This window comes from Suncus etruscus, chromosome 2 (genome assembly GCF_024139225.1).
Source record: "Suncus etruscus isolate mSunEtr1 chromosome 2, mSunEtr1.pri.cur, whole genome shotgun sequence".
Taxonomy (NCBI): domain Eukaryota; kingdom Metazoa; phylum Chordata; class Mammalia; order Eulipotyphla; family Soricidae; genus Suncus; species Suncus etruscus.
In genome coordinates this window covers 127,894,088-128,037,426 of record NC_064849.1, presented here as the reverse complement: position 1 = coordinate 128,037,426, position 143,339 = coordinate 127,894,088, and the positions used below count along the sequence as shown (strand labels likewise).

Genomic DNA, 143,339 nt, shown 5'->3' with positions numbered 1-143,339 from the left:
CCAGGAGCAATTTCAGAACACAGAGCCAGAAGTAATTTCTGAGCACCGATGGGTGTGACCCAAAAACAAAAACAAAACAAAAAACCTCAAAATGGTACTTACTGGTCCTAATGATCTTAAATGGCATGCTCAAAGGTAATGTCATACTTTAGCAAATAAAAGAGCTGAAGTCTTTTTTTTTTTTTTTTAAGCGACAGGGGTCTCTCTATGTTGCCCAGGCTGAAGTGCTGTGGCTGGCTATTCACAGGCATGATCCCACTACTGATCAGCATGGGAACTTTGACCTGCTCCGTTTCCAGTCTGGGCCCGTTCGCCCCTCCTTAGGCAATCTGGTGGTCCCCCGCTCCCGGAGGGTCACCATACTGATGCCGAACTTAGTGCAGACACCCAATAGGCATAGCGCACTGCAGCCCAGAACTCCTGGACTCAAGCGATCCTCTGGCCTCAGCCTCCTGAGTAGCTGGGACTACAGGCACGCTACCACGCCCGACTAAAAATTATATTTAACTCGACACATTTTATTTTTTTGGTTTCTGGGTCACACCTGGCAGCGCTCAGGGATTACTCCTGGCTCTATGCTCAGAAATCTCTCCTGGCAGGCTCAGTAAACCATGTGGCAGGGGTGGGGCACAAGCAGCTCTCAAGCTGCATGCGACTCTCGACCAAGACGAATGCGGCTCTTTGCCTCTTATCATCATTTGGTATCCTGTGGCTCTTTGCCAAGTTTGGATTTTGTTCTGCTGCTTCTGAGGAGGGACCTCTGAGGAGAGATCTCCACCGAGCGCGTAGTCCTCTGCCATACCCCAGGCTGCGTCCTCCCATCTCCCGTCCCTCGGAAACAACTGCACGGGCCAGTGCGCGGGGAGGGGGGAGGGGGGACCCGTGAGTCACATGTTGGGTCCCATCTTGCCGTTAGTTCTTCATGTGGAGGACGCAGCACACCCTCACCATCACTGCAGGATTTTGACCCTCACTCAAAATGGCAAAATGATATATGTGTTTAATAGATTAGTTTTAAAATGATATGCTTTTGTGTGAGTGTTTGTCTGTTTGGGCAGGTCACTGCGTGGTGTGGCTCTGACTCTCACAGTTTAAAAATTTGGCTCTTTGTGTCGAACTTGTTTGCCACCCCTGCCATATGAAATGCGGGGTCAAACCACCATCCTTCTGCATGCAAGGCAAATACCTTACCTCCATGCTATCTCTCCGGCCCAGAGCTGAACTCTTAAACCAAAGTTTACTTAATCTCAAAAGTTCAATTCTTTTTTTTTTTTTTTTTTTGGTTTTTGGGTCACACCCAGCAGGACTCAGGTTACTCCTACCTCTACGCTCAGAAATCGCTCCTGGCAGGCTCGGGGGACCATGAGATGCCAGGATTCGAACCACTGTCCTTCTGCATGCAAGGCAAATGCCCTACCTCCATACTATCTCTCCAGCCCCAGATCCAATTCTTTTTACCTTCTAAACATGTTTTTAAATTTAATCTTTAAGCTTTTCTCCTTCCTTTCCCGACTCTCGACATTTTTTTATGGTGACAGTGTCACAGAATTGACATGCTGTGTTCATAGGGGTCACACACTTTAGCTGTGGTGCTCATGCACATTTTATTATGCTGAACCAGATATGGCACACTTGTGCTAAGGCCCATATCAGTACCACCAGGAAATCCATCTCATGCTTGCAAATCAGGTAGTCTGTACCACTGTCTCATCCCCAAGTTCACAAAGCCCAATTCTTTTGTTTTTGGGGGGGGGGTCACATCTGGCAACAGGTGTTACTCTTGGCTCTGTGCTCAGAAATTGCCGCTGGCAGGCTCAGGGGACCATGTGGGATGCTGGGATTCGAACCTCCATTCGTTATGGGTTGGCCACTTGCAAGGCAAATGCCCTACCACTGTGCCACTCTCCAGCCCCCGTAAAGCCCAATTCTTTAACAAAAAACTAATCATATTCCTTCCTTCCCTTCCTCCCTCCTCTCCTTTGCTTCTCTATGTCCTTCCTTCCCCCTCCTTTCTCTCTTCTTACTTTCCTTTTTCCCCCTTTTTTTGGGGGGGACCCCACACCCAGCAGTGTTCAGGGATCACTCCTGGCAGTGCTCAGAGGACTACAAGGGGTGCCGGGGATCAAACTTGTACAAGGCAAGCCCACTGTATTTTCTCTCTGATCACTCAGTTTTCTTGTTCAGTTTGTTCTTAATATTTTGTTAAGCTACTCAGTTTTGTGTTTTCTATTTATATACAATGTCTTGTTGGTTTTTCGAGTCATATTTACTGCTACTCAGAGGCTACTCTTGGCTCAGTGCATGGGGATCACTCCAGGAAGTGCTCAGAGGGGGTCCTGTGCTATCAGGGATGAACCCAGTCCTACATTAAAAACTCCAACTCATTGAGCTATATCTTGAACCAATTTAGTTAATTATAATTTGATCACACAAAAATATTTTTATGCCTAAACTACTTAACCCAGTTAAGTTTATAGATTTACTATGAACATAATAATAAATATAGCCCCCAAAACAAAAAAAAAGACATAAGGTGGTATAGAGAAATAGAATGAAAGCCTGTGATTTTATAACAGATACAAGTACTGTACAATTTTTTTGTTTGGCTTGATTTGTTTAGGGCCACACCAAAGATACCCAGGATTAATCCTGGCTCTGCACTCAAAAATTATACCTGGCAGTGCTCGAAGACCATATGGGATGCCAAGGAGCAACTTGGATTGGCCATATGCAAAGCAAGCACTCTACCCTCTGTACTATTTATTGCTCTGGTCCCACAATCAATATACATTTAATTATATATTAAACATGTTAAGTTCTAATCATGGCTAAGGGAAATACATAGAATATATTAAGTTTAGAGTCTACCTCCAAAGAAAACTCTTCTCATTTAACTATGGAAGTACTTTTTGTCCAACAAAAAACTGTTTTATCTTTAAAACTAAAATTAAAGTTAAATTAAAATTAGAGGGGCCAGAGAGATAGCATGGAGGTAGGGTGTTTGCCTTGCATGCAGAAGAATGGTGGTTCAAATCCCAGCATCCCATATGGTCACCCGAGTCTGCCAGGAGCAATTTCTGAGCATAGAGACAGAAGTAACCCCTGAGCCCTGCCAGGTGTGACCCATAACCCCCCTCACAAAAAAGCACAAAATTAAAATTATAAACCTTTACCGATAAAGCTTTTTAAATTAAAATTATTAAAATGATTATTAATGATATATTGAATATTCAAATATTTATTAAATAACATGTTGAGTATTTAATAATTATTAAAATTAAGTTGGCTCAACAGGTTGGAAGACAGCACATGTATTTGTTTTCTATAGCAGTGTTTTTCAATCTTTTTGTGTAAAGGCACACTTTTTTCATTTAAAAAAAAAATCACAGGCCCGGAGAGATAGCACAGCGGCATTTGCCTTGCAAGCAGCCGAGCCAGGACCAAAGGTGGTTGGTTTGAATCCCGGTGTCCCATATGGTCCCCCATGCCTGCCAGGAGCTATTTCTGAGCAGACAGCCAGGAGTAACCCCTGAGCATCACCGGGTATGGCCCAAAAACCCAAAAAAAAAATCACGAGGCACACCACCATTACAAAATGTTAAAAAGAGGCCAGCAAGATAGCATGGAGGTAAGGCGTTTTTTCCATGCAGGAGGACAGTGGTTCAAATCCCGGCATCCCATATGGTCCTTCTTGCCTGCCAGAGGCAATTTCTGAGTGTAGAGCCAGGAGTAAGCCCTGAGCGCTGCCGGGTGTGACCCAAAAATGAAAAAAAAAAAAAAAAAAAAAAGAAAAAGAAAATGTTAAAAAAAATTAACTGTGCCTATATTGACTATATATATAGTCAATTAGTATAGTCAAGAAATATCTTAAATAGAAATATCTTAAATAGAAATCAAATAAACACAAAGAAATTATTTTATAATTAGTTATGAGATAATCTAACGATTGGTCTATTTGTGAGCCGAAGTTGCATGTTACAGATGAAATTGGAATTTTTCCCATGGCACACCAGACAATATCTCACAACGCACTAGTGTGCCACAGCACAGTGGTTGAAAATGCTGTTTTATAGGAACCCCAGATTAATAGCCCAGCACTGCCCAGTTCCCTGAGTACAGACAATAATTAGTCCTAGCACTACCAGAAGTAACCTCAAAACCAAACTTAATAATCAATTTAATCTATATGGTTTCATTCAGTACCAAGAATATAAAACCAACAAACAGGGGGAAAAAAGCAATGAATAAGTATGCTAAGGATCACTGTCATAAGATAAGCATTGAAGTCACACACATTTACGTCTTGTCAAGTAACAAAGTCTTCTTACAACATGGAAGAAACTTACCATTGTGTTTCTCTCCTTCAGAGGGCTCTGGCTGAACAGTGGCATTTTCTGAAAGATTTGTGGCAGCCTGTTTGCCAATTTCATTTTGATTCTTCTTCCTCTTTTTGTCTTGACTTAGGTCTGATTCTGATGTAACCTGTCCTGAATCCTGCTCTGATGAAGCTGAAGACTGTTCTTCAACTATCTGAGCATCTTTTTGAGATCCTTCTGTGTCTGAAACTTTAGTGCCTACAGATTCATCAAGTTCATCGCTTATCCCTTCAACGGCAACTTTCTTCACTGGAAATACAAAATATATAGTTATAGACTTAGGATAATGACCTACAGAAAAAAAATCTTAGAGGATAAAAGATAAATATTTGGGGCTGGAGAGATAGCATGGAGGTAGGGCATTTGCCTTGAATGCAGAAGGACAGTGGTTCGAATCCCCGCATCCCATATGGTCGGTATCCCCCCCTCACACACACACCAAGCCTGCCAGGAGCAATTTCTAAGCATAGAGCCAGGAGAATCCTTGAGTGTGGCCAGGTGTGACCAAAAAAAAAAAGATAAATATTTTCAGAAATCTGTGCAAAAAATCAACAACCTTAAGTGTATGATACAGAATGACTAAATAAATTATAGAGACTAGACAGTAGAGGAGGTACGGTGAAAAATGAATGTGAGTCACCCTGATGAAATCTCCATCAACATATAAGATCTATATAAGATCCACTTAGGGTAATCCTCAAGCAAAGATGGAGTAAGCCTTTAGCACTGCTGGGTGAAGAGTGAGAAAAGAGGGTGAAAGGGAAGAGAAAAGTTCTATGGCTCAAGGATTACTCCTGGTTATACTCAAGAATCATTCAGAGGGGCCAGAGCAATAGCACAGTAGTAGGCGCTTGCCTTGCACGCAGTGGACCCAGATGGACCTGGGTTCTACCCCCGGTGGCTTCCCATATGGTCTCCCAAACCGGGAGCGATTTCTGAGCGCACAGCCAGGAGTATAACCCATGAAGGTCACCAGGTGTGGCCCAAAAACAAACAAACAAAAGAATCATTCAAGGCTATGCTTGTAAGCGTCCATTTTAGTTTTGTTTTATCTCATTTGAGCATCTTTTTTTTTTTTTTTTTTTTGGTTTTTGGGTCACACCCGGCAGTGCTCAGGGGTTACTCCTGGCTTCATGCTCAGAAATTGCTCCTGAACAGTTGGGCACGGGGGACCATATGGGACGCCGGGATTTGAACCGATGACCTTCTGCATGAAAGGCAAACGCCTTACCTTCATGCTATCTCTCCGGCCCCTCATTTGAGCATCTTTGATGATGATGATCAAGGGTTACTCCTGGCTTTGAACTCAGAAATTACTCCTAGCAGTGCATAGTGAACTACATGGGATGCTGGGCACTGAACCCGAGTCAGTAGCCTGCAAGACAAGCAAGCCTCTTTTACACACTGTACTATTGTTCTGACCTCTCTCTCCATTTCTTAATGGAGTTCTTTGTTGGTATTAAATTTTGTAAATACAATTATAATTATTTCATAACATTATAATCTGATACATACACTAGTCCTGTCAGTTGTGAATTATTTTATAATAGTGGGGTGTCTTTAATTCTATTACCATTTCTTTGGCAGTGCAGAAGTTCCTATTTTGATGTATTCCCATTTTGGTTTTATGGTGTGATTTGCTTGTAGTTTGTAGGCTACACCTGACAATGTGCAGGGATGACTCCCAGTTTACTGCAGTGCACAGGAGACCAGATGTAGTGCTGTGAGATTAATGTAGGCTTTCTTTTTTTGTTTGGGGGCTATACCCAGCAGCACTCAAGGATTACTCCTTGCTCTGCCCTCAGAAATCACTACTGGTGAGCTGGCATGGTAGCACAGTGGTAGGGCATTTGCCTTGTATATGGCTGACCCAGGATGAGCTCAAGTTTGATCCCTAGTATTCTATATGGTCCCCCAAACTAGGAGCAATTTCTGAGCAGAGTCAGGAGTAAACCCTGAGAGCCACCGGGTGTGGCCAAAAAAAAAAAAAAAAAATCACTTCTGGAAAACTGGAGGGGACTATCTGGGAAGCTGGGGATGGAACTCAGGTTGGCCAGGTACTAGTCAAATAGCCTCCCCATTTTACTATTGCTCTGGCTCTCTAATGTGGGCTTTCTGAATACAAAGCATGTGTTCAAGGCTTCTGAAATCTCTCTCCAACTGCCACTGATTTTAGCTTCTTGTTTTTCTTCAACCACTCCAGTTCTGTTCAGGGATACCTCCTGAATACGGACCACTAAGGCCCAAAAACAAACAAAAAGTGAAACATAAAACCAAAAGAAAATGATGAGTTGCAAAATTACAAGTAGTTGTTAGATTCAAGGTTCAGTATAGTGTATAAAGATAATGCTGCTTGGGGCCAGAGCAACAGCACAGTGGTAAGGCACACAGCCAACCCAGCAAGGACCCCGGTTCAAATCCTGGCATCCCATATGGTCCCCGAGCCTGCCAGGAGTAATATTTCTGAGTACAGATTTCTGAGCACAGAGCCAGGAGTAACTTCATGATTCCAATAATGAAAACCAAAGGATTATTGGATGGCAGGAAGCTAATAATCCCTACTACAACAATCCTTGTAAAGATGTGGCTCAAGTGGTAGGGTACCTATCTGGCATCTATACTGCTGGCTGAGGCCGCCAGCACCACCTGGCCCTCACAATACTAGAACCAATGACAACAATGTTACAAAAATATCAAATTAACAAATTAATTACTTAAGATTCATACAATGTTATGCCAAATATGTTTAATTGAAAAAAGAGCCAAAGAGGGGCCAGAGGAATAGTATAGAGGGTAGGAATTTTGCCTTGCATGCAGCCAATCCGGGTTCAAACCCAGCATTCCATAAGATCCCCAGAGCCTGCCAGGAAGGATTTCTTTTTTTCTTTTCTTTTTAGGTTTTTGAGCCATACCCAGTAGTGGTACTCAGGGGTTACTCCTGGCTCTGTGCTCAAAAATGCTCCTGGCAGGTTCAAGGGACAATATGGGATGCTGGGGATTGAACGCAGGTCCATCCCGAGTCAGTAATGTGCAAGGCAATCACCCTACCACTGTGCTACCACTCCGGCCCCAAGGAGTGATTTCTGAATGCAAAGCCAGTAGTAACCCGGAGCGATGCTGGGTATGGTTCGAAAACAAACAAAATAAGAGCCAAATAAAAAGATAGAGTCTCTTGAGCCTCTTGCCCTAAGGATCTCAATTACCTGAATTACAGAGAATGCTTAGGAAATTGGAGGGACAAATTTGAGGTCCCTCTAAGCAAAAGTACAGTTTCTTTTCACATCAGTACCTTTTACATTTTTCTGTGTTTTAGAGGATTTCTTCTCCTTTAAATGTTGACTTTTTACTGCTTTTTGTTTTCTTTTCTCTTCTTCAGCAAGAACTTTCTGAAGCAAATGAGCAAAAAAATCGAAGTCAAAAGGACGCTTTTCCTCTGTTTAAAAAAAAAGAAAACAGACTTTCAAACTTTTAGTTTTTAAAAAAGAGAGTAAATTTAAGTTGTCTTTTGTAAATATCGTAATTACCAAAAGCAAATGAATTTGTTTATCAGCAGGAAAGTGAACTTAGCACCCTTTACAGTAGTACAGCATTCACTAGAACATCAAGAAGCAACCAAACGATGAAGCGTGTTAAGAGGAGAGGGAGGAAAGAAGGAATGAAAACGCAGAGACTAATGAAAGGAGATGAGTGGGAAAGGGAAAAGGGTGGGGTAGGCCAGGATGATAAACAAGCCCTTAAAAGCCTGTCTACTAACAGAAGGCCTCTCTCTATCAAGAACCTTCATTATTAATTGTTATACTCTTCAAAACAACTAAAAAAGAAGTATATGAATTCTGGTTTGGGGCCACTAAATACACACCCACAGTATTGTATCACATATACTAATCCTAAAAAAGAAATAATTCACTAGAGTGGTCAACTCCTTGACTAAGCTCTACAGATAAAAATTTAGTAGGAAAACGGGGCCAGAGAGATAGCATCGAGGTAAGGCGTTTGCCTTTCATGCAGGGGGTCATCGGTTCGAATACTGGTGTCCCATATGGTCCCCTGTGCCTGCCAGGAGCAATTTCTGAGCCTGGAGCAAGGAATAACCCCTGAGCACTGCCGGGTGTGACCCAAAAACAAAAAAGAAAAAAATTTAGTAGGAAATTAATTAAATATAAAGAATTATCAAGAAAATGGTGCTTTGTAAGCCCAAAATTAGTCTGAGGGGCTGGAGCGGTGGCACTAGAGGTAAGGCATCTGTCTTGTAAGCGCGAGACTAGGACAAACTGCAGATCAATCCCCTGGCGTCCCCACAAGCCAGGAGCGATTTCTGAATACATAGTCAGGAGTAACCCCTGAGCGTCAATAGGTGTGGCCCAAAAACAAAAACAAAAACAAAAATTAGTCCGATTACCAGATGGTTAAACAAAATAAATTGGCCTCTTCTGAGTCAAGCCTAAATTCTCTTTTGGGTTATTTGCTAAGATTAGTATTATAACAAATAAACATTGAATACATTAATTAATCACAAAACACTGATAATTTTCTGGCAAATAAAAATTTAAGGAGCTAATTTAAACTATATATTTAATTAACTTTTTCTGAACTTAAAAGAATAGGGGGGCCAGGAAGTCAGCTGGGAGAGCTGGAGTATATACTTTGTAAGTAGAAGTATAAGATTCAAGTTTAGCGCCCGGAGAGATTGCACAGCGGCGTTTGCCTTGCAAGCAGCTGATCCAGGACCAAAGGTGGTTGGTTCGAATCCCGGTGTCCCATATGGTCCCCCATAAAAAAAAAAGATTCAAGTTTAATTCCTGGAACCACCTGGTCTCTTAACATAACCAAGACTATTCTTTAATAGTCTTTTTTTTTTAATTTTTTAAAAAAATCATTAATTTTACCAAAGCTAATAAAAATTAGAAGGTGAAAGAAACAACATTCCTCTAATTAAGTCTAAATTAAAATGTAAACACTTCACAGAGAACTTACTGGACTAAAAATCTTTTTTTTTTTTTTTTTTTTTTTTGGTTTTTGGGCCACACCCCGCGGTGCTCAGGGGTTACTCCTGGCTCCCTGCTCAGAAATAGCTCCTGACAGGCACGGGGGACCATATGGGACACCGAGATTTGAACCAACCACCTTAGGTCCTGGATCGGCTGCTTGCAAGGCAAACACCGCTGTGCTATCTCTCCGGGCCCTGGACTAAAAATCTTAAGAAAACATCTATCCACTAACTCTTTGCTTCTTAGAAATGAATAATTACCTAAAACTAGCATGCTATGTCCCTTCTCCTACTTAGATTGAAAGCTCTGAATGTTGGATTCCCACTTGTTTTTTGATCATTGTATAATGGTAGAACAATGATACACTGCAAGTGGTCAGCACCATTCAATGAATTCCATGAAAGAAATTATCTGAATGCTCTCTTTCAGAAACAACTTAAAATGCAACTTTAGTTCATCTGTAACCTCTTGTTTATTTATCTGATCAATTACCAGCACTGAACTACTAAAATAGAAAAAAATCTAGTTTTATTCTTCTTTTGATAATGTAATGGCAATATAAGTAAAGTAGCAAACATAATAAAATCAAAGACAAAAAAGACTGGCCAGTTTTTCAGGTTGCTAAATACTGTGTAATAAAAGAAACCTTAATACTTACGAAATGCTTTGTCAATCCTCCATCCATTGGTTTTCTCTTCACGCTTAAATTTATTCTATTAACAAAACAAAACAAAACAAAACTGTTATTTTGGGAACCAAGCAACAGCATGGTGTAGAGCCATGCACACAGCTGACCCAGGTCTGATTTCTGGCATCCCATAGGTCCCCCAAGCCTGCCAGGAGTAATTTCTGAGTGTGGACTCAGGGGTAAGTCTTAGCACCACCAGGTGTGGCCCAAAAACCAAAAATAATTTCAATTTAAAAATATAATAATTTCCATGCCTTACCCAAGATTATTGAAAAAGCAAAAAGGACCTGGAGATGACTCAGTGGCAAGAGTACCTGCCTGGGGCCAGTGAGGTGGTGCTAGAGGTAAGGTGTCTGCCTTGCAAGTGCTAGCCAAGGAAGGACCATGGTTTGATCCCCCGGCGTCCCATATGGTCCCCCCAAGCCAGGGGCAATTTCTGAGCGCTTAGCCAGGAGTAACCCCTGAGCATCAAACGGATGTGGCCCGAAAAGCCAAAAAAAAAAAAAAAAAAAGAGTGCCTGCCTTACTACACAAGGCCATGAATTTATGCCCCAATACTTTCCTACATGTGCAAGTGCAGTCAGACAGGTAGCTGTGCTGTCTGCAGCTGCCCATGTCAGCACACCACAGCCAGGTGTGCGAACACCAATGCAAACCCTGTCAGTACAACAACAGACACAATGAAGGAAAGGGGAAAATGGAAAGAAATTAAAAGTTAAATACCAGAGGTCCAGATATATGCAGTGACTTTGTACATCAATACTATAAACTTTAACACTACTTTAACCATTTTACATAAACTATATATATTTTTTGTTTGTTTTGGGGCCACACCCAGTGACACTCAGGAGGTACTACTGGCTATGCACTCAGAAATCGCTCCTGGCTTGGGGGGGGGGGGCCATATGGGATGACAGGGATTGAATCCAGGTTCATCCTGGGTCAGGCGAGTGCAAGGCAAACGCCCTACTGCTGTGCTATAGCTCCAGCCCCTAAACTATATGTATTTTTAAATTTTTAATAAAATAGGGTCTTATGGAACCAGAAAGATAGCACAGCAGTAGGACCATTTGCCTTGAATGCAGCCAACCCAGGACAGATGGTGGTTCAAATCCCAGCATCCCATATGGTTCCCCGAGCCAACCAGGAGTGATTTCTAAGCCAGAGCCAGGAGTAACTACTAAGTGCCATCATTTTTGTGACCCAAAAACCAATAAATAAATAAATAAAATAAATAAATAAAAAAAATAAATAAATAAATAAATAAATAAATAAAAATAGGGGGCTTAACCCATAGAGGTAATATAAAGGTATAGTTCATGCCTTCTATGCAGCTGCTATCAGGTCCCCAGTACCACATGTTCCTCCAGCACTGTTAAGTGAAGCCAGCAGGCCCCAAGCACTGCCAAAAATAGCCAAGTAACCCCAGCACTGCACACATGGGGACACCAAAGCCTCAGGCTCTTGCATTTTATTGCCTGGTCATGGTTAAGAATTCCCTGGCTTCCTGAGTATTGCTTCAGGCCAGGGAGCTAGAACAGGAATTAAGCATCTGCTCTGCAGGTTATCATGGACACAACATAACACCCAGTATCAATGGATGTGGCCTTGATATCCCCAGTACCACAGGACCCAAGCAGTACCATACCCTTTCAGTCTGCACTGAAAGGCCTGGATGGCAAAATATTCCAGGAAGCAGTGGCCCCAAGGACATCTGAGCATCACCTGGATGCCACTTCCCCATAGTCTAAAAACCATAAAGCAAAAAATGAATTTTTTTTTATCTTATATTGCTCTGATAAACAAAATCTTCATCAAATGGAAAGCTTCCATTTCCTTAAAACATTAGAAAGATTCATATAGAACAAGTTCTTTTTATTTGGTCTGCTATCTTCAATGGGAAAAGAAAATATTTCACTCAGTAGCCTCCTGATTCTTTAGATGAAAATAAACTCAATGTGAATACAATAGGTTTACTTTACCTTAATTTCTATCCTTGCTCTGTGAGGAAAAAGCTGTCCAATCATAGAAAAGTCAGTTCCTACCATGCTGATGGCTAAAAAGAACATATCTGTTTCTGTGAAAATAAGAATCAGTGTAACTAAAAGTTTCATCTCGGTATATTAGAGGAAAAGATTTACTTAGGTATTTGGCAAGTTAAAAGTGACTACTTAATATACTTTTTTATTTAAGTCCAATAAATCTTTAATCATAGAACATGTCCATATATATTAAACATATTTATATTTTTATTTATTGAAAAGAATTTCAAGGATCTAAAAATACCATTAAGTTTTTGGGGGGTTTGGGGGGAGTGAGGGTGGGAGCCACACCACTATTGTTCAGGGGCTCAGTGCTCAAGGATAATTTAGGGAACTATATAGTACGAGGGATTCAACTCAGGCCTCCTACATGCACATCTACACCAATACTTCGACCTATTTCCCTAGGGCAAAAACTCTGTGATTTATTTTTTGGGGGGGGATCACTCCCGGCAGTGCTCAGGGGCTACTCCTGGCTCTATGCTCAGAAATCGTCCCTGGCAGGCTTGGGGGACCAATTGGGATGCCGGGATTCGAACCACAACCCTTCAGCATGCAAGGCATGCTATCTCTCCGGCCCCAATTCTGTGATTTTAAAATAAAAAAGTAGTAAGAAGGCCAGGGAGATAACTTCCTAAAGTAAGAGCATAGGTATTACATGCAGAGGTCCTGGGATGAAGCCCTATAACTAAACTGTTCCCAGAGCATATCAGGAGAGGCCTATAGTTCATGGCCACCTCCAGACCAGAGCAGAACATCACAGAGCCCAAGCACTAGATCTTCATGTCCAAACAGCCAGGTAGAGTCAGAAAGGACCCACAAAGGAAAAAAAGCAACAATATGTCTATAAATATCACACACATTCTACCGTATTTTCCAGAGTATAAGACGACTTTTGAAACAAAAAAAAGTCAACCAAAAACCGGGGGTCATCTTATATGCCGAATATATCCCAAAAAATGTTTCCCAAAAACTGTCTGAATATTGCCACAAAACTAATTTTCCAACTCATCCTGCACCAATCACTGCAAAGCTGCTCAGACCGCCTCTCTAACTCAGCCAATCCAAGCAGGCTTTTTATGCATGCAAATTAGACAATGTTCTGGACCCGAATCTACTCTGTCAAAAGCCTGCTCAGATTGGCCAGAGACAGAGAGGAAGTCTATTACAGTATAACCTTTGAACCTTTGCTTGTTGTGATTGGCTCACTGTGGTACATGAGCACAGGAACGTTCTGTCTGATACAGCGAATGTAGGCCTAAACCTATGTTTTAACTGCAAAAATAGGGGGTCGTCTTATACGCTGGAAAATACGTATATTACACACACATTATATAACAGCATGGTTTTTATTATATAATGCTAACTAAGGTAGAACATTATTAAGAGCAACAAAAAACACTTCTTTTTCAGTAAAATAAAATTTACTCTACAAGAAACAACAAAGAGGAAGACTGAATCTAAATGACCACAGCAGGACATAGAGGCAGCTCAAAGGACAGGAAGCCATATTTGCATTGTGTAAAATGGGGCTTTGATCTCCAACATGACATGGCTGCCACTACTTACAGAATATAATTATGTGGTCAAAAGTGAGACAGGGGGCCGGAGAGATAGCATGAAGGTAAGACATTTGCCTTTCATGCAGAAGGTCATTGGTTCAAATCATGGCATCCCAGATGGTCCCCCGTGCCTGCCAGGAGCGATTTCTGAGCATGGAGCCAGGAGTAACCCCTGAGCATTGTCGGGTGTGACCCAAAAACCAATAAAAAAAAAAAAGAGTGAGACAGATGTGCCCAATAAATTAGACAGACACAAAACAATATGCTAATTTGCATTTTATTTACGTAGGGGAAAACAAGTCTTGTTTTGGGGTCACATGTGGCAGTGCTCAAGGGTTACTCTGGAATCTATACTCAGGAATTACTCCTGGTGGTGCTCTAGGGATCATATAAGATGCAAGGAATCAAATCTGGATAGGATGTTTGTCCTATCCACAATACTATCTCCCAGCCCCAACCTACAGAAATTAAAAGTAAAAATCAATTACCTTTATTTGACCACGGTTTAGAGTAATAGTTTTTCCTAAAGCTGGAATACGTAGTTGTAGAACCGCGCTCAAATATGGGATCATTTTCTTCAACAACACAGGGTCCTTTGGTCCGTAAAACTTCTACAGTTAAACTGAAAGCAAACACTATTAAAAGTACATCCACACATAAAAAAATAAGCTAATAATAAATTATATTCAAACAATTTTATTTTGTAACTTACTTAAGCAGTCATATCAAAATTAAAATAAATATTTAATATGCATATTTTCTAAGAATCTGTTAATTTTCACTTAAATTAGAACTACCAAAAATAATAAATTCCAATTTAAAAGATATGAATATGGGGCCAGAGTGATAACACAGCAGTAGGGCATTTGCTATGCAAGCAGCCAACCCGGATGGACCCAAGTTCAATTCCCAGCATCCCATATGGTCCCTCGAGCCCACCAGGAGTAAATTCTGAGTGCAGAGCCAAGAGTAACACTACTGGGTGTGGCCCAAAAACCAATATATATACACACACATATATATGTATATATATATATGTGTGTGTGTATATATAGCAATATAAAATTTATAAAATTTATTTGAGTAATCTACAAATGTTTATTTCTGCCCACCTCCTTTATTCAGTAATTACTGTCCTAGAAATATAATGATTTTATGTTTTACTTTTCTACACACAATGCAGTAAAATAAGCTCTTTTTTTTTTTTTTTTTTTTTTTTTTGGTTTTTGGGCCACACCCGGTAATGCTCAGGGGTTATTCCTGGCTATGCGCTTAGAAGTTGCTCCTGGCTTGGGGGACCATATGGGACACCGGGGGATCAAACCACGGTCCGTCCAAGGCTAGCGCAGGCAATGCAGGCACTTTACCCTCTAGCGCCACCGCCCGGCCCCGTAAAATAAGCTCTTAACAATTTGAGGCATAAGAATGTTTTTGGCAATACACACCATTGTTCAGGGATTACTCATAGCTCTGCACTAAGGAATCACTCCTGGTACTGCTCAGTGGATCATCTGGGATGCCAGGGCTCAAACTCAGATCAGTCATATGCAAATATCCTACCCACTGTACTATAGCTCCAGCCTGCTTTTAACTATTTAGTAAATATAAAGCCATCATTATAAACTAAGGAAAAACACAGGAAAACATAACTTTTATAGAATGATTACTAACTTATTTTCTATTTTGAAAACTTCAGGGCCCGGAGAGATAGCACAGCGGCGTTTGCCTTGCAAGCAGCCGTCAAGGACCAAAGGTGGTTGGTTCAAATCCTGGTGTCCCATATGGTCCCCCGTGCCTGCCAGGAGCTATTTCTGAGCACACAGCCAGGAGTGACCCCTGAGCACTGCCGGGTGTGGCCCAAAAACCAAAAATAATAATAATAATAATAATAATAATAAATTTTAAAAAAAGAAAGAAAAAAGAAAACTTCATTTGAAGGGTCAGTGTCACAGCATTAACGTAACAGGAGTCTTAATATTTTTAGAGAAACTCAGTCAGAAGATCTGCCAGAATGTTCATACCCTTAGCGTGGGTAGTTAATCAAAAATTCTTGAGGAAGTATTACCAGCAGGCCCACTGAAAAGTCTTTTCCCTCAAGTGTAGATGGCTGGAAGATTCCTGAGAGATCTCTCACCAATAGGCCCACTGAGTCTTCTCCCTCAGTATGGATAATTGAATGAGACGTTCTGTTAATGAAACTGACATTCTGCTTTCTTTACTACAAACATTTACTTTATATATAGTATATGTATACATATATATAAACATTTAATTTATATATATAAATATATATATATACACACTTCCTTCTGCTGTGTGTATATAAGTATATAGTAAAACCTTTCTCATCCTAACATAAGGATTTTTACAGGCAATATAGCCCTGATTAAATTTTTCTTTACCTGGAATACTCAGCTTCAAAAGAACAATTTGTTCTCTTCTTGTCTTTGAACACCATAGCAGTTTGTAACAGAAAGTATTGCTTTGTTTCAGGGACTTCCCCTACACACTTTGAATACCTGCTAAACTAATCAACACTCCAAAAAGGTTTGGCCAGAATAGCATTGGGCTATTAAATTTTACTAGGTATAGGGGCCAGAGAGATAGCACAGTGGTAGGGCATTGCCTTGTAAGTGGCTGACCCAGGACCTAGGTTGGTTCGAATCCCAGCATCCCATATGGTCCCCCTTGCATGCAGCCAACCTAGATTTGATACCCAGCATCTCATATGAACCCTAAAGCCTGCCTGAAGTGATTTCTGAACCATAGAGCCAGGAGTAACACCTGAGCACCACCAGGTGTGGCCCAAAAAACAAACGAAAACTTAAATGAAAACTTGAATACTGACTTCAAGAATCTGAACATTCTCTGATCTAATCTCTGAACAAAGCCTCACTAGAGGACAATGCATGATCATGTCAATAACAATTACCTGTCTAACAATGATATTCACAGATAAAGAAAGATGTAGTATCATTTCCTCAAAGAAACCACAGCATTACTCAGGGTCTGATCAACAATACAGCACATAGGGCTATGATTTGCACACAGTCAATCCAGCTCTGTGCAACTCGGCATTCCAGCTGTTCCCCCAAGCACCACCAAAAATAATTCCTGAGTGCAGAATCACGAGTAAGCCCTGAGTACTAATGGGTGTGGCTAAAAAAATTACAAAAACTAAAATAATCTAACTCTACTTTTCTATTTTCTTTTTTTTTTTTTTTTTTTTTTGGTTTTTGGGTCACACCCGCAGTGTTCAGAGGTTACTCCTTGCTCCACGCTCAGAAATCGCCCCTGGCAGGCTCGGGAGACCATATGGGATGCCAGGATTCGAACCAATGACCTTCTGCATGAAAGGCAAACACCTTACCTCCATGCTATCTCGCCAGCCCCTACTTTTCTATTTTCAATATCCACTAGACTAGGCAAATATAACCATAATAACCTAAGTAAGTGATGGTCAGAGAGATCATACAGTAGGTAAAGCATTTTAACCCAGCTAAACCAAATTCCATCCATAAGATTGCATATGATTCCCTGAGCCCAAACAAGAATGATCTCTGAGCAAAGCAAGGAATAACCCCCTGACCACTGACCAGTGTGACACAAAGACCAAAAGTAAACCAAAAACACAGAATTTATAGTATGCACTCAATTTAGGCCAGAGTGGTGGCACAAGTGGTAGGTCATTTGCACTAACCTAGGAGCAATTTCTGAGTGCATAGCCAGGAGTAACCCCTGAGCGTAACCAAAAAGGTTTGAGGTTTGAGGTGTAGTCCAAAAATCCCTCCCCCCAAAAAAGAACTCAATCTCATTAGAAGCATATTTATTCTCATAAAGCACAATCTTTTTTCTTTATAAACTTACCTTTCTTCATCCAAAATAATTGTACCATCTTCTGCCACTTTTACTCGAGGAACAAGCAGTGGTCCATCATCTGTCTCTTCTTCTATGTCATCATTATCTTCAGTATCAGGAGGACTTTTATTTTCTTGCCTACCAATTGCAAAGATATATTATTTCCTACCAGGAGGAATACTTAAAGAAAAAAATACTTAAAAAAAATACTGGCCACATATCCTTAGATTTTATTTACTAATGCAAATACAACATAAAAATTTGTAAAATACAGCCTATTCTAAAACTAGTTTTCTTTTAAATGTGGATTTTTAAAGATAGTATTATACAAAGATACTATACAGGAAAGGCATAAAAAATATGGAATGGGCCCGAAGAGATAGCACAGTGGCGTTTGCCTTGCAAGCAGCCGATCCAGGACCAAAGGTGGTTAGTTCGAATCCCAGTGTCCCATATGGTCCCCCGTGCCTGCCAGGAGCTATTTCTGAGCAAGACAGCCAGGAGTAACCCCTGAGCAATGCCGGGTGTGGCTCAAAAAACCAAAAAACCAAAAAAAAAAAAAGGAATGACACCATACCTTAATTCTTCCACTATAGTCTTTTTTTCTCTCTGAGTTAGACAAAGAAGTTACTTTTAATCCTACTAGATTAAAAATACTTGAAAGCAAATTCTATACAGTGATAACATTAAACTCAAGAGAGTTGAGGAACAAGTATACGTTAGATAATAATATACTTGCTCCTATATTAAATTTTTATCAGTGGAGGACACAGAGGTATCTCAAATGCCAGTGAACACATGTTTTTTCCTGGTGATTATATGGTTACAGTCACTTCCTATGTGATCTTCTATCTCAAAAGGAGTTTCTAAAGATATATTAATATTCACAGTATAAAAAAGAGGCAAATTGTACCCCCCCAAAAAAATATCTCCAGCCAACAAAACTATATTTGTTGCAGGATAGTATATGAAATGCTCAAAGTGAAAGTAAAATAAGAAACAGGCCAGAGGGCCTGGAGAGATAGCACAGCGGCGTTTGCCTTGCAAGCAGCTCGATCCAGGGCCAAAGGTAGTTGGTTTGAATCCCGGTGTCCCATATGGTCCCTCATGCCTGGCCAGGAGCTATTTCTGAGCAGACAGCCAGGAGTAAACCCCTGAGCATGGCCGGGGGTGTGGCCCAAAAACCAAAAAAAAAAAAAAAAAAAACAGGCCAGAGCGATAGCACAGTGGGTGGGCACTTGCCTTGCACTCAGCCAACTGGGTTCAATTCCCGACATTCCATATGGGCCGTCATATGGAGGAAGAACTTGTCCTTACATGGAGTAAACCCCTAGGCTCACTCTCCCATCACTGTATATGGGACCCCAAGCACTGCCAACTGTGATACCTGAGCAGAGCCAGGAGTAATCCCTGGGCAACCCCCAGCTATAGTTAAATGTCCAAATTTTAAAAAGGGGGCAGGGGGCCGGTAGTGACAGCACAGCTGTAAGGCGTTTGCCTTGCACGAAGCCAACACAGGACGGACCCTGGTTCAAATCCCAGCATCCCCATGTCCACCCAAGCCTGCCACAAGCGACTTCTGAGCACAGAGCCAGGGAGTAACTCCTGAGCACAGAATGGGTGTGACCACTCCCAAAAAAAAGAGGTCAAGATTTCCTGACTTTTTGCTCCTTTTAAAATGTGTAGTACTATGCAAATATATCATTGTTTTTAAATAATGGCCCTTTTAAATTCTAAAAGCTTTAATTTAAAATCTAAAATATGGGCCAGGAGCACAGTTAATAGGGCATTTGCCCTTGCAACTCACTGATCTAGGACGGACCGGGTTCGATCCCCCTGCGTCCATATGGTCCCCCCAAACCAGAAGTGATTTCTGAGCACATAGCCAGGAGAAACCCCTGAGCGTCACCCGGCCCAAAAACCAAAAAATAAATAATAAGTAATCAAGTAAATAAAATCTAAAAATATGTAATACAAAAAGGTGTGGGACTCTCATTTTACTTTTTATCTGGAAGTAACTCTTTTCTTGCTAGTGGATCTATTTAAAATCCCTGGCGAGAGCCATAAGTACAGTGGGGTAGACACTTGCCTTTACAATACAATAGCCCCACCCAGGTTTAATCCCTGCATGCCATGTGGTCCCCTGAAATCCTGCAGGAGTGGTCCCTGAGCACAGAGCCAGGCCTATCACCATGAGACACTGCCAGATGTGGCAAATAAAAAATATAAATAAGAAGAATAAAATATTCCTGGCTGGAGTAACTAGTACTTGACTTGAATGCAGTCAAACCAACCTAGGGTCAATACTCTGGAACATCATAAAGAACCCCCAAGCCTACTAAGAGTGAGCCCCGGAGCATAGACTAGGAATAAGTCCCTAAGGTGCAAACCCATATGTAAAAAAATAAATCCAGAATGGGGGTAAGTGGTAGAAATGTCTGCTTTACCGACACATGACTGAAAAGCTAAACCTGGCACTCCCATCCCATCTTGCCAACTGTGATCCCAACCAATAGCACCAAATCAAGTGTGCAATCCCAACACATCACCATGAAATGCAAGAGACCCTGACAGGCACAATACACAGGCAATGACACTGGCAAGGCAAGAGAAGGGAGGCTTTTTTTTTTTTTTTTTTTTTTTTTTGGTTTTTTTTTTGGGCCACACCCGGTGACGCTCAGGGGTTACTCCTGGCTATGCGCTCAGAAGTCGCTCCTGGCTTGGGGGACCATATGGGACGCCGGGGGATCGAACCGCGGTCCGTCCGAGGCTAGCGCAGGCAAGGCAGGCACCTTACCTTTAGCGCCACCGCCCGGCCCCGGGAGGCTTTTTTTAATGCATCTGTATTATTATAATAATTATTACTATTATTATTATTATTATTATTCACACCATCAAATTACATTCAGAATTGAATAAGATGAGAAGCTTACTCTCTTGTCTGAACTGTTGTCACCGACTTTTCAGTTCTCTTTTCTTGCTCCAGTGAAGAACTATTAAACACAAGTAACAGTGTATTTTTTAATAAATACTTAAATTACATATTGTCAATTCTATAAAAAGTCAAAAAGAAAACTTTTATTAGTGATACAAACCATAACTCCATAGTACTCCAGTCCAGCAATGAATTTTTCAGGCAAAAAATTATACATATTGGAGATACATTTTGCCATTTGCATACAGCTAACTTTTGAATCTCAAGCACCCTCAAAAATCACAGGAATGAGCCCTAAACAATGCCATGAATGGTTCCGAAAACAAAAACAAACATAACAAGGGACCACTGAGACATCTCAAAGAACTGGGTATGGAAATCCATATTTGAAGAATATTTGAAATAACTCAAAGTGCTTTGTATATGGAAGCCCCAGGTTTGATCCCAAGCACCAAATGGTCTTGAGGCAACTGCCAGGAGCAACCCTATGCCTATCACACGTGGAAGTAGTAAGGCCTAAACATGGGGTACCTAGGGTATTCCCCACAAAACCACCCAAAACATCATCATCGGTACAAATAATTTGTTAAGGTCCTAGTAAGAGAACACTTTTTACTGTCTCATTCCTCAGTGAAAAGTGTTCCTAGGATCTAGACATAAGTAAAATGGGGCTGTTTCCAACTTCAAGAAGTCAAACAACTCAACCTCAGTTTCTGGAGTCAGGGAGATGGGATCCAAAAGCTGAAAATATGGGGCCGGGGCACGGTGGCGCTGAAGGTAAGGTGCCTGCCCTTGGCCTGCGCTAGCCTTGGACGGACCACAGTTGGATCCCCGGTGTCCCATCTGGTCCCCCAAGCCAGGAGCAACTTCTGAGCACATAGCCAGAAGTAACCCTGAGCGGTTACCAGGTGTGGCCCAAAAAACCCAAAAAAAAAAAAAAAAAAAGCTGATAATATGTTTCAAATGCAAGAGTCCTGGGTATGATCAATGGGCACTTACCATTTTCCACGCCCTGCTGGGAATAAACCAAGTCCAGACATAAAGGATAAACATCCCTCCAAAACACACAAAAAATAAAGTGAAACTAACCTTAAGGGCTGGGGGCCCGAGAGGTGGCTACTAGAGATAAGGTGTCTGCCTTGCAAGCGCTAGCCTAGGATGGACCACGGTTCAATCCCCAAGCATCACATATGGACCCTTCAAACCAGGGGCAATTTCTAAGCACATAGTCAGGAGTAACCCCTGAGCATCATACAGGTGTTGCTCCCCCCCCCCAAAAAAAAAAAAGAAACCTTAAGAGCTGATCCTTCCTTCAATGAGGCCAAAGTCATTTTGGACCTAAAAAAGCTATTCTCACAATATAAGGTTTACCAAAAACCCTGGGCCATCCAGGCTACCTTTGATGAAAGCTTTCTTCTTAACCCATTTACTGAAAAATAGACAATATATTTAATAGAAGGGCCAAAATAAAAATTGTATAAGTCTCTTCAGGTAACATTATGGTATTCAAAAAGAGAAAATGGAATCTTGATTATAGAAAAACTATTTAGTTGGTTTTTCTTAATCCAATTAATATGAAAAATAAAACCTTTATGCTCTTTCTTTTTTGTGGGGGGTCACACCAGAATGCTCCAGGGTTTACTCCTGGCTCTACTGCTCAAAATTGCGCTCCTGGCAGGCTCAGGGGACCATATGGGATGCCAGGATTCGAACCACTGCCCTTTCCACATGCAAAAGCAAACGCCCCACCTCCATGCTATCTCTCGGCCCAACCTTTTTGTTCTTAATACTGGACCACCCCCAGTGGTGCTCAGCGTTCACCAGGTTACACCCAAGGATCCTTGGTGGACCATGCCAGTGCTGAAGACCAAACTCAGGGATTCACACATGGCAAACGTGCCTCACCATTGAGCCCATCTCCTAGACCCCAGGAAACATATGCTATGTCTCAGAAGCAAACTACCATTTATCCTCCCAAGAAAGCAGTTACTTGAAATTCCTACTTTTCCTATAAAATTACATAAGCGCTGGACTAGACAGACAGCTTACAACGGTCTTACTACACGCACTTGATCCAGGGCATTTAAGTGGTCCCCAGAGCACTGAGCAGAAGTAGCCTTGAGACCAGAAAGGAGTAACCAAAAATAAACAAGTTCTACTAAAAAAGAACATCAACATATGTGCTATAAAATTTTGTCATGATGCTTTTAGAAGATAAAAGCCTGGGGCCCAGAGAAATCGCTACAGCGGCGTTTGCCTTGCAAGCGACCGATCCCGGACCTAAGGTGGTTGGTTCGATATCCCGGTGTCCCATATGGTCCCCCGTGCCTGCCAGGAGCTACTTTCTGAGCAGATAGCCTGGAGTAACCCCTGAGCACTGCCTCCGGGTGTGGCCCAAAACCAAAAAAAAAAAAAAGATAAAAGCCTGTACCACGGAGCTGGCTGAGATAGCATGGAGGTAAAGCGGTTTGCCTTTCATGCAAGAGGTCATTGTCGGTTCGAATCCCACCCAGCGTCCCTATGGATCCCACGTGCCTGCCCAGGAGCAATTTCTGGAGCATGGAGCCAAGGTAGTAACCGCCTGAGCACTGCCCGGTGTGGACCCAAAAACCACAAAAAAAAAAAAAAGCCTGTACAGAAGAGTGATACAACTCTCTCTCCTCTCATCTCTATCTCCTATCCTCTCTCCTCTCTCCTCTCTCTCCTCTCTCTCTCCTCTCTCACTCTCTCTCTCTCTCTCTCTCTCTCTCTCTCTCTCCTCTCTCTCCCTCTCTATCTCTCTCTCTCTCCTCTCTCTCCTCTCTCTCTCTCTCTCTCCTCATCTCCCTCTCTCTTCTCTCTCTCTCTCTCTCATTAACACACACACTTTGATTTCTTTGATTTTTGGGATCACACCCGGCAGCGCTTAGGGGTTACTCCTGGCTCTGCACTGAGAAATCGCTCCTGGCAGGAATGGGGGACCACATGGGATGCCGGGATTCGAACCATCATCCATCCTGGATCGGCTGCTTGCAAGGCAAATGCCCTACTGCTGTGCATCTCTCTGGCCCTGGAGAGGCATCTTAATGCCTTGAAGTATCAGATACCCACCCCCCCCCCAAAAAAAAAAAAAAACCGTGAATATTATTTTAACAATGTAATAAAACTAGTATTTAAGAGCCAGAGAGTTAGTACAACAGTAGGGTGTTTGCCTTGCATGTTTCCAATCAAGGACAGACATTAGTTCAAATCCCAGCATCCCATATATGTGGTCCCCTGTGCCTGCCAGGAGGGATTTCTGAGCGCAGAGCCAGGAATAACCCCAGAGAGCCACCAGGTGTGACTCAAAAACGAGAGAGAGAGAGAGAGAGAGAGAGAGAGTGAGAGAGAGAGAGAGGAGAGAGAGAGAGGAGAGAGAGAGAGAGAGAGAGAGAGAGAGAGAGAGAGAGAGAGAGAGGAGAGAGAGAGAGAGAGAGAGAGAGGAGAGAGAGAACTAGTATTTAAATCACATGTGTAAAGAAATCAAAATAAAATAAAATTTACTTACGCCATTGGATTGTTATCTGGCAGATAATATATGAAGTCTCTCATGGTCATTTTTGAACGATCTGGAGGCCCCTGACTTTCACTTATGGCATACTTGTTTTTCCACTGTTTCTAGAAACACAAGAAACACAATAAAAATGTAGGTAACCTAAACTTTAATAATCTAAATTCAAAGGGGCCTGTTACACTGGCAGGCCAGGAGGCAAAGAGTGGTGGGATAGGATGCACTCTAGGTCCACTGATGGAGAGAGGTTGACACTGGTGTTGGAAAGGGCCCTGACTCATTGTATATCTGAAATTCAACTATGAAGGAATCTGTAGATCACAACTGTTTCAATAAAGCAAAAAAAATTTTTTAATGTAGGTACAAAATAAAAATCACTATCACCCCAAAAAATGTTTAGTAAGCTCATAGTTCCTCTTAATTAGTTTGCTTACAAAACAGGATATTCAATAAACATGAGAAATGTCCCTTTAACAGAAATTATGGGGGGGGGGGGGCCATCATGGTAGCACATTGGTAAGATGTTTGCCTTGCACACAGCTGAACCAGGACGAACAAACACAGGTTAGATCCCCGGCATCCCATATATATCCCAAGACTGCTAGGAGCAATTTCTGAGCACAGAACCAGGAATAACCCGAGTGTGCCAGGTATGACCAAAAAAAAAAAAAATTACAAAGAATAAAACCACTTTGTTGGATATATTTTTCTTGTTTGGGGGCCACACCCAGACACAGTCAGGGGTTCAGCAATTGCCCCTAGTAGGCTCAGATGGGATGCCTGGAATCAAACCATGGTTGGCTGCATGTAAGGCAAACACACTACCTGCTATGCTATTGCTCTGGCCCCTGTCTTTTTATTTTATTTAATTTTCACAGTATATGTGAGTATGTAGAAAATTATTTGTGTGGGCTGGAGAGATAGGGCAATAGTCTGGCACGTGGTCAACTTTGTTCAGTCCCTAGAAACCCCATATTGTCCACCAAGTCCCAACAAGAGTAGAGTACAGAGCTAGGGATAAACCTTTAGCTGGGTGTAGCCCAAAAACAACAAAAAACAAAATTAAAAAAGAAAGAAAACTCATTTGTGGGGCCAAAGAGATAGCATGGAGGTACAGCATTTGCCTTGCATGCAGGACAATGGCTCTAATCCCAGCATCCCATATGGTCCCCTGAGCCTGCCAGAAGTGATTTCTGAGCATAGAGCAGGAGTAACCCCTGAGCACTGCCGGGTGTGACCCAAAAACCAAACAAAACAAGAAAACTTATTTGTGGCCTATTATAACATAAAATAAAAATGTAGGTAAGCAAAAAGACATCAACATCATGAGAAAACAGCCTACGAAGTCCACAGTTCTTTTTTTTTTGTTTTGTTTTTTTCTCTTTTTTTTCTTTTTTTTTTTCTGGCCACACCCATTTGATGCTCAGGGGTTACTCCTGGCTAAGCCCCTGGCTTGGGGGGACCATATGGGACGCCGGGGGATCAAACCGCGGTCATTCCTTGGCTAGCGCTTGCAAGGCAGACACCTTACCTCTAGTGCCACCTCACCGGCCCCAACACAGTTCATAATTATTCTGCTTACCAAAAGGGATTTTCAATAATTTCATTTATTTTTAAATAAATTATTAGATTGAATCACCGATATACAATTACAAAGTTGTTCATAATGATATACATTACAAAATTGTTCTTCATAATAAGTTTAAGTCATGCAATGTCCAACACCCTTCACCAGTAGACATTTCCTACCACCTACGTCCCCATTTCCCATATACTTTGGGTTTTTTTGGGTTGTTTTTGGTTTTGGTTTTTTTGGTTTTTTTGGTTTTTGGGTCACACCCGGCAGTGCTCAGGGATTACTCCTGGCTCTGCGCTCAGAAATCACTCCTGGCAGACTTGAGGGACCATATGGGATGCTAGGATTCAAACCACCGTCCTACCTGTGTTGGTCGCATGCAAGGCCAACACCCTACCACTGTGTTATCTATCCAGTCCCAGGCAAGTATATTTTTCTTGTCTCTGTCTCTCTACCTTTTTGACACTATGATCACTATGATTTGCAATACTGTTAATGAAAGGGTATCACGATGTCCTTTCAACACCCAGTTCTTATCCAGAATGATCTTTTTTTTTTTTGGGGGGGGGGGGGCCATACCCGGTATTGCTCAGGAGTTACTCCTGGCTATGTGCTCAGAAATTGCTCCTGGCTTGGGATACCATATGGGATGCCAGGGGATCGAACCGCAGTCCATCCTAGGCTAGCACAGGCAAGGCAAACACCTTACCGCTCCGCACCACCGCTCCGGCCCCTGGATTGATCATTTTTAACCATTGTCATGGTGATTGTTCTCTACCATAACTGCACCCCCTGTTCTTTGTGGTAAGCTTCTTACCAAGACTGGTCCTCCTGGCCCTCATCTCTACTGACGTTGAGAATTATTATCATACTATCTTGCTTTTTTTTATATCCCACAAATGAGTATAATCATTCTATGTCTATCCCTCCCCCGACTCATTTGGCTCAGCATAATACTATACATGTCCATCCACATATAAACAAATAAAAAAAGACACTGTACAAAGATAAAAATGCTACCATATGACTGGGCATAGAAGACGACCCCCTACTTTTCCTGTTAAAATATAGGGTTTGGGCTACATTCGCCATATTAAGACTACCTCTCTCTCTCTCTCTCTCTCTTTTTTTTTTTTTTTTTTTTGGTTTTTAGGTCACACCCCGCGGTGCTCAGGGGTTACTCCTGGCTGTCTGCTCAGAAATTGCTCCTGGCAGGCACGGGGGACCATATGGGACACCGGGATTCGAACCAACCACCTTTGGTCCTGGATCGGCTGCTTGCAAGGCAAACGCTGCTGTGCTATCTCTCCGGGCCCAGACTACCTCTCTTTTAATGCACATCAAATGGAAATTAAAAAACCTAAGAGAAAAAGAGTAAAACCCTCAAAGGTTAATAGTATATGTTTAATAAAGCTAGACTTTTACATTTGTCATTTGTAGTGAGTGACTGTGATTTTTTAATTATGATCTACATTGAGAGCAGGAAGAGGGAGCTCCTCCAAGAACAGCTGGCTGAACTGCTGTCACTACCCGCAAAACGAAGTATGCACCAGACGTGGCTTTTGGCTTTCCTGGTGCAGTGCCTAATTTTCCTCCCAAGAAATATCTGCCAGAAGGCCCGTTTGAAGAAGTCAATCATTGCCCTTTTTTTTTTTTTTTTTTTGGTTTTTGGGTCACACCCATTTGACGCTCAGGGGTTACTCCTGGCTATGCGCTCAGAAATCGCCCCTGGCTTGGGGGGACCATATGGGACGCCGGGGATCGAACCGCAGTCTGTCCTACGCTAGCGCTTGCAAGGCAGACACCTTACCTCTAGCACCACCTTCCCAGCCCCCAATCATTGCCTCTTACATGGATCACTGGCGATATTTCTGTCATACTTCTTACTTTGGTAGCGACTTAACATTTTCCTTTTAATTCATTTCTGCAATACTACAGAAATTCGGCCTTAGCTATCCTGCAGTCATTAAAGGAATTTCAGTACCAAAGCAAGCTGCTAGAAGTTCCTGGCTGGCTTAGTATATCTGCAATTCAAAGTCCAGCCAGCTACCTCTCTTCCTGTCAGCTTTTTTTTTTTATTTCATAAGGCCAAGTCAAAACATAGCATCTTCAAGACAATGGTCTTCTCTCCCTGCCTTTGAGCACAACAGCAGAATGATTTCTGTCTCAGGGACTCTCCCTGTCACTTTGAATTAGGCTATTTTACTAGGTATAATTCTGTACCCCTTTCTTTAGTGTTATTCTCTATTACCAGATGATAGGAAGTGGGTCTTACCCCCTAGCTAGAATACTATTTCCCTCAGGTTAAGAATATTTGTTATCAGGAGTAAACCAGGATTTTCTGCTATCCCTTAATTTACATCAGTAATGACACCTAGGGCCAGGAACTTCTATGATATGTAAGAGTTCAGTCTTCCTTTTATCCTCTAACTCCTAACTGAAACCTATTCTATTCTAAGGTTACAAACCACCTAAAGCTATGTGTATTTGTTCTAAAATCAAACAATGTACATTGCATATTCCTTTCATGTTATGACTGCCTCTTTTTTCCCTTTATATACTCCCTTGCCTGAAGATTAAATTTGTCACACTCCTGCCAGAGATGTGTTGACCCCACACATACTGTGTGTGGTATCATTATTTCATATTTCATATTCGTCCGCTTCGTGTTCCCACTTATTCCCAGTAAGGATTTACGGACCCCACTAAGGTCTTGCCTGTGGATGCAGCACACCCGCAGAAAACTGCAGTGATTAATAGGACAGCTAGCGGGAGACAGCGTGCCTCTTCTGTGTCCCATAAAAGCTGAACAGAGGACTGAGCACCAGAAAGCCTGATGCCTGTGACTGGATGGGATGCAGCGCTCGTTAACTCAGATCCTCTGTGTGCCCTGAAAGATTAATCAGAACAAGCAGTGGACTGAAGCTGCACCTGGAAGCTGCACGGAATGAGCAGTAAGAGGGGGGCAGATCACTTGTCTCTGAAGCTAGCATAAGCTTCAGCATGCTGTATACCAGCATATAAGACAACCCTGACTTTTAAGACGCTTTTCATGGGATATCATCTTATGCGCCAGAAAATACGGTATTTGTTTTTGCATCTACAAATGAAAATATCACAGATATTTACATCTCCTGTAAATATCTTACTCATATATAAACTGAAGTGATAGAACAGTGGATAGGGAGCTTGCCTTTAATACTGCCAAGCCAGGTTCAATTCAAGCATCCAATATGGATCCCTGAGCCTGGCAGGAGTGACCCCTGAGCACCACTAGGTGTGGCCCAAAATCAAAATAAATAAATAAGTGCTCGCTTCAGCAGCACATATACTAAAATTGGAATGATACAGAAAAGATTAACATGGCCCCTATGCAAGGATGGCATGCAAATTTGTGAAGCGTTCCATATTTTTTAACCTTTTAAATGGATGAAAATGTAACAATAAAAAATTAAATAAATAAATAAACAGAAAGATAGCATCTAGGAGTCAAAATTCTGACTTTTCTTCCTTACTTTCTCTTTTCTCAGTTCTTCTTTTAACATTTCTCTCAGTTTCTGGGCTTTATATATCCGGTATCTATCTGAGCATGGTTGTTTCTCTGTTGTAGGAACAGGATTTGGCGCTGGAGCTTCAGGATTAACTGCAGACAAGGGCTGAGGTTCTGAAGGAACACTGACATTAGGCTTAACTGGACTAGAAATACTTGATACTCGTTTTCTTCTCTGTGAAACAATAGAGGAAGATTTACTGGATTCTTCAACATCATTCTCACCATCAGTCTTCTCATCACTGTTGAAACTGAAAAAAAAAAAGGCATATTTATGGATCTACATTTAAATATCCTAGTTTTCTACCTATTCTGTCAAAAAATCTAAACAAGTCTCATTATTTTAATATTTTGTTGTTGTTTTGTTTTGTTTTGTATTTAGGCCACACCCTGTGGCACTCAGGGGCTATTCCTGGCTCTGTGCACAGAAATCGCTCCTGGCAGGCACAGGGGACCATATGGGATGCCAGGATTCAAATCACCATCCATCCTGAATTGGCTGCGTGCAAGTCAAATGCCCTACCGCTGTGCAGATGCCTTACTGCTCCGCGCCACAGCTCCATCCCCCCAATAGAGAAATTTTTATTTACTAAGTTTATCATTCTTGGGGCCAGAGAGATAGCATGGAGGTTAAGGCATTTGCCTTGTATACAGAAACATGGTGGTTCGAATCCCGGTATCCCATATGGTTCCCCGAGACTGCCAGGAGCAATTTCTGAGCGTAGAGCCAGGAGTAGCCCCTGAGCGCTGCCAGGTGTGACCCAAAAACCAAAAAAAAAAAAAAAATTCTCTCCATCATTCCTATTAACATCTTCCTGAATATATCTAAATTATTGGTATTTATAAAAAAATTATGTAAATTATTGGCATTTATAGAGAAGATTTTATTGGACTATCCTGGCATATAGTTACAAAGCTAAAATATTATTAAGTGTCAAGTGTAAAAGTTCTAACACCAAACCTTTCACTAGTGTCTGCAATCCTCCAACAATGTCCTCAGTTTCCCTACTGCCCCCCCAGCCAGCCACTAGGGCAGACACTTTTCCCTTTCCCCATTGTGCTGTTGTGTTCCCTTCCTTAAATTAGCTCCCACTCCCACCCTAGAGGCAAACAATTCTCCTGATCTTCATTTCTATTGCCTTTGAGCCTTTGTTATTCCCCTATGAAGTTTCTATATATTCCACATATTAGGAAGATTATTCTGAATCCTTCTTTGACTAACATCTCTCAACATACTAATGATTTATTTTAAGCATGAAATTCATGAAATCAAACATATAGAACTTCAAAGCTTTGAAGTATTTGCATTGCACTTTTTGAAGATACACATCTAAATACACATCTAGATAAAGTTCTCAAATCTTTTTTATTTGGGGGGGGTCCACACCTGGCAGTGCTCAGGATTTTTTCCTGGCTCTGTGCTCAGAAATTACTCCTGGTAGGCACGGGGGACCATATGGGACGCCAGGATTCGAACCGATGACCTTCTGCATGAAAGGTAAACGCATTACCTCCATGCTATCTCTCCGGCCCAAAGTTCTCAAATCTTAATCTGCATGAAACAGCTATCATTTTTGTTGTCAGCAACTTCAATAGCTATCAAAACTAACTTTTTAGTTAAAAACAAAACTACTCAGACACTACAAATCACATATTTGATATAGTTCAAAGTTAAATATAAATATTATAGAAATTATCTGAAAGTAAATTGTTAAAAGGTTTAAGTTAATAAAAAACAATCTATTTTTCACATATCTTAATTCAGTTATACATAAGTTTCGTGTAATATTAGACAATTCCTAAGCTTTAATAACTTTTACATGAAACTAGAAAGATAGGACAGTGGGTAAGGCACTTGCTAATTTAATGCAGTAGACCTGGGTACCCCATGTGGTCATGAGCCCAACCAAAATTGAACCCTGGGACCAGAGAGATAGCATGGAGGTAAAAGTGTTTGCCTTGCATACAGAAGGATGGTGGTTCAAATCGCAGCATCCCATATCTGAGCATAGAACCAGAAGTAACCCCTAAGCACTGCTGGGTGTGACCCAAAAATCAAAACCAAAAACCAAAAAAAAACAAAGATCCCTAAGCACCAGGTATAAGCCCTGATGCTTTAGATGTGCCCCCCCCCCCAATTAAAGTCTCCCATTTAAATTCTCATGGGTTAGAGCACATGCTTAGTATGCAGAATCCCAGGCATGGGCCCCCAGCAACCCAGATGTAGCCACACAATTATCTAATTTAATAAGTTCTTATCTATGTTATACAATTACCTTAAATGCATACGGACAAAAAATAAAATATTCCAGTTTTATAGCTGCAACTAAGGACTTAACTTAGTAGTAGAGTACTTGCCTTTACTATGTGAAAAGGGTTGAAATCCCTCACAACAAAAGAAAAAAAAATCCAACTGCAAAGGACCCACCAAAAAAAAAGCATGCTTAAGAAAAAAAAAAGGTAGGGGGCTGGTGAGGTGGCGCTAGAGGTAAGGTGTCTGCCTTGCAAGCGCTAGCCAAGGAAGGACCGCAGTTCGATCTCCCAGCGTCCCATATGGTCCCCCCAACCCAGGGGCAATTTCTGAGCGCTTAGCCAGGAGTAACCCCTGAGCATCAAACAGGTGTGGCCCGAAAAACAAAAAAGAACAACAACAACAAAAAAAAAGGTAGGGGGTCAGAAAATTGGATAGGGTTCTTGCTTGTACCTGATTGGCCTGCGTTTGATCCCAAGCTCTGCCAGAAGTGATCCCTTGGCACAGAACCAAGAGTAAGCCCTGAGTACCACTAGGTATAGTCCATGAACCAATAAAAAGTGTCATCTCTAAGAAAACAAGTATTTGGCTAGTTGAAATATCTCTAAATTACAAATTGAATAATTTATTTAAATTATGCAGTGTGCTGGGCAGAGAGATAGCATGTAGATGGGGCGTTTGTCTGGCATGCAGAAGGATGGTGGTTCGAATCCCAGCATCCCACAGGTCCCCCAAGCCTGCCAGGAGCCTTTCTGAGCGTAGAGCCAGGAGTAATCCCTGAGCACTGCCAGGTGTGATCCAAAAACCAAAAATAAATAAATAAATAAATTATGCAGTGTCAGGGGACCTTTCCATTTTGGGAGAAATTTTCAAACAAACTTGGAAAACACTAAGCAACACTAAGCTAACAAAATAAAATAACAAAATATACCAAGTAGCAGTTAGGTTCAGGGCAACAAGCCAACATAAAAGAAACTCAATTTTCTCCATTTAGACATATCACCATATCATTTCACTGTCATTTGACTGGCAGGATTTGTATTGCCACTTCTAGGCGGCAAGTACCATAGAGCCTGGGAGAGCTGCTGAATACAAATTACATACTCCTGGCATATGTAGTATAGAAAGAGGTTATAAACTGTCCAACTTGCCTTGTCTTTCATTACTTGGCTCTGTCACATGTATTTGATTCATCTTGTTTGGGGGTTTTGCTTTATATCTCCAGCCCCATCAGAGTTATTTTAAACAAGAGATATTTTCCCCTAGATAATTATTCTGCCTGTCCTATGCCAGGTCGATTCTAAGTTATCTCTAAACTAACTCTACAATAGTACTCTCAAGCCAGTAACAATATCATCATCATCCCCATTTTACAGATGAGTCAACTCTGCCAGGACAAAGTCTTAAGTTGTCAAAGGCAGCAGAAGAATCCTGATTCCAAACTTATGGACCATGACACATGCTTTTTTCCGCTTAGAAAGCTTGGTCACCATCGTTAATGGGGCACACTTTCGAGTCAAAGCCAGGGACCTGACTTGACATCCGCAGAGCTAAAATCACACGCGCTTTTTTTTAAAAACAGAAAGAAATGCTTTTGAAAACGGTTGAAAAGACTTGTCCCGGCAAAATACTACTTCCCCAAGATCGGAAACTAGGGGAGTCTCTTTAATATACCTGGTGGGGGGGAGCATATTCTTCAGTCTCCTAAGACCCGATTCCACCCGCCCACCCCTGGAATCCGGGGTGTCCTCTCCCCTCCCCGAGAATCTCCCCAACAATCCACACTTGCCACATGTGGATGTGGTGGGAGTAACAAATGCACTTGGGGGGGGGGGGGCTGTAGATAACATGGAGGGAGGGCGTTTGCCTTGCAATGCAGAAGGACGGTGGTTCGAATCCCGGCATCCCATATGGTACCCCGAGCCTGCCAGGAGCGATTTCTGAGCATAGAGCCAGGAGGAACCCCTGAGCGATGCCGGGTGTGACCCAAAAACCAATAAAGTTGAATTAAATTAAGTTTAAAAAAAGATGCACTAGAAATGCTCAGAGCAAATCAAGGTAAAGTTCCCGGGCTCAGCTTCGAGGAGACAAATAAAATGCTCCCCCAAGCACACACCCCCTTACCTGCGACTGGGCGCTTTTTCCTGGGGCTCGGTTCCCCCGACATCCCCCGGCGCCACCTCTTCGGGCTCAGGGGGCTTCGGGGCGGAGGGCGCGGCGGGCTCGGGGGGCTTGGGAGTCTCGGGTGCCCGCGGCGCGCTGGAGGCGGCGGAGCCCCGGGCGCCCACACTAGGCCTGACATTGGGCTTCACGCTCAGGCGTGCCCGGCGGAACATGGCGGAGCCAGGGGGGGCCCGGGAGGCTCAGCCCCCCGAGCCCCGTCCGCGAGCCCCGCGAGAGAGGCTTCTGGCTAGTCAGCCCTCCGAGCCCCGCGGAGCGGCCCCGCCCGCCCGGCCCGCGGCTACCGCAGCTTCACGCCGCCGCCACCGCCTCCGGCCTCCCGCCACCGCCTCTTCTTCATGACCCTGCTTCAGCGCAGCTCAGTTTCCCGGCGCCTCCCTCCCCCGCCCGCACAGGGCGCCCGGGATTTGCGTCATCCGCGAGCGACGCGCCGTGACGTCAGACGCACGGCGCCGGCGCCCTGGGAACTGTCAAACTAAGGGCGCCAGTCGGGCTCGGCTCTTTCGCCTCGGAGAAACCCACAGGGACCCGGAGGCAGCCGCCTTCTTGTTCAGCCTCAGTGTTGGCCGGAACTGTTTAAAAAAAAAAAAATCACTCAGTGGTTTTGTTTTAAACAGGTCTTTAGCGCATTGCCGGGGCGCATAGATTCTACTTGGTGGGTTTTAGAGCCGTAGTACAGCAAGCAGGGCTCTTGGCTTGCACGGGGCCAACTCTTGACTCCGGTTCGACCTCCAGCATCCCACCCAGTCCTCGAGCCCCGCCAGGAGAGAGGCCTTAGAGCAGAGACAGGAGAAAATTTTGAGCACCGCTGGGTGGAGAAAAAACAATCTTAATTCTAAATTGAGTCGGAGAGGGATTAGAAAATCTGGTAAAGAAACTGCTCATGGTCGGGGTCGGAGAGATAGCACAGCGGCGTTTGCCTTGCAAGCAGCCGATCCAGGACCTAAGGTGGTTGGTTCGAATCCCGGCGTCCCATATGGTCCCCCGTGCCTGCCAGGAGTAACCCCTGAGCACCGCCTGGTGCGGCCCAAAAACCAAAAAAAAAAAAGAAAAGAAAAGAAAAGAAAAGAAAAAAACATGGAAGTAGGGTGTTAGCCTTGCATGCAGAAGGTTGGTGGTTCGAATCTCGGCATGCCATATGGTCCCCCGAGCCTGCCAGGAACGATTTCTCAGCGTAGAGCCAGGAATAACCCCTGAGTGCGGCCTGGTGTGATCCAAAAAACAAACAAACAAAAAAAAAAACTGCTCATGGTTCTTTATAGGAAATGAACTGGGAATATAGATAGTATGGGGGTGCAAGGTACTTACTTTGCATGCAGCCTACCTAGGTTCTATCCCTGGAACCACATATGTTCCCGGACCCCACTATGTTCCCGGACCCCACTAGGGATAAGCCCTGAGTATCTCTGGGTGTGACCCCCCAAAAAATAAAATAATAAACTAAAATATAAGGGTTGGGTGTGTGTGTGTGTGTGGTGTGTGTGTGTAGCTAGTGAGCACTTGATTTAATCATATTCTTTTAAAAGCTTAAATACTTTCGTGCAATGAGATACATTGCACGAAGACCATCCTTCTTCATTTTATTTTATTTTTGATTTTTGGGTCACACCCGGTGACGCTCTGGGATTACTCGTGGCTCTACTCTCTGAAATCGATCCTGACTCGGGAGACAGACCATATGGGACGCCCGGGGATCGAACCCAGATTCGTCCTGGGTCAGCCGCGTGCAAGGCAGACGCCCTACTGCTCCGCCATCTCACGGCCCCTTCTTCAAAGCTTTACTGAAGCTGTATCAGATATTCAAGGGGCTGGAGAGGTAAATCCAGCAGGCACAGAGCTTGCCTCCTTGCACGCGACCCTCCCACGGTCGATCTCCGGCATCACGCCTGCCAGGAGTGATACCCGAGTGCAGAGCAAGGACGGACTATGAGCACGCCAAGTCAAGCCCCAAAGTCAAAAGCGAAAACTTGCAAGGTATTAGGGTCCCGGCGCTGCCCCAAGCTCCCGAGCCGCGTCCCCGCCCACCGCCGGGACCGCCCCTCCCGCCGCGCACGCGCAGTCCCCCTCCGGCGGCCGTTGTCGGGGCTCAGTAGGCGGGGCAGTGGGCGCAGCTCTGGCTCTGCGGGTTGGAGGGCCCGCTCGGGCCCAGCCATCCATCCTTCGCCGGCGGGTGTACACGGCTGCAGAGCTTGCCTAGGAGCCGTTTCTTTGCCGAGCCGCACTCTCCACACTCGGCAGACTGATCAGCATGGCCCGTGAGTAATCGGATCTTGGAGGGGAGCACCAGTGGGTCAACAGGGATAGACCTGGAAATTCCTTTAGATTGAGCGAGAGTCCGGTCTTCATTCGGCAGGGAGATGGTTGTCTTCACTCCGGTCCAGGCCAGCCGGGTGCCAACCTGTCAAGTGTGAGTTTAGACCATAAAGAGCACCTGCCATGGTGTAGCTAGGGTAGTCTCTCTGGATCCTGTTGTGCAGGTGAATTTCTGCTGGTACCCAAAGTCCTAAGGCCTGATGAGGACTGAGCAGCTGAGTCTCCTCCCAGTTTCTTTTGTTTAGTCCTCACAGGTAATATTTCCCAAGCATCTCTCCTGGGTATTGTGAGGGGCCAACCAAGGCGAGGTGCGAGCTCTGTGAATCTTTTTTTTTTTTTTTGGTTTTTGGGCCATACCCGGTGACGCTCAGGGATTACTCCTGGCTATGCGCTCAGAAGTCGCTCCTGGCTTGGGGGACCATATGGGACGCCTGGGGATCGAATCGCGGTCCGTCCTAGGCTAGCGCAGGCAAGGCAGGCACCTTACCGCTAGCGCCACCGCACCGGCCCCTGTGAGAATTTTTCACACTCTTCAAAAGGTCATACTTTATTTTGAAATGCTGGCTCACGTAGACAATTGGCACGTCAGTTTTAAAAGATGAAGTATATGATGGAGAGATTGTATGGGGGGGCAAGGTACTTGCTTTCCATGCAACCTACCTGGGTTCTATCCCTGGCACCATTTATGTTCCCTGACCCCACTAGGAATAAGCCCTGAGTATCTCTGGGTGTGACCCCAAGACAAACAATAAAAAAATAAACTAAAATATAGAGGTTGGGGGTGTGTGTGTGCGTGTATGCCCGTGCACGTGTATGTGTATATATAGCTAGTGAGCACTTGATTTAATGATATTCTTTTAAGAGCGTAAATGCTTAACATTTAAGCTTCTTCCTTGTCATGTCAGGGAAGAAGCTTAAAAGGCTTTGTCAGATCTCCACTCTGTACTCTGCTGGCATTTCTATTAAAAAGCAAAGGTCTAGATAGTAAAATAAGGTACTCACTTTGCATGCACCCAATCAGGGTTCAGTCTGCATCCTGTATGGTTCCCCGAGCCTGCCAGGAGCAATTCCTGTGTGCTGAGCCAGGAATAACAACCCAAGTATTGTTAGGTATGACTCTACCCCACCAAAAAAAAGAAAAAAGAAAAAAATGTATTTCAATAAGAACTTCATATTATCATATTGGAATTATTAATAACTTTGAAGATGGGAAAGATATTACTGTTTCTTCCTGAGGTGGAAATCAACGAGAACTTGCTCGCCAGAAAAATATGAAGAAATCCCAGGAAATTAGCAAGGGGAAAAGAAAAGAGGATAGCTTGACTGCCTCTCAACGAAAGCAGAGGTGAGTGACAGTAATGGAATCCTCAGCCTAGGGAAGGTTTCATTTTGGAGAATAAAAGCATTTTCCGGGGAATCTATGGTAGACTTGTCCTAACTTGTAGAAAGCTGTCGTGTGCCAAGAATTGTAAAACAACTTAGACAAGTCATTATTCCAATCCTGAATGAAATGCTTAAAAGTTTCAGGCTATCTTTTGTCATATAGGGAATTTCATACAACACCAAAACCTTAATAACTTCAGTTAGTGAAGTAAAAGAACATCTTCCACTTGCAATACCCTGTTAGATGATAGGGTTGCAACTTGTTCAAAGTGAACTATTTACCCAAACTATTCTAGATTACAAGGAACTCAATTATATGGGCTGGAAATAGGCCTTGAGTGCATGCCTGGCCTACAGATTCCCAAAATTGATCCTTGGCATCACCAGCAACTCTGAGCATTGCCAGATTATGGGCCTGGAAATCCAGCACTGCAGTACCCTAGCATCACAACACCAGACAAAACAGTGAACTTCTAGCCCACATAGCCAGACTGAATATCACTAGGAGTGGCTCTCAATTCCCTGAACACTCTGGGGATTACATACACATTCCTCCCCACAATGGCTCAATTATAGTGAAAGCTATTCTGGAAAAGATTCAAAAGTACGGGCCCGGAGAGAGAGCACAGCGGCGTTTGCCTTGCAAGCAGCCGATCCAGGACCAAAGGTGGTTGATTCGAATCCCGGTGTCCCATATGGTCCCCCGTGCCTGCCAGGAGCTATTTCTGAGCAGACAGCCAGGAGTAACCCCTGAGCATCGCTGGGTGTGGCCCAAAAACCAAAAAAAAAAAAAAAAGATTCAAAAGTACATTTGGCAGAGTAAGATGGGGTAGGGGGTTCCCAAGCTGAACTGACTTCTTAAGATCTGTTGCTTAAGAGAGTGGATCAATAGTACAGCGGGTAAGGTATTTACTTTGCATGCAGTTGATATAAGTTAGATATCTAGCCCCCCAAAATGATCCCCTGAGCACCAACAGGTGTAATTCCTGAGTACAGAGCTAGGAATTTACCCCTGAGTATTGCCAGGTGTGGCCCAAAAATAAAAGTCTATTGGATGGAGAAATGAGATTTCCAACCAATAGTGATATATGACTGTGACAATATAAAACTGCTACCAAAATACTTAAGTTCAAAGTTCTTTATGCTAATTAACTTTATGGTTCACATGAAATCTGAAAGATCAGTGAAAGGAACTGCTGACTAATGTGCTTTGGTGTGGCTTCTAAGCAGTTCTCAAACCAGGTTAGAACCACCAGGGAAAACTTGGCATCTGCACACCGTGTCCTACAACCAAGTCAGCTTAATCAGTCTGGGATTGGGAATTAAGAGGTCCTATAGGTACATGTTTAAGATATTTAAGAAAACCTGACTATAAAAATCCCCCCAGATATTTTGATGTGAAGCCAACCTTAATTATTTTAGGGAGATAGCACAGCAGCGTTTGCCTTGCAAGCAGCCGATCCAGGACCAAAGGTGGTTGGTTCGAATCCCGGTGTCCCATATGGTCCCCCATGCCTGCCAGGAGCTATTTCTGAGCAGACAGCCAGGAGTAACCCCTGAGCACCGCCGGGTGTAGCCCAAAAACCAAATAAATAAATAAATAAATAAATAAATAAATAAATAAATAAATAAATAAATAAAATAAAAGATCAAATATGGACTAGCTGTGTGCAATGCAAGTGTCCTACTGGCTATACCATGTTCCAGGCCATGCTTGCGATCTTTTATTTTTTGACTTTTGGGTCACGTCAGGCTGTACTCAGGAGTTACTACTGACTCTGCAAAAAGTGATCAAGAATCACTTTTGGGGCCCGGAGAGATAGCACAGTGGCGTTTGCCTTGCAAGCAGCCGATCCAGGACCAAAGGTGGTTGGTTCGAATCCCGGTGTCCCATATGGTCCCCTGTGCCTGCCAGGAGCTATTTCTGAGCAGACAGCCAGGAGTAACCCCTGAGCAATGCCAGGTGTGGCCCAAAAACCAAAAAAAAAAAAAAAGAATCACTTTTGGCAGTGCATGGAGGACCATGTTGGATGCCAGGGACAGAACCTGGATAGGGGATAGACCCCAACTCAGCCATATACAGGACAACCTGCGGTACTATCTCTTCAGACCAATTTTTTGTGTTTTAAAGTAGCTCCTTTGGAAGCTACTTGGAAGGTGGGAGGAAGTATGGAAGAGGGCAAATGGTTCTCAGTTGAGAAACACTGTATTATCTCCGTGAAATTACAGGAAAGGGACTAGGAAACTGTCTGGCCTACTCTCAGCAGGAGTAATTTTACTAAGTTTTTAGAGCAGCAGAGCCTGTTTCAAACACAAAAGTAAACATCACTGTTCTTTTTCCATTATACATTTTCTTTCTAGCTGTCTTATTTTTCCTTCCTTCCCATTCCTTGGTTTTGCTTTTGGTTTTGCAGTAATGTGTTACATGTCTTTATATATGTGTTATATACAAAAACAGAGCTATTCCTAAATTTATATCTAATACTAATTCTGTATAATAGAGAACAAGTGAGAACTTAATATCAATTTTTCTATAACAACTTACAGCTTTTATCCTTATTATAGGGATTCAGAGATCATGCAACAAAAGCAGAAGGCAGCTAATGAGAAGAAGTCCATGCAGACAAGAGATAAATGATTGGCTTCTTGGAAAACCCAGTGCTACTGACAACAAGGTGGATACTAAATTCTAGAATCAAGATTTGATAGAGTTAACAGTCATAACATATCCTGTAACAAACATATCCTTGCAAAACTCTTTATGAACTTTTCAACTTAGCCTTGGACCTGACTTAATGTGTTTCAGAACCATCTTCAAAAAATAAAACACATGCATGTGACATATTGGTGAACATTATCTTTTATCAGAATTGAACATTTTTATAGAGAAGCAATATAGATAACCTTTTATATAAATTTAGAATCTTTGTCAGAATTTTTTTTTTTTTTTTTTTTTTTTTGGTTTTTGGGTCATACCCGACAGGGCTCAGGGGTTACTCCTGGCTCTATGCTCAGATATATCGCTCCTGGCAAGCTCAGGGAACCATATGGGATGCCGGAATTCAAACCACCATCCTTCTGCATGCAAGGCAAACACCCTACCTCCATGCTGTTTCTACGGCCCTTCTTTGTCAGAATTTTTTGTTTTGTTTTGGGGCCATACCTGTTTGATGCTCAGGGGTTACTCCTGGCTAAGCGCTCAGAAATTGCCCCTGGCTTGGGGGGACCATATGGGACGCGAGGGATCGAACCGCGGTCGCTATCTTTCCTTGGCTAGCGCTTGCAAGGCAGACACCTTACCTCTAACGCGACCTCGCCGGCCCCTCTTTGTCAGAAATTTTAAGTAGCTCTTTAAAGTCCACTTTATTATATAATCAAGTTTAACATCTATTTAAGTTTACTTTGTTGTCCAAATTGTTTGCTTTTAAGAATTTACAAAAAAAAAGAAAGAAAGAAAGAATTTACTACATGGGGCCAGAGATAGCACCTAGGAAGGACTTCAATTCAATCCCCCAATGTCCCATATGGTCCCCCAAGCTAGGAGCGATTTCTGAGTGCATAGCCAGCAGTAACCCCCGAACGTCACCAGGTGTGGCCCAAAAAACCAAAAACAAAACAAAACAGAATTTACTACAAGCCACCTGGACTAACAACTAAATTAACATTTTTTAAAAAATGAAGTTTGAGGGCCGGGAAGGTGGCGCTAGAGATAAGGTGTCTGCCTTGTAAGCGCTACCAAGGAACGGACCGCGGTTCGATCCCCCGGCGTCCCATATGGTCCCCCCAAGCCAGGGGCGATTTCTGAGCACATAGCCAGGAGTAACCCCTGAGCATCAAACGGGTGTGGCCCAAAAACCAAAAAAAAAAAAAAAAAAAAAAAATGAAGTTTGAGAGCTGGAGTGGGTAGGGAATTTGCCCTTGTTCAACCCTGGTTCTATCTCTGGCATCCCATATATATGATCCCCCAAGCCTGCCAGGAGTGATTTCTGAACATAGAGCCAGGAGTAACTCGAATGCTGCTGGGTGTGACACCCCCTCCCAAAAAAAAAAAAAAACCCTAAAAACAAAAAATGAAACCTCAGTTCTACTTACATCTTAAAAAAATATATTGGAATAAGGGGCCAAAGCAATAGTACAATCTGTAGAGCACTGGTCTTGCATACACGACTGATCAGGGTTCAATTCCCAGCACTCTGCTTGATCCCACAAGCCTGCCAGGAGGGCAAAGTTTACATTTCCTGAGTACAAAGTCAGTTGTAACCCCTGTGTGCCACTGGGCTAAAATTAAAAAAAAAAAAAAAAAAAAAAAACTGAAATGAGGGCTGGAGCCATATCACAGTGGGTAGTGCACTTGCTTTGAACAGATTTGACCCAGGTTTAATCCCCAGCACTACTTAGGAGTCTGGCCAAGAATGATTCCTGAGCTCAAAGCCAGGAGTAAATATTGAGGAGCTCCAGGGTAATTCAAGAACATTTTTGAATAAGCCAGAGAAAAGCACAGAAGTTAGATGACTGCGTATGCTTTGCAGATTAGAAAGACAATACAGCCGGCAAGAGTACTTGCCTTGCATGCAAGCTAACCTGTTCGATACTCAATACCGCATATGGTCTCCCCAGTTTGCCTCGAGTGTATCCCAGAATGCAGTAAAGAGTAAGCTCTAGCGGCTGGAGCCATAGCACAGCAGTAGAGCATTTGTCTTGTACGTGGCCGACCCGGGACGGACCGAGGTTCGATTCCAGGTATTCCCATAAGGTTCCTGGAGCCTGCGAGGGGCGATTTCTAAGCAAAGCCAGGGCTAACCTCTACGTGTCGCCGGCCCCAATCTCCCACCCAAAAAAATGAAAAAAAGATTAAGCTCTAGCACCGTCAGTGTGGCTCAAACACACCACACACACACACACACACACACACACACAATGTTAGAGGCGGGGCATATGAGCAAGTACAGTGACTAAGGAATTGGCATTGAAGTGGCTAATCTAGGTTTGATCCTCTGAACCACATAATGTTCCCTGATTCCCACTCGGAGTGATACACTCCTCCAAGAGCAAGCAGTGTCAAGAATAAGACTGAGCACCCCTAAGTGTGGCCTCCCTCCAAAAAGTTCAAAAGTGTACCAGAAATGATGTAATAGAATAGACATTAACCTAAATGTTAGGGTCAGAAACTATCTAAACGGGTAGCAAGTTAAGTCCTGGGCTGGGCACACGCTTTGAATGCAGGAATTGAGGCTTCCATACCCAGCACCGTATGGACACCTAAGCGTAGTATAGGCCCTCTCCTGTACCAAAACGTGGCCATTCCACACATAAGAAATACAAGAACAAGGGCCGTAGAGATAGCACAGCAGTAGGGCATTTGCCTTGCACCCAGAACAAAGAGTGGTTCGATTCCCGGCATCCCATATCGTCCCCTGGGCCCATCAGGGGCGATTTCTGAGCGTAGAGCCAGGAGTAACCCCTGAGCACCACCGAGTCTGATCCAAAAACAAACAAAAATACAAGAACAATTTTTGCAGATGGGTGGTGGTGGGACAAGCGATAATACAGTGGCTAGACAGCTTGATTGACACGTGGCCTACCCGGGTTTGATATCGGGAATCCTATGTGTGTGTCCAGGAGTAATTTATGAGCACAGAACCAGGAGTAAACCTGAGTACCGCTGGCTGACCAACCCCCCTCCCCCGCCCCAAAATAGGCCAGAATATAGGGCTGGAGAGATAGCATGGAGGTAAGGCGTTTGTTTGCCTTGCTTGCAAAAGGACAGTGGTTCGAATTCCAGCATCCCATAGGGTCCCCTGTGCCTGCCAGGGGCGATTTCTGAGCATAGAGCCAGGAGTAATCCCTGAAGGCTGCCCGGTGTGACCAAAAAAATAAATAAATCCCCCCCAAACAACAAAACATTGGCATCTTCCCTCAAAAGTGTGGAGAAGGGGCCGGGCGGTGGCGCTAAAGGTAAGGTGCCTGCCTTGCCTGCGCTAGCCTTGGACGGACCGCGGTTCGATCCCCCGGTGTCCCATATGGTCCCCCAAGCCAGGGGCAACTTCTGAGCGCATAGCCAGGAGTAACCCCTGAGCGTTACCGGGTGTGGCCCAAAAAAGCCAAAAAAAAAAAAAAAAAAAAGTGTGGAGAAATGAAATAATTGTTAAAAGACTCCTATACTCCACAGGTAGTGGTAAAATATTACTTGAAGGCTGATTAGTGCATACTATAAAATCCTCAAGTAGTCACTAATGTAAGTTATAGGCAAAAAGTTAACAAATGTTGATTGAACAAAAAAAATACTATTATTGGGCCTGAGGGATAGCATGGAAGTCGGGTGTTTGCCTTGCACGCAGAAGGATGATGGTTCGAATCCCGACATCCCATATGGTCCCCCGAGCGCTGCCGGATGTGACCCAAAAACCAAAACCAAACAAAACCAAACAGGCCATAATCTAAAGAACGAAGAGATGAGGTACCAGACCAATAGAGAAAGAAGGCGGGTCCGCAGTGCAGGGCGCACTTCCGCCGCCAGGGCGCCGTCGCGCCGGAAGTCGTCACTGGCAAGGGCCGGAAGTCGCGCCCTACCGCCGCAGGAGGCTCGCCATGGCGATGAGCGGAGGCGGTGGTGGCGGTGGCGGCGGTGGCGGTGGCAGCCGAGAGCAGGTGGACTCGGTGCTGTTCCGGCGCGGCACCGGCCAGGTGAGGATGCGCCCTGGGCTGCTTGCGCGGAGAGCGCTTCCCTCCACCTCCTAGCCCCGCTTCCCGCGACCGGGTGGCGCTAGCTGGCCATGCGACAGCCATGCCGTGCACATGGATTCCTTCCTCCAGCTCTGCACCCTCGAGGGGGCCTCGAGTTCAAAGTCTTCCCGCTGGCCGCTCAGGCAGGGCGGGCGCTTGGATGGCTTTTTGAGCGTGCTTGGGTTCTCACACACATACACACCCCTCTTGCAAATGACCCTCTTAGGAGGCTCTTGAGAAAGGCTCACGTTTTAGTTTGCTCTGTTAGCAATATAGATGGAGCACAGTGCCCACATCCTAGAAGCATATTAAAAATCAATGGTCCCAAATCTCCGGAGGGAAATTTGGGACATTGGTGATGGGAATGTTGCACTGGTGATGGGTGGTGTTCTTTACATAACTGAAACCCAAACACAATCATGTATGTAATCAAGATGTTCAAATAAAAAAAAAAATCAATGGTAGGGGCCGGAGAAATAGCATGGAGGTAAGGCGTTTGCTTGAATGCAGAAGGTCAGTGGTTCTAATCCCGGCATCCCATATGGTCCCCGGAGCGCGGCCGGGTGTGATCCAAAAAAAAAAAAAAAAAAATCAATGGTAACAGGTTTTGTACCTTTTGAGGACAATACAGGTATATTGGAATATACAGGAATATCCTATAGAATTTAACATTTTTAAGGCTGGAGCCTGAGAGATAGCACAGCAGTAGAACGTTTGCCTTGCACGGTCCAGGACGGATAGTAGTCAAGTGGGCTGGAGAGATAGCTTGGAGGTAAGGCGTTTGCTTTGCGTGCAGAAGGATGGTGGTTCGAATCCCGGTATCCCGTATGGTCCCCCGTGCCTGCCAGGAGCGATTTCTGAGCGTAGAGCCGGAGTAGCCCCAGATGCCGCCGGTGTGACCCAAAACTTAAAAAATTAAGGTTGCCCCTTTTTTGGGTTTTGGGCCACCCCTGATAATGCACAGAGTTTGCTCCAGGCTCTACTCTCAGGGATCACTCCTGACGAGGCTTGGAAACCATATGGGGTGCCGAGATTGAATCCGGGTCAGCCGTTTACATGGTAAGCACCCTATCCTCTGTAATGTCGCTTCAGTCCCTCCAGGAAAATTCTCTTATTGAATGACCATGGAATTTAAAGAGACTAAGAAAAGAGTTGAGGTCATAAGGACCTCGGGTTTTGTTTGTTTGGTTGGTTTTTGGATCACACCCAGCAGCGCTCAGGGGTTACTCCTGGCTATGTGCTCAGAAATTGCTCCTGGCAGGCACGGGGGACCATATGGAATGCCGGGATTCGAACCACCTCCCTCTGCGTCTATGGCAAATGCCCTACCTATGTGCTATCTCTCCGGCCCCAAGGATCTCAGTTTTTACCAAATGAGGGGAATCTGAGTTTTGCCACTTGGCAAAAAAGGTGGAATGAAGGTCATCAACTTCCGACTGAGGTTGTAAACTGAGTTGCAGAGTCTGGAAAGTGTGTTTGGAAAATTCCTGCTTTCCTCAAAGAATCATGCCAGCCATTTGAAGACTTGAAGGATAGCAATATAGAGTTGTTTTGTTGGTTTTGGTACCAACAGAATTTATACTTTGTTCTGTGCTGGGGGAACGGGTACTCCTGGTCAGACGAGACTGTGTGGTGCCAGGTGCAAGCAAACACTATCTCTCGGTTTCTGTATGAGGTTTATTTTGTTTGTTAACAGTTTTGTTTTTGGGTCATACCCGGTGGCACTCAGGTTATTCCTGACTCTCCATTTAGAAATCGCTTCTGGGGGCCGGGCGGTGGCGCAAGAGGTAAGGTGCCTGCCTTGCCTGCGCTAGCCTTGGATGGACCTCAGTTCGATCCCCTGGCGTCCCATATGGTCCCCCAAGCCAGGAGCAACTTCTGAGCGCATAGCCAGGAGTAACCCCTGAGCGTTACCGGGTGTGGCCCAAAAACCAAAAAAAAAAAAAAAAAAAAAAAAAGAAATCGCTTCTGGCAGGCTCGGGGGACCATATGGGTTGCCAGGATTCGAACCATCCTTCATCCTAGGTCAGCAGCCTGTAAGGCAAACACCCTTCCACTGTGCTATCTCTCGGCCCCATCTATGTTTTAATAACCAAGAAACACGTTTGGAGACATACTGCAGAGAGAACTGGATATAAGTCTTACCGAGTGAGGAGACCATCAATGATTCCACATGGGAAGGCTAAATGGCAGTAGAAAACTTTTAAGAACTGAACATGTAGATGTAAGGAGTAAGGTTATCAGAGGGGTGAGGATAGTTCCTGCCCCATCTCTATTACAGTGATTTGAGGAAAGTAGAAAACTTTTTTTTGGAGGGGTGGGGGGGTTTGGGGCAGCACTCAGGAGTTACTCCTGGCTCTATGCTCAGAAATTGCTCCTGGCAGGCTCAGGGGAACATATGGGATACAGGGATTCGAACCACTGACCTTCTGCATGCAAGGCAAATGCCTTACCTCAATGCCATCTCTCCAGCCCCAGAAAAAGTTTTCTTTCAATAGCAAAATTGCAGTGAGAACAAGAAGGTGAAGTGACTATTTACAGAGATCACAGAGAGAATAGAGATGTCATTTTTGCCAGTTTTGTCTGGAATAAGATGACTACCTAATAAACCTTTAAAATTGAAAAATAAAAAGATGGGGCCGGAGAGATAGCATGGAGGTAAGGCGTTTGCCTTTCATGCAGGAGGTCATCAGTTCGAATCCCGGCGCCCCATATGGTCCTCTGTGCCTGCCAGGAGCAATTTCTGAGCGTGGAGCCAGAAATAACCCCTGAGCACTGCCGGGTGTGACCCAAAAACCACAAAAAAAAAAAAAAAGAAAAAGATCCACCCTAAAATACAGTATTTTTATTTTTCCTTCACAGAGTGATGATTCTGACATTTGGGATGATACAGCATTGATAAAAGCTTATGATAAAGCTGTAGCTTCATTTAAGGTAGGAAATGTTTAATTATTTTCCTTCTTCATCTTACTCATTTGGAAGAAAAACTGATGCCATAACTACAGTATTCACGTATTATTCGTTTTCAGTTTAAATATTAAGAGGTGACACGTGGGCCAGAGAGATAGCACAGCAGCAGTAGGGCATTTGCTTTAAATGAAATCAATTCAGGATGGAATGTGGTTCGATTCCTGGCATACCATATGGTTCCCTGAGCCTTGGGGAGTGACTTCTGACTGCAGAACCAGAAGTAAACCCTGAGAGTCGCCGGGTGTGACCCAAAAACCAAAAAAAAAAAGGAGGTGGCATGAATTAAATTAGATATATTTCTTTTAGCAGAGGTAATTTAAGTATAACTTGAAGTATTTACTGATTTTAAGACTCACATTATATAAAAGTGTACATTGGCAAAAGTCTTAAATTTTTAATAATTGTACCAAGTATCTAACCTAAGACCTCACAATTGCAAGGCTGGAGCTCTGCCGCTGAACTATATTCCCTTGGCCCTTAAACATTTGACAAACCTTTGATAAATTACATCAGTGATAAATAGCAATATTATGGTCATTAATAATGAGAGCATACAGTATTTAAATGTTACTCATGGGGCCGGAGAGATAGCATGGAGGTAAGGTGTTTGCCTTTCATGCAGGAGGTCATCGGTTCGAATCCTGGCGTCCCATATGGTCCCCCGTGCCTGCCAGGAGCAATTTCTGAGCCTGGAGCCAGGAATAACCCCTGAGCACTGCCGGGTGTAACCCAAAAACCACCAAAAAAAAAAAAAAAATGTTACTCATGTTAAATTTACTTAATCTTCCCCAGATTTTCTTTTCTTTTTTTTTTTTTTTTTTCCCCCAGATTTTCTAAGTTGGCTGTTGTCACTTGTTTCTGAACATTGAAATAATAGCATCCTTTTGTGATTTTGGTTTTTGTGCCACACCTGGCAGATTCAGGGGCTACTCCTGGCTATGCACACAGAAGTCACTCCTGGGACCATATAGAATGCCAGGGATGGAACCCAGGTTGGCAGTGTACAGAGCAAACATCCTACCCACTGTACCAGAGGGCCCAAAATATTGCATTCTTTTAGGGCAGGTTGAATGACCCAGATAAAACATTTGCAGAGTGTTCCCCATCACTGTTTCCCCAGTGTCTGAGATAGTCTTATTGAGTACAGTTAGACCAAGAGTGAACATCATGCAAAGCTACAAAGACTCCCTTTTTTCTTAGTCATTCCTGTAATATGATTTAAAGACCAAATCTGTATGACCTCTTTAAAGATGATTTCTTGGGGCTGGGGGATAGCTTAAAAGGTCTGGAGCTTATGCGCTGCGTATAAGGACCCAGGGTCTTACTCCCTGGCACCAAACAGCCCCACTAGATTGAACTTCTACCACCATCAAAAGACAGTTTATAAATGTTTGGTAAAATGCTTACTGATATTCATTTAGACTAGAGGTACATGAGACCAAGCAGGGAAAAGATCTTATATGATGGGATCAGGGATATTGCAGGGATCTACACAGATTGAATCTGATTATTTGTGAAAATACAAAAATGATCTTTGGAAATGTTGGCTTGAACTACAAAGTAATTTCAAAAGTGTATAATGGTTTTTCAAATCTGCAGAGTTTATAACTGAAGAAGTAGTAATAGTCATTAACAGTTTAAGAATAATGATCAGGGGCCAGAAAGATAGCATGAAGGTAGGCCTGAGCCTGCCAGGAGCAATTTCTGAGCATAGAGCCAGGAGTAACCCCTGAGCACTGCTGAGTGTGACCCAGAAACAAACAAACAAAAAAAAAAGAATAATGGCCAGTTCTTGTTCATAATACCCACGTCTAAGACTTATCAATTCGGAAACATAATGAAGGCATTGAGACTCTTCATTGCTATCATCTGAAATATAAAGAATAGCAAGGTGGGACCGGCGTGGTGGCGCTAGAGGTAAGGTGTCTGCCTTGCCAGTGCTAGCCTAGAACGGACCGCAGTTCGATCCCCTGGCATCCCATATGGTCCCCCAAGCCAGGAGCGACTTCTGAGCGCATAGCCAGGAGTAGCCCCTGAGCATCACTGGGTGTGGCCCAAAAAAAAAAACATAAAAAAAAAAAGAATAGCAAGGAAAAGTTGATCTGGGGCTGGAGAGATAGCACAGAGGTAGGGTGTTTGCCTTGCATGCAGCTGACCTGGGAAGGACTGGGTTCAATTCCCGGCATCCATATGGTCCCCCAGTCTGCCACGGTTGATTTTTGAGTGCAGAGCCAGGAGTAACTCCTGAGCGCTGCTGGGTGTGGCCTAGAAACCAATCAATCAACCAAGTTTAAAAAAAAAAAGAAAAAGTTGATTAACAGAATGTAATATAAGGCCAGAGAGATAGTTCAGAGGATGAGACATTGGCAAACCTGGTTTCATTTCCTAGTATCCCATGTCATCCCCAAACACGGCCAGTATTAACCTTTGACCATCAGATTTAGCTGCTGATCAGACTGCTGTGGTACAAGGCAAGCACCCTACCCAATATACTATGGCTCGGACCCTTAAATATCTTTTTAGTTGCTGTATCCACACTATGCCTGGATGCAGTGCAGGCAGAAATCACTTGTAGTGCTGGGGGTCTCAGGTAGAAGAGCTATTAGATTCGATTGCTAAATTTTGATTGTGCTCAGTGCATGTGGCACCAGGAATCAAACTTATAACCACATACTTGCAAGAAAGGCACTTGAGCCACACAGACCATTGCCCAGTCCCCAAATTTTATCCTTGTTTTGGTTTGTTTTGGGGCCACACCCAGTGATGCTCAGAGGTTGCTCCTGGCTATGCGCTTAGAAATCACTCCTGGTTTGAGAGACCATATGGGACACCGGGGATCCAACCCAGGTCCTTCATGGGTCAGCTGTGTGCAAGGCAAACGCCCTACTGCTGTGCTATTGCTCCAACCCATTATTTATTTTTTGGATTATGGATCACACCTGGCAGCGCTCAGGAGTTACTCCTGGCTCTACGCTCAGAGATTGCTTCTCGCAGGCTTGGGGAACCATATGGGATGCCGGGACTCGAACCACTGTTCTTCTGCAAATGCCTTACCCCCATATTATCACTCCAGTCCCATTATTTTTTGTTGTTGTTGTTGTTTGGTTTTGGTTTTGGTTTTTGGGCCACACCCGATGGTGCTTAGGGGTTACTCCTGGCTATCTGCTCAGAAATAGCTCCTGGCAGGCATGGGGGACCATATGGGACACCGGGATTCGAACCAACCACCTTTGGTCCTGGATCGGCTGCTTGCAAGGCAAACGCCGCTTTGCTATCTCTCTGGGCCCTAATTTTTTATTTTTAATTATGAGAAGATGCAAAGAAAGAGGACAAGGTAAAGTTACAGTGGAAGGACAATCACCCATAAACAGAATTCTCAGTAGTCTTCTTGCTGATATCTTTTCTTTTTTTTTTTTTTTTTTTGGGCCACACCCGGCGGTGCTCAAGGGTTACTCCTGGCTGTCTGCTCAGAAATAGCTCCTGGCAGGCACGGGGGACCATATGGGACACCGGGATTCAAACCAACCACCTTTGGTCCTGAATTGGCTACTTGCAAGGCAAAAGCCGCTGTGCTCTCTCTCCGGGCCCTCCTTGATGATATCTTAACTTTGAACTTTCAGCCAAAGAACATTAAGAAAAATAAAACAGAACCCATGTACAATTACTTTGACCCTCAAGTCCCCAGATTGTAGTACATAATATTTCTTAGCAGCACACAAAGCAATCTAAAGACATAAAACTTATGTAACTCCTTAAACATTGAAGGCAAAGTACTTTTTTACATTTCCATGCACATGCATATTAGTTTAAGTTAACCTCAGAAGTTTAAGTGGGTTGTTTTTCTTAAGGATTAGAGTCAAAGGAGCACAGTAAAAAAGGTAGTAGAGTGGCAATTATTGTTTGCATAGGCCCACCAAAATATGAGGGACATGGAAAGGAAAAGCCTTGGCCTAAATACGAGGAGACCCTATCCCTGAAGTTTCCTGGCATAAGAGCAATTCTAGGCTCCAGGCAAACTAGTTTGTTCAATCCAGGTCATTGTCTAGTGCCAATACACTTATTTTTCACACAGTCTCTGTTGCTGGTATCATGATTCTGTATTAAAGATCCTGGAATCTGCATATCCTATATTGCAGTCAGGATGGTGCAGAGCATCCTCTCGTTTCACCTCACAATTAAAGGGTAATACAGAGAACCTTGTCCTGTAAGCAGGTCATTGTTGTTGTCAAGTCTTCTTAGTCCATTATTTATTTTTTAATTTTGTTTTGGAACTACATCCAGCAGTGCCTGCGGTCTCTGCACTCAAGAATCAGTCTTTGAAGGGCTCGGGGGACCATATGGACCTTGATTACAAACATGATTGTGGTTGGGTTTCAGTCATCTTTTATTAATGTTTTGTTTTAGGTCACACCTGGCAGCGCTCAGGGGTTACTCCTGGCTTTATGCTCAGAAATCACCCCGGCAGGCATGGGGGACCATGTGGAATGCCGGATTTGAACCACGGTCCTGCATGAAAGGCAAACGCCCTACCTCCATGCTATCTCTCCGACCCCTTTTATTACTTTTTTTTTTTTTTTTTTTTTGGTTTTTGGGCCACACCCGGCGGTGCTCAGGGGTTACTCCTGGCTCTCTGCTCAGAAATAGATCCTGGCAGGCACAGGGGACCATATGGGACACCGGGATTCGAACCAACCACCTTTGGTCCTGGATCGGCTGCTTGCAAGGCAAACGCCGCTGTGCTATCTCTCCGGGCCCTTATTACTTTTTTAATATGAGTTCACTGGGAGTGTTTTGGTCTTATACAGTGCCATCCCAGGTTGAACTTGGAGCCCTGCACATGTGAGCCATTAAGTAAATTGTCCCCAGTCACTATTGTGACTTTTTCATATAGCACTTTCTTTTCTTTTTTCTTTTTTTCTTTTTTGGTTTTTGAGCCAAACCTGGCAGCACTCAGGGATCATTCCTGGCTCTGCGCTCACTTCTGGCAGGCTCAGGGGACCATATGGGATGCCCTAAATCTAGCCCTGGTCCGCAGGGCAAATGGCCTACCTGCTGTGCTATTGTTCTGGCCCCCACATGTAGCACTTTCTTTTGGGGGGGCATGGTTTGGGTCATTTGGGTTATACCCGGCAGGGGTTACTCCGGGCTCTACTCTCAGAAGTCACTCCTGGCTGGCTTGGGAGACCATATGGAATGCCGGGTTCGAAGCACCGTCGTCCTGCATGCAAGGCAAATGCCCTACCTCCATGCTATCTCTCTGGCCCCATGTAGCACTTTTTTGTTTTTGTTTTTGGTTTTGGTTTTTGGTTTTTGGGCCACACCCGGCAGTGCTCAAGGGTTACTCCTGACTGTCTGCTCAGAAATAGCTCCTGGCAGGCATGGGGGACCATATGGGACACCAGGATTTGAACCAACCACCTTTGGTCCTGGATCGGCTGCTTGCAAGGCAAACGCCGTTGTGCTATCTCTCCGGCCCCCATGTAGCACTTTCTAATACAGTGCTTCTGTTCTTATTTTCTCAGCTTGCTTTAAAGAATGGTGATATTTCTGAAGCTTCAGATAAACCAAAAAGCACACCTAAAAGGAAACCTAAGAAGAATAAAAGCCAAAAGAAGAACACCAAATCTTCTTTGAAGCAGGTTATTTTAAACTTTGAAATTTAACTTCAGAAAATTGTTGCCATTCTTCTTAGATGAAATATCTTTAAATAACTAATACTGTGCCTTTTTTTCCTCTGTCTAATCATAACAGTTTCTAAATTGGCTATCAGTTTCTCCATTGCTTGGGAACAGGATGTTAAAAAAGATGTAAGGGATGTGATGTGAATGATAGACACTAAGTTCAAGACTTTATGGAGAGCACATCGGACAGTGGGGCTGTTGACATTTTTGCTTGGGAGTTCCAGAGGACACAAACAGAACTGACAGTATTTGATTTCCTAAACTGAGAAATGAACATTCAACCTATTAGTACCAGGAACCAGAATTTCAGGGTAGAGTGATTTCTATCTCAGATAATGAGCATGGAAGCTAAATGTGTGACACTAATGAGTCACTTTGGGTTTGTGGTTCTGAAGAGGAAGAGAGCCAATATTTGCCTGGCATTTGCTCTGTGCTATAACAGATTACTGAGTGCTTGACACATTTTTCTTTCTTTTTCACAGTAAGTAGTTTAAATGGATTCTATTATATCTACTTTACAGATGAGGAAAAAATAAGATTCAGAGACTAAGAAATGTTCATATATATATTGATATTGATATTGATATTGATATTGGTGTTTGGACTATCCCCAGTGGTGCACAGGGGTTACTCCTGACTCTGCACTCTGAAATCATTCCTGGCAGGCTCAAGGGACCATATAGGATATATTATATTAGATACTTCATGTTCTGGACCTTTTTGGTGTTGTTGTTCTGGACCATTTAACTGAACATTCTACCCTGCCTTCTTCGAGAACAAAATTGGAGATCAAGCTCTTTGGAAGAATTATATATGTTGAATTTGTCTTTTATTATTTTTAACTAGTGGAAAGTTGGTGACAAATGTTCTGCTATTTGGTCAGAAGACGGCTGCATTTACCCAGCTACTATTGCATCCATTGATTTTAAGAAGGAAACCTGTGTTGTAGTTTACACTGGATATGGAAATAGAGAGGAACAGAATCTGTCTGATCTCCTGACCTCCAACTATGATGCTCCTAATACTACAGAACAGAATGCCACGGAGGTAAGGAGATAGATCCCTAGAAGCCTGAGGTAGAAGTTAGGAAACTGAATTGTTTGTAGACCCTTTGACTCATTAGTTCTTTCTTAATGATGCCTTTATATAAGATGCATGTATCTTTTATTTTTAAAGAATGAAAATGAAAGTCAAATTTCAACAGATGAAAGTGAGCATTCTTCTAGATCTCCTGGAAATAAACTAAATCATATCAAATCAAAAGCTGCTCCATGGAACTCTTTTCTTCCTCCACCACCACCCATGCCAGTACCCGGGCCACGACCAGGACCAGGAAAGGTAACATCTACCCAGAGAAAGCTTCTTAGGAAAAAGTTAATAGTGTTGCAGCATTCATACCCTCCGTTGAGTCACTTGTAACTTTTTCCAAGAAATTTTTGTAGCTTTCTGTAGATGTTATGAATACACATCTGAGAATTCTTTAGGAAGAATATGGTCATGGTGCAGAATTATTTATGACTTTCCCAGTGACTTTTGCAGAGTATTAGGTTTTAGACTAATTAATAAATTTAAGCCTAAGGTATACTTTTTGCTACTAATAAGCTCTGGTTTTACCCATTTATATGAGATACATAAACATTGGAAGAAAGAAATTACTTGCCTTACACAACGACTACTCAGTTTCAGACCTCAGCTTCTTATATGGTCCCCTGAACATAGCCAAGAATAACCCCAGAGCACTACCAGATGTGGCCCCAAAACAAACAGGGGCCAGAGAGATTGCACAGTGGTAGGACATTTGCCTTGCATGTGGCCTACCCGCAATGGACCCAGGTTCAATCCCTGGCATCCCATATGGGCTCCTGAGCACCTCCAGGGTGGCCCAGAAACCAAAAAAAAATTTTTTTTTTCCCTGCTCTGCCTGAGATAAGATCTTTCAGTATACCTTGCTAAATATCTATTCTGTAACTACTAGGTAACAAAAATTCCTGGGTTTTATTCTCTGACTGTCAAGGAAATGAGAAAGATCTGAGTCTTACTTGACTTTTATTATTTAGTACATTAAATTCTGCGTAAACGGGGCCAGAGCAGTGGCACAAGCAGTAGGGCATTTGCCTTGCACGCACTGACCTAGGACAGACCATAATTCGACCATTTGGTCCCCCAAGCCACCAGCGATTTCTGAGCGCGTAGCCAGGAGTAACCCTTGAGAATCACTGGGGGTGGCCCAAAAATAAACAAAAAAATTCTGCTTAAATGGTTTTTTTTTTTGTGTGTGTGTGTGTGTATATATATATATATATATATTGCATGTATTCTGGACTCAGGTATTGCTTTTATTGTCTTGGCATTGATACTTGTTTTTGCTTTCATATTAAAATTGGTTTGTTTACTTTTAAAATGTTTTACAGCCAGGTATGAAGTTCAGTGGCCCTCCACCACCCCCACCACCGCCTCACTTTCTATCCCGCTGGATGCCTCCATTTCCTTCTGGACCACCAGTAAGTACAAAAGAATTTGTTTGTTTTGGGGGGCCACACCCAGTGATGCTCAGGGCTTACTCCTGTCTATGTGCTCAGAAATTGCTCCCGGCTTTGGGGGACCACATGGGATGCCGGGGATTGAACCCAGTACAAAAGGATTCTAATGAAACTTAACTTACACTTATCTTGGGCCTTAATAAAGTGTAGATGATTAGAAAAGGTCGTTTATGGGCCAGAGAGATAGCATGGAGGTAAGGCATTTGCCTTGCATGCAGAAGGACGGTGGTTCAAATCCCGGCATCCCATATGGTCCCACAAGCCTGCCAGGAGCGATTTCTGAGCACAGAGCCAGCAGTAACCCCTGAGTGTTGCTGGGTGCAATCCAAAAACCAGAAGAAAAAAAAGAAAGAAAATCTCATTTATATCAGAGGTTCCTAAACTTATTTGAACTATCATCTTCTTTTCAAGTTAAAAGCAATAACAAATAATTCAACACCCACCCTGCATGGAAACAGAGCTTTTTGTTTATTTGTTTTTTGTTTGCACCATACCAGGTGATGCTAAGTAATTACTCCTAGCTTTGTACTCAGATCATACCTGGCAATTCTCAGGGACTTATGGGACACCAAGAATTGAACCCAGGTCAACCATGAGCAAGGCAGGTGCGTACACCCTAAACTATCGCTTTAGCCTGAAATACAGTTTCTTTAAGTGGACTTAAGAGGACCAGCAGAACCGTTGTGCTTTCTGCCCCCGGTGCTCAGACCCATCGTTGGTGGTACTTGAGACCTTATGCGGTGCTGGAATTCAAGCCAGTGTTGGGTCCACAATCTCATTAGGCAAGCACCTCAATTCCTGTAGTATGTCGCTGGTCCCTCATGCTTGCTTGCTTGCTTGTTTGTTATTGGGCCACACCCAGCAATACTTAGATTACTCTTGACTGTACACTCAAAATCAGTCCAGGCAGGCTTGGGGGACCTTATGCAATGCCAGGGATTGAACCAGGGTCAGCCATGTGTAAGGCAAATGCCCTACCCACGGTGCTATTGCTCTAGTACCTGCTTTTTTTTTTTTTTTTTTTTTTTTTTTTTTGGTTTTTGGGCCACACCCGATGACGCTCAGGGTTTACACCTGGCTATGTGCTCAGAAATTGCACCTGACTTGTGGGACCATATGGGATGCCAGGGAATCGAATCGTGGTCAGTCCTAGGCTAGCACGCCCAAGGCAAACACCTTATGCCCTGCACCACCACTCTGGCCCCTCTTATTCTTCTTCTTCTTTTTTTTTTTTTTTTTTTTTTTTTTTTTACTTCTCCCTAATGCTATTTCCTAAACTCAATCCTTGTATAACCCAAACTCTGGTTGGGACCTCTCACGTACTTGCCAGGGGCAGTGGGCTGCAAGGCAAGTATCTTAACCACCTGTATTATCTTACCATTCCCATGTTTTTTTAAGTTTTACTTAGAAGATAACATGGAATATGGAGAAAGAGAGTATTCTGTATGTAAAATGAGTCTCTAAAATTTATAGTCCTGTCAAGAGTTTCTTCCTTTTCAGTTAATCCCACCACCACCTCCTATATGTCCTGAGTCTTTTGAGGATGCTGAGGTCTTGGGCAGCATGTTGGTCTCTTGGTATATGAGTGGCTATCACACTGGTTACTATGTGGTAAGTGATCACTAAGCATCTTTCTTTTCCCAAACAGCTCTATGCTTCTGTGCTTTTGGTTTTTTGTTCATGAATAACAAGGGTTTTGAAACTATAGATAGACTCAACGAGTTGGAAATCACCTAAAAAATTTAAACATGCAATTTTCTTTATACTTTTAAATCAGTCTTGTATTAAGCATTTTTTAGTATATTAAAAAAAACTCTTATATTCCAGGATCTCTAATGTAGAGTCAAAGCCTGTGAACTTAATTCCTAATGCTTTGGCTGAGAACTAATAAAATGTCTCATGAAACAGCATTTTAGCTACATATTTATAATATTGTGCTATTTATTTTAAATTTTTTTGTTATCCTTATAGGGTTTCAAACAAAATCAAAAAGAAGGAAGATCCTCACATTTCAATTAAGGAGTAAGTATTCTATCACAAAAGTGAGTCAGTCTTTCATACACATTTTAATAGTGTAGAAAGCTAATTGTTAGTGTGAAGTAAAGAAAAAGAAAAAGATAGCTTTCTCTTTTTCTGATGGTGTAGCTAAGGGATTATTCCTGGCTCTAGACTCAGAAGTGCCCCCCTGCAGTGCTCAGGCAATATGCAGTGCCTGGGATTGATCCTGAGTCAAATGCATGCAAGGCAAGTGCCTTAATCTCTTATAGATCCCTAATATCACATTTTTAATGTTTTAGCACTTTTTTTTTTTTTTTGGTTTTTGGGCCACACCCGGTGATACTCAGGGGTTACTCCTGGCTGTCTGCTCAGAAATAGCTCCTGGCAGGCACGGGGGACCATATGGGACACCGGGATTTGAACCAACCACCTTAGGTCCTGGATTGGCTGCTTGCAAGGCAAACACCGCTGTGCTATCTCTCCGAGCCCTTAACACATTTTCTTCCCTTCAGATCATTTGCTGTGTGTTATGCCAGTGAATAATAAGTTCGGTATCCTGGATAACGTTATAGAAAAGACCATTTTTTCATTTTTGGGGTGTTTATATTTAATTTTTTTAATTTTTATTATAAACAACATGAATTATGAGTCTTTCACCGTAATATTTAAGGTACATAGTGGCAATGAATCAGGGGCATTCCCACCACCAGTGTTGTCCTCCCTCTACCCAGCATGCATTCTATATCCCTCTTTTGTCCCCCTGACTGCTAGTGTAACTAACTACTCTATGTGTAGCTTGTAGATTGGGTATCGATTCTGTTGTTGTTGACTTTGGATTTGGTGTTTAAGTCTGATCATTTTTTATTTCTACTCAATGATCAGACAACTTTTGGTCCTGGTACCATCCATTTCCTTTTCCCCCTCAATTTATGAGGCAGATATATTTAATTTTTGACATACATCTAGTTGCATGGGTTTTATTCCCAGCAGTGTTCAGGGGACCATGAAGTGCCAGGAATGAAACCTACATGTGAAGCATACCCTCATCCAGTTGAGCTATTACTCTTGCCCACAAATAACTTTTTACATAAATTAATTTGATTCTGTTCTGTGGTAGGTAAATTTTTGTATTGGGATTGTTTGATTGTGATTTTATGAGATTCTTGATGTGTAAATGTGTCTGTGTTGCCCTGAAAGTATGCATATTTCATTTTCAGAATGTAAGTTTTTTGTTTATTTGTTGGGGGGAGGTCACACCCAGCAATGCTTAGGAGTTACTCCTGGCTTTGTACTTAGGAATCACTCCTGGCAGTGCTCAGGGCAACATGAGATGCTGAGGATCAAGCCTGTGTCAGCCATGGGCAAGACAGACATTGCTATGCTATTGCTCTGACCCAGATTTTATTTTCTATTGTATAAAGCATGTTTAAAGCTATAATTGTTTCATTCTTTAAGTTTATTGTACCTGTGGGGCCATACCACCTTAGGGCCAAGGTAGGATTCTTACCTTTTATGCTCACTTACTGGGTCTAGAACCTGGATTCCCATATGGTCCCCAAAACCCACCAGAAGCTTCCTGGTTCCTGAAGTCAGGACAGGAATAAACCCAGAGAAAAGCTGGGTGGCACAAAGACAAAAAAAAGTCATTTACACCCAATTAAAGGTGGGGGGTTTTTGGGGGGTGGTTAGTTTTGGGACCACACCTGTTGGCATTCAGGGGTTGCTCCTGGCTCTGCACTCAGGAAATCACTCCTGGAAGGCTCAGGGGACTATATGGGATATCAGGGATCTAACTTGGTTGGTCACGTACAAGACAAACACTCTATCCCGCTGTTCTTTTTCACCGATCCCCCAAGTATAATTTTGTTTTTTATTTTGGGGCCATACCCAGCTATGCTCGGAGCTTTTTCCTGACTCTGCAAAGGGATCACCCTCCCAGTGCTCAGGAAACCATGTGTGGACCCATGGATTGAACCTGGGTTAGCTGCATTTAAGGCAAATGCCTAACCCGTGTACTGTCTTTGCCAGCCTGGAGTATGTATTTAAATGAAATGTATTTAAATGAAAGGAAATCAGGGAGCAGACTGCATCAGCTGGCCTTCTATTTCGATCTTAACATGTCTGTTATGTTAATACAGGACAGTGCCTCTAAAGTAAATCTATTAATAAGTACCTGTCATCACTCACTCAAACTATACTTTTTATATTTTTATAGGTAATTCATGCAGTATTCTTTAATAGGTAAGTGGTTTTTCCAGCCCTATATTCTTGCCCATTTAGTTTTCCAGCTAAATTTTATAATTTGCCTCACAAAATTAGAGTAAAATGGAATGAAATTAGTATGTCTTTATATTGACTTGTTTTTCTTCTCGTTTTATTACATGAGAAACATGTTGCTTTACATTTTCTCCAAACTGAATCTAGACTGGCTTTCTTCCAGATTCAGGAAGAGCTCTCCACGGAAAAGGATAGCAGTGTGTGTGCGTGCCAGAGTAGTATGAGCCAGTGTGCCTCATTCTCTGGGTCCACCATCATCTGTATTCCCCTTGTTGTGTGTGACTCGTGCTTGTCGCCAGCCTGGTATTTCTAGGGCATTATGCCTTTGAGTTACCGAACAGTGGAAATGTTAGAATATGAAATATTAATACTCAAGGTCACGGGCAAAGGAAGTCTCCAATTGTCAAAATCGCAGTTAAGCTTATTTGTATATTATAACTTTCTTAGTACATTGAATTTTTTTTAATATCTTTAGAAAATAAAATAAGTAATTTTTTATGTGTGACTTAAATTTTTTTGTTTTGTTGTTTTCTTGGATCACACCAGGCAGTACTCAGGGGTTACTCTTGGCTCTTCACTCAGGAATCACTCCAGGTGGCACTTAAAGGACCATAGGGATGCTGGGGATCAAACCAGCATAGTATAGCTGTATGGCTATACTATCACTTTGGCCCGTTGGTTTTTTGTTTTTGTTTTTGGGGTTACTCCTGGCTCTGCACAAGGAAATCACTCCTGGCAGGCACGGGGGACCATATGGAATCCTGGAATTCAAACTACCATCGGTCCTGGATCAGCTGCGTGCAAGACTAACGCCCTACCACTGTGCTATCTCTCCGGCCCAGCCTCTTGAATTTTTTACTTGAAAATAAATGTTGTGAGCTAGAATCTGTCTTAACCATAAAGGCAAGGTACTCAGCCTAATTTGAATAAAGGGTCATATGTTAAAAATACAACCATTGTGGGGCCAGAGAGATAGCACAGCGGCATTTGCCTTGAAAGCAGCTGACCCAGGACCTAAGGTGGTTGGTTCGAATCCCGGTGTCCCATATGGTCTCCTGTGCCTGCCAGGAGCTATTTCTGAGCAGATAGCCAGGAGTAACCCCTGAGCACTGCTAGGTGTGACCCCCCCCCCCCCAAAATACAACCATTGTAAAACTGTTGCTGGGTGTGGCCCAAAACAAAAACATTTTCTTTTTTTTTTTTTTTTGTTTTTGGGCCACACCCGGCATTGCTCAGGGGTTACTCCTGGCTGTCTGCTCAGAAATAGCTCCTGGTAGGCACAGGGACCATATGGGACACCGGGATTTGAACCAATCACCTTTGGTCCTGGATAGGCTACTTGCAAGGCAAACGCCGCTGTGTTATCTCTCCAGGCCCCAAAAACATTTTCTTAATTAAAAAATTGATATTTGGGGGCCGGAGAGATAGCATGGAGGTAAAGCGTTTGCCTTGCATGCAGAATCCCGACATCCAATATGGTCCCCTGAGCCTGCCAGGAGCGACTTCTGAGCATAGAGCCAGGAGGAACCCCTGAGCGTGGCCTGGTATGACCCAAAAACAAAAAAAAAAAAATTGATATTTGTATTTAGAAAACAATTACTGTGCAGTGAAAAAAATGAACCCTACAATTTTTGCTTATAAAGATCTGTTAAACCCAAACAGTTTTTGGAGTACTGAGGATGCGATTCATATAGTTCATGTTGCTGATGATCCAAGATCAGAGAACAAAGTCTTGCACATCACAGGACCATATCTTTCCCACCTGGAGCAAGAGTCCCATTCTGTTCCTTGGAGTCTTATTTGCCTCTCCTGGCATCCTCCCTATCCTTATTGGATAGACTAGAAGGATCCCCCATCAAAACTCTGGAAGTCAAATGGGTGTTTTGGAGGAATGGTGGTGCTGTCTGCTAATGAGGGTTAGCAAGAATGGGCTGAATTTCATGATGAACATTTTGGGCCTCTCACAAGTCTAGTAAAAAGAGATGGAAAATTTGTGGGAGAGAATGTAAAGATAAGGAAAACACAAATACAATACATACAAGATGTATATTTGTTCATTTTTTCATTTATTTGGAAATTAGTCAAACCATACTCGCTTATAGCTATTTTACAGAGGCGTGTGTTTGAATCTTGTTTCAGTTATAAAAATGTATTGAAATGTGCAGAAGAAAAATTTTACTTAGTAAATGTTTTCAACAAAAGGAACCACACCATACACATTATCCCCAATATATTTGGATTGACTATTTCCATGATAAAAATAAGAAGTAGTATAAGAAATAACTTTCCAATCTATACTGAGTTGGGTGTAGTCATTCTGTAAACTGCTGCATAACTGGTTAGAGTGACATTCTGGGCATAAAATTAAAACACTGAACAATATGAAGTCACTCAAGTGAAAAGATCTATTCTTGGACCCGGAGAGATAGCATAGCGGCGTTTGCCTTGCAAGCAGCCGATCCAGGACCAAAGGTGATTGGTTCGAATCCCGGTGTCCCATATGGTCCCCTGTGCCTGCCAGGAGCTATTTCTGAGCAGACACCCAGGAGTAACCCCTGAGCACCGCTGGGTGTGGCCCAAAAACCAAAAATAAAAAAATATATATAAAGATCTGTTCTTACTCCAGACAAATCGCTTAAAAGACTTGAATATAGTACCACGATGCTGGGTGTAGCCCAAAGCAAAAATATTTTCTTATTAAAAAATTGATATTTGTATTCAGAAAACAATTACTATGCAGTGTAAACAATGAAACACCTGGGGCCAGAGAGATAGCATGGAGGTAGGGCATTTGCCTTGCATGCAGAAGGACGTTGGTTCAAATCCTGGCATCTCATATGGTACCCTGAGTGCTGCCAGGAGTGACTCAAAAACAAAAACAAAAAAAATGAGACACCTACAATTTCTACTTACAATGATTTGTTAAATCCAAAACTTCTGGAGGACTGGGGAAATGATTTATGTGGTAAAACATTTGCCTTGAATTTGTGAAACGATACCTCTTCTGGTACTGCCTGCCTACCAACATCTCTGCTCCGGCCCCAAGCACTAGCAAATGTAGTTCAGGTCATCCCTGAGCCTTTGTAACTTAACTAACATTGGCATTGTTAACATTCAGCTAACATTGAGTAAAAAAGGAATTATGCATAAACTCTACTAAACAGACAATACAGATCCTAAGAGGATTAAGCAATATCCCATGACTCACATTCAAGATTCATTAATACTGTATGTTACAGTCAACTCTTCAGTTTTCTGTGATGCTGGCTCAGTTCTCACATTAGCTATTTCATATTTAATGTGAATATATCCTCCATATTGTTGCCTTAAGATAGATCAATATAACTCTCCAACTCCTCTGAATTCTGTTGTGATTCTTTACTATGGTTGCCTAAACACCAAAGCTGACCCTGAGTAACAGGACATTGGATGAACTACAAAGCTGTTGGGAGTTTGGGAATTTAGAGACTTCAAGGTATTGATGATAATTTATTTGGAAAGATGGGGCCATGCCACACAGTTATGTTCAGGACTTACTCCTGGCTCTGATCAGGTATATTTCTGGTGGAGTTCGGGAACCAGATGGGATAATAGGGATTAAAACAAGTCAACTGTGCAAGGCAAGTGCCCTACACTCTGTACTATTACTCCAGTCCCATTCCACATCTTTTTTAGTAGCAGTACTCATGAGAGTTCACCCCCACCCCCTTTGTGTGCTTGCACGCACCTCCCTGTGATCACTCGTGCTGTAAGGAAATTAGCAGAGTTGCCTGAATCATGTTCAGTGCATGACCAGGAATTCCAACTTGTCACCAGATGTAAATTTCATTGTTATTCCTGTAGGGCCCAAGCAAACACTTGTTCATTCAACAGCTTTTTGCTAAATCTTCCTTAATGATTGGAGAGAATGGCAGTACCCATTTCCAGTGCAGAGTTAAGTGTTTGGATTGTGGGTGTCTTTCCTTCATGGCATTGAGCAGTGCCAGGTCTTCTGTATCCAGCAGCCAACTGAACATGTGAAGATTGGTGAGGCTTTGCAGACGGGACACACATTGACTCAGGGACTTGACTGTTGCAGCCTGAACTTTGATGCATTTGGTGAAATGCCTGGAAATATACAACTCAAGCAAATTTGGCAGGTTATCCAGTGCTTGAAAGAAATTTCTGTATCCTTCCTCTGTAATCTCATCGTTCATGGAAATATCTAAGTTCTCAAGTTTCTGGAAACCTCCATTGATAGCCACCTTAGCTGTAAAAACAAAATATATATGAAAAAAAAAATCATCAAGATTGTTTTGTTTTGGGCCCACACCTGGCAGTGCTCAGTACTCCTGGCTCTCCACGCAGAGATCACTCTTGGTGGGCTTGGGGGACCATATGGGATGCTGGGGATTAAAACCCAGGACAGCTGTATGCAAGGCAAGTGCCCTCCTTGCTATACCATCAGTGACCCCAAGACCTGTGGGAGTTTCCATATAGAGCTGTTCTACAAACGTCAAACTAACTATAGGCTGGAGGAGACACAAAAATGAATAGACTACTGCCGTGAGCATGACACATCCAGCAAAAACTGTAGGCTGCAACTTTACCCTCAGCCTTTGAAATGCCCACCCACACAAGGCCTGGGCAGGATGCTGATCCCTAGACCAGCAGTAGCAGCAGGCTTTGTAACTTCAGCCATCAGCAGGGAAGCAACCTGCCAGCACTCCAGGCAGAGGTGGCAGACAACCAACTAAAGGCAATGCCAGGTCAGGCAAAGACATTTCTCAGTCCCTGAGAATGCAGCCCAGGGCAGTCATCTATCTACTTTCAGAACCTGCTGATTTAAGAAAAAGGACTTATGAGACTGGAGTGATAGTAAAGCGGGTAGGGTGTTTGCCTCACATGCACTAACTGGATTCCATCCCCAACACCTTATATGGTCCCCCTAGCAATGCCAGGAGTGATCCCTGAGCACAAAATTAGGAGCAAGTTTTAAGCACCATTAGTGTCCCCCGATACTTTTTTTTTTGGGGGGGGGCACATTCAGAGGTTGCTCCTGGCTATGTACTCAGAAATTGCCCCCTGGCAGGCTCAGGGACCATATGGGTTGCTGGGAATTGAACCCAGGTCCCCCCAGGTCGGTCACTTGCAAAGCAAATGCTCTACTTCTGTGCTATCTCTCCAGCCCCCAGATACATTTTTTTAATTGAGGGGCTGGTTTAATTGTATAATGGGTAGGGCATTTGCCTTGCACATGGCCAACCCTGATTCAAACCCTCACATAGTCACCCAAGCACTGCCAGAGAGAAATTTTGAGGGAGAAAAATGCTGGGTTTTGTGCTGTCTCAGAAGTGGCTGGATACAACATAAACAAGCATGGAGTTTGTGAGTATAAAGTTGAAATGGCTACATGAGCTACACAAAACCAGACAGTCAGGCCCAGCCCTCACTGCAGAAGACACCAGAAGTAGAATTAGCAGATAATGACAAGAGTCAAAAGGGTCCCCTGAAACCTGCCAGTCCTAAAACCTCCCAGACGAGAACCTCAGAGTGACCATGGTGAGGTAACAAACTGAAAGAAGTGAAATAACAGACCTCATCAAGAAAAAGGATAGGGCCCATAGCGAAGAAAGAAAGAAAAAGAAAGGATAAAAGCAGAAAACGTCAACCATGGGGCTGGAGAGATAGCATAATAGGGGGTTTGACTTGCACCAGCCAACCCAGGACGGATGGTAGTTCGAATCTCGGAACCCTATATGGTCCCCTGAGCCAGCCAGGAACAATTTCTAAGTGCAGAGCCAGGAGTAACCCCTGAGCACCGCCAGGTGTGACCCAAAACTAAATAAATAAATAAAACATTAGCCAGGGGGCCGGAGCAGTGGTGCAAGCAGTAAGGTGTCTGCCTTGCCAGCATTTGCCTAGGAGAGACCACAGTTCCATCCCCTGGCGTCCCATATGGTCCCCCAAGCCAGGAGCGATTTCTGAGCGCATAGCCAGGAGTAACCCCTGAGCATCACCAGGTGTGACCCAAAAACCAAATAAAAAAACATCAGCTAGAAGTCACTGAACTCCAAGACAAAGCAGGGGAGCATAAAACCAAGAACAGGGGGAACACTAGCATGAAAGACTAACATGAGTCAGTCTGCTTGAAGGTAAATGTGGGCAACCAATAAAGAATTGAAGGTAGAAAAAATAAAGAAATGAAGAAAATGTTGGGAAATCCTAAGCTGAGTCTAAGAGGAAGAGTATCAATTATAGGAGATCCCAAGAGGCAAGATTGGAGACAACTATTGACTATTGAAATTATAGCTAAGCAGGGCTGGGAAGGTGGTGCTAGAGGTAAGGTGTCTGCCTTGCAAGCGCTAGCGTAGGACAGACCGCGGTTCGATCCCCCGGGGTCCCATATGGTCCCCCCAAGCCAGGGGCGATTTCTGAGCGCATAGCCAGGAGTAACTCCTGAGCGTCAAATGGGTGTGGCCCAAAAACCAAAAACCAAAACAAAAAAAAAAAAAAAAAAGAAATTACAGCTAAACACTTTCCTAATCTGATGATTTAAGTAACTTGGTAGCAAACTCAAAGAGTTCCTGACAAAGTAAATCTAAGTACAAAACACCAAGACATACTGTAATTAAATTACCAAAAACCAACCTGGAAATATCCCAAAAACACAATACAAAAATGTCCTCTGCACTCCTACATTCACTTCTATATTCATCTTAGCACTATTTTAAATAGCCAGAATCTGGAAACAACCTAGGTGCCCATCAATTGAAACTGTGGTACATCTATACAATGGAATACTATGCAGCCATTAGGAAAAATGGGAGTCATGAAATTTGCTTATACATGGATGGACATGGTGATTATGATGGTGAGTGAAATGAGTCAGAGGGAGAGGGATATATATAACAATCACACTCATTTGTGGGATATAAAAAATAAAAGATAGTATGGTAATAATATCCAGAGACAATAGAGATGAGGATCAGAAGGACCAGTCCATGGTAAGAAGCTTGCCACAAAGAGTGATGAATGTAGTTAGGCTAGTGAATTGTGACAATGTCCACTGTGACAATGATAGTTGAATTGATCACTCTGACAGCACCTTCTGGGTGCTTGAGAGGGGATAAAGTGATATGCATGGTACTTCTTCATTAGCAAAAAATGCAAACTATAGTATCAAAAGAGAAGAGAAGAGAGAGAGAGAGAGAGAGAGAGAGAGAGAGAGAGAGAGAGAGAAGTTAAGTAAAATTCTTGCCCCAGGGGTCGGAGAGGTGGCATGGAGGTGGGGCGTTTGCCTTGCATGCAGAGGACAGTGGTTTGAATTTCGGTGTCCCGTGTGGTCCCCTGAGCCTATAGGGACCAATTTCTGGGTGTGGAGCCAGGAGGAACCCCTGGGCGCCGCCAGGTGTGACCCAAAACCAAAAAAAAAAAAAAAATTCTTGCCCCAGAGGTAGGCAAGGAAAGGTGGGAGAGGGTGGGAGGGAAACTGGGAACATTGGTGAAGGGGAAAGTGCATTGGTGAAGGGTGGTGTACATTCTATGACTGAAATCAATCAATCATGAACAATTCTATAACCACAGTGCTTAAACAAAGTAATTATATATACATATTTTTGTTTTTGTTTTGTTTTGTTTTGGGTGTTTTTAGACATACCAGTGACACTCGGGTTATTTCTTGCTATGTGCTCATAAATCCCTCCAGGCTTGGGGGACCATATGAGAGGCCGGAGATCTAATCACAGTCCATCCTAGGCTAGCGCACACAAGGCAGACATCTTACCACCACTCCTGCCCGTATGTATATATATGTATATGTACTTTAAAAACCAAGATGGAGCAATAGTACAGGGTATAGGGCCTTTGCCTTTCTTTGCACATGAGAGTGATACCTGAGCGCAGAACTAGAAGACCTGAGAATCATGGGGTGATGCATAAAAACAAACTAAAATTCATCTAGCTATACACTTATACTTTGTGTATTTTCAGCAACTCTAACACCTTCATTTTAAACTATTGTTTAAAATTACCTAGATGTGGCCACGTAATCCAAAACACACCAAGAACATAGACTTGAAAGTCTGATAATCTGATCACACACACACACACACACACACACACACACACACACACACACACACGCCATGCAAACACACACACAAATCTGACTAAAGAAACCAAAACCTGCAAGATGTTATAGGGCAAAAATTAGTGAGCTGGTACTTTTAGAGGGGCAGATGTTCTTAGGCAAATGTTACAACAAAAAGCCTGAGCTGCAGCCCAAAGCCACAGTACAGCAGGTAGGTCTCTTGCCTGGCATGTTGCTAACATCTGGCATCTCATATGGTCCCCTAAGCCCTGCCAGGATTCCTGAGTCCAGAGTCAAGCTTAAGTCCTGAACAATGCCAAGTGTGGCCCAAAAGATAAACATACAAAAAAGCCTGAGTTGACTTTTATACAAGCTGAAACAACTTACCAGACAGTAAACTTCCCTGAGGATAAATTACTCACCAATTTCCATCAAGCTGTCATCATTCAAATTACAGGAAAATGAGAAAACTCGAAGATACTGAAGATGCTGACACTGCTGGATGATCAACATGGCTGCCTGACGAATCCCCTCCCCATTTGGAAGGATCAGTTCTTCCAAGTCACAAAGAGAACCTAAAATATGAGCTTAAAGACAATAACAACAGGGATCACTCCTTCAAATTCTCAAAGGATTATATGTGGTGCTTGGGATTGAGCTCAGTTGGCCACATGTAAAGCAAGTGCATTACCCGCTGTACTATATCTCTTTAGCCCCCAAAATACTTTTTTAATTCTTTGTAGTTCTAATTTTATTAAATTTTTTACTCCTCTTCCTCCCTTCCTCCATCTCCCCTCCCTTTCCTCCTTTCTTCCTTCCTTCCTTCCTTCCTTCCTTCCTTCCTTCCTTCCTTCCTTCCTCCTTCCTTCCTTCCTTCCTTCCTTCCTTCCTTCCTTCCTTCCTTCCTTCCTTCCTTCCTTCCTTCCTTCCTTCCTTCCTTCCTTCCTTCCTACCTACCTTCCTTCCTTCCTTTCTTTCTTTCTTCCTTTCCACACCCAGCAGCACTCTGGGGGTATTTTCTGGTTCATTCAGAAATCACTGCTGGCAGGCTCAGGAGATCATATGGGAAGCCAAGAATTGAACCTGACAGGGCAGGAGTGATAGCCCAGAAGTAGGCATTTGCCTTTGCATATGGCCAACCCAGGACAGACCCAAGTTGGGTCCCAGGCATCCCATATGGTCCCCAAGCCTGCCAGGAGCAATTTCTGAGCGCAGAACCAGAAGTAACACTTGAGCATCGCCACATGTGGCCCGAAAGTCAAAAAAATATTTTAACCCAGGTTGTCCACATTCAAGATGAATGCCCTCCACACTGTGCTATCGCACTGGCCCCATAATTCTGAATTTTCTTAATTTTAAAAGAAAGTCAAAGGGGCTAGAGTAATAGTATAACAGATAAAGCGATTGCCATGCATGTGACTGACTCTGATTCAATTCCCCGGCACCCCTTGAGAATCACTAGGAGTGATTCCTGAAGGCAGAGCCAGGAGTAACTTCTGAGCATCACTAAGTGTCACAAAAACAAAAAAAGGGAAAAAAGTTTGTGGCCCAAGTGATAGAGCACATACCTTACACACACAAAGCACTGGGTTTAATTTTCAGAAAAAAATTAATTTTCACCAAAAAATAAATCATTTTACCTATATTCAAGAGCCTTTATTATCTATATTCATAACAGGATTTACCATATTTAGATTGGGTCTCTAAGAATGAAGCTGTATTGTGATATTACCCAAAAGACTAAGAAGCACGTCACTGGACTAGAGCTATAGTGAATAGGGCTCTTTTCTTGCATATAGCTGACCCAGGATCTATCCCCAGAATTATATGGTCCCATGAACCCACTTAGGAGTGATCCCTGAGGGCTGAGCTAGGAGTAAACCGTGAACACTGTCAAGTTTGGGCCTCCCCCACCAAAAAAGAATAAGAAAAAAATGGATCGGAGTGATAGCACAGCACATAGGTGTGGTCAAAATAAAAAAAAAAAAAAAGAAAAGAAAAAAAAAATAAGTCATTCTAGGGACCAGAGAGACAGCTAAAAAGCTGATTGCATGTTTGGCATGCAGGAGGCCCTGGTTTAGTCCCACCAGCACCTAGGGAGTGACTCCCTAGGCAAGAGGCAGATTCAGGTCTGACCACTACCTGGTATAGCCACAATCAACAAAAAACAAGAAGTGGGCCCGGAGAGATAGCACAGCGGCGTTTGCCTTGCAAGCAGCTGATCCAGGACCTAAGGTGGTTGGTTTGAATCCCGGGGTCCCATATGGTCCACCGTGCCTGCCAGGAGCTATTTCTGAGCAGACAGCCAGGAGTAACTCCTGAGCACCGCAGGGTGTGGCCCAAAAACAAAACAAAACAAAAAAGTAAGTCTGATAACATCATGTTGAATGAGATGGAGCACCTAGAAAATCAAATTTACGTCGCACTGGCTATTCCTGATGAACAGGGTCAGTAAATCCAGTCATTGTTGCTATACTTAGAGCAAAGGAGAAGGAAGGATAGAAGATCATTTTTTTGTAAACATACCAAATTTTTCAGATGCTTCAATGTCTGGAAATTGTTGGTACTTAAGATCCAGTATCTTTAAAGAAGTAAAATTCGGCAAAGCATTGACTATAAAAGGGAGAATAAAATTTTTATTTTATTTTGTAAACTATATCTCTTACATCAAAAAAGTAAGGTTTTTACAAGTTACCTTTAAAGTGATAGAAATCAACATATTTATTCATATAAAGTTGATTAGCCTGACTAAGCAGATACATCTTTGTTTCAGAAAATTTCTATTTGTTTCCTGGGGCTACAACCAGCAATGGTCAGGAGTGAACTCAAGTTTTGCATTTGGGGATCATTCTTGTCAGTGTTCTGGGGACATGCAAAGCCAAAGATTGAACCTGTGCTCCTGCATGCAAAGAATGTGCTCCAGCCTAGGAAATAATTATTTTTATTTTATCCCCTCTAGGAAATAATTCAGATATCTAAAAATCTAAAAATATTTAAGAGCCAAAATGATAATACAACATATAGAAAACTTAATTTGCACAAGCTAATCCAGTTTCAATCCCCAGTACCTGATATATATATATATATATATATATATATATATATATATATATATATATATACTCTGAGCCTAACAGGAATAATCTCAGAATGCAAAACCAGGAATAAGCCCTAAGCACCACTAAGTTTGGCCTAGCCAAGATATATAAAATAATATATTGAGTGAAGACTTTTTTAAAATTGATTTAAATTATTCTGTGAATATAAGGCATCTTTTTTTGTGTGGTTTTTGGGTCACACCTGGCAGTGCTCAGGGGTTATTTCTGGCTCCAGGCTCAGAAATTGCTCCTGGCAGGCACGGGGGACCATATGGGACACCAGGATTCGAACCGATGACCTCCTGCATGAAAGGCAAATGCCTTATCTCCATGCTATCTCTCTGGCCCCAATATAAGGCATTTTAAACCAAAATTTTACAAGTATTCTCTTACCAAATGGGATAGCATTAAAGAATGATCCAGATATTTTAATTTCTTTAAGTTTCCTGCAGAAGGCCAGTACAGTCATTAGAGACTCAAAATTCAAAAAAGAATTGCATTGTAGATGGAAAACTTGAAGGTTTGAAGAATGCTGAATTAATTTGACTGCAAAATACAAAAAAGTTCAGAGTTAGAGAACAAAAATTTCTACAGAATCAGTCATATAATTTTGTTCCAACAACAATATAATTTTGTTTCAACAACACTGAATTAGAACAAAGGCCAAGAATTAGGCTATTAGAGCTTTAGCTGCAAATTCTGCAATAAACTAATGATCTAAATGAACTTAGTTAGACACAGTCCCTGACTCTGTCTTGGGCTCAGTTTTATCTTGAATAAGTTAGGGCATTGATTCTTTGACATCGTTTTCAGCTTTTAACAACCCAATATTTCCAAATGTACACATAAAATTGAATATGCAAAAAACCAGAAAAGGGGGGCCGGAGAGATAGCATGGAGGTAAGGTGTTTGCCTTGCATGCAGAAGGATGGTGGTTCAAATCCCGGCGTCCCATATGGTCCCCTGTGCCTGACAGGTGGGATTTCTGAGCATAGAGCCAGGAGGAACCCCTGAGCACTGCCTGGTGCGACTCAAAAACCAAAAAAAAAAAAAAAAAAAAAAAAACCAGAAAAGGAATAATAAATATGAATCAACACCTAAATGTTATAAAAAATTGCTGACAAGATTAGAGAAATAACTGAATGGGTTGATAGAAGACAGAGTGAGAGGGAAGAAAGAAAGAAGAAAAGGAAGAAAGAGAGATAGCACAGTGGCGTTTGCTTTGCAAGCAGCCGATCCAGGACCAAAGGTGGTTGGTTCGAATCCCAGTGTCCCATATGGTCCCCTGTGCCTGCCAGGAGCTATTTCTGAGCAGACAGCCAGGAGTAACCCCTGAGCACCATCGGGTGTCGAAGGAAGGAAGGAAGGGAGGGAGGGAGGGAGGGAGGGAGGGAGGGAGGGAGGGAGGGAGGGAGGAAGGAAGGAAGGAAGGAAGGAAGGAAGGAAGGAAGGAAGGAAGGAAGGAAGGAAGGAAGGAAGGAAGGAAGGAAGGAAGGAAGGAAGGAAGGAAGGAAGGAGGAAGACATGGGCCAAAGAGATAGTACAGCAGAGATAGTACAGCAGTAGGGCATTTGCCTTGCATACAGAAGGACAGTGGTTCAAATCCCAGCATCCCATATGGTCCCCCAAGCCTGCCGGGGGCAATTTCTGAGCATAGAGCCAGGAGTAGCCTCTGAGCGCTGCCGAGTGTGACCCAAAATCCAAAAAAAAAAAAAAAAAAGAAAAGAAAAGAAAAGAAAAAGAAAGACACGCATCAATTACAATCAGTAAGAAATAGAGAACTGCCATACCTTGATCTAGTAATGTGTGAGTTGTAAAGTAAAAACAGTGTGAACAAAAATAAAATAACTCGGGCCAGAGAGATAGCATGGAGGTAAAGTGTTTGCCTTGCATACAGAAGAACAGTGGTTCAAATCCTGGCATCACATATGATCCCCCGAGTCTGCCAGGAGCGATTTCTGAGTAACCCCTGAGCACTGCCAGGTGTGACCCCAAAACTAAAAAATTAATTAAAATAAAATAACTCCACAACTATTTAGGAGGTTAAATATATTGGTTGTTAAAAGTTCACATGCAGGGCCCGGAGAGATAGCACAGCGGCGTTTGCCTTGCAAGCAGCCAATCCAGGACCAAAGGTGATTGGTTCGAATCCCGGTGTCCCATATGGTCCCCCGTGCCTGCCAGGAGCTATTTCTGAGCAGACAGCCAGGAGTAACCCCTGAGCAATGCTGGGTGTGGCCCAAAAACCAAAAAGAAAAAAAAAAAAAAGTTTACATGCAGTAGTTAGAATTCTTTTTTCTTCCACCATTTTTTCTTTTTGGTTGTTTGGGCCACACCCGTTTGATGCTCAGGGGTTACTCCTGGCTAAGTGCTCAGAAATTTCCCCTGGCTTGGGGGGGGCATATGGTATGCCGGGGGATCAAACCCTGGTCCTTCCTTGGCTAGCGCTTGCAAGGCACGCACCTTACCTCTAGCACCACCTCACCAGCCCCTTCCACCATTTCTTTAGTTGGATGACCTTAAGCAAATTACTTAACCTTTTCATGTTTCAGTTTTCCCAATTATAAAATGAGAATTATAATTATCCTTCACTCATTGGATGAGAATAAAGATTAAGTTAAGTAATAATCATAACATTTTTAAAATAATTCTAACATATAGTATGGGCTCAATCATTTCAAACAGTTTACTCTTCTTTTTAATGAAGAATAAATTCCTACAACTTACTATGAATCCAGGCTACCTGCTCAGATCCAGGAAGCTTAACTCAAATCATTTGTTCTAAATGATGCAAAATCAATTAGCTAAAACTGCATGCTTACCTAGTTTGGAAGTATTCTGCTCACATAAAGTTTTGATCAATAGTTTCTCCAAATTATAAAGATTAAAAAAATCTTCAGGTATAACTGAAAAAACATTCTGTTTATCACTCAGATTCACAGAGAGTTCTTTCAGGTGCTGGAACTTGTCCAAATTGGAAAAGAGTTGCTCTAGGAAGGAGCATACAATTGTCATTAAGCTATCATTCTATGTGAAAAGATTTGAACATTTCATTTTCACTCACCAAACTATTTTCTTTGTATCAAGTAAAAGCATTCTGTATTTTATCAAACACTAATTTTTTTAGAGAGTACAGGCATGAGGATATTGCTTTTTATCATATTTACTTGTTACTATAAGGAATGCCATGCATTATACTCTATATTCACAAACCTGAAATATCTCCTCAACAAATGAAACTGGAACAACTATTTTCAGATGGAAAACATCAAAGTTGAATCTTTACATTTCACCACTCTGCACAATAAACTCAAAATGGGCCAACAATTTAAATGTAATTATTTACATTAGGTAGTAGGTTGTCTGGTTTCATATAACTCTTAGATGTGACCTTTATTTTGGCAATGGCTTCTTTGATATGCTCAAAAGCACTAGCAGAAAAGGAAAAAAATCCATATGGGATGCATGGGCATTGAACCCAGGTCGGTCACATAAGGCAAATGCCCTACCTACTCAGCATACTATCATTGCAACTTTCCATAATTTTGGGAGGAGGCACATCCTGCAGTGCTCAGAGATTACTCCTGGCTCTGCACTCAGAAATTATTCCTGGTGGTGGTTGGAGAACCATATGGAATGCCAGAAACAAACCCAGATAGGCCACGTACAAAGCAGACTCACAGACTACTGTGCTATCGCTCTGGCTCCAAAGAAAGAAATGAAAAGAACAAGATAAGCTACATAGGGCCAGAGCGATAGCACAGCGGTAGGGCGTTTGCCTTGTGCGCGGCTGACCCAGGACGGACCTCGGTGTCGCATTTGGTCCCCCAAGCCAGGAGCGATTTCTGAGCACGTAGCCAGGAGTAACCCCTGAGCAACACTGGGTGTGGCCCCAAAACAAAAACAAAACAAAAAGTTCTTGCGTATATAATTAAAAAATGTTATCTTGTTACTTAGGCAAACAGGAATAAAAAGACAAGCTACAGAATACAAGAAATATTTTCAGGGGCTGGAGCAGTTTCACAGCGGTAGAGCATTTGCCTTGCACGTGGCTGACCTAGGACGGGTCAGGGTTCAATCCCCCGGTGTCACAAGCCAAGAGCGATTTCTGAGCATCATTGGGTGTGGCCCAACCCCCCCCAAAGAAAATAAATACTTTCAAATCACATGTCCAAAGTCTAATGGTAATAGTAAAAAAATACAAAGAAGTCTTATAATTCAATATAAAAACAAAGGATAAAGGTCTTAATCGAAAGAATACCCAATAAGTTGGGCTAGATAATACAGCGATTGGGTCCTTGCCTTGTACATAAGCAACTAGGTTCTGTTGGTTCCCAGAATCCAATATGGTTCCTTGAACAAGCCAGAATGATTCCTAAAGGCAGAGGCAGGAGTAAACCCTGACCACCTCTGGGTGTGTCCCCAAAATAAAACAATAAACAAATACAGATGGAACCAGAGAGATAACATGGAGGTAAGTCATTTGCCTTGCATGCAGAAAGTTGGTGGTTCTAATCCCAGCATCCCATATGGCCCCCCGAGCCTGCCAGGAGCGATTTCTGAGCATAGAGCCAGGAGTAACCCCTGAGCGCTGCCAGGTGTGACCCCAAAACCAAAACAAAAAACAAACAAAAAATACACAGAAAAATCATCATTAGTGTTTTGATTCATGCAAATCAAAAGTACAGTGACATACTATTTCACCTGCATTAGGTTGTTTATTATTTATTAAATCACCCTCACCAGGACAGACAAGGACTGGTTAGTGGTAATGTAAAGTGGTGTCACCACTATAAAAAAAAGTCTGAAGGTTTTTTGAGAAGTTACCCAGAATTACTAATATTAATATGGCCCAGAAATTCTTCTTAAGGGTATATATACAAACCAAACAGTCTCACAAATACTTGTACAGCCATGTTCATAACAACAGTACAATATACAGGGGGTGGAAATGATGCAAATTTCCATCAAAAGATGAATGGGTTAACTAAAATACAATAGACATGTACAATGGAATGCTACTTGGTTATAAAGGAATTAAATTCTGATAACTGATAATTCTGACTACAACATGAATACAGCACAAACCTTGAAAACATACTCAGTGAAATAAGTCAGACACAAAGGCACAAGCTATCATATGAGAAAACAAATTCATTGGACAAAATATAAAATGTGTCAGCGGCTAGGCAAAAGGGGTTAATTTAATGTCCCTCATTTCTTTCTTTTTTTTTTTTTTGTGGTTTTTGGGTCACACCCGGCAGTGCTCAGGGGTTACTCCTGGCTCCAGGCTCAGAAATCGCTCCTGGCAGGCACGGGGGACCATATGGGACTCCGGGATTCGAACCGATGACCTCCTGCATGAAAGGCAAACGCCTTACCTCCATGCTATCTCTCCGGCCCCAATGTCCCTCATTTCTGTTTGAGATGGTAAAAGTTCCTTCAATGTACTTAATAATCCTGAATTATATACTTGAAAATGGTTAATTTGGGGCTAGAGAGATAGCATGGGGAGGTAAGGCATTTGCCTTGCATGCAGAAGGACGGTGGTTTGAATCCCAGCATCCCATATGGTCCCCCAAGCCTGCCAGGAGCAATTTCTGAGTGCGGAGCCAGAAGTAACCCCTGAGTGCTGCTGCTTGTGAATAAAAATATTTATTTATAAATATTTATAAATATTGAGTCGGGAAAAAATATTTATAAATATTAAGTGCTGCCGCTTGTGAATAAACACCAAAAAAAAAGAAAATGGTTAATTAACCTTTAAATTATATATATTTTATGATAATAAAAAAGCACTCTCTTTTTTTTTTTTTGTGGTTTTTTTTTTTTTTTGGGTCACACCCGGCAGTGCTCAGGGGTTTTTCCTGGCTCCGTGCTCAGAAATTGCTCCTGGCAGGCACGGGGGACCATATGGGACACCGGGATTCGAACCGATGACCTTCTGCATGAAAGGTAAACGCCTTACCTCCATGCTATCTCTCCGGCCCCAAAAAAGCACTCTCAATAAATAGGCAACATTTCTCCAAAATTTCTAATTATCATCTAACAAATCCAAAAAGTGTTCACTGACTCAAAATATGCACAAATCAAAGAACATTTAGACTTGAGGTTCTGAAAACCAGAACCATTTTATCAATCAACAATTAGAAAATGAGAAAAGTTTGAGGCTGGAGCAATATACAGCAGTTAAGGTATTATTGGCTTTGCATATGGTTGACCTGAGTTCAATCCCTGGAATCCCAGTTGGTTCCCTTAGCAATGCCAGGAGTGATTCCTTTACACAGATTCAGGAAAAAATCCAGAGCACTGGCTAGGTATGGCCTGAAATCCAAAAACTTAAAAATAAGGCATTGAAATACTCAAAGTACAAAAAATTAACTTATAAGTAAATCTTAATGACAACTCAAGTAAAAAGTCTGGACTGGAACCTTCAACACTGCTTAGAGAATTGAAACACATGAATAAATAGGAGATGGTGATTTCCATTTATGTCCCTCCTATAAAGAACAGACATTCTCTTTTTTTTCTCCCTTTTGTCTCTCCCCTTTTCTCATTTCTCTCTTTCCTTCTGTTTATTTTGGCCAAGCCCAGCAGTAATCAGAGATTATTCTTGGTTTAGGAATTACTCCTGGATTTGTACTCGCAGAATCATATAAGGTGTCAAGGATTTAACTTAGTCACTCATGTGCAAAGCAAGACCTATATGCCATACAATCTCTCCATTTGTTTTCTTGAAGCAGGCAGAAGGGTGATTCTCAAGCATCATCTTATTACTTTGTGTTTGTTTGTTTGTTTTTTGTTTTTGAGTCACACCCAGCATCGCTTAGGGGTTACTCTTGGATCTATGCTCAGAAATCGCTCCTGGCAGACTCAGGGGACCATATGGGATGCCGGAATTCGAACCACCGACCTTCTGCACACAAGGCAAATGCCTTACCTCCATGCTATTTCTCTGGCCCCATCTTATTACCTATTGATTGTTCTTTCACTAATAACCATTTGATTATGAGGAGCATTCATTAGTTAATATTGTTATTTGAAACAATCAATCACTGTAAATTTATTTTAAATCTATCAACAAGCATTTATAATCTCATACATCAAGAGGGGCCAATGGAGCACCACTTAGGGGGCCCCCCAAAATAAGAATATACTAAGTCACTGAAACAGTTATCTAAAATACATTCACAAGGGGCTAGCGAGATAGCATGGAGGTAAGGGCGTTTGCCTTGCACACAGAAGAATGGTGATTCGAATCCCGGCATTCCATATGGTCCCCAGAGCCTGCCAGGGATGATTTCAGAGTGTAGAGCCAGAAGAAATCCCTGACCACTGCCGGGTGTGACCCCCCCCAATAAAATACAATCACAAAAATAAATAAATATAAATAAACAAATAAAAATAAATAAATAAAACATATCCACACCTACCTAGTCCCTGGGTTATCTCAGCCACTTCGAGAGATTCCAGGGAAGGCAGAGTAAGCAACAATTCCTGTTCTGCCACACTCAGCTCAGATCTGTCTATGATACACTTGGTGAATGAAACCTTATACGGCTCAAGAGCTGGGCGGATGCTTTCAATAAAGCCTGTGCTGTGACTTAAATGGAGCTCAATGCACTGAGAAACAGAGAAAAATAACATCAGAGCCCTGAGCATCTCCTGGTCCACAGCCTCAATGTTACGCACGTGGACTTCCAGAAGGGGAATCTTGTATGGTTTTGGAGAAAGCAGCCAGTAGCCAGAGTAGATGGCTGGTGGTGTGATGTGTCTCTGATTTAGAAAACTATTAACATTTTCCTCTTTTTCAGCTAAATTCTGCTCGTATTCTTTCATAGGTTCAAAGGCAGACGCATAGTCCTGATCGATAACGGGTGCCTGGGATTTATCCAAACACGTTTCCAGGATGGAAAAGTCTAATCTGCGTGAGTGTTGCTTCCCTTGTAAGGAGAACTGGATACTCCTTAGCAATAACAGGCTTTCAGGGTGGTCATAGAAATACTGTAACTTAAGGAGTTCCAGGGGCAGGGTTCGCCCTTGAAGGAAGTGCAGAAGGAATGGAGAACAGGCAGCCACAGTGCCGCTTTGATAAGCCACTTTGATGGCAAGGGTCAGCAAATGCTTTGAGACCACTGAAAAGTAACCTTGAGGAGACATTTGCCACATCATCCTAATCAACTGCATCTTCTCAGACATTTCTGGGTGGTGCTTGAGGTAGTCATCATTTTCAGAAAGAGTCTCCAGCGACTCTTGATTATCCAACAAGTGAAGCAAGTGAGAGACCACGATTGGTCCGGCCTTGGAGGCACAGAAGTATGAAATATAGTTCAGAAAATTACTATAGGGAGTCAGAATCATCATGGATGAGTTCATTTGTCTCAAATAATGAAGTCCCAGATCCTGGTCTTCCTCTTTCTCTGATTCTAAAAGTTCTACCAACCGTATTGCAGCAAGAAATTCCTGGAATGCAGGATTTAAAAACTCATACACTGGTGTAAGTCTTTGAGCCGTGAATTTGTTCATTAGGCACATAACTAGCTCTTCGTTGTCATTAACCCCAGCTTCTAGAAGGTGCTCAGGATTAAACTTAAAGCAAGAGGCAAAAAACCCTTTTAACGCCAGCTGGCCACAAGCGGATATCACAGTTTTGAGTTCTCCTGTGGCTTTGTGCCTCTGGAAAAGGCTTGCCATATAGGATTTGAAAGTCACCACTTCAAAACTCTCCTCCAGGCGATGATGGGACCAGTGAGCACAGAGTGCTGTGACAAAGAGGGGTGTTTTATTGATTTCCATCAAACTTTCATTCATTAAAAAGAAAATAAAAAATTTTTTCAGGCGAGTCAAATCATCTGAAAAGACCTTTCGTAATATAAAGATGGTGTTATGGAAGGGAAACACCCTGATCTCCAGAATCATATCCAGGTATCGGCGGATGTCCCTGGCTCTATGGGTGCAGACAGCGACTAGCAAGCAAGTCCTTGACACATGGTTTTTTTGGATCAACTTTTTTATGGCGTGGGGGACGACACTCATTTCTTTGTAGTCATCCAGGAGGAAGAGCACCTGATTCTTGAATTGCTGGATAATATGTTCCATACACGTTTCTGTGACAGCTGCTTCTGTCCCGATGAGCTGATCCCTAAGGATGCTGGCCAGCCCCTGGTCCAGCTTGGCATCACTAAGGGAAAGATAGAAGACCAGCTGGAATCTGCTTAACAAGGGACAGCATCCTGATGCCCAGAGCAGAGCTAGTTTTTTCAGGAAGACTGTCTTTCCACTGCCAGCTTCGCCCTCCACACACATGACAGAGTTCAAGTTGGCCAGGACCTCAGATAATACCACAGGCTCTTGGCCTGGGCTGCCAATCTGTTTAGAAGCAAGTGACAAATCACATCCAAGCAGTAGGTCAGTAGGCAGCCCAGCAGAGACTTCCAGCAAGGACAGGTGACGAAAGCTGGCCTTAATGTAGGCCTCCCTCAGCTGCACACTCAAACGCTTTGCCTCCTGAAACCATGGAAATTTGCCCTCTACTGTTTCTGTGGAGACAAGAAGGGAGCCAGCATTACAGTATTCTTTTACTTTCATTTTATTTTATTGGGTTTTGGGGCCATAGCAGAAATGCTCAAGGGTTACTCTTGATTCTGCATTCAGGAATAACTCCTGAGAGTGCTTGGAGAACCCTGTGTGATGCCAGGGACCAAATCTGGGTTGGCCACATGCAAGGCAAGTGCCCTACTTCCCCCAAGTTTCCAGAGATGGAACAATAGTACAGTGACTAAGGCAGTTGCCTTATATACAGACAACTCAAGTTCAATTTCCAGTACAACCTACCGTCCCTAAAAAGTAACCCCCTTAGCATTGCTGGGTGTGGTCCAAAAGCTAAGAAATAAATAAAATATCTACGTCATCAGAGAGATAGCACAGTGGTGTTTGCCTTGCAAGCAGCCGATCCAGGACCAAAGGTGGTTGGTTCGAATCCCGGTGTCCCATATGGTCCCCCGTGCCTGCCAGGAGCTATTTCTGAGCAGACATCCAGGAGTAACCCCTGAGCACCGCGGGGTGTGGCCCAAAAACCAAAAAAAAAAAAAAAATCTACGTCTTTAAAAAATTACTGCTTGGCCAGAGAGATAGCCTGGAGGTAAGGCGTCTGCCTTCTAGGCAGAAGGATAGTGGTTCGAATCCGGCATTCCATATGGTCCCCTGTGCCTGCCAGAGGTGATTTCTGAGCATAGAGCCAGGAGGAACCCCTGAGTGCTGCCGGGTGTGACCCAAAAATAAAAACAAAACAAAATAAAAAATAAATGAAAAATTACTGCTTCTGGGCTGGAGAGACAGCATAGAGGCAAGGTGTTTGCCTTGCATGCAGAAGGATGGTGGTTCGAATCCTGGCATATCATATAGTCCCCCGTGCTTGCCAGGGGCAATTTCTGGATTTCTGAGCACAGAGCCAGGAGTAACCCCTGAGCACTGCCGGGTGTGACCCAAAATCCAAAAAAAAAAAAAAAAATACTGCTTCTGGGGCCGGTGAGGTGGTACTAGAGGTAAGGCGTCTGCCTTGCAAGCACTAGCCTAGGACAAAACACGGTTCGATCCCCTGGCGTCCCATGTGGTCCCCCTAAGCCAGGGGCAATTTCTGAGTGCATAGCCAGGAGTAAGCCCTAAACATCAAATGGGTGTGGCCCAGAAAACCAAAAAATAGTTACTGCTTCTAAAAATAAAATTACTGTTTCTTGGGGCTGGAGCGGTGGCACAGAAGTAGGGCATTTGCCTTTCATGTGGCTGACCCAGGACAGACCTCGGTTCCATCCCCCGGCGTCCCATATGGTTCCCCGAGCCAGGAGCAATTTCTGAGCACATAGCCAGGAGTATTCTCTGAACATCACCAGGTGTGGCCCAAAAACCAAAAAAAAAAAAAAAAAAAAAAAATACTGCTATGGGTTGGAGAGATAGTTCAGGGAGTTAGGTACTTGCCTGTCACACATTTTGATTCCAGGTACTATCCCCAAGAACCACCTAGAATGATCTCTGAATACAGGGCCAGGAGTAAACCCTGAACACTGCAAGGTGTGGCCTCCCAGAAACCCAAATAAATAAATAAATAATAAAATTCAGGGCCAGACCAGTGGTGCAAGTGGTAGGGCATTTGCCTTGCATGCGGCTGACCCAGGACGGACCTCAGTTCGATCCCCTGCGTCCCATATGGTCCCCTGAGCCAGGAGTGATTTCTTTTCTTTTCTTTTTTTTTTTTTGTATTTAACCACTTATTATACATTTTCATAGAATGCTAGTATTTTTTAATTTATATCTTTATTTAAATACCTTGATTACAAATATGATTGTAGTTGGGTTTCAGTCATATAAAGAATACCCCCCCTTCACCAGATTTCTGAGTGCATAGCCAGGAGTAACCCTGACCATCACTGGGTGTGGCCCAAAAACCAAAAATAAATAAATAAATAATAAAATCCCCTGCCTAGAAACTTCCAAATCCTTACCTGGCACAATAGCACTGCCTGATGCTAAGTCTTCCTGAGGGTTTTCACTTCTGCTTGCCTTTGAGAAGAAAATTCTCTATTAAATCAGAATTCATGGAATAGAATAGGCTATCTTGTCACAATTGAATACTGACCATCTACACAAAGCCCACATGCAGTTATTGAAGCTGCTTGGAGAGGAGAATCACAAATCTGAAGCGATAAATGACATGGTCACATCCACATTCACATGGCACCATTTCAAGGGCCAATCAAACTGTGATGACAGGCCAAGACATCAGATCCTTGGTATTTAGGGAAAGCCTCCAAAACCCACTCTGTGCAGTTTCTGATCTTAGTTATTATGCTTTTCATATTACTTACTGTGTGTAGGAAGGTTATGTTTTATCTTTTAAAGATAGGCTATGGTTGGGGCAGAGAAATAGTATAGCAGCTAGAACATTTGTCTTGATTGGTGCTGTGCATTTGATCCCCAGTACTCTATATCCTTTTCTGACCACTGCCAGGAGTGATCCCTAAATACTAATCTAAAAGTAAGCCTAGAGCACCACCAAGAGGCAGCCCAAACTTGCCTCCCCCAACTTTTATAAAAATAAACTAAGGGGGCTCAAGAGATAGCATGGAGGTAAGGCGTTTGCCTTTCATGCAGAAGGTCATCAGTTCAAATCCCGGTGTCCCATATGGTTCTCCGTGCCTGCCAGGAGCGATTTCTGAGAGTGGAGCCAGGAGTAACCCCTGAGCACTGCTGGGTGTGACCCAAAAACCAAAATAAATAAATAAATAAATAAATAAACTATGAATGGGCTGGGATTATGGCTTAAGGCATAAAGCGCATGACTTGCATATATGAGACCCTGTGTTCGTCCCCTGGCACTACTAAGTAGGGCCCCCTCCATAATAACAAGGCTAGTTATGTCCTATTTCCTTCTAAGTTTTCAGTTCACATGTGTATAAGACACATGAAGTGAATAGCAAGTTACTTGATTTTATTTTTGTATAATGTGTCACTTGTCTTTGATTTTTTCCCCCTTGTTTTTGTTATGGGGCCACATCTGGCAATGCACAGGACTTAATCCTAAATCTTTGCTCAGAGATCATTCTTGGCAAAACTTGGGAAACTTTTGGGGATACCAAGTTGGCCATGTGCAAAGCCTTATGCTTTGTACTTTTGCTTTGGATCCTGAATCACTTGCCCACCCTGAGAAAGTCTAGCCTTTGGATCTTACTGTCCTTCCAGTAAACATTATAGATGTAACCCAGCAAGACCTGATTCTAACCAAGTTTAAGTCTACAAGAATCTGAGCCCCCCCAAAAGGATATTAATCATGAATCTATGTATTTTTGTTTTGCTTTGTTTGTTTTGGGATTTACACCTGATTCTGTATCCAGTGATCAATCCTGCCAGCTCTGAAACTATGTATTATGTCTGACTTGTTATAATAGTACCACCAAATGCCCCTTGCACATGATAGGTCTAACAAGTATCTTTAGAAGTCATTTGCTTATTTATTTATGATGAGCAATTACTACTCAAAAATAACTGTATGACCATAAACTATTATAAAAGACAGGGGCCGAAGAGATAGCATGGAGGTAAGGCGTTTGCCTTTCATGCAGAAGGTCATCGGTTCGAATCCCGGCGTCCCATATGATCCCCGTGCTTGCCAGGAGCAATTTCTGAGCATGGAGCCAGGAGTAACCCCTGAGCACTGCCGGGTGAGACCCAAAAACCACAAAAAAATAAATAAATAAATAAATAAATAAATAAATAAATAAATAAATAAAGACAAAGAAGTTTCACCCATTACCGTGAATTCAGAAAGTTCACCACAGCTCTGAACATCTGGAATCACCTCTGCAGATGACTTCATGTTTTGGAGAAACTGACAACTAAACATAAGTTATAAATATAAGTATAAAAATAGTTATAAAAATAGCTATACACTGGGGCTGGCGAGGTGGCACTAGAGGTAAGTCTTGGCCTTGCAAGCGCTAGCCAAAGAAAGACCGCGGTTCGATCCCCCGGTATGCCATATGGTCCTCCCCAAGCCAGGGGCAATTTCTGAGTGCTTAGCCAGGAGTAATCCCTGAGCATCAAACAGGTGTGGCCCAAAAAACCCAAAAAAAAAAAAAGATATCTATATCTATATCTATATCTATATCTATATCTATATATATATAGCTATACACAATTTAGCATAGACACTCTAGATTTTGTTTGTTTGTTTGTTTTGGGGCCACACCTGGCTATGCTCAGGTGATAATCCTGACTTGACACTCAGTAATTATTTCTGGTCAAATTCTGGAACCATAAGGGACTCCAGGAATTGAAACTGGGTTGGCTAGTGTGCAGGAAAGAGTCCTACCTGCTGTCTATCACTCTAGCTCCTGACACTATACATTTTAATCAAATGTTTTTTGTTTTTTTGGGTCACACCCGGCGGTGCTCAGGGGTTACTCCTGACTGTCTGCTCAGAAATAGCTCCTGGCAGGCACGGGGGACCATATGGGACACCGGGATTCGAACCAACCATCTTTGGTCCTGGATCAGCTGCTTGCAAGGCAAACATCGCTGTGCTATCTCTCCAGGCCCAATCAAATGTTTTTTTAATCAAAATTCGTATTCAAATACGTTCATGGGCCCACTGTTACTTGTATTTTAAAACATGACTTGCTGAGCCTGAAAAACTACAAAGAACAATTAGACCTGGATTCTAGATCTTCTTTCCTTCCTTCCTTCCTTCCTTCCTTCCTTCCTTCCTTCCTTCCTTCCTTCCTTCCTTCCTTCCTTCCTTCCTTCGTTCCTTCCTTCCTTCCTTCCTTCCCTCCTTCCCTCCTTCCTTCCTTCCTTCTTTCCTTATTTTTTTTTTTTTTTTTTTTGGTTTTTGGGCCACACCCTGTGACGCTCAGGGGTTACTCCTGGCTATGCGCTCAGAAGTTGCCCCTGGCTTGGGGGACCATATGGGACGCCGGGGGATCGAACCGCGGTCCGTCCAAGGCTAGCGCAGGCAAGGCAGGCACCTTACCTTTAGCGCCACCGCCCGGCCCCCCTTCTTTCCTTCTTTCATTTTTTTCTCTCTTTTGTTTTCTGGTCCACCCTGGTGACATTAAAGAGTTACTCCTAGCTATGTACTCAGAAATCATTCCTGGCTTGGGGGACCATATGGGACACCAGAAGATTGAACTGTGGTCTATCCTAGGTCAGCTGCATGCAAGGCAAATGCCGCTGCACCACCACTCTGCGCCCCCTTCTCTCTTTCTCACTCTCCTTCTTTTTATTTAAGCACCATGGTTACAAACATGTTTGTATTTGGGTTTCATATTTATTTATTTTATTTTATTTTGGTTTTTGGGTCACACCTGGCAGTGCTCAGGAGTTACTCCTGGCTCTATGCTCAGAAATCGCTCCTGGCACGCTGGGGGAACCATATGGGACACTGGGATTCAAACCACCGTCCTTCTGCATGCAAGGCAAAAGACATACCTCCATGCTATCTCTCCAGCCCCAAACAGTTTTAATAGTAACATTTAAGTCTAAACTTGACATTTTCTTTCTTTTTTCTTTTTTGTTGTTATACTGTTTTGGTGCCTTTGGTGTTTTTTGGAACTTGGTAATGTTCAGGATTTATTCCTGTGCTCTGTGCTAGTCAGCCACATGCAAGACAAGCATATAATCCCTGTACTATCTGACTCATAATATTGTCATTTGTCATATATTAAGTTCAGGTCATTGTAAGAGGAGACTTAAAGATCATGCTCTCCTTTAATTTGGTATAGAAGGTATAGCTTGCATGGCTTGCTATGCATAAAACCTACCCTGCTTTCAATCCTGACACTTCATATGGTCCCCAAATACCACTAAGGGTCACTCCAAGCATGGGGCCAAGTAGGATAAGTCCCTGAGCATCACAGCATATGCCCAAAGGATGAAAACAAAAATGTAGAATAACAAATGAGTTTGGTGGCATGAGTTCATATTACATATTTATAAAACAGGGGGGTAGAGTGATAGTACAGCTGGTAGAGCATTTGCCTTATATGTGGCCAAACCAGCTTCCTCCCCACATCCCAAATGCCCCCCCCCCCCAGCCTACCAGGAATAATTACTTAGTACAGAGCCAAGAGTAATCCCTGAGCATCACTGGGTATGGCTCAAAAACTTAAAAAAAAAAAAGCAAAATAAAACATATTTATGAAACAGTGGAAATGATCTAAAATATCAAAATAGGGGGCCTAGAAGATTGCTCAATAATTTTAGAGCATTTCCTGGCAATCACAAGGTTGTAAATTCAAAGCTCAGTGCCATCACATTGACAAGGTGATCAACACAGTTCTGCTGCTTGTAATCCTAATGGAAAGGGTTTGAAGGATGCCTCAGTGACTTAAAGCACAGCCCAACAAGCTCAGGGCTGCAATTTCAAACTCAAGTACAGTCCACAAACACCAAGACAGACCAGGGCCAGATCAATAGCACATAGGGTAAGGCATTTGCCTTGCTCGTGGCCAACCAGAGTTCAATCTCTAGCAGCCCATATGAGTAATCACTCCTGAGCCCCACCAGGAGTGAATCCTAAATATAGAGGCAGAAGTTTTGAGCACTGCTTCTCCCCACATAAAAATCCCATTTAACCCAAATTGTAAGTATAATGAGAATATAACTGCAGTGGGAAGGATGTTAAGAGATGAAAAAAGACTCATCCTTCATCGTGTGACTCAGAGGAGTGTGTAAGAAGACAAAGCGAGAGACCTTCACTTTACTTACCGGGGAAAATCCTTGGTGTGATCTCCTAATAGGTCATCACCTGGCTTCCAAGGGAAACAGGCTCCGCAGAAGTAACACTGGACCGTGTCCTTTATACCTACAAGAAAAGGGACTGGGTCAGTCTTGTATGTGCATGTAGTACCTAACACAATTAAAACTACTCTTTGTTGACCTCCTCCTCTCCCACGCCTCCACCAAGCAAAAGATTTGCAAATCAGAATGTAGAATGAGGAGAATTTTTTTGTTGTTTTTATTTTGTTTGGGGACCATACTCAGCCATGCCCAGGGGTTACTCCTGGCTCTGCATTCTGGTATTGCTCTTGGTGGTGCTCAGGAGACCATAAGAGATGCTGGGATTAAATCTATGTTAACTGCATGGTAGGAAAGTGCCCTATCCAGTGTACTATTGCTCTGGCCCAAAGAAAACTTTACTTTGCTCACAAATCAACCCCTTGTAATGAATCATTTACTATGGCCCCTATAATAAGTTGTTTAAGGAAAAAAATTTAGGGGCCGAAGAGATGGCATGGAAGTAGAACGTTTGCCTTGCATGCAGAAGGACGATGTTCAAATTCTGGCATCCCATATGGTCCCCGAGTCTGCTAGGAGTAATTACTGAGTGCATAGCCAGGAGTAACCCCTGAGCACTGCCGGGTGTGGCCCCAAAACCAGAAAGAAAGAAAGAAAGAAAGAAAGAAAGAAAGAAAGAAAGGAAGGAAGGAAGGAAGGAAGGAAGGAAGGAAGGAAGGAAGGAAGGAAGGAAGGAAGGAAGGAAGGAAGGAAGGAAGGAAGGAAGGAAGGAAGGAAGGAAGGAAGGAAGGAAGAAAGGAAGAAAGAAAAAGAGAGAGAGAAAGAAAGAAAGAAAGAAAGAAAGAAAGAAAGAAAGAAAGAAAGAAAGAAAGAAAGAAAGAAAGAAAGAAAAAAGAAAGAAAGAAAGAAAGAAAGAAAGAAAGAAAGAAAGAAAGAAAGAAAGAAAGAAAGAAAGAAAGAAAGAAAGGAAGGAAGGAAGGAAGGAAGGAAGGAAGGAAGGAAGGAAGAAAGGAAGAAAGAAAAAGAGAGAGAGAAAGAAAGAAAGAAAGAAAGAAAGAAAGAAAGAAAGAAAGAAAGAGAAAGAAAGAAGAAAGAAAGAAAGAAAGAAAGAAAGAAAGAAAGAAAGAAAGAAAGAAAGAAAGAAAGAAAGAAAGAAAGAAAGAAAGAAAGAAAGAAAGGAAGGAAGGAAGGAAGGAAGGATGGAAGGAAGGAAGGAAGGAAGAAAGAAAAAGAGAGAGAAAGAAAGAAAGAAAGAAAGAAAGAAAGAGAAAGAAAGAAAGAAGAAAGAAAGAAAGATAAAGAAATAAGAAAGAAAGAAAGAAAGAGAAAGAAGAAAGAAAGAAAGAAAGAAAGAAAGAAAGAAAGAAAGAAAGAAAGAAAGAAAGAAAGAAAGAAAGAAAGAAAGAAAGAAAGAAAGAAAAATGAAGGAAGGAAGGAAGGAAGGAAGGAAGGAAGGAAGGAAGGAAGGAAGGAAGAAAAAGAGAGAGAAAGAAAGAAAGAAAGAAAGAGAAAGAAAGAAGAAAGAAAGAAAGAAAGAAAGAAAGAAAGAAAGAAAGAAAGAAAGAAAGAAAGAAAGAAAGAAAGAAAGAAAGAAAGGAAGGAAGGAAGGAAGGAAGGAAGAAAGGAAGAAAGAAAAAGAGAGAAAGAAAGAAAGAAAGAAAGAAAGAAAGAATGAAAGAAAGAAAGAGAAAGAAAGAAGAAAGAGAGAAAGAAAGAAAAAGAAAGAAAGAAGAGAAAAAAAGAACGACAGAAAGAAAGTAAGAAGGAAAGAACGAAAGAACAAAAGAAAGAAAGAAGAATGAAAGAAAGAAAGAAAGAAAGAAAGAAAGAAAGAAAGAAAGAAAGAAAGAAAGAAAGAAAGAAAGAAAGAAAGAAAGAAAGAAAGAAAGAAAGAAAGAAAGAAAGAAAGAAAGAAAGAAAGAAAGAAAGAAAGAAAGAAAGAAAGAAAGAAAGAAAAGAAAAATTTTAGGGGCCGGAGAGATAGCATGGGGGTAGAGCATTTGCTTTGCATGCAGAAGAATGGTGGTTCTAATCCTGGCATCCCATATGGTCCCCCAAGCCTGCCAGTAATGATTTCTGAGCATAGAGCCAGGAATAACTCCTGAGCACTGTTAGGTGTGACCCAAAAACAAACAAAAAATAAAAATAAAAATTTTTAAATCTAGTTGGAGTTCAAGAGGGGAAAAGCAGGTAAATACAGCAACCCTTCTGTAAGCTCATGAGAAATCCAATGCATCTTACTTTGTTATTATCAGGCTTAGTTCACAAAGTGTCCACAGATGTTAATATGTATTTTATTTTGTTTTCTGCCCAAACTTGGTGGTACTCAGGGCTTACTACTTACTCTGTTCTCAGGGATGTTCATGGTGTTCTCGATGGTGCTTGAGAGACTGTATGGGGTGTTGGGAATTGAATCCAGGGTAGTTACATGCAATGCAAGGGCCTTAACTACTGTACTATCTCTGTCTGGCCTCAGGAGTTAATATTTCTTTTTGCTTTTTTGTTTGGGGACCACACCCAGTGATGCTCAGGAGTTACTCCTGGCTCTACAGTCAGAATCACTCCTGATGGTGCTCAAGGGACCATATGGGATGCCAGAGATCAAACCCAGGATGACCACATGCAAGGCAAATCCCCTATATGTTATGCTATCACTCTAGCCCCAGGAATTAATATTTCTTTGCAAGAAAATTAGTACTCAAGTCTATCAAAGGATCAACCTAGAAAGAGAGCAACCATTGTTTTTATTTTAATCTTGGAACCCTGTACGCACTTTTAAACTAGAGCAAAATTCCAAAGCACAAAATATAAAAATAGAGAGAAATTCCCTCTTTATGTTTGACAGAAACTATGAATCCATAAAGCCTGCAAAGCTCTAAAATGGTTTTATGGGGAGAGATGGAGGTACACAAGGAAGATGGTGAGGACATGGTGAAAGGGACCTCGAAGAAGGCTGCAAAAAGAAATAGTAAAGAGAAGAGGTGGAACTCTGCCTCTCCAAAAGCTAGACTTCTAGTACCTAAGGAATCCATATGCGTGTGGGAACACAAAGGCCGAAGCAGAGAGGAAGTGAGGTGGAGCAGAGAGGAAATGTGTAGAAAGTAAAAGGTACAATAATGATGCCAGGGCCAGAGCAATAGCACAGTGGTAAGGCTTTTGTCTTGCACGTGGCCAATATAGTATGGACTCCGGTTCGAATCCTAGTGATATGGTCTCCCGAGACTGTCAGGAGCAACTTCTGAGCACAGAGCCAGGAATAACTCCTGAGCATCACTGGGTTTGACCCAAAAAACAAAATAATAATAATGATGATGCCAACAGAACATTTACATTTCTTACTAATCCTTACCTCATGTTCTGAAGATGGGAGCTATAACATCTAAGGAAGGCGAGGAAACAGGATTTAAGATCAATCAAAAAAAAATGGTTAGAGAAGAACGATGAAAGGCACGGAGATTGTTGAATGGAGATGAATATAAGCCCAGGGCCACCAGGTGTATGTGGAGGTGAACTGGGCAGCAAGGTCAGGTCTGAGTGCAAGTGATGGACTCACCTGTATAAAAAAGACCCACTTTGGCCAGAGCTGCAGCTGCCTCAGGGGGAACCTGGTGCCACTCCTTAAATGAATCCTTCCGAAGTTCTTCATTGGCAAAGATGCTGTCATTGCCATAAGCTAGAAGAAAAGGTGTCTAGTGAGACCAGCTAGATAGTATAAATATCCAAGCCCAAGCTATCCCTTTACACCTATTATATAAAGAAAGATGTGTTTGCTTTAAAACAAGTAGGAAGGTCAGTAAAGAATAGAGAATAGAAACCAGAGTGAGCACAGTGAGTAAGGCATTTGCCTTGCACGTAGCCAACCCAGATACCATCATCGACATCCCATATGGCCCTGAGCATGCCAAAAGTAAAGCCTGAGTGGTGCTTGGTGTGACCCCAAAACAAAACAAACAAATAAACAAAAGAACAAAGTATAGAGGAAGCGAGATTGACATGGATTAGGATGGTTGAAACTGAGCAATGGATAGAGTATATACTCACTATATACTATTGTCTTACTTACATATATATTTCTTTATTTGTATTTATGTTTTGAGACAGCTACATCCAATGGTGCTCAGGGATCACTCCTTATGGTACTCAGAAGACAACATAGGGTGCTGAAGATTGACCCAGTTTGGTCACATATAAGGCAAGTGCCTTAACCCTTCTGTATTGTGTTACAGGCTGCTCCTTCAGCCCTTGTATATATTACTTAAAAAAAATAATTTTGTTTTCAGCCGTACCAGTGGCACAAGTAATAAGATGTCTGCCTTGCCAGTGCTAGCCTAGGATGGATGAAGGTTTGATCCCCTGTCATCCCATATGGTCCCCAAGCCAGGAGCAATTTCTGAGTGCATAGCCAGGAGTAACCCCTGAGCGTCACCGGGTGTGGCCCCAAAACAAAAAAAGAATCACTCTTTATAGTGCTCAGGACCAAGAATCAAAACTGGGTTGGCTGCATGCAAGACAATTGAGAGAGACAGAAAGAGAAAGAGAGGAGGGAGGGAGGTATAGAGTGAGAATGAAAGGGTATAAAACAAAAATATGAGGAAAAGCAAAATAAAAAAGCAAAGTTTTGAGGAAGTATGCTTAGGGATTTACCTGATGCCATAGGCAAATCTCTCCTGACCCAGGAATTTACAAAATCATCTCCCTGAAAAAAAAAATGAACATGTATGCTATTAATAGTTTAATTTATGATTTATATATCTATAAATAAATATTAAAGAACCCCTCTTTAACATAAAATGTTTATTTGATGAAGTGGAAAGGTTATTTCTTAAATGTTTTTTGGCAAGGATGGAGAGCAGCACTTGGCAGTGCTCATGGGCCCGGGGGCAGAACCCATGCCCCCCAGGGAAAATGCACTCAGCCTTTCCACAGACCCTCACTCCTTTAGTAATTTTATCTCTCAAAGCTGGAAATTTGTGGGCCAGAGTGAAAATTTGGGCACAAAATTTTGGGGCATTGGGCTCGGAGAGATAGCACAGCAGCGTTTGCCTTGCAAGCAGCCGATCCAGGACCAAAGGTGGTTGGTTCGAATCCCGGTGTCCCATATGGTCTCCCGTGCCTGCCAGGAGCTATTTCTGAGCAGACGGCCAGGAGTAACCCCTGAGCATCGCCGGGTGTGGCCCAAAAACAAAAAAAAAAAAAAATTGGGGGGCATAGCAAGAGGGCATTTGCCTTGCATGAAGCCAACGCAAGATCAATTCCCAGCTTCTTATATGATCTCCCAAGCCTACCAGGTGTAATTTCTGAGCACAGAGTCAGGAAAAAACCCTGAGTGCCATCAGATGTGTCAAAAACAAATAAACAAAAGCCAAAGTTGGAAATTTTGGGTTATTTTTTGAGCGGTGGAATTTTTGTTCTCAGGGCTTACTCCCAGCTCTGCACTCATGGTTTACTTATGGCAGGTCTCAGGGGACAAATGTGGTGCCAGGGATTGAACCCAGGTCAGCTGCTGGCAAGGCAAGTGTCAGTCATATGAACTAACTCACTATTTGGTCCCTGGAATTATTTTCCTGAGAATTATTAATCTCTTTTAAAACCTATGGACTCAGCCAGGCACCTATGGAGTCACTTTTCCAGAAGCAAAACTACATTCAGCCACTGCACAAGTACTTTAGCAAAGGTATGGAAAGGTGGATTTTTAAGAAAGAAGCTGGATCAGAACAGAGTGGATATGGAGCAACTGGCCCCTCCTTGCACCTAGATTTCTTTCTTTGGAAATGGAAACACTCCTCAAAGGCTTTCTCTGCTGGGTTCTTTTCCTTATTGCTATTTTGGGACATAGCTAGCTGTGTTTGGGGCTTATACTGGAGATCAAATCTTCATTGGGCATGTGCAAGGCAAGAGTCCTCTTCCCTGTACTCTCTAGAGCCAGCCCCTCTGCTTATCTTTGGAGTCACTGTGGCCAGTGAACTCTCATATTCAGTCTCTCTGCGCTGCAATTTGTCTCTTTCCACTAGGAAAAGGGAAATAAATCAGGAGCAGGCAGCATATATGAGGCTACTGTTGACCATGGTCAGGTCAGAAAATATTTTCAGGCATTCAGAAGAGCAAGAGAAACCAAGGAGGCCTCACCAGAGGGAAAAGTGGGTGAAAATGTGATTCTAAGTGTTTAGTTTAGCAAGGGAGAGATTTTCCTTACTTGATGCACATGAGCATCAAGAAAATGAAAGATGGGATGGAAAAGCAGAGCCTTCCAAAGAATAACAAATAAAGCACTCCTCCTCCTTAAGTCTCAGATAGTAGCACTCAAAATTTGAGAGAGGTTGGATTTATTGTACACTTGCTTTGCATGAGCCCAACTGACTTAAGTTTAAACCCTGCCATCCCATATGGTTCCCAAGCATTACCAATTCTTGTGTGCAGAGTGAAAAGTAACCTCTAAGCACTGCTGGGTGTAGCCCATATATCGATATAGATAGGTATTGATATAGATATAAAGTCTTTCTTCTTTTCTTTTATAATGTTTTTTGAGAGAATATTTGGTGTGATAAATTACCGTAACACCAACAAATCCTTTGTAGCTTTGAATATATTGGGCAATTTCCTCTGAGGATTTCATACTTCGAAGAAATTCACATCTATAATAAATAAACATAATTATATTTTACCCTGAAACTGTCATAGACACAGAATAAACTTCTATTAAAAGTATTACGCCATGGGCCCGGAGAGATAGCACAGCGGTGTTTGCCTTGCAAGCAGCCGATCCAGGACCAAAGGTGGTTGGTTCGAATCCCGGTGTCCCATATGGTCCCCGTGCCTGCCAGGAGCTATTTCTGAGCAGACAGCCAGGAGTAACCCCTGAGCAATGCCGGGTGTGGCCCAAAAAAGCAAAAAAAAAAAAAAAAAAAAAAAAAATATTACGCCATACCAGAGAGACAGCACAGTGGTAGGGTGTTTGCCTTGCAAGCAGCCAATCCAGGATGGATGGTTGTTTGAATTCCGGCATCCCATATGTCCCCTGTGCCTGTCAGGAGTGATTTCTGAGCACAGAGCTAGGAGTAACCCTGAGTGCTGCTGGGTGTGACCCAAAAACAAACAAACAAAATAAAAAGTATTGCATCATATACTGAAAATTGTAGAACTTTGCTATACTGTTGTTTTTTGTTGTTGTTTTGGTTTCTGTTTGGGAGCCACACCCAGTGGCACTCAGGAGTTACTCCTGGCTCTGCACTCAGAAATCGTTCCTGGCAGGCTTGGGTACCATATAGGATGCCAGGAGTCGAACCCAGGCCTGTCCATCCTGGGTCAGCCGCTTGCAAGGCCCTACAGCTGCGCCATCGCTCAGTCCCATTTTATATGTCCCATATGGTCCCCCAAGCCAGGAGCGATTTCTGAGCGCAGAGTCAGGAGTAACCCCTGAGCGTCACCGTGTATGGCCCAAAAACAAAACAAACAAACAAACAAAAACAAAAAAAATCTGCTTCTTTTGACACCTGGACTAAGAATGCCTGCTGTATAAGCAGTTTCAAGTTCAAACCTCGGTTTCCTAATGCTGAGCAGCTCTGCTGTCAGACTCCAGATACTGCTGTGTGTAAATGGCAGCAAAAAAAAAAAAAAGAGAGGTGTAGCCTCCAGCAAGCACTCAAACCCAAAAGATAAGTGAGCGAGCTCTATGGCCAGAAAGTGCAACTCCTCCTGAGCAAAGGTGAGTGCCAAAGTGACTCGAAGAGCATGATGGGAAGGCCCAGGCTTGGCTGTGAGTAGGAGGAAGCCTGAGTGGGGCAGGGGACCCAGGTCAGGCTGACCCCTACCTTACAGTTCCCTATGTGGGCACTGTCTGCGCTCAGCATGGCCACAAGAGTGTCTGAACTGGCTCACTGAAGAAAGGCTGACATTCAAAATACTCAATGAAAGTACTGAACAATGGCTGCGCGTCCAGGTCCTGCTGTTGACTCATCTGCACAGTCTCCACTTCCCTTTCCCTCTTTTCCTCTTTGAATCTCTCTTCTCACCTTATCCCCCACATTCCTTCAACTATAAAAGACATACACACATTTTCAAAAATGTATAAAGGTAGAAATAAGATAAAGTGAAAATGTAAAAACTTCTTTCTTCCTCATCTCCTGACAGCACCAAACCAGATCTGGTTTGGGGGGATTTTTCTTTTTTTTTTTTTGCGGGGGTGACATGTTAGACTTAGTGGTGTTCAGGTGATCACTCCTGAAAGTGCTCAGGGAACCATATGGGATGTTGGAGTTCGAACTCGTGTCAGCCACATGCAAAGCACCACCCTACCTGCTGTACTATCTCTCAGACCCTGGTAACTTTTTTAAAGTACTTATAACAGATAAAAAGACATTTCTTGACTTACTTGGGAAACCACTTGGCATGTTCCTTCCAAGGATCATCTCCTTCTTCCCAGTTTCCCAAACATCCACCACAGGAAAAGCAGCACACTGTGTCTTGTCTCCCTGTATGGGAGGCCAAATGGGGGTTGCCCCCCAGGATCATCATGGAGACTATAATGGGAGACAAGGTGACTCCCTCTGCAGCCACTCCCACTACCCCAATGGGGCCACTTTTGGGGAGCTCCCCAGTTGGCAGTGGCCATACATCATGTACTGCCTACTTTCAAGAGCCTGTGACTGTTCTCAAGACCGAGAGCAGCAAAGCCCAGCCCAGTACTTCTGGTCTGGCTCTGGACCACATGTACAGCTGGGGAAGTTCAGGCAGGGGTAAGCCTGCTGCTTCCTGAGTTGCTTGGGAAGTGAAACAACTGCAGCAAAATCTGTGTTACAGTTTTGGGGTTTTAGTTTTGGGAGCACTCCCAAAAGTTTTGGTGGCTACTTGCAGCTCAGAAGATCATGCAGTGATGGAGATCTAACCCTGGCCTCCTACATACAAAACATGTGCTCCAAGCTATTCCCCTCTCTCTCTCCCACCTGAAAAGATAATATGTGTGTGTGTGTGGGGGGGGGGATAGCAAATTAACATGCTGTTCTAAACATAAAATAAAGCCAAAGTGGGGCCGGAGAGATAGCATGGAGGTAAGGCATTTGCCTTTCGTGCAGGAGGTCATCGGTTCGAATCCCGGCGTCCCATATGGTCCCCCGTGCCTGCCAGGAACAATTTCTGAGCCTGGATCCAGGAATAATCCCTGAGCACTGCCGGGTGTGACCCAAAAACCACAAAAAAAAAATAAAATAAAATAAAGCCAAAGTAAAATGAATAAAATTGGGGCCCGGAGAGATAGCACAGCGGCGTTTGCCTTGCAAGCAGCTGACCCAGGACCAAAGGTGGTTGGTTCAAATCCCGATGTCCCATATGGTCCCCTGTTACTTCACCCTGGATTTACGTGTAGCGACCTGAGACCCACCCATTTCTGGGAGGGGTCTTGGGAACTGGATATTAGGTGTGACCTTACCTGCAAGACCCGGCCCATTCCTGGGAGGGGTCTTGGAATAGGTAGATAAACCCGGAAGCCAGGGGATTAAGGGTCTTTGCCCCTTTCGGCCCTGCTGAGCTTGCTGGCCTTGGGGTCTCTGTGTTCTGGTCTTGAACCAGCATGGAGCCCAAAGGGAAGATGGCTGAAAGGGTTAAGAGGCAGGGCTAGCCTAGAATGGCTGAATGCTTAAAAGGTTATGAGATATGGGGCCGGGCGGTGGCGCTGGAGGTAAGGTGCCTGCCTTGCCTGCGCTAGCCTAGGACGGACCGCGGTTTGATGCCCCGGCATCCCATATGGTCCCCCAAGAAGCCAGGAGCAACTTCTGAGCGCATAGCCAGGAGTAACCCCTGAGCGTCACAGGGTGTGACCCAAAAACCAAAAAAAAAAAAAAAAAAAAAAAAGAATAAAATTGATTTTCATAAAACAGATCTTGTACCTAATTAGCACATTAGAACATGGGAGGGAAAAAATGCGGTGAACTGTTGGGGAAATGTGGACCTATATAAAAACTGGAAAAATCCTTCAGAAGGACTTCAAGTTACCTGTGAAGACAAAGCCGGCAGCTGATAGCTCCTGCGGGGAGACCATTTGGACATAAAAAGGCCAGTTCTGGAAGGAGGCCAGTCTGGCTTTCTCCTCCTGGCATGCTGCTCGCTGCTCTTCGGGCAGCTGCTCCAGCCTCTTCACCCTCACATCGTACTTGGAGATATTCCCAACGTCTCTGCCCAAAAGGAACGCACAGTTTGGGTGCAACTTCTTGTGTTCTTCAAGGGGAGATCTTCGGAGACTGGCATGAAAGAGGATTAAGCTACAGCAGAAGCACTGCAGCGCCGACTTTTCTACCACGATATGGTAAAAGCCCACAGCTGCCAGCTCCTGGGGTGTCCAGGAGTGGAGGGACAGGTAGGTCTCGAATGACTTCAGCCTCTGCGCTTCGCTGCGCATCTGGGCGTTGTAGCCTTTCTGCATTTGTGCTCGCTTTTTCTCCTCCTCTCCTACTATTTTCTCTGCAAGCGAAGTCATATCTCGGCCTAGAAGCATGGACAGCTCCTGGAGCACAGTGTCATCCAGTTTGGAAATGCCTTGCTCTGGGGCCATCTCCAAGGAGGCCATTCTGTAGAAGGGAAGAAGACGTTGCTGAAAGATCACCACTTGCAGCTTTACTATATCCAGAGCTTTCTCACAACCTGGGAGAAAGCACAGAAGGTAGGGAATCTGCCTTGCACATGTCTGACCGGGGTTGATCCTCAGCATCCTATATGTTCCCCTGAGCTATCCAGGAGTGATTTTGAGCACAAAACCAAAAGTAAACCCTAAGCATGGCAGGGTGGTCCCCACACAGCAAACCTTTTCTAGCCCTTTTATCTGACTCTGTTTTCTGAAGACAGCAACCTTTATGACATTGAATCCCCTGGCCACTTCTGACTCCAGGGAGGACAGATAAGGAAAGAAATAAAGGGGGAAAGAAGATGAGAAAGGAAAGGAAAGGAGGAACAGAGGTCAGGGTTCTAAAATACATCAGTAATGTGAGAAAGTGATATAGCTATGTATCCAAACCACTTAATAACACTGAAAACACGAGATCCAAACTACAAAACAACACCCAAGTTTTATAATATGCCTGTCAAGGTGGCAGACTTGGAGGTGGTAGGAAGCATGTTACAACTGGCTTTGGGAAGTCAACACTGGTGATGGATTGGCACTATAACATTAAATGTCTAAAACTTAACAGCCACTAACTGTAAATTACAGTTCTTTGATAAAAAAAATTGTTTTTTTTTTTTTTTGGGTTTTGGGCCACAGTCCTGCTCTCATAAATTGCTCCTGGTAGGCTCATGGGACCATATGGGATGCCAGGAATCAAACCCTGGTCCATCCTGGGTTGGCCACAAGCAAAGCAAATGCCCTACCACTGTGCTATCTCTCTGGTCCCCTTTTATATAAAATCAAAAATATTTTAAATTGTAATATCTAAGATATACAAGGTACTGACAACTTAACAAGAAAAACAATAATCTAAACCCATCAAAAAGTGGGGAGAATAAATGAAAAGACACTTCCACAAAGAAGAAATACAAATGGCAAATCAAAACAACAATGAGGTACCATTTCACACCACAGAGACTGGCACATATCACAAAGAACAAGAACAGTCAGTACTGGCAGGGATGTGGAAAGAAACTCTCATTCACTGCTGGTGGGAATGCCATTTAGTCCAGCCTTTTTGGAGAACAATATGGAAATTCCTCAAAAAAACTGGAAATTGAGCTGCCATATAATCCAGCTTTACCACTCCTGGGGATATATCCTAGAAACAAACAAACAAACAAAAAATCCCAGTATAAAAAGGCTTTCTGAACACTTATATTCATTGCAGTGCTATTTACAATAGGCAGAATTTCAAAACAACCCAGATGCCTGACAACAGATGAGTGGCTAAAGAAACTGTGGAATGGGGGCCCAGAGAGATAGCACAGTGGTGTTTGCCTTGCAAGTAGCCGATCCAGGACCAAAGGTGATTGGTTCGAATCCCAGTGTCCCATATGGTCCCCCGTGCCTGCCAGGAGCTATTTCTGAGCAGACAGCCAGGAGTGACCCCTGAGCAGTGCCGGGTATGGCCCAAACCCCCCCCCCCCCAAAAAAAAGTAAGAAACTGTGGAATGGAATACTATGCAGGCATCAGAAAATATGAAGCCATGAAATTATCCTATACATGGGTGAACATGGAAAATATTATGGTGAGTAAAATAAATCAGTTGGAGAGAGATAGAAACAGAATAGTCTCACTCATCTATGGTATTTAAGAAAAATAAAGTACAATATTGTAATAATACACAGAGACAATAGAGATGAGGGCTGGAAGACTGACTGGCCCATGATATGAAGCTTATCACAAAGAGTGATGAGTGCAGTTAGAGAAATAACTATACTAACAATTATCATGACAATGGTAGTGAGTGAGAGAAATAGAATGCCTGTCTTAAATACAGGGAGAAGGATGGGGGACATTGTTGGTGGGAAGGTTGCACTGGTAAAGGGGGTGCTCCTTTTTATAACTGAAACCCAACTACAAACATGTTTATAACTATGGTGCTTAAATAAAGATATTATTAAAAAATTAAAAAATAGGGGCCAGAGAGATAGCACAGCTGTAGGGCTTTTGCCTTGCATGCTGCCGACGTAGGACCAACGCTGGTTTGATTCCCGACATCCTGTGTGGTCCCCTGAGCCTGCCAGGGGCAATTCCTGAGCACAGAGCCAGGAGTAACCCCTGAGTGTCACTGGGTGTGACCCCCTAAAATAAAAATAAAAATAAGGGGCCAGAGAGATAGCATGGAGGTAGGTTGCAGAAGGATGGTGGTTCAAATCCTGGCATCCCATATGGTCCCCTGAGCCTACCAGGAGCAATTTCTGAATGTAGAGCCAAAAGTAACCCCTGAACACAGCTGGGTGTGACCCAAAAAACAAAAATAAATAAATAAATAAAAGCTGAACGTTGGAGCCAGAGAGATAGTGTGCCTTGCACACATCCTCAGCATCCCATATAGTCTCACCAAATGAAGAGACAGTGGAGTCAATACAAAAAAATTTTAATTGGAGACCAGAACAATAGCACAATGGGGTAGGGCATTTGCCTTGCATGTGACTGACCTGGGTTCGGTCCCTGGCATCTCATATGGTCCACCAAGCACCAGCAGGAATGACCCTTGAGTGCAAAGCCAGGTGTACCATAAGCACTGCCAGGTGTGGCCAAAAAAATAAAAATAAAATCAGATAGCAACCTTCTGTCAATTCTTCAGCCCATTCAGAGCCAACATAATAGAAGCTCTGCCCCATCAGCCCATTCTCCTGGGTTCAAGGTGCTCATGGAGTCAGTGTAGTAGAGGAGGCTCCCTCTTAGCACAGCATTGAACATGGCTTATGTCAGAGGCATAAACCAGGATACCTGGGGCAAGGGAAGATAGCTCACGGGGCTGGAACACATGATTTGTCAGCAGAAGGCTGTACTTCTTGTCCCCGGAGAAACACTGGGAGTCACTCCCCAAACAGATCCAGAAGTGACTCCCAAAACCCAAGAAACAAAAATAATAAGATACCCCTAAGTATCCCCAAATTCACACAAGTCTAGTGTAGTAAAACAGATTAATTATGGAGTGCTGGATGGAGTTGGATGATGGTGAGATGGATGGAGGATGAGGCCTTTCTCCTCCAGCTTGGACCACACACCTGCAACTCCCTCCAGCTGGCGGGTCTTAGCATGGGGTGAAGAATAGACTCACAACAATCAGGTTTCAGGAGACATCAGCTTTATTCAAGGCCCTAGTCACCTACCAGTCAGTGGTCAGCAACCTTTTTTTTTCAACTGAGCCAAATCTCGTCAAAACCACGATTGAAATTTATTTTGAGAGCCACACTGAACACGCACTGACAAAAGCTAGGAGCAGAGTCCTGACTCCTGGAGCGGCCAACCCGGCACACAGAAGAGCCAAATTAAAAGTGTAAAGAACCGGGCCCGGAGAGATAGCACAGCGGTGTTTGCCTTGCAAGCAGCTGATCCAGGACCAAAGGTGGTTGGTTCAAATCCCGGTGTTCCTTATGGTCCCCCGTGCCTGCCAGGAGCTATTTCTGAGCAGACAGCCAGGAGTAACCCCTGAGCAGTGCCGGGTGTGGCCCAAAAAGCAAAAAAAAAAAAAAAAAAAAAAGTGTAAAGAACCACATGTGGCTTGCGAGCTGCAGGTTGCCGACCACTGACTAGACTAACCATTTAAGCAACCAATTCCAGCTGCCCTATCATCTCCCTCCATCCTGCCAGCTCCCTTCTCTTCTCTTCCTGAATCTCTCTCAATAAATCTTCCAAATCCTCTTCCTGCCCCTGAGGTAATTCTCGTTTGTCTACCTACCAAAGATCCCTTCCAGAAATGGGCAGGTCTTACCATCAGGTAAGGTTACACTGGAAGAATGGGGGATGGGGGGTAATAGTCTAGCTCTCATTTGCTCATACAATAGTAAAGAAATCTCAGGGGGTCAGAGCAATAGCACACTGGTAGGATATTTGCCTTGCATGCAGCCAACTAGGGTTCAATCCCCAGCATCCCATATGGTCCCCAGAGCCTGCCAGGAGCGATTTCTGAGCACAGAGCCAGGAGTAAGCCCTGAGCACCATCGGGTGTGGCCCCAAAACAAAATCTCAGAAATGTTTCATTCACTACCTACAGGTGCATTGTATATGCTCCTGCCTGCTTTCCCAGTTCAGTGGATTTGCCTTTCATCCATCTACCCATAGTTCTACCCATAGCAGTTCATTGAAAATCAGGTAATTCCTAAAGCAGGGAAAAAGAGCTCCTTTGTTGCTTATGTGTTCAACACAGTGAGCAGTGGTTGTTCAGGAAGTTCTCTCCATCCAGTCACAAGATTGCTTGGCTTTTTGATAAGAGTGCTTTGACTTTTTTCTTCTGGTACCCTTGCCCCATAGAATCTCTTTAGTCTATCAGAGAGGAGAGTCACATTTCGATCAAAAACTTAATTGCTCAGATAGAAGGAAGTGTCAAAGCTTAGTGATCTGAAATCTGAAGGATTTCTCCAGTTTTAATATAGGTTCTACATTCTGTGACAATTGTTCACAGCTTTCTTTCCAAAAAGTAATTTCACTTTTTTGCCAAGCAGCCCAACAGCCACAGGATAGCTTCCCCTTTTTGAACTAGGGAGCTAGTATTTAGCTACTCACACTTAGGCTCACCATCTATTTTATATTATATTTAATATTCTATATTTAATATTTATATATTTTGCTGCTTCACCCATCTAAATTTCAAGATGGCACAATGGGTAGGGCACTTGCCTTGCACACACAGACCCTGGTCAATGATCCCTGGAGCCACAAGCAGTCAGTCCCCTGAGTCCCACCAGAAGTCATCACTGAACAGAACCAGCAGTAAGTCTTGAGTGTCACTGGGCATGGCCAACCCCTCCCCAAACCAAACCAAACCAATGTCATGAATCTGAGGTGCTTCCAGTAGCACTTGCTTGTGTTACATTTCTTAGGCTCAAAGGGGTTCTGAGGGGGAAAAGTTTAAGAAGCTCCAATTTAAATGATAAAGTCAAATTATTTCAATTATTCTGTACAGCGTCAGCTTCAGCAATTGTGCAGGTTTGGATAAGGGAAAAATGTCAAGCTCTGCATAATATACTTAGATAAGACTTTTATAAAAGTAAAGGATGGGGGTCAAAACATTAAAATAAAAAAAATAAAGGATAAGAAAGATAGCAAGGGGCTGGATGATAGTATAGTGGGTAGAGGGTTCAAGGAGACCTAGAAAGTGCCTTTGCACTCTTCTGGTCACATGGTTAATATAAGTCATGAGGGGCTAGAAGGATAGTAGTGGAAAGTTTGCTTTGCACACATGGCTGATCTAGGTTCAACCCCTGGCATCCCATACAGTTTCTGGAACCTGCCAGGTGTGATCTCTGAGAACAGAGCCATGAGTAAGCCCTGGGCACTGCCATATGAGACTCAAAACCAAAGCAAAAACAACAACAAAACTAAGAGCCAAGGGGCTGGAGCTGTGGCGTTAGAGGTAAGGCATCTGCCTTACAAGTGCTAACCTAGGACGGACCATGGTTCGATCCCCCAGTGTCCCATGTGGTCCCCCAAGCCAGGAGCGATTTCTGAGTGCATAGCCAGGAGTAACTCCTGAGTGTCACTGGGTGTGGCTCAAAAAACAAAAACCCAAAAAACCAAAACAAACAAAACCAACATAAGAGCCATTAGCTGTTTTGTCTCAGACCTTTGCCTGAAAGAACACCCATCATTATTACATTTCATTTATGAGCAATCAATAGCCAACACCATGGCTCCAGGTCTCTCTGGAGAGAATGAACCAGAAATAAGCCAGAGACAGCTAAATAGCACCAGGAATCCATGCGGTATGCACATAGAAAAGCTGTGTTTATAGAAAGCTGTGTTAGGTTTTGGGACCATACATAGTGGTGCTCTGTGCTGAGGTCACTCTTGATAGTATTTGGGGATTCATGTGTGGGGAAATGAAGGCAGAGTCAGCTTTGCAAGCAAGCTAACACCTTAGCCCCTGTACTATCTCTCCTACTCCAGGGTTGAATTTGCTGTTCCCCAGAAAGAAGTGATGGACTCTCAGGTGCTCATCTTGATATCCTCTGTCAATAAGTGCTGGGTGCTACAAAATGAAGCCAGGATTTAGCCCCAGAATTGTGATCTTGTCCTCTGGCTTCTGAGATAAACAAGAAAGAAGCAGGCTATAAGCAGAGGTATGGCAGAAAAATTATTTTGCCAGGAAGAACATTTACTCACCTTGAGGTTTATACAGAGTCTCAGTTGAAGAGCCACACAGCCTAGACAGGAGAGCAAGGACCCAGGAGAAATGTTCTATCCTTGTTTCTTGTGCCTCAAGCAATGAGAAGCCTTTGAGGAACTGCAACTCATTGTGCAAACATCTCCAGAAGACACTCTGGGTATTGTGCTAATGCTGGTTAGCCAAGACTCAAGAGGAACAAATTCAAGTCCCACAACAGGAAGTTTTTATTTTATTTTATTTTAAGTCAAAGAGGTAAAGTGATTTCCATGATATTCTTTCAGTGACTTTACTGCAAATATCAGTGCTTTAAAGGAAAAAAATGAGGGGCCAGAGAGATAGCATGGAGGTAACGTGTTTCCTTTCATACAGAAAGAAGGTCATTGGTTTGAATCCCGGCGTCCCATATGGTCCCCCGAGCCTGCCAGGAGCGACTTCTGAGCATGAAGCCAGGAGTAACTCCTGAGTGCTGCGTGGTGTGACCCAAAAACAAAAAAGAAAAAAAAAGAAAAATGTCTATAATGGAGGCAGGCTGAATGGAAACTGGGGACATTAATGGAGGAAAGTGGACGCTGATGAAAAGATGAGTGTTCAATAATTGTACAACTGAAATGCAAACACAACTACTTATAGTGATTGAATAAATTTAAAACATTTAACTCTTGAAAAAAATAATTTAACTCTTGGGGCCAGAGCGGTGGTGCAGGTGGTAGGGCATATGCCTTGCCTGCACTAATCTAGGACAGACTGCGGTTCAATCCCCTGGCATCCCATATGGTTGCCCAAGCCAGGAACGATTTCTGAGCGCATAGCCAGGAGTAACCCCTGAGCGTCATCAGGTATGGCCCACTCCCTCTCCCCAAATTTAACTCTAAGGTTTGGTGAGTATAGTGGGTATGGCTTCTTGCATGTTGCTGACCCAGATTTGATCCTCAGCATACTATATAGGTCTCCCATCAGCTCGGGCTGACTTAAATCTATGATTTAAGAAGATAGTATCATCCTCACTTTTTCTCGTATTCCCATTATTCAGGTTAGAATTTTGTTTAGGAGCCAAATCTGGTGATGCTCATGGATAACCCCTAGCCTGTACTCAGGAACTATTTGTAGGCTCAGGGGACCATATGGGATGCCAGGAATCAAATCAAACCTGGATCAGACACGTATAACAAGCACCTTACCCGCTGTAATGTATCTCTAGCTTTAAAGTTCTTTCCTCTCGTAATATATTATCTCTTCACCTGGAGAGATTGTACAGGAATTAAGGCACTTGCCTTGCATGTGATGAATCCTGACTCAGTCCCTGACATTACATTTGGAGCTCTGATTACTGCCAGGGTTCATGCCACATTTTTTTAAATTTTTTTAAAAATAGTATCTTTATTTAAGCACAGGGGTCACTTCTGAGCAGCATATGAAACAGCACTGCTGGTAGTTCCTCAATGTATCTCCAACCAAATTAAATATATTTCTTCCTATTCACCAATGTTAGTATTTTCTTTACTGAAGGGCTACCCCCAAAGGTGCTCAAGGCTTACTCTTTGCTCTGTTCTCAGGAATCACTTGGTAGGTCTTGTGGACCCTTCCCACAGTATGCTTGGTCCCAATGTTAATAATTCTTAATTTCAAAAATACTAATTTTAACTTCTCATAGCTCTTTTTTGTTCTATATTCCTTATTTTCATGATATCTAATTGTTTAAGCCAATGCCATTTGTTTTAATCTCTTATAGGATACACCAAATGATAAAAAAAAAAATAGTTCAGTCCTTTAAAGTGTTGTCCTTTATTCCTTGGAGATTCAGTAAAAGAGTGAGTTTCACAGAGCACCAGAGGAGCAACATAGAAACAGGGTGTGATCAACCAGAGGGGTGGTTGCTTATCAGATCTGTTATCTTCAGGGGAATTAGTTGAAGCTGAGTTGGAGGAATCAAAACAATAGCACAGAGGCTGGTGCGGGTAGCGCATCGGTAAGGTGCTTGCATTGCACATGGCTGATCCAGGACAGACCTTGGTTCGATCCCTGGAGTCTCATATGCGAGCGATTTCTGAACGCATAGCCAGGAGTAACCCCTGAGAGAGTCCCAGATGTGGTCAAAAAAACAAAACAAACAAACAAGCAAAACTATAGCACAGCAGTGGAGTGTTTGCCTTGTACATAGTCAACTTAGGTTCAATCCCTGGCATCCATATGGTTCTCAAGTCAGTCAGGAGTTATTTGTAATTTTGGGGCCATACCTGGTGGTGCACAGAGGTTAACTCTGGCTCTGTGCTAAGGGATTCAAGCCTAGCAGGCTCCAAGAACTATATGGGGTGCCAGGGATCAAACCCATGCAAGATAAATGCCCTTCCCACTGTACTTTTTCTCTGGTCCCAAGAGACCATCTTGGTTCATTTTCTTTTTGTGGTGCTGGGGATCAAACACAGGATCTCAATTAGGCAAAACAATCTCTCTATGTCTGAGGTACATTTTTGCCGTTTATTGTATTTGAAGAGGGAGCAGTGTTACCCCTGCAGTATTCCAAGTCTGGGAGTCATCCTGGCAATACTGTCTGGGCTCTGAGCCTGGTTATTTTCAGCATTAGGCAGGGGAGGCTGAAGGACCACAGGGCCACACGGGAAAGTGCTGAGATGGGCAGGGAGAAGTCAGTTTCTAAGAGATTTTCTTGGCTTAGGAATGACAATGGCAGCACTGACTTCCCTAAGACAGCTAAAATAGTTTGTTACTGCTGTTGTTAGTTTGTTTGGGTCAAACCAGTAGAGCTCAGGGCTTTCTTCGGGCTCTGTTCCCAAGGATCACCTCTAGAAGTGCATGGAATAATCAATGTGATGTTATAGCCTGAACCAGGTCAGGCACATGTAAGGTGCTCTTCTTGTATATTCTGGGAACCCACAGGGGGCCAAGAGGGCTTAGGGTTGAGAAACGTGAATGTAAAATAGCCCCATGGTATTTAATCTATCGATTCTATTTCTAGCTCTTTATCCCAATTAAAAAAATAATAAAAGCACAAACAGTCATAGTTAAAGAAAGACTTAAAGCCAGTTTTATTCAGGAAAACAAACAAACAGAGGCAACCTTAAAGTTAACTGGGACCAGGTAATAAACAAAGTATCCATACAACAGAATTCCTTATATAGTAAAAAGATACAGACTATTATAGACACAACAGGGATAAACTGCAGGGACATTGCTAACAAAGTCATCTTTCTGTCTGTGGGATTAGATTTATAAGGGACCTGAAATGGCAAAGCCAATCTATTCTGGTAGAAAACCAATCAGTGGCTTCTGCTGCTAGGAGTCCTGGGGAGTGCACAACCAAAAGGCTTGCTGGGGTGATGAAAATGTTCTCTCTCTGTTATGATCATCGTAGCCTGAGTATACACTTTTGTCAAAAGGCACTGATCCGGTCACTTAAAATAGAAGCATTTTACAATATGTAAATTATAGCTTAACAAAAGAGAGAGAGAGAGAGAGAGAGAGAGAGAGAGAGAGAGAGAGAGAGAGAGAGAGAGAGAGAGCAAGAGCGTATTGTCAGAGATGAAACCTAAGGCAGCACAAAGTGAGGCATAGTTGCCCTGATTAGTTGCATCCCTGGCCCAATAACTTTCTCTTTTTTTGGGGGGTGGGGGCACACCTAGTGGTGCTCAATGGTTACTCCTGGCTCTGGGCTCAGAACTTGCTCCTGGCAGGCTCAGGGCACTATATGAGATGCTGGGAATCAAACCCAGGTTCATCCTTGACTAGCCATGTGCAAGGTAAACACCCTGTGCCCTTTCTCCAAACTTCCCTTTCCTCCTGAGCCTTTGAACCAATCATGCTCTTTCTGAGGGCTGGCCCTCATGCTCAGGAGATAATGTATGTATTGGGCTGTGAGAAGAGAGAAGCACATTGCTCCTTCTCTGGACAGGATCTGAGCAAGAGGAACTTATGAAATCTTACCAAGTTCTTCTTTTGACCAGAATTCTGGGCAGCAGAGGTTCCTTTCCCACATCATTCTGAGTGTCAGTGTTTTGAATAGGACATGTACTTAGATATATGGAGGGCAGGGAGGTCACATATGGCCTTTAAATACAGAACTTAAATGCTTTCAGCTTATCACTTCTCATTGGTAGGTTAAACACCAATGCTTCAGTTAAAAGGAAGATTATCAGCCAAATAAAAATAGGAGTTAAAAAGAAACTATACATATTGATTTATGATCAATTCATTATGAGTTTAAGTCTGAAAGAATTTTCAAATAAATCAAGCAGCAGGATTCACACATAATAGTCAGAAAGATCTCTAATGTTAGAGTTGCCTTCATGATTGCAGTATATTGTGGATGGAAAATCAAAGGGCAAAACTAGTTTTAGATGACCATGTCTGTTTCTATAACAAACCAGAATTTTCTCTATAACAGTGAGAAAAGAAATTCTTCCTCAGAAGAACAAAAATTACACTGGTGAAGGGCGGTGTTCTGTTTGTGACTGTAACCCAACTATAATCATGTTACTTAAATAAAAAATATTAAAAAAAAGAACAAAAATATTTACTTAAAAATTATAAAGCAAGCAATTGAAACCCAAAAGTTGGGCCGGAGAGGGTTCAGCAGACTAAGTCCACGCTCTACATGTCAAGTCCCTGGCTCCACATGGTCTCCTGAGCACAGCTTGAAGGATTGACCTTTAAGCACAAAACTGGGAGTAATTTTCCCCAGCACCTCTGGTGTGTCTCCTGAACAAAAAAAGACAGCTAAAGAAACCCCAAAGCACAGAGTAGGCCAAAGGGAAAAAGGTATGCTTCTGATATCAATGACTTTTCAAGGGTGATGCTCAGCCTTTTTCTCAGGGCAGTAGGTAACCAACGGTACCTCTGATACTCTATGACAGAGTAGGATGTGGCAAAGCAACAAAAATCTGGTTATCTATAAGCAAATGTTTCCAGAGCCAGTGATGCGGCTCTTGGAAAAACACAAGTTTTGCATGCATGAGACCTGAATTCGATCCCTGGCACTGCAAGGAGGAGAAAATATTTTTCTGAAGAAATATTTGGGTTCTTTAGCACCTAAACTGTGACTAGGACTGCACTTACTGTGGTCTGCACAGGATAGCATAGCTTTGTGCTGTTGTGTGCTGATGTACTGTTATAAGGTTCTTGATTGCTAAGGAGGATGGTCTGATGCTAAACATATGCCCACTGCTCCCATCCAACATCCCTCCCAGGAGACCACAGCCAAGAGTGACCCCAGTCATCTCTGAATTTGAGTATTTAAACTTGGAAAATAATCAGAGACAGATCAAGTGGCCAGAGTACATGCTTTGCATGTGGGACATCTGGGTTCCATCACTTCCATCAGAAGTGACCCTAGCTGGGAGTAGTTCTTGAGTACTGCCAGGCACGCCCCCCCCCCCCAAATCAAACAAATAAAACAAACTTTGAGGGGAAAAAACCCTATTGGTCACAGTTACAAATAATACATTTTATAGTAATAGTGTTTGATCAAACCAAAAAAAGATCACTTGGCTGAAGCTACAGTATGTAATTTCCTATGTGCTACTTTACATTTGACACTAAATTTACATTTACTTGCCCTTCTTTTTGGTGTTGGGAGTGGTCATCCCTGGAGGCCCTCCAAAGTCCTGCCTAGCTGAGCTCAGGAATCATGGATACCTGGCAGTGCTCAGGAAACCATATGTAGTGCTCTGATTTGAATCAGGGTCACAGCCACAGCTGCCTGCTAGATAAGGACCTTAAACCTTTGTATTATCTCTCTGGCCCTAGACTTGATCTTCTTTGTAAACTAAAATAAATCTCGAAGATCTAAAGATCTAAAGTTTTAAATCTTGGGGCCGGAGAGATAGCATGGAGGTAAGGCATTTGCCTTGCATGCAGAAGGACGGTGGTTCGAATCCTGGCATCCCATGTGGTCTCCCGAGCCTGCCAGGAGCAATTTCTGAGCCTAGAGCCAGGAGTGATCCCTGAGGCTGCCAGGTGTGACCCAAAAACCAAAAATAAATAAAGTTTTTAATCTTATTTGTTTTATTGGTTTTTGGACCACCCCCAGAAATATGTAGGCTTTGTGCTTAGGGATCACTCTGGCAGTGCTTGGGGGACCATTGGGGCTGCCAGGGATTGAACCCAGGTTAAGGCAAGTGCCCTATCTGCTTGCTGCACTATCTCTTCTGTGCTGAATGATCTTCCAATCTTTAATTTAAAAAAGCCTTTTTTGCTTTTGGTTGTTTTTTTGAGGGGAACACACCCAGCAGTGCTCAGGGGTTACACCTGGCTCTGCACTTAGACATTGCTCCTGGCAGGCTTAGGGGACCATATGAGATACAGGGAATCGAACCAGGGTCTGTCTTGAGTCAGCTGCATGAGAGGCAAATGCCCTACAGCTGTGTTATCTCTCCAGTCCACATTTTTTTTTTACTTTTGGGCCATACTTAGCAGTGGTCAGGGACCACTTCTGGCAGTGCTAAGGGAACCAAACCAGGTGCGAGGGACTGAACCTGAAGTGGCTACCTGCAAGGTAAGGACCCTCTCTGCTCTACTACTTGGCCCTTATTAGAATTTTAAATCAATGAGCTGATTACATTAATTTAATTACTGTAATTGAACACAAAGCAAATCATGCTTGAAAGTGTTACTGAATTCTCATACCTGGGACAGAACATTTTAAAATGTAATAAAATAGGTTCTTTAATCAGATTCTCCTTTCAAACCATTCTTCATTTTAATTACAGCTTCTTCTAAAGAATCATCTTATTTACAGTTTGCAAATTTCTTTTTAACATACACAATGTGTATGAAATGCTGGAATCAAATACCTGAGGAAGTTGGAACCTTATGAATACATCCAGGGCAGCAATGGAGAGAATCGTGAACAAAAACATCACAGTCCACACAGAAAGCATTCTGACACACAGAGCAAAGGTAAACCTGGAGAGAGAGAGAAGGAAAGAAGTTTCTGAAAGTTAAATACCGCTTAGCTAGATGATATTAATCTGCTTTCTCTCTCGTATCAGTCAATATTTCTCCACTCTGCCATTTACTTTCCTACTTCCAATGTAATATGCACTCTCAAATCTAAGTCGACTGATTTTTTTTTTACCCCCAAGATAAACTATTCCATTGAGCAGGAGATATAGGAGGTAAGGGTCTTGCCTTGGACACACCTGACTCCAGTTTGATCCCTGGCACTATAAACTTCAAACACCATGCAGAATCATCCCTGAACACAGAACTAGGAGTCAGCCTTGAGCACTGCTGGGTGTGGGCCCCTTTATTTCCCCACAAAATAACTACTCCACAAACATGAGTGACGATTTTCTTTTCTTTTTACTTTTTTTTTTTTTTTTGGCCACACCCGGCATTACTCCTGGCTCTGCGCTCAGAAATCACTCCTGGCAGACTTAGGGGGATCATATGGGATGTCGGGGATCAAACCCAGTCACCTGCAAGGAAAACAACTTAACCCACAGTGCTATCACTCCGGCCTGTAATTTTTTTGGCCCTCATAATCTCTTTTATTATAAAACCTCCCTTTACTAAAGTAATTTTTTAGGGAGAAATCACAGGTTTTGAAACTAGGCCATCATAAATGCTTAGAGAGAGATAACATGATCTTTTTTTGGGGGGGTGGGCTCACAGCCAGTGAGTTACTCAGGGGTTACTCCTGGCTATGCACTCAGAAATTGCCCCTGGCATATGATCTTAAATTAAAAAAAAAAAAACAAAAAAAAAAACAAACCAAATGCTCACTCCACTCTCCAGGTGAAATTAATCTCCCAGCTGACATCTCTGTATTCATCAAACTTCATAGTTATACTTTATGCTACTGGGTAAAGGTGGGCGGAAAGGAAAAGAGAAACTCCCAGCCTAATCCCTAATCTCTCAGACTCAGATCTATCAAATGAGACTCTAAGCCTAATGAGAGTCTCTAATGAGACTCTAATGTGGCACTCATTCCTGGTGCTTATGGTTGTACTCTATTAGATTAAGGAATTCAAAAAAAACTTTAGTCACTGTGGATTACAAACTTATTCATGACTGGGTTTCTGGTTTATAATCTTGCAATGCCAGTGCCCACTTCCCTCTACCAGTGCCCTCAATTTCCCTCCCACCAACCTTTCTTTTTTTTTTTTTTTTTTTTGGCCACACCTGGCGATGCTCAGGGGTTACTCCTGGCTGTCTGCTCAGAAATAGCTCCTGGCAGGCACGGGGGACCAAATGGGACACCGGGATTCGAACCAACCACCTTTGGTCCTGGATCGGCTTCTTGCAAGGCAAACGCCGCTGTGCTATCTCTCCGGGCCCCCACCAACCTTTCTGACAGGCACTTTTTGGCACTGCAGTTTGTAGTATGTTACCAATAGGATTTTATGCATAACATTGTATCACCTAAGAAAGGTTTGTTTACTCTTAGCTTGCTAAGAGATTTTATACATTTTTTAAAATGTTTTGGTTTTGTTTTTCTTGGGGGGGGGTCACACCTGATGATGTTCAGGGGTTATTCAGGTTACCCCTGAATATATTCAGGAATCACTCCTAGTGGTGCTCAGGGTGTCCACTATGGGATGCCCCGATTTTGTACATTTTTAATTATAAATTGATGTTTCATTTATATCAAAAGTGTTGAGTTTTTGTTTTTGTTTTTTGGCTTTTGGGTCACACCTGGCGGCACTGAGGAGTTACTGCTGGCTCTGTGCAGGTTCAGGGGACCATATGGGATGCCAGGATTCGAACCACTGTGCTATCTTTGATGGGGGTTATTTTTTTTGGGGGGGGGCCACACCCGGTGATGCTCAGGGGCTATTGCTGGCTATGCACTCAGAAATCACTCCTGGCTTGGGAGACCATATGGGATACCAGGGATCGAACCAAGGTTCATCCTGGTCAGCCGCATGCAAGGCAAATGCCCTACCACTGTGCTGTCTCTCCAGCCCCTCTGAGGTGTTTAACAAAATTTTACATCCAGGGGCCAGAGCAGTGGCACAGTGGAAGGGTGTTTACCTTGCATGCAGCTGACCTAGGACAGACCACGGTTCAATCCCCAGGCGTCCCATATGGTCCCCCAAGCCAGGAGTAACACCTGAGCTGACACGAGGTGTGGCCCAAACCCCCCCCAAAAAGAAGAAATAAAAATTTTAAGTCCTGGGGCCGGGTAGGTGGCGCTGGAGATAAGGTGTCTGCCTTGCAAGCGCTAGCCAAGGAAGGACCGCGGTTCGATCCCCTGGCGTCCCATATGGTCCCCCCAAGCCAGGGGTGATTTCTGAGCACATAGCCAGGAGTAACCCCTGAGCGTCAAACAGGCGTGGCCCAAAAAAAACAAAACAAAACAAAACAAAAATTTTAAGTCCATGAGGGAAAGAGACTAAAAATTTTTTTTACATTCATAGAGATTTTATTAGTCTCTTATTAATGCAGAAATTTAAGTAGTATATCTATAATGCAGTATTTTCTTTCTTTTTTTCCGGGTCACACCCGTTTGATGCTCAGAGATTACTCCTGGCTAAGCGCTCAGAAATCGCCCCTGGCTTGGAGGGACCATATGGGACGCTGGGGTCCTTCCTTGAACCGCAGTCCTTCCTTGGCTACGGCTTGCAAGGCAGACACCTTACCTCTAGCGCCACCTCGCTAGCCCCAATGCAGTATTTTCTGACATAAAGGCAATATTGCCTTTTTTTAGAATAAAATATACTTTTATAATTTTGTAGGTTTAATCAGATTCTACCCTTAAAATTTTCTTAATTCTGGGGCCAAAGAAATAGCACAGTGGTAGGGTGTTTGCTTTGCAACTGGCCGACCTAGGACTAACGGTTTGAATCCCGGCATCCCATATGGTCCCCCGTGCCTGCCAGGAACAACTTCTGAGCAGAGAGCCAGGAGTAACCCCTGAGCGCCCAAAAACCAAAAAAAATTGTTTTCTTAATTCTGGGGCCAGAGCGGTGGCACAGCAGTAGGGCAAGCCAGGAGCGATTTCTGAGTGCATAGCCAGGCTTCATCGGGTATGGCCCAATAAGAAAAAATTTATTTTTCTTAATTCTCTTCATTATTACTAAATTTTACATTTGTATGACTTTCCTACTTCACTTAAATATTGAAATCAGGATAAAAAATATTCATAGCATTCATTAAAAACTTTATGAACACGGGGCCGGAGAGGTAGCATAGAGATAAGGTGTTTGCCTTTCATGCAGAAGATTATTGGTTCGAATCCAGGTGTCCGATATGGTCCCCCGAGCCTGCCAGGAGCCAGGAGTAACCCCTGAGCACTGCCGGGTGTGACCCAAAAACCAAAACAAACAAACAAACAAACAAAAAAACCTTTATGAACACATATAAAAGGAATATACAATTTTTGAGTTTTCTTTTTGTTTTGGGGCCATAATCAGTCATACTCAGGGCTTACTCCTGGCTGTGCATTCAAGATCACTTCTGGTAAGCTCGGGGGTTCATATCAGGTGTAGGGCGTTAAACCTGAGTCAGTTGCATGCAAGGCAAGTGCTCTGACTACTGTATTATATCACTCTAGCTCCCCCCAAAATACAGTTTTTGAAAGAAAAATATTTTTATTGACTTATCATTGATTTACAATTTTGTGGAATCTCAGGAGTTTAGCCTTATTCATCTGTGTCACCACCTCCAAAATAAAAACAAAAAAAGAAAACTTCTCCCCGGCCAAAGAGACAGTATAGCAGGTAAGGCATTTACCATGCATGTGGCTGACTCAGATTCTATCCCTGGCACCTCACAGAGTCCCCCAACTACTGCCAGGAGTGACCTCAGAGTGCAGGAGTAATCCCTAAACACCACAGGGTATGGCCCCAAAAAATAAAATAAAAAGCAAAGGGGGGGCCAGAGAGATAGCACAGGGGTAGGGCCTTGCACGCAGCAGACCCAGGATGGACAGCGGTTCGAATCCCGGCACCCCATCTGGTCCCAAGTCTGACAGGAGCAATTTCTGCGAGCAAAGCCAGGAGTAACCCGAGTGCCACCAGGTGTGACCCAAAAACAACAACAACAAAAAGAAACAAAACTCTCCCAATATGTCAGCTAAAAAGAAACAGAGTAAGAGGAATGACAAATGATCAAAGTTATTTTATTATTATTATTTTTATTTTTTGGTTTTTGGGTCACACCCGGCAGAGCTCAGGGATTACTCCTGGCTCTATGCTCAGATATCGCTCCTGGCAGGCTTGGGGGACCATATGGGATGCTGGGATTCAAACCACCGACCTTTTGCACGCAAGGCAAATGACTTACCTCCATGCTATCTCTCCGGCCCCAGGAATTGGAGATTTTATAGATAGAGCTAAACTTATGGGGTTTGGGAAGTATCCTTGGGACACTGATGGAGGGAACCAGGCACTCTGATGGTCTGGTATTGGAATGATTATCTCCATGGAAAGTATAATTAATAGTATTGTAAATCCTGGGGCCAGAGAGTTAGCATGGAGGTAGGGCATTTGCCTTGCATGCAGAACGGTGGTTCGAATCCCGGCATCCCATATGGTCCCCCGAGCCTGCCAGAAGTGATTTCTGAGTGTAGAGCCAGGAGTAACCCCTGAGCGCTACTGGGTGTGATCCATAAAACCAAAAAATAAAAAATAAATAAAAAATGGTACTGTAAATCCTGGTACCTCAGTAAAATTGGTTTTAAACAAGGGGTGAAAGAAATAGTACAATAAGGCCCTTTCCTTGAACCCAGCTGACCAGGATTTGATCACCAGCACCACATATGGAGCCCTTGGGTCCCACCAGGAGTGATCTCTAAAAGCAGAGTCAGGAGTCAGTAGTCAGTGCTGAGCACAACCAGGTGTGGACCCCAAAGCCAATAATAAATGAATAAAATAACCAAAAAAAAAAAAAAAAGAAAAGAAAAGAAAAGCAGAAAACTGTAACAGAATTAGTTATTAGTTACTCCTAGTTAATAACTTTAATTGTAAAAGTTATAATTAAAATTTAATTAAACCTTAAAGTTAAAAAAGCCTTAAAGTTACATATGCTACAAATGAGATATATGATATGTATATATAAAAGACAGGTTAAAAGCAAAATAGGGAGAAAAACTCCATATTTCTAATCAGTGCTGTTTAGTTTGCAAATCAAAGACAGCTTGAAGGACTTGTTTTTAAAGCAAAATTAAAAGAACTATAAAACAACTACTAAAAATCCCTTTGCTCTCATTTTACTTTTACCAACTTGGCTTCTGAAGAATAACCAGGTAGTGCATACTAAAAGCTTATTACAGTACCTTCTTCTCATGTTTTCTTGCGGAATACTTAAATATTTAGAAAGTACATGCACTTACATGTTGGTCTTTCAGTTCCCCCTGACATCCAAAACAAAATCTGAAAAAGAAAATTCAGGAACAACTTTGTTTACAATGCAAGCTTTAATATATTTTTAGCAATAGTCAATTAATAAAAAAGATCCTTTAATATATTTAAATATAAGTGTGTTGGAGGGAGGTGGTTTGGACCATATAGCCAGTGGTATTCCAAGGCTACAGTGCTCAGGAGTGACCCCTAGAGGTACAGAGGGAAATGACGCATGGTACTGAAGGATGCAAGACAAGAGCCTTAACCAGGGTTCTAGATCTGTGTCCAAGGAGTACTCTTTTCAGATCAAATTCTGCAAAGGAACTTAGCCAAGCAGAAAAATGATATGAGCACTTTCAATTTTTCCCAAAACTCCAGAGCTGATTAAAAGTTTAGATGAACAGCAGAGAAGATTTAACTGTATACCGTAATAGATATTCCAGGGCCTAACTTTACTTATTGGGGTTGGGTAGGATGGACAACACTCCAGTCTGTGTCTGTGTTGGGAATTGAGCCCAGGTTCTTTTATTATTATTATTATTATTATTATTATTATTATTATTATTATTATTATTATTATTTTTGTCGACGCCTGTTCCGGGGCAGCTCCAGGCCCGAGACCTCGGGTGGGTCTGGGCAGGCGGGCCTGCCCAGGCTTTCCTGTGCGCCTCGTTTGACACCACATCCGCCAGTCGCAAGGCAGACGGGCAACACAGAGGCGGCTAGCCCAGGTTCTTACAAACCTGTGTTCTACCTCTTTGAATCATGTCCCCACCACTAAAAATTACTTTCCAAGAAAGGATTTAAAGAGTTACAAGTTCTCAGTATTGGGGTAAGATAGTACAATGGGAAAGGATTTTTCCTTGCACACAGCTGTCCTGTGTTCAATCCCTGCCACCCCATATGGCCCCACTGAGTGATCCCTGAGCAGAATCAAGAATAAGCCCAGAGCATTACTAGGCCAGCTCCAACCCCCAATTCTATTATTTACTATGAAAATGAGCTGTTTCTGCCTATACATCCCTTTTTCATTCAGCTCCTCAAGAACTATTAGAAAACATCATAGTTTTCGGGGCCGGCGAGGTGGCGCTAAAGGTACAGTGTCTGTCTTGCAAGTGCTAGCCAAGGAAAGATCGCGACCGTGGTTTGATCCCCCGGCGTTCCATATGGTCCCCCCAATCCAGGGGCAACTTCTAAGCGCTTAGCCAGGAGTAACCCCTGAGCATCAAACGGGTGTGGCCCAAAAAACAAAAAAACAAAAAAATAAACTTCATAGTTTTCGATTCTTAATGTGCATCTCGGCTTTTTTTGCAGGTATTCATGGTGAATCTCTAGTCTTTGAGATGCTAGGGCCAAAGAAATATCTCAACAGTCTATAGTGCTGCTCAGCACTAAGGAGGCCCCACTTCCATCCTGGCTCTGCATGGACTCTCCAATGGGTTCCCCTCAATGGTACAGCTGGGAGTCACACCCAACCAGGTGTCAACAAAGATGAGGACTTAATTTTCTTTCTGATCTCTGGAATCACAGTTATGTCCATGTTAATTTTCTGTTTTGGTGCCACTAGTTAAATATCAACTTCTCTTGAGCAGTCTAAATCTTTTGATATGGTAGAATACATCATGAATTATGTATTCTTTGTCCTGTAGGTGGCGACTCTTCTAGAGCAGTCTAGTCTGCCAATGGACAAATTTGCTTCCTGGACATACATTATGATGCCATTACAGTCTCATAGAGTTTTTGTTAGCCACTTGTAAATTAGATCAAGATTCTTTTTTTTTGGGGGGGGGGGGGCCCAAGGAGAACACTCAGTAGGCCGAAGCAAATGTTTTGCAAGCAAGAGCCCCAGGTTTGCTTCCTAGTCCAAAATACCCCGAGCAACCTCAGCACTGAGCCAGAAATAGGCCATGAGCACTGTCAAACATGCTTCCCTCCCAAAAAAAATTACTTTTCTCCTTTCATTCATCCTGTTTTTCAAGTTTCTTCAGAGAGTCGTTTTTTGTTTGTTTGTTTGTTTGTATGTTTGTTTTTGGGTCACTCCCGGCAGTGCTCAGGGGTTACTCCTGGCTCTATGCTCAGAAATCGCTCCTGGCAGGCACAGGGGACCATATGGGATGAGATGCCAGGATTCGAACCACTGTCCTTCTGCATGAAAGGCAAACGCCTTACCTCCAAGCTATCTCTCCAGACCCCTTCACAGAATCTTTTAGAGGCCTTAGGAATCTAAAAATATTAAACTTTGCTATTTTTAAAACTGGTACTGAGCTAATATTAGTTACAAGACTATATGTTCTGGATTACATCACCACCATACCATAGGCACCATCCTGCCACCACAGTCCAAAGTATCTTTTCGGCCTACCTGCCCCGGCCCGAACCTTAGAAGCTTCAGTTCTTTGGTCAGGTGTGAGGGTTTACTGTCATTGGACACTGTCTAATCTCTTGCTTTGTGTCTTTATATCCCATCTATGAGGGAGACCATCTGGAGTTTCTCTTTCTCCTTCAGACTTACTGTGCTCGCAGGATCCTCTCCAGTTCCATCCAGGCAACCACAGAGGTCAAGATACATTCTTAGAAATAAGCAGCAGTCCACAGTATGCATATATGTGTGTACATCCACATATCTTCTTTCTTCTCTTTTCCCTTCCTTCCCTTTGCTGTTGTGAGGACCTGGTCAGGCTCATACACTCAGCTGCAGTGCTTATACAAGTAGTTGCTGTATTCTTCAAGTGTATCTGGCACACTTTAGTATGCCAGATAAAACAACTTTTGGCCACAATAGGCATGTCAGGATGGCACATGTGGGTCAGGGAGGGATTAAACTAGTGGCCTCATGCCCGCAGGCAGGCACTCAACAGTTCTATCCCCTGGCCTCACCTTATCTTTAGCTATTGGTCTCCATTGTCTCCATATCCTGGGGTTGTAAAGAGCATGGGAAGGAAAGCAGTAGTGCACATATCTTTTAGAACTAGTCAGCTTTTTTGTTTGTTGGACCTTATTTGGGTTTTGTTTTTTTGGCTATACTCAGGAGTGCTCAGTGATCACTCCTGACATTGCTCTCAGAACCATGCAACACCAGGGAACAAACTCAGGCCTCCTGCAAGCAAGTATTGCTTTTTTTAATTTTTTATTCTACACATCAAGCAAGGAACAGGGGTTACTCCTGACTCTTCACTCATGCATCATGCCTGGTAGGCTTGAGGGACCATATGGGATGCTAGGGATTAGATCTGGGTCAGCTTCATACAAGGCAAACTATTTAATTCTCTGGCCCCAACACTTATTTTGTTTGTTTATTTTTGAATCATGCCCAGCAGCACTCAGGGGTCACTCCTGGCTCCACGCTCAGAAATCGCTTCTGGCAGGCTCGGGGACCATAAGGGATGCCAGGATTCAAACCACTGACCTTCTGCATGCAAGGCAAACGCCTTATCTACATGCTATCTCTCCAGCCCCATTTTTTGTTTGTTTGTTTTGAGGCCACACCTGGTGGCACTCAGGGTTTACTCCAGGCTCTCTGCTCAGAAATCGCTGCTGGCAGCCACGGTGGACCATATGGGATGCCAAGATTCAAACCATCGTTGGTCCTGGGTCGGCCATTTGCAATGCTCTACCGCTGTGCTATATCTCTCTGGCCCCAATACTTACCAATACTTGTTTTTTTTAATATGACCCACTCTAAACAGAGTTTAGGGCCTGGTGATGCTATGTTGCCTGGATGGATGTTGCTGGAACCACTAAATACACCCTGGTGGAACTAGAGAACCCACACAGTGCCAGGGATAAAATTCAGGGCTCAAAGTGTGGAAAGTACATGTGTTACTACTTGAGCACTCTCTCTCTCTCCCCTCTCTCATCTCTCTCCTCTCCCTCCCTCCCTCCCTCCCTCCAGCCCTTAAATGAATATATTTGTATTTTTTGGCTAGATAACTTAGATAACTAATCATGATTACAGAACTGAATCATTTAGTTCTTCTATGTTTAATTTTTGCAAAAACTCCATACTATTTTTTCCATAGAGGTCAAACCATTTTATAGTCCCACCAACTATGAATGAAAGGGCTGGAGAGATAGTACAGAAACAGGATACTTGCCTTAAATGCAGCTGACCCTGGTTCAATCCCTGGCAACACAAATAGTCCCCTGGGTAAGGCCAAAAGTGATCCCTAAGCATAGAGCCAGGAGTAAATTCTGAGTGAGATCCAAACAAAGAAATAGAAAACAAGTTAATAAGGTCAGCACTTGTTTTGTTTTTTTTGTTTGTTTGTTTTTTTAGTTTTAGGGGTATATCCTTTGATGCTCAGGGGTTACTCCTGATAGTGTTTGGGAGAGCATATGAAATGCTGGGGATTGAACCCCGGTCTGGCACTTGCAAGGAAAGGCAACCTACTGTACTTCAGCCCTAGCACTTGTTATTTCCTGGTATTTTTTTTTTTTATATAGGCCACATTCTCACTAGTGTGAGGTGATAGCTCATCGTCATTCATGATTTGTATTTCCCTAATAAGTGATAATGAATACTTTTACGTGTTTTATCTGTTCATCTCCTCTCCTTTTTTTTGAAGAGGTTTGGGTTCTTTGTTCTGTTTTTAGTTTTTTGGTCACATTAGCAATGCTCAGGAGTTGTTTTCAGTTTTTGGTCACACTGGCTCTGTACTCAGGAATCACTCCTGGTGATGCTCAGAGGACCAAATGGGATGCTGGAGATAGCCACATGCAAGGCAAATATCCTATCTGCTGTACTATCTCTCTGGCCTGATTGTTTCTATTTTTTTGTTGTTGTTCAGCTTTGTGATTCTTTTATATATAGCTTAGATATCGGGCTTTGTCTGATGCAAAATGTATAAATATTTTTATATATAAATATTTTCTCCTAGTCAGTAGGAGCATTTTTGTTTTTTGTTTTGCTTTGTTGTATTTTGGGAGCACACCCAGATGTACTTAAGGATCAGTCATGACTGTGTTAAGGGATCACATCTGGCAGTGCTTGGGGGACCATATGTGGTGCCAGGGATCAAAACCTGGGTCTTCCATGTACAAGTCAAGGCACGCATCTTACCTACTGTACTTTTTCTTTGGCCTGGATTTTTTTGTTTTCTTTTAATAGTAGTTACTTTATGAAGGAACTTATGAAGAAGCTTTTTAGTTTGATTCAATTCATTCATTTATTTCTGTGTCTGTTTTCCTTATTCTCCTTACATTTAACTGGTAGCTTGGTGGATAAATAATTTAGGTCGGTAATAATTTCACTCTCTGTCATATCCAGCATCACTGATGAGAAATCAAACAACTATAATTACAGATTCTTGGTACATGACCTATTTTCCATGTCCAGATATGTTCAGGGTTAGTACCTTGCTGCATATCCTGAAATCCATAGTGATAAATTGTTTTTAATGTGTTAAGTCTTGACAAGTCCTTTTGGTCTTGAAAGTTCTGTCCTTAGACCATAAAAAATTTCCTTGAGCTAAGAGTTTCTTACTTTTCGCTTAATCTTTTCTTTTTTTTTTTCTTTTTTTGGTTTTTGGGACACACCCGGTAACACTCAGGGGTTGAGAAGTTGCTCCTTGCTTGGAGGACCATATGGGACTCTTGGGGGATTGGATCCATCCTAGGCTAGCGCAGGCAAGGCAGGCACCTTACCTCTAGCGCCACCGCCTGGCCCCATGCTTAATCTTTTCTTTCTCTCTCAGAGTATGAGTTCACATTGTGAGTGAACCTCATGATAAATCTGCGTTTTCACACAACAGGGTTCTTTCTATTTTTTTTGAAAGTAAGCTCTTTTAATATAAACAGGTGGGATGAGAGAAAGTAACAGATTTCTGGAGATCTGTGTAATAATGCTGCTTTTCAGTTATGATCTAGCTTGTTTCCCTTTCGACTTATCTTTTTTTAAATGTAATATCAAGGTATTTACAACACTATTTTATCTCTTAAATATAGTAAAAAAAGTTTTACCTTTCTCCATTATATTCTTCTAGGGGAATTTCTTGAAAAGCATCCAAGGGAAATAAATGGTGGTAAGACCGTGCCAAATGTGGAGCAGACACCAATGTAAGACCTGACACATAAAGCAGAAGCATAGTTAGGAGAGAATCTCATAAAGATAATGAATAAACTGATAGAACTAAAATTAAAGACTTTCAAAGGCAGCTTTCCCTCCTTCTTTACCCAAGAGTTGCACATAGACATTTCTTCAGTGTATCCTGTGGAGATTTCAGGATGGAATATTAGTTTGGTCACTATGTGAGAGCTCTTGGTCTATTTGCTAACTTACAAATTGCCAGGGCATACCTAAGCTTTTAGGGGGGCTCAGCCCACCAGATGTATCCTCCGATTTTACTGGTGGGTAGAACTAATTTAACCCCCATGGGGTTCCTCAAAAAGCCCACTGTGGACGCCTTTTTCCCCTGCATAGATGGTTGAGGAATTTCCAAATAGATGCCTGGCATTACATTTTCAGCCAGTATTTGACTATCTCTTCTTTGTATATATCAGGTAAAATAATAGCCTCTATCAAATAATTTGGCTCGGAAATTCCAGCACCAAAGTTTATTTGAGAACCCCTTTTTCTGGATATAGTCAGCCCTAAAAACAAAGACAATTTTTCTCTTTGCAACTGCAGTTTCTGGTAATCAAGGGCGTAAACAGAATGCAGATCTTGACTATTGACCCTCCTTTAGAAATAGGGAAGCTCATTTTTGGGGATTTGGTTACTCCCGTAACTTAACCCCTGTAACAATAGAGTCCAGCCTAGAAAGATCAAGTTTCTAAATATTTCCTTTTTTTTTTTTTTTTTTTGGTTTTTGGGCCACACCAGGCGTTGCTCAGGGGTTACTTCTGGCTGTCTGCTCAGAAATAGCTCCTGGCAGGCACGGGGGACCATATGGGACACCGGGATTCGAACCAATCACCTTTGGTCCTGGATCGGCTGCTTGCAAGGCAAACGCCGCTGTGCTATCTCTCCGGGCCCTCTAGATATTTCCTACTTCTTCCTAATCCCGATTTTGCATTTAAAGTAAGCTTGCAAGGAGTTACCTTGAGTTGTGACCTTCTCTCTTGTAATTTAGAATTTTTAAAGTCACACTCATAGCTTAGGTTTTATTATTGTTGTATTAGGCTTTGTGATTACAATTATTCTTCACCTGTGGCTAATTTTACCCCTATAAATTCCCCTGCTCAAAAAATTAAACTTGTCACACTCCTGCCAGAAACGTATTGACCCCACATACTCTGTGTGGTTTCATTTATTTCATATTTCATATTCGGCCGCTCGTGCTCCCGCTTTCCTCTCGTGAAGTGCTATGACCCACGAGAGTTGATGAGACGCAACACATCTGCAGCACAAATGAAGTGAAATTCTACAGTTTCATTAGTTTAATTCCCCACCCCTTTTTTAACTTTGGGTCAAACCCAGCACTCAGGAGTTACTTCTGGCTCTGCTCTCAGAAATCACTCCTGGTAGGCTCAGGTGACTACATAGGATTCAGGGGATCAAACCCGAGTTGGCTACTCTCTGTGCTATTGCTCCAGTCTTTTTAATTTAATTTTATTTTATTTTGCTTTTTGGGCCACACCAGGGGTTACTCCTGGCTATGCACTCAGAAATCGCTCCTGGTTTGGGGGACCATATAGGATGCCAGGGGATGGAACCAAAGTCTATCCTAGGTTAGCCGCATGCAAGGCAAAAGCCCTACCACTTGCGCCATCGCTCTGGCCCCTCCCTGTCTCTTTTATTTTAAGAAGGTGAGAGCTGCAAAAATATTTACTGAATATTACTCATTTCTCTTAATTTTTTTCCTTTCTTTTCTTTTCACAGAATGAGAATGAGGAAATTCTTGTAGACTACTCTACAGAATTTTTTCAGGTTTTTTTTTTTTTTTGAGGCGGGAGTACTAAGAATCACACCCAGAGCCTCACACATATAAGAAAGAACTCTTACTCTCCCACTGATCTACACCATTGATTCTTCATGGGTACTCAGAGAAAGAGCACTGGGAGCAGAAGAGAGCACAGAGGGTAAGGTGATGTTCTTGCATGTGGCTGATCCCTGGCACTGAACATCATCTGCCATGTTGTCCTCAGCCCTCTCCTCGCTACCACAAAAATAAATAAAGAGATGGGCCCGGAGAGATAGCACAGCGGCGTTTGCCTTGCAAGCAGCCGATCCAGGACCAAAGGTGGTTGGTTCGAATCCTGGTGTCCCATATGGTCCCCCGTGCCTGCCAGGAGCTATTTCTGAGCAGACAGCCAGGAGTAACCCCTGAGCATCGCCAGGTGTGGCCCAAAACCCAAAAATAAATAAATAAATAAACAAACAAATAAATAAATAGTACTAAACACTCAAAGGAAACAGTAATTTAAGGATGAGAAAGAAAGTAAAGGGGTTAAGACCTTTGCCTTGCATAGCTGACCTCAGCTTGATTCCTGGTAGCTTGATTCTTGGTCTTCCCAAGCACCACCAGGAGTGATCCCTGAGCACAAAGCCAGGTTTGTCCCCCTTGCCTCGAAATAAAATAGGAGCCCAACTCCCTCTCTTAGATTAAACCCTGAAACAGACAAAACTCTGCATGTACATTTCTTTTTTGCTTGTTTTTGTTTTGGGATCAAAACCAGTAGCGCTCAAGGGTTATTCCTGTCTCTGTACACAGAAATTGATCTGGCAGGTTCAGGGACTATATGGGATCCAGGGATCGAACCCAGGTCCATCCAAGGTTGGCCATGTGCAAAGCAAACACCCTGGTACTGTGCTATCACTCCAGCCCCCAATATATACATTTCTTTTAGGAGAACTTAGGTCAAAAGTTATTCAAGACATTTATATAAGTTATATAAATGAATAATAAATGAATTGGTTTCTTACCACAGACTTTACATTCAACAGGAAGCTCGCAGTACTTTGCCCGACATTGGGGACAGAAATAGCCTCCTAAGGTAAGTCCTGGCTCAGTGTTGCTATCCAAATGCCTGTGAAGGGACAGTGCTTTAACAAAGAATTCATAAAGATGTGAATTAGAGCAATCTGACATCTAAAGTATCAGTGATTAAGAATTGTTTTCTAAAAAATAAAAATAAAAAAAGAATTGCTTTCTAAAATTTACTTTTGTTTTTTTGGGTTTTTTTTTTTTTTTTGGTCACACCCAGCAGTGCTCAGGGGTTATTCCTGGCTCTATGCTCAGAAATTGCTCCTGGCAGGCTCAGGGGACCACATGGGATGCCTGCATGTGAACCACCATTCTTCTGTATGCAAGGCAAATGCCCCACCTCCATGTTATCGCCTGGTCCCTCTAAAATTTACTTTTTTAAAACATCTATGTAAAATATAGATGTAAAGCAAACACAAGGTATAGACCGAAAGATCTAGAGTCTTTCCTTAGTCATCCAGTAACCTTTCTAAATTTTTTTCTAATTCTAGTCTTAGTTAGTTAGTTAGTTAGTTAGTTAGTTAGTTAGTTATGTATGGTTTCTGGGCCTCACCCGCCAGTGCTCAAGGATTACTCCTGGCTCTGAGCTCAGAAATCACTCCTGGCAGGTTCAGGGAACCATATGGGATGCCAGGGATAGGCTGCATACATAGCAAACACACTACCCACTGTGCTATCACTCCAGCCCCTTACTACAAGTTTTATTATTAATATGAAAGGCATGTTTATCAATTCCCATCCTAAGCCTCTTCTTACTTAGTAAATTTGAAGATTACTCTCTAAGAGTATATAGAGCTGCTCCCCATTGCCTCTACCATATTTTTGAAGCCCATCTTCTTAATCTATAAATAAAGAAATTAAAAATAAAAAAAAATGGTATCCTTGATAGTTGCAGATTTTCACTTACGCCATGCTGAAAGAAGGTTTGGCATCTTGATCAGACAGAGAAGCAATGGTGTGCTGAGGAAATCCTTCACAGAAGAAAATGAATTACCTTTATTTCTCCAAGCAAAGAGCAGAAAACTAAGACCAGGAAACTAACATGTTCTGATCTGAGAGCTGACAGGGTTGTACTAAAATTCTCTTTCCTGGGCCCGGAGAGATAGCATGGAGGTAAGGTGTTTGCCTTTCATGCAGGAGGTCATCAGTTCGAATCCCGGTGTCCCATATGGTCCCCCGTGCCTGCCAGGAGCAATTTCTGAGCATGGAGCCAGGAATAAGCCCTGAGCACTGCCGGGTGTGACCCAAAAACCACAAAAAAAAAAAAAAAAAAAAAAACAAATAAAATTCTCTTTCCTGTTTCAATATGCCTATGAGCGCATGATGTGACTTCAGGCCACAATAAAACTTAAGAGCAGAGGGAATAGGGAGATCCAAAATTTGAGCTTCTAAAGTTCCTATCAATGCTTTCTAACATGATTACTTTATTAAAGAAGAAAAAGGCCGCTTGCTCTTTAAGCGTATCTTTTCTTTTCTTTTCTTTTTTGGTTTTTGGTTTTTGGGTCACACCCGGCAGAGCTCGGGAATTACTCCTGGCTCTATACTCAGAAATGACCATATGCGATGCTGGGATTTGAACCACCATTCTTCTGCGTGCAAGGCTAATGCCCTACTTCCATGCTATCTCTCCAGCCCTAAACATGAATATCTTTCTTTCTCTCCCTTTACATGTTTTTATACAAATATTACAAATAAAACAATTTTGCTTCATAAAAAAAAAAAAAAAAAAAAAACCTGTAGAGGTGAAGATATGGTTGAAGCACATTGCATGCAGGAGGCCCTCCCAAAATTACATCAACAGAAAGCTCATTGTATAAAAAAAGTAATTTTTTTTTGTTTTGTTTTTTGTTTTTGTTTTTGGGTCACACCCGGCGGTGCTCAGGGGTTACTCCTGGTTGTCTGCTCAGAAATAGCTCCTGGCAGGCACGGGGGACCATATGGGACACGGGGATTCGAACCAACCACCTTTAGTCCTGGATCGGCTGCTTGCAAGGCAAACACCGCTGTGCTATCTCTCCGGGCCCTATTTTGTTTTGTTTTTGGGTCACATCCAGCAGTGCTCAGGGGTTACTCCTGGCTCTATGCATAGAAATCGCCCCTGGCAGGCACGAGGGACCATATGGGATGCTGGGATTTAAACCACCGTCCTTCTGCATGAAAGACAAAGCCTTACCTCCATGCTATCTCTCCAGCCCCAAAAAGTAATTATTTTAAAATATATTTTTGCTTTACTTATTTATTTTTGTTTTAGGGCCACATCCAGTAGCACTCAGGGTTTACTCCTGGCTTTGTGCTTAGAAAGTATTCATGGCAGGCTCAGGACTATTTGGGATGCCCAGAATAGAATTCAGTTGACTGCATGCAAGGCAAATGCCCTACCCACTAAACTATCACTCCAGTTCAAAAACATATTTTTGTTTTTGTTTTGTCACACCTAGTGGTGTTCCGGAGTTACTCCTGGCTCTGTACTCAGAAGTTGCTCCTGGCAGGCTCGGGGGGGCCATATGGGATGCCGGAATTCAAACCAGGGTCCATCCAGTGTTGGTCACGTGCAATGCAAAGGCAAATGCCTTACCGCTGTGCTATTGCTCCAGCCCCAAAAACATATTTTTGTTTTATTTATTTTTGTGCCAGGGGTCACATCTGGCAGTGATCAGGGCTTATTGCTGGCTCTGAATAATTTGCTTCAACAGCTTAATTTTCTCTAACTGTAAGACACTGACATCAAAACAAATTCTTTAAACAAACTGATAACTTGCAAAAATGACCAAAACAAAGTCTACTTTAAGCCAAAATACTTTTGTTGTTGTTGTTGTTGTTTTTTTTGGGGGGGGTCACATCCAGCAGTGCTTAGGGATTATTCCTGGCTCTATGCTCATAAATCACTCCTTTGCAGGCTCGGGGGACCATATGGGATGCTGGGATTAGAACCACTGTCCTTGTACATGCAAGGTAAATGCCTTACCTCCATGCTATCTCTCCAGCCCCCAAAATATGTTTTTTAAAATTTTATTTATTGAGTAATAGATTGTTTTTTGAGCCACACCCAGCAGCACTCAGGTGCATTACTCCTGGCTGTGCACTCAGAAATAACTTCTGGCAGGCTGGAGGACCATATGGGATGCTGGGATAAAATTGGGTCCCTCCTGTTCACATGCAGGGCAAATGCCCTAATGCTGTGCTATCTCTCCGGATGCTTATATCTCAATTTTAAATAACAAAATTAAGGGGGCTGGAGCAATAGTATAGTAGGTAGGGCACTTGTCTTATACATGGGTGAGTAGGTTTGATCCTGAGCAGCACATATGGTCCTCAAGTCCCACCAGGAATGATTCCAAAATACAGAGACAGGAATAAGCTCCGAGCACTGCTGGATGTAGTTCAAAAATTTAAAAAAAAAAATTAAACAAGGGGCCGGGCGGTGGCGCTGGAGCTAAGGTGCCTGCCTTGCCTGCGCACGGACCGCGGTTCGATCCCCCGGCGTCCCATATGGTCCCCCAAGAAGCCAGGAGCAACTTCTGAGCGCATAGCCAGGAGTAACCCCTGAGCGTCACAGGGTGTGGCCCAAAAACCAAAAAAAAAAAAAAAAAAAAAAAAATTAAACACTTACCCATACGAATAAGTGAGCAATCAGAACTTGAGCTTGCAGGAGGAGGACTAACATGGTGTGTTAGCAATTCTTTATAATGGCTTTCATCTAAAATAACATGGTATGTGCCTAATAAGATGAAAAGGAAGAAATCAGACAAGAATTCCAATTATTTTACAATTCTTTAAAAATTTTACCATGAGGGGCCGGGCGGTGGCGCTAAAGGTAAGGTGCCTGCCTTGCCTGCGCTAGCCTTGAACGGACCGCGGTTCGATCCCCCGGTGTCCCATATGGTCCCCCAAACCAGGAGCGACTTCTGAGCTCATAGCCAGGAGTAACCCCTGAGTGTTACGGGGTGTGGCCCAAAAACCAAAAAAAAAAAAAAAAAAAAAAAATTTTACCATGATAGATTAAGCACTTTCTAAATAAATTTTAAGCTAAATCACCATTCTTTTATATTTTACACAAATTATATCTACATTAACTTTTAGAAAAATATAATTACAATTTACTTAAAATCAATCATAAGACCTTTATAAAATATTTGATGTAGTAAAATTTCTTACATTATGAGTTATATGTAATGCCTCCTCTCTACTCTTAAGATAACTATTAAATATTCTAGGCATTTTTTGAGACATTTTCTTATAAAGTCAATGACACATTTAAGGTGACTACCCCTGTATTTTGGACTACTGAACATTAACAGATTTAAGTTTAATACCTTATACAGAGTGTTAAAGGCCTACTTTAATTAATACTTTATTACTTCTTACATATTATTAAGTAATTATAAACAATGATGAAAATTCTAGGGGTCGGAGAGATAGCATGGAGGTAAAGCATTTGCCTTGCATGCAGAAGGTCAATGGTTCAAATCCCGGCATCCCATATGGTCCCCTGAGCCTGCCAGGAGCGATTTCTGAGCACAGAGCCAGGAGTAACCCCTGAGTGCTGCTGGGTATGACCCCCCCCACCCAAAAAAAAGAAAACTCCAGATATTTACCACCAGTTTCACGAGCGAGTACAGTGCAAACCCGAACTTCTGCAGACAATCCAATAATTGACACTCTGATTTTACTTGCCTTTAGGGTCTTGGTAAAATCCAAGTAAATGGAAGGTTTTGGAAAAAGAAAAAAAAAGAATTAATATGTTTGTATGTTTTATAGGAGGCTCTAAAAACTAGTAATAGAGGCCGAAGTGATAGTGCAGCGTTTGCCTTGCAAGGGCGTTTGCCTTGCAAGTGGCCAATCCAGGACCAATGGTGGTTCGAATCCCAGCATCCCATATGGTCCCCATGTTTGCCAGAGCAATTTCTGAGCGCAGAGCCAGGAGTAACCCCTGAGTGCTGCCGGGTGTGGTCCAAAAACCAAAAACCAAAAAAAAAAAAAAAAAAAAACCACCTAGTAATAAATACAGTATATTGTTCTCTTTAAGATTATAACATTTAGGGGCCGGTGAAGTGGTGCCAGAGGTAAGGTGTCTGCCTTGCAAGTGCTAGCCAAGGAAGGACCTCGACCTCGGTTTGATCCCCCAGCATCCCATATGGTCCCCCCAAGCCAGGGGCAATTTCTGAGCGCTTAGCCAGGAGTAACCCCTGAGCATCAAACGGGTGTGGCCCAAAAAAACAAACAAACAAAAAAAAATATATATAACATTTAAAAAAAAAAGATTATAACATTAATGTGTATTATAAAGAAAAGGGGGCTAGAGGGATATTAAGTGGGTAAGACACTGCTTTTTAGGAGCCAACACAGGTTTGATGCCCAGCAACATCTGGTTCCCTGACCCCTATCAGGACTGATCCTTGACCAGAGTCAGGAGTAACCCTGAGGTGGCCAAAACAAAAAAATAAATAAAAAAGAAATGATAAGTTTTACCTTTATGAGATCATAGATATTAGATGGGTCGCAAGTTGTAAGGCTGCTAAAGATGATTAGAACTTCTCTACTTGTATGCCCAGGCATGTGTCTAAACAAGATAGATAAAACACTCTTCAATTATGTATAGCAAATTAAACTAGTGTATGTATGATTTATACAGTTAAGACTACAAAATATCTTCATTTCAACAATGCAAAGAAATAAACTTAAAGATCTTAAGGTGGGGCCAGAGAGATAGCATGGAGGTAAGGCATTTGCTTTTCATGCAGAAGGAAGGTGGTTCGGGGCCGGAGAGATGGCATGGAGGTAAGGCGTTTACCTTTCATGCAGAAGGTCATCGGTTCAAATCCCGGCATCCCATATGGTCCCCCATGCCTGCCAGGAGCAGTTTCTGAGCACAGAGCCAGGAAAAACCCCTGAGCACTGCCGGGTGTGACCCAAAAACCGCAAAAAAAAAAAAAAAAAGAAGGAAGGTGGTTCGAATCCCGGCATCCCCTATGGTCCCCTGAGCCTGCCAGGAGTGGTTTCTGAGCATAGAACCAGAAGGAACCCCTGAGTGCAGCTGGGTGTGACCCAAAAAAAAAAAAAAAAAAAAGATCTTAAGGCACAATTTTCTAAAATTCTTAAAAATTTTCATTTACTCATTAAATTATATACTCAATATGTAGTAAGTACTCCTTCATGAGCTATAGTTCAAATGATTAACAGGTTTCTGACATTATAAAGCTTACATTATAGATCTGTTTATACAAAGTCTCAAGATCACATAGACCAATGTCATACTGAACAACTTTTCTGGGGGGTATGCCAGAGATCAAACCCAGATCTCTCGCATGAACATGAAGTGATAGTACAGTTGGTAAAATGTTTGTATTGTAGGAAGCCAAACGAGATTCAATCCCCAACATCATATATGGCCCCTCAAATCCACCATAAGTGATCCCTGTGTGCAGAGTCAGGAATAAGCCCTGAGCATAGCCAGCTATGGCCCCAAAACAAAACAAAAGGGGGGTGGGGCAGAGATATAGAATGGAGGTAAGGTGTTTGCCTTGCATGCAGAAGGACAGTGGTTTGAATCCCGGCATCCCAGATGGTCCCCCAAGCCTGCCCACGGCGATTTCTGAGCGCAGAGCCAGGAGTAGCCCCTGAGCACTGCCAGGTGTGACCCAAAAAACAAAACAAACAAACAAAAAAAATAGTGCAATATGTTATTTTACAATACTACCATTTTTTCCCCTTTTTTCCTTGGCTTTTAACCATACCTGGTAGAGCTAGGGTGGGTGAAGGGTGCTCTCTCTACAGATGGTGTGAGGAACCCATATATTGCAGGAATCAAATCCACATGCAAAGCATGTGCTCAGCCCCTCAAGACATCTTTCTGATACAAATATCTTCCTTAAAGAACAAGCTTTAACCTCATGGTGAATCAGTTATAATAAAATAAACAGTAATGTTCATGTATTACCTAAGTTAGGACTTATGGGATTTTAAGATATGATGAGCTGGGCCGGAGAGATAGCATGGAGGTAGGGCATTTGCCTTGCATGCATGCAGAAGGATGGTTTGAATCCCGGCATCCCATTTGGTCCCCTGTGCCTGCCAGGGGTGATTTCTGAGCATAGAGCCAGGAATAACCCCTGAGTGCTGCCGGGTGTGACCCAAAAACAAACAAACAAACAAACAAGATATGATAAGCTATTTTCCTTCCTGCTAAACAAAGATCTCTCTGATTTTCTTGAGCAACTTTGCCAGTTTGGGGGTTTTTGTTTTGTTTTTCTAGTTTTTTGTTTTTGGGACAACCAGGCAGTGCTCAGGGCTTATTCCTGGCTCTGCATTGTGGAATTACTCCTGGCAGAGCTTAGGGACTATATGGGATGCTGGCCATGTGCATATCTATTCACTGTACTATTCACACTGCTCCAACCCCACTGCCCAGTTATTTTTAAGTACTCCTGTTGTGTCAAATAATAAACGATGGGGCTGGATGGCGATGGATGGAGAGACTCTTCTCTCTGCCACCCCAGACCACGTGGCTCTTCAACCCCATTTAGCCGGCGAGTTCCAGGCCCAGGTGAAACGCGAAATCACTCACTCACAAGCAGGCTTCAGGAAGAATCATCTTTATTTAGGCCCTAGCCACCACATGTGTGTGGCCTACTCATAACCTTTCAAGCATTCAGCCATTCTTGGCTAGCCCTGCGTCTTAACTCACTTCAGCCATCTTCAGGGCCAAAGGAAACGGCCAAAAAGGGCCCGAATTCCCTCGGTCCCATCCTTATCTACCTTTTCCAAGACCCCTCCCAGGAATGGGAGGTCTTGCAGGTAAGGTCACACCTATTATCCGGTTCCCAAGACCCCTCCCAGAAATGGGTGGGTCTCAGGTACACCACATACTCCTATTTATATCTTCACGTTAGGCTTCCGTTTCATTTTTAGATGCTGCAATCGTGTCCACCTTTGTTATTTATGTTACCTTATCATCTACTTAGAAATCTAAAATATGAAAAAAAAAAAAAAAAAAGAAATCTAAAATATGTAAAAAAAAAAAATAAGGAAAAGGAAATCTAAAATATATAAAAATATAAAAATGAGCCAGGACTAGAAAGAAAAGGCTAAAATATATTTGTCCAATTATATTACTTCCTTTGGGATCTTAATGATAATCCAGGATTGAACTTACAAAAATGTATGCTATTACTTATTCTTTTAATTTTATTTTTGGTTTTTGGACCACATCCAGTGATGCTCAGAGGTTACTCCTGGCTATGCGCTCAGAAATCGTTTCTGGCTTAGGGGACCATATGGGATGCTGGGGAATCGAACTGTGGTCATCCTAGGTTAGTGCAAAGCAAGGCAAATGTTTACCACTTCCAGCCCCTGAAGATATACTTATTCTTTTATTGTGTGTAGGGGGGCACATCTAGCTATGCTCTGAGTTTTTTTTTTTCCTTAAGTATGCTCATGTCATACTATTGGTTCTGGACTCAAGGATCACTCCTGGTGGGCTTGGGAGGTTGGGGACGGAGACCACATGGAATGCCAAGGATCAAGCCTGGGTTGGCTATGTGCAAGGCAAACATCCTACCTGCTGTTCAATCTCTCTGGTCCTACTATTATTTTAAAAGTCAGTAAGTCAAAAAATGTCAGTCTATATAGTCAAACTATATTCTATATACACTGAATTTTCAATAAACTTACTTCCCTGTCCCCCCAAGATATGCTCAGGAGGCCTGAGAGCACAAAGCACAACAACTAGGTCACTGATTCAATATAAATGTTCAAAGGTATACTACTACTTGGGCCCTGAGGTATAAGGGATTACTTCCATCCCCCCTCCCCCACCACCATCACTCCTGCAGTGCTCAGGAGCCTCCAGTGCTGATCTGGTGATGCTCAGGGGATCATGTGGTACTAGGAATTAAACTTAGTTTGAGAGCATACTAGAGACGTACATGTACTGTCTCATCTCCTAGCCCCTCAATAAAATATTCTTATAGTTTTTTGGGGTATTTTTGTTGGTTTTGATTTTAGTTTTGAGGCTTCACCTGGCAGTGCTCAGGATTTCCTCCTGGTTCTGTGCTTCAGGATCATTCCTGGCTGGCTTAGGAACCATATGGAATGCCAGGAATTGAACCTGGATCAGCCATATGTAAGGCAAGTAACCTACCTGCTATACTATGACTCTAGTCTCCACACTATCATTTTTTGTTTGTTTTTGGCCACACCCGGTGATGCTCAGGGGTTACTTCTGGCTATGCACTCTGAAATCGCTCTTGGCTTGGGGGACCATATGGGACACTGGGGATCGAACCGAGGTCTGTCCTGGGTCTGCCACATGCAAGGCAAATGCCCTACCACTGTGCTATTGCTCCAGCTCCTCCACACTATCATTTTTGTACTACAAATATAGGTAGATTTTTATGGTGGGGAAAGCAGAGAAGTGGAGAGTCTCCTCAGCAGTGCTGGGGATGGATATACCATGGAACTCAAGAATCAGAAAGTTCTAAAAACTACCCAGAGCCCTATGCACACCAGGCCCACACTCCAACTCTTTCAGTTACCTTCTGGACCCTGACAGTTTTAGCTGTGTTTTTCTAAAACCTGAAAGAATCTACAACAGCAACTAAAATATAAATTTAAAATTACTAATCAACACTAAACATTATATATGATTATATCTCTATTAATAATGGTCATTAACATTGGGTTTATAGAAATCCATATTTATAATAATCTTTTTTTTTTTTTGGTTTTTGGGTCACACCCGGCAGTACACAGGGGTTACTCCTGGCTTTACGCTCAGAAATTGCTCCTGGCAGGCTCGGGGGACCATATGGGGTGCTGGAATTCAAACCACCATCCTTCAGCGTCTAAGGCAAACGCCCTACTGCTGTGCTATCTCTCTGGCCCCAATCATTTCAACTTATTCAACAGCTTTGAAATAACAGATATAAAATACTAACTTCAGAGTTTGCATGGCCATGCTTAAGGAGTTATAAAGAGATGGTTCTCCATGGCAAGTCATATCCACAGCTTTCTTCAAAGACAGTACATGCTTCCTTGGATTTCCTAATAGAGAAATACAATCTTTTACTCTGATCAAAATTCTATTATATAATTCTGTACATCATAAAAATTCATTTTGGGGGCTAGAGCAATAGTACAGTAAATAAGGTATTTGCTTTGCACATACCTTGTTAAATTTAATTCCCAGCACTTCATATAGTCCCCTGATCCCACCAGGAGCAATCCCTTACACTGCCAGATGTGACCCCAAAATAAAAAATTAGACAAAAAAAAAATCAATTTTTCCGCGCTGAAGCAATAGCACAGTGTATAAGGTGTTTGCCTTGCACACAGTCACAGGTTCAATCCCCAGCATCCCATATGGTCCCCTGAGCCTGTCAGGAATATTTTCTGATTGCAGAGACAAGAGTAACCCCTGAGAACCAAGAACCAGCAAGGAAGCCCCACCCCCAAAATTAATTTCTTCCAAATTTAGCTCTTAGGAAGTTAAAGAACAAAGCTATCCAATTTTCAATTTGACAAAATTGCAGTATTAGAAAGTCTCAATCTTACTTAAAAAATACAATTTGGGGGTCGAAGAGATAACATGGAGGTAAGGCATTTGCCTTACAGACAGGTTGGTGGTTTGAATCCCAGCATCCCATATGGTCCCCCAAGCCAGGAGCTATTTCTGAGCCCATAGCCAGGCGAGGCTCCCTCCTGTAAATCAGATGCTCCAGTTCTTTGAGCCATCTTCCTTGCCTTTAACTGCACTTTAAAACACTATTACAAAGACTGCTAATACAAAAACAATGTATGTCCTCAACTACAACCAAGAGTGACCCCAGAGAACTGTCAAGAACAGCCCTGAGCACCACCGGCATGACCCTTTGCTTTCAAAGACAAGAGATCATCAAATAAAGCCACAAATACAAAAACAAATAAAGCCACAAATACAAACACAAAAACACAAATAAAGCCTGTAAACACAACTATGCATACCTGAGAGTTCTGTCAGCTTTTCAGCTCTTTTACTCTTTGTTATAATTATCCCAATCTCAAAATAAAAACACAAAGGATTATTAATAACTTATTCTTGGTAAGATATACATAATTAAACTAATTACAGAAAGTATAAGCAATATGTGAGAATCTCAGGGTATTTTGGCAAATAAATTTATGAGTAGACTGTACATTAAACTTTCTTTTTCTCTCTCTCTTTTTTTTTTTTGGTTTTTGGGCCACACCCGTTTGACGCTCAGGGGTTACTCCTGGCTATGCACTCAGAAATCGCCCCTGGCTTGAGGGGACCATATGGGATGCCAGGGGATCGAACCGCGTTCCTTCCTTGGCTAGCGCTTGCAAGGCAGACACCTTACCTCTAGTGCCACCTTCCCGGCCCCTGAACTTCTTTTTCTAATGAAATTTTGCTTTTAAAGTTAGCTTGCTTCTTACCAATCACAGTATAGACACTTGTACACATCTGGATCACTTAATTCATAGACTATGTATCCAATGCTTTAAAAATTATATTTGGCAGTAATATCAAGAATCTATTATTATGCATCCCATCATTTAGTTACATACCTGGCTAATAGGATTCTGATCAAAATATTCCTCTACAAAGTATTCCAACAACTGTTTAAAGAAAACAAAAAGGAAGTACTGTGTGATTTCATCATATAAAAAAGATAAAGAAACAAAACAAAGAAAAAAACACTCAGATGATTATACGGAAAGGAGAATGACAGGTGGATTGGAGCCCAGAAATCAAATGCATGGTAATTACAGTACTTAGACTTGTAGCGATGATCACAATGCAGTCTTCAACATCATTAAATTGTAATATTGTAGACCTTTTAATAAAAATGCGATTTTAATAAAAATGTTTAAAAAAAAGAAAAATCTAATGATAAAATACTCTGTAAAATGTACTGATTTGTAAATTTACAAATTTTCTATTTGTATGTTTTGAGGTTACATCTGATAGTATTCAGGGGCCTACTTTTGTCTGTGTTCAGGGGTCACTACTAACAGAAATCAGGAACAATATTGAATGCTGGGGATCAAATCTGAGTCTGCTGCATGCAAGGCAAGTAAATGTCTTACCCACTGTACTCTCACTGTCTCAAATTTCTGAGAAATGTTTAGTAGAAGGCCAGGGACATACATTAGTGGCAGAACACATGGCTAGCATGTGCAAGGTACTGGGTTTGATTTCCAATACTGCAAAAAAATTTTTAAATAGTAATAAAATATTAAATAAATGTTAAGATTTCAAACAAATAAAATATTAAATAATATAGAATTTTAAAAAGCATAAGAAACTGAGGTAGAATCTAAAAAATCAGGAACTGAAATAAAGTTATTTATCACATAAAATAGAAGCAATGTGAGTAAAATATATATAATTATATATAAACATAAAGTAAAAATATATATAAAGTATATAAAGTAAAAATAAAAAATGACAAAGAAAAAAAAAATGCAATGAATGGGCCCAGGAAATAGCACAATAAAATTTAATGTATGTTGAAGTCTCAGGTTTCAATCAATCCTTTGGCACTACAAATGATACCTGAGTACCCACTGGGCGTGACCCCTAAACACAGCCAGATGTGATCCAAAATAAATAAAATGAAAATAAAATCCAGCGAAAAGAAAACAGCAAGCTGAGCAGAATTAAGGATGGGTTTTGATGAAATTAGAATATATAGGCATTGTACATGGGGGTCAGAGAGATAGCACAGCGGTAAGGAGTATGCATTGCACGCAGTCAAGCCCAGGTAAATGGTGGTCTCGATTCCCGGCATCCCATGATGGTCCCCAGAGCCTGCCAGGAAGCAATTTCTGAGCGCAGAGTCAAGGAGTAACCCCCTGTGCACCACCGGGTGTGATTAAAAGAAAAAAAATTATATAAATATAGCATTTACAAGGTTAGAAGGTGGACTTAAGTAAATCAGGAAAAAATGAAGGACTCAGTACGAAATGCACATCGGTCCTTAAAAATGGTTCAAAGTGCTGCTATAAGCACTTTGTATGCGGAAGGCCTGTGTTCATCACTGGTTCTCCAAACAATCCTGGACAACATGATTAGAGCAGCCCCTGAGCTCACCCAGCTGTGGCTCTAATTTCTCTCCATTACCTAAAAAGCTGAAAAAGCAAGATTTGAATTTGATGGTAGGAAGGTATAAATCAGGGGTCTCAAACTCAATTTACCTGGGGGCCACAGGAGGCAAAAGTCGGGGTGATCCTTGAGTTGCAAAGTTAGTAGTAAGCCTTGAACATTGGGGGGGTGGGTGACCCAAACAACCTTAAAACAAAACAAAACAAAATTTTTTGCAGGGCACAAAATTTTGTACGTGAGGGCCATTTGCGGCTGGTGGGGCTGCGAGTTTGAGACCTCTGGATAAATTAAGGGAAGAAACAACACCACTTCCCTCAATCGAGCTTTCAATACTTTTACTAAATTACATGTTGCAAATGACTCAATTAAAAATTGGTGGGGGGGGGGGACGGAGCGATGGCACAAGCAGTAGGGCATATGCCTTGCACATGCTAACCTAGGATGAACCTCAGTTCAATCCCTTGGCATCCCATTTGTTTCCCCAAACCAGGAGTGATTTCTGAGCCAGAAGTAACCCCTGAGAGTCATCAAGTGTGGCCCAAAAAGCAAAAAAAAATTTTTTTTAGACTTCAATATTCTTTCTCCACATTTGATATTAACATTACAATGCCTTTACAATACCTTTAAAGTACATGTCAATCTATTTGGTTTTAAATCTTGGTCTTCCATTGTTCTTGATCCATCTACCACCACATAAAGATGGCGCATCTAACAGAAAAAAAAAAGCACAGTAAGTACAACAAGCATATACATTTTTTAACCAAGAAATAAAAATGATACTTAGTAGTCACATATTCTACACATCTATTAATTCTGTGTCAGTAAAGAAAAAAAGTAACAACATACCATTCCAAGTCGAACTTGTCCATGGTGCTCAAATACTCTGTTAAAATTATGCAAACATTTTAATAGAATGTCATATACCACCCCCAAAATATCAATGTTTCAACTAGCCCTCATTTTTAGTGAAATAAATTGATATCATTCTACTCTTCCCTGCTGCTAGATGTCCAATGCTATTGAGTTTTTTTCTCTTATTCAGATGAGATGTCCCTGAAACACAGGACACTCAAATGAAGCACTGACAAGACAGTACAGTGGATAGACACACTTACCACAAGTTCACACACCGACTCACATTCATGGCATAATCAATGTCAACAGTAACAGGTTGTATGTGTTTTGGGAAGAGAGGTGATGAGAGGCGACTGAGATGAAACATGATGGGGAATGCTGACACTCTAGTGTGAATGTGATGTAATGACACTTTATTGATGAGCATTAATATTAACACTACTGCAAATTACAGTATCTAAAAAATAAAATAAAAATGAAATTTTTTAAAGTTCAAGGATCAGAAAGTTAGCTTGAGGCAGGAGGCCAAGCCTGAACCCTGGAAGACACTAGAAGAATGATGCCCACGATCATGAGCTGAGGAGTCAGTAATACCCAATCACAAGTAGGTGTGGGTAGCAGCAATGTCAGTTTACAACTTATATCTTGGTTCCACCCAAAACAAAGGTCATCCTGGTTTCTTTGTATCTGTTTGTTTACAACTTGGTTTTAACCAAAACAGACTTACCATGTAAGAAGCAAACCTGGGTGGGACTGACTCAGGATAGGCATCTGTCCTTACTCTCCAGCGTGTGTGTGTGTGTGTGTGTGTGTGTGTGTGTGTGTGTGTGTGTGTGTGTGTGTGTGTGTGTGTGTGTGTGTGTGTGTGTGTGTGTGTGTAACAGACTTACCATGTAACAAGCAAAAGGATAGGCATCTGTCCTTACTCTCCAACGTGTGTGTGTGTGTGTGTGTGTGTGTGTGTAACAGACTTACCATGTAACAAGCAAACCTGGGTGGGACTGACTCAGGATAGGCATCTGTCCTTACTCTCCAGTGTGTGTGTGTGTGTGTGTGTGTGTGTGTGTGTGTGTGTGTGTGTGTGTGTGTGTGTGTGTGTGACTCAAACCCTGCAGTAGTGTCCTCTGTACTCAATAAAAACTGCAGTCATACAGGCAGCTCTCTCACTCTCTGGGCTTGATGAGACAGATTGTTACTTGGCCACACATATTTAACTCTCAGCTTTATTTGGATTATCTCCTGCAGTGAAACTTGCTCCAGACCACTTTCCCTGGGTGGAAAGACAGCTTTTGGGGCCATTACATTACAAGAGCAGGGTAAAATGTTTCCATACCTTTTTCTTTTTGCTTTGAAGAGAATGTCTTCTATTGTAGCTTTAAGTGATCCTGATTCGTCCTCTTTAAGAATCTCCCTAAAAGGGGCCAGAGAGATAGCATGGAGGTAAGGCGTTTGCCTTTCAAACAGAAAGTCATCGGTTCGAATCCTGAGCATCCAATATGGTCCCCCGTGCCTGCCAGGAGCAATTTCTGAGCATGGAGCCAGGAAGTAACCCCTGAGCACTGCCGGGTGTGACCCAAAAAAAAAAACACCAAAAAAAAAAAATCTCCCTAAAAGGAGCATGTGAGAATGATAAGGCCCTTGCCTTGTATGAGGCATGATTGTCCTGTATGAGCATTTAATGTTGGTCCTCAGAACCCACCAGGAGCAACTCCTGAGTGTTCCCATCCCCACAGAAGACTCTCCCTATAAGCAATTATTTCTTTAAAAAGATAAACAAAAAATATTATTAACCCCAGAACATCTCAAGTTTGTACTTGAATGTCAACAGCTCCATTATTCATAAAATTCAATCATTATAGGGCCAGAATAATAGTACAATGGGTAGGGAGCTTGCTTTACACATGGCCAACCTGGGTTCAAACTCTAGCAACCACATATATTTTCTCAGCCCCATCAAGAATGATTACTGAGGGGCCAGAGTGATAGTATAGGTGGTAGAGTATTTGCCTTGAATGCAGCCAACCCAGGTTCAATTCCATATGATCCCGAGACTACCAGGAATAATTCCTAAGCACAAAGCCAGGAGTAACCCCTGAGCATCAAGGTCCCAAAACAAAACAAAACAAAACAAAAACAGTGATCCCTGAGTGCAGAGCCAGGAATAAGCCCTAAGCATCAGGGAGTATGGCTCCAAAACAAAAACCAAATAAAAAATAATTTCCCATGATGATGCATAACTCGGCCATTTTTCTAAAATTCACTGAATTATATGCAGATACAGGTGAAGTCTGTCATGTGTAAAAATATATTTCAAGGGCTGGAGATAGTAGAGCAGGCAGGGTACTTGTGTCTTGCATGCAGCTGACCCAGTTCCATCAATCCCCAGCATTCCATATGTTTCCCCAAGTCAAACCAGGAGCGATCCCTAAGCACAAAGCCAGGATAAGCCCTAAGCACAGGCAGCTATGACCCCAAAATAAAACAATCTATTAAATAAAATATTCTTTGATGAAAGAGACTTTTTTTTTTAGAAATATAGAAAAGTTTATTGGAAAGTAAAAGAGAAGAAAAAGGAGTTCCCCACCTGGAGCTCCTAAGTTCAAATAAAAGACACTTTCTAAAGGAGAGGGTACACATGCCCTACTTACCATGTTCTCTCGTAGCCTCCTTCCCACCTCTTAGTTCTTTCAGGTTCTTCATCCATTTTTTTAATTGTGTATTATATCAACAACCTATAAAAATCATTAAATTGTGAATTTTTCTAAGATTTACAAATGCACACAACTAAAATTGAAAGAGATGTAAACGGGCCGGAGAGATAGCAATGGAGGTAAGGCGTTTTGCCTTTCATGCAGAAGGACTGTGGTTCGAATCCTGGCATCCCATATGGGTCCCCTGTGCCTGCCTTTCTGAGCATAAGAGCCAGGAGTAACCCCTGAGTGGGGGCCAGGTGTGACCCAAAAACCAAAACCAAAAAAAAAAAAAAAAGAGAGATGTAAACATACAAATAAAAAAAAAACAGAATGCAAGTTCATCATATATTGGATAGCTAATTTGAGTATTGTTATTAGATGAAAATACTTCACAAAATCCTCATGGAGGGGCCGGAGAGATAGCATGGAGGTAGGGCATTTGCCTTGCATGCAGAGGGACAGATGTTCGAATCCCAGCATCCCATATGGTGCCCAAGCCTGCCAGGAGCGATTTCTGAGGCATAGAGCTAGGAATAACTCCTGAGCGCTGCCAGGTGTGACACACAAAAAAACAAAAAACAAACAAAACAAAAAATCCTCATTGAATTTCTCACCCCATGGGGGAAATAATATTTATGAGCCAATTTATCAATAAGAGATGTGAGCATCTCTACATATTTTAAACCACACAAAATATATTAGACAGGCCCTGGAAATTATGGGAGGTAAGTACTGGTGTAAGTGAAAGATTAGTCAGAGCTAATAATTATTATAGATGAGTGATAAATAAATTGGACATTCATTAGACAACAGTCCCTCTATGTCCAGTTTTGCTTTCCAGGATTTTAGTCTCTTGTTGTGGTCCTAAACTATTACAAACAATAGGATAATTTGAAGGGTTGGAGAGATGGTAAAGGGGTTACAGCACTTGCTTTGCACACTGCTGACCCCAATTATGATTTCTGAGCAGAGAAAGGAGTAAGTCAAGTAATGCCAGGTGTGACCTGAACAAAACAAAAATAGTACTTTGAGAGAGAACTATCATCAGCCCCTTAACTTCAGTATGTATGGCATAACAAGGGAGCTACACCTCCTGGATGGTGCCATCATACAACTCAGCTATGGCACAGGAACCACTGTGCAACATATAGTCCATCACCAATCAAAACCTCACTCTACGACACAAAACTCGATCATAGCATGGCATTCTCACTGCTCTATTTGATGAGCGTTGTTAGTCGCCAACTGTGCCTAATGGTGTGCATGTATAGGAAAATTACTCTGTATGTAGGGGGCTGGGACTCATCTGTAATTTTAGGCATCTATTAGGGTCCTGGAATGAATCCTTGGGGATAATAGAGGATTACTGCACAATCTGCTAACCTTTGCATGTGTATTTTTTCATAGAAGACTTTTAATAAATTTATTCCCTAGAAAAGGCAAAAGTGTATGGCTCATTCAAAAAAGGAAACAATATTAAACCTACACTATGATCTCAACTTTTAAAAGTCAAATATAGGAGGAATGAAAAGAGATAGCTAAAAGTTCTGGAACACAGTGTTTCGAATGCTTGAGCCCCTAGTTCAATCTCTGGCATTGCCTGGTCCCTCAACAGCACCAAGAGTGATGCCTGAGCACCAATCTAGGAGTAGACCTCAAACACCAAGTCAGATTTGGGTCCAAAATTATTTTTATTACCGTACTTTCTGGCGTACAAGACGACCCCCTACTTTTTCTGTTAAAATATAAAGGTTTTGGGCTATATTTGCCATATAAGACTGCCTCTCTTTTAACACACACCAAATTGAAATTA

At 42.6% G+C, this 143,339-nt stretch overlaps 5 protein-coding genes and 2 non-coding genes across 8 annotated transcripts in view; 3 read left to right on the top strand and 4 right to left on the bottom strand.

The window, feature by feature from the left end:
• The window catches only part of BDP1 (B double prime 1, subunit of RNA polymerase III transcription initiation factor IIIB), a 100,798-nt gene extending 67,047 nt beyond the window's left edge, over nt 1-33,751 (bottom strand). The window contains 10 exon segments of the mRNA XM_049769072.1: nt 4,347-4,625; nt 7,666-7,809; nt 10,023-10,077; nt 12,035-12,129; nt 14,145-14,278; nt 17,524-17,652; nt 20,448-20,507; nt 23,976-24,085; nt 29,070-29,355; nt 33,480-33,751. Coding sequence (XP_049625029.1) covers nt 4,347-4,625; nt 7,666-7,809; nt 10,023-10,077; nt 12,035-12,129; nt 14,145-14,278; nt 17,524-17,652; nt 20,448-20,507; nt 23,976-24,085; nt 29,070-29,355; nt 33,480-33,691 — 1,504 coding nt within the window. The 5' untranslated portion in view covers nt 33,692-33,751.
• LOC126002159 (U6 spliceosomal RNA) lies at nt 28,862-28,968 on the top strand. Its single transcript, XR_007492932.1, has one exon. It is a non-coding gene; the product is annotated as a U6 spliceosomal RNA (small nuclear RNA).
• Nucleotides 33,752-35,611: 1,860 nt separating the features above from the next.
• LOC126001547 (small EDRK-rich factor 1) lies at nt 35,612-40,072 on the top strand. Its single transcript, XM_049768832.1, has 3 exons — nt 35,612-35,791; nt 37,086-37,194; nt 39,798-40,072. Exons 1-3 carry the CDS (start codon nt 35,785-35,787, stop codon nt 39,868-39,870), a joined length of 189 nt encoding a protein of 62 aa, XP_049624789.1. The 5' UTR covers nt 35,612-35,784; the 3' UTR covers nt 39,871-40,072.
• A 3,748-nt stretch (nt 40,073-43,820) lies between these two features.
• LOC126001864 (survival motor neuron protein-like) lies at nt 43,821-59,919 on the top strand. Its single transcript, XM_049769071.1, has 10 exons — nt 43,821-43,916; nt 46,818-46,889; nt 52,448-52,564; nt 53,453-53,653; nt 53,783-53,944; nt 55,018-55,107; nt 56,647-56,757; nt 57,118-57,168; nt 59,360-59,385; nt 59,585-59,919. The coding sequence occupies exons 1-8, from the start codon at nt 43,821-43,823 to the stop codon at nt 57,163-57,165; spliced, it is 897 nt and encodes a 298-aa protein (XP_049625028.1). The 3' UTR covers nt 57,166-57,168; nt 59,360-59,385; nt 59,585-59,919.
• Nucleotides 59,920-63,139: 3,220 nt separating this feature from the next.
• NAIP (NLR family apoptosis inhibitory protein) lies at nt 63,140-97,435 on the bottom strand. The gene is made up of 14 exons (XM_049769070.1): nt 96,865-97,435; nt 95,249-95,396; nt 93,431-93,512; nt 91,525-91,576; nt 90,434-90,553; nt 86,851-86,947; nt 83,897-83,978; nt 82,089-82,146; nt 78,024-80,129; nt 73,413-73,580; nt 70,984-71,136; nt 70,019-70,105; nt 67,915-68,079; nt 63,140-63,670 (listed from the first exon to the last, which is right to left on the bottom strand). The coding sequence occupies exons 1-14, from the start codon at nt 97,433-97,435 to the stop codon at nt 63,288-63,290; spliced, it is 4,272 nt and encodes a 1,423-aa protein (XP_049625027.1). The 3' UTR covers nt 63,140-63,287.
• Nucleotides 97,436-110,334: 12,899 nt separating this feature from the next.
• GTF2H2 (general transcription factor IIH subunit 2) lies at nt 110,335-141,562 on the bottom strand. 2 transcript variants are annotated; one of them, XM_049768800.1, is made up of 15 exons: nt 141,482-141,562; nt 140,167-140,244; nt 138,825-138,861; nt 138,600-138,686; nt 136,439-136,489; nt 135,854-135,908; nt 134,809-134,914; nt 130,343-130,433; nt 129,469-129,556; nt 128,484-128,591; nt 125,781-125,844; nt 124,813-124,916; nt 121,908-122,010; nt 115,940-115,979; nt 110,335-110,565 (listed from the first exon to the last, which is right to left on the bottom strand). In XM_049768800.1, the coding sequence occupies exons 1-15, from the start codon at nt 141,535-141,537 to the stop codon at nt 110,446-110,448; spliced, it is 1,188 nt and encodes a 395-aa protein (XP_049624757.1). In that variant the 5' UTR covers nt 141,538-141,562; the 3' UTR covers nt 110,335-110,445. The 2 variants fall into 2 exon arrangements, with proteins under 2 accessions (XP_049624757.1, XP_049624758.1); XM_049768801.1 differs by lacking the exon at nt 115,940-115,979.
• On the bottom strand, nt 116,540-116,670 carry LOC126002469 (small nucleolar RNA SNORA13). The gene has a single exon (XR_007493167.1). It is a non-coding gene; the product is annotated as a small nucleolar RNA SNORA13 (small nucleolar RNA).
• Nucleotides 141,563-143,339: the final 1,777 nt, after the last annotated feature.

Coding starts and splice junctions, on each gene's coding strand:
- LOC126001547 (XM_049768832.1), top strand. Junction 37,195..39,797: donor GCCTCTCAACGAAAGCAGAG/GTGAGTGACAGT, acceptor TCCTTATTATAG/GGATTCAGAGATCATGCAAC.
- LOC126001864 (XM_049769071.1), top strand. CDS start 43,821: ATGGCGATGAGCGGAGGCGGTGGTGGCGGTGGCGGCGGTGGCGGTGGC. Junction 46,890..52,447: donor AAGCTGTAGCTTCATTTAAG/GTAGGAAATGTT, acceptor TTATTTTCTCAG/CTTGCTTTAAAGAATGGTGA. Junction 53,654..53,782: donor CAGAACAGAATGCCACGGAG/GTAAGGAGATAG, acceptor TTATTTTTAAAG/AATGAAAATGAAAGTCAAAT.
- NAIP (XM_049769070.1), bottom strand. CDS start 97,435: ATGGCCTCCTTGGAGATGGCCCCAGAGCAAGGCATTTCCAAACTGGAT. Junction 83,979..86,850: donor CACACCAAGGATTTTCCCCG/GTAAGTAAAGTG, acceptor ACTTATGTTTAG/TTGTCAGTTTCTCCAAAACA. Junction 80,130..82,088: donor AGGCAGTGCTATTGTGCCAG/GTAAGGATTTGG, acceptor TTGTCTCCACAG/AAACAGTAGAGGGCAAATTT.
- GTF2H2 (XM_049768801.1), bottom strand. CDS start 141,537: ATGGATGAAGAACCTGAAAGAACTAAGAGGTGGGAAGGAGGCTACGAG. Junction 135,909..136,438: donor ATCAGAATCCTATTAGCCAG/GTATGTAACTAA, acceptor TTTTATTTTGAG/ATTGGGATAATTATAACAAA. Junction 110,566..121,907: donor GAAGAATATAATGGAGAAAG/GTAAAACTTTTT, acceptor CTCTCTCTCCAG/GTTTACCTTTGCTCTGTGTG.